Below are 110,930 nucleotides of genomic sequence, written 5' to 3' on the forward strand. Positions count from 1 at the left end.
CATGCGATCAGCACTGGTAACTGAGACTGATGGTAACGTTGCTGCTGAGTGAGGCTCAGTCTCAGGCGAGGCAGCACTGGGATTGATAGCTGGAATAATACCTCTTCCTGTTATAGGGTCGAGAAGTGGTCGAGCACCCATGCATGAGTTGAAGCTGAGCAGGAGGTTCAACAATATGATGGAGTAGGATTTTGGATCCATCAGTGAACATGAAGGTTCTGATGGCTTCAGGAAGAACAATGTGGGGCTCTTATAGGGGTGGTTAATGGAATTAGGTAAAGAGTTGGTGCTTGGAAGCTAAGAAGTCTCTCCATGCATGGTTTAATACGGTGCGTTATTCTTCGTATTCATGAACAATCTGAATTAACCTTCCATCTAGCAAATGATCAACTACAATACAGAACTTTTAGCGTGAATGAAGGCCAAGTTGGGTGGTAGGAAGCTCATGCTTCTGGCTATGCTCACACTTCAGAGGTCTTTAGCAAGTCAGGCAACTGCATCAATATTTCAGCTGTAATTCTTCTTGAGAAAAAAGAAAGTTGAGGAAGATCCATTCGAGGAAACTTACCCCCAAGCCTAAATTGTTCGGAATGCACCACTCAGGACTCAAATCAATAGCCTGCTTGGTGTCTCGTATTTAGAGGATAGACTGCTGAAATGACCTCTCCTCTAGCCGTCAGCCTCGGGCTAGGCTCCCAGCACCGGCATCCAAATTTTTGAGGTGCCTGTGCTTGAGTAGGATTAATTCCCGTCTTAGATAGGGCTGTAATTAAGTGGGCCGAGCCATGCCCCTACTTAAATATGGTCCGAATGTTTTTCAGACTTCATGCTGGATTTAGGTTCAAAAATTTTTACTCAAACTCAATTGAATTATTTTGAATTACCCGTTTGGGCCAAAAATATATCTGGTCCGAACTCGGTTGAAGTTTAATATTTTATTTTGTTACTTCATAAGTAAATTGGCTAGTCAAAACTTGGGTTCTCCCCTACAACCAAAGTAAATGATGTATGATATATCATTCTCAACTAAATCCATTCTAATTTTTGTCTTTTAATTTTTTATCATTCTCTCCAAATAACAACATGCAAAAGCAAATAGATCTGGGCCCTAAATTTGGGCTCTGTTTCAAGCTTTATCTGAGCTCAACTCAGGCTCGGACCAGGCCCAAGCTGACTCAATGATATACCCTAGCCCAACCCAAAAAATAAATAAGCTCTATATTTAAATCCTAACCCGGTCTGAACTCTTTTAGGCCTAGCCCATAGCCCCACCCGATGGGCCTCAAGCTGGCGCAAGCCCATTTCCAGCACTAATCCTAGATTTTTTGAGATTATACATTTTGTATTAACGTCTTTAGTTGGCATCCATTGTGCATAAGTTGGAGTACTAAGTAGCAATCTATTGACGTGAGACAAGATATACTATGACCAATTAAACCATGCTAAGCTTCGAAAGAGTGAGCGGATTCTTGGATAAAGATCTTATTAGATTTAGATACTTTTGCCGGATTTTCTTATAAATTTTTCATTGGATGTAGCATCAAATTTTAGCTTGATTTTCATATTTATAAATGAATAATTCTAGCTTGTTTATTTATTATTAGATATTATTTCTAGCATGATTTTGTACTGGGTTTAGTGCTGGTATTAAGGGCCATGTTATATATATATATATATATATATATATATATATATATATATATATATATATATATATATATATATTGATATTGGATAAATCGTGACTTTTTATATATCAATGAAAAAGTCCTAGAAGAGAACTTTCATTGAAGGAAAGGTTCTTCAAACTAGTTCGCCTTCAATTTATATATCAATCTTCGAAGTTTAATTCTAGTCAAATTGCTCTTCACTCCTCATGCTGGATCATCTATTCCGTATACTCGGGCCAAACACCAATTTAAATAAAGTGCTGCATTCCATGAGAGAATATGAAAGCTCTAAGAAATCAAGCAAGATATCATAGTGTTTTGGAATTTCTTCAAAAATTTAAAATGAGCTTGAAATATTTTTGATACCACATTAAGTTCTTGAATTATTCAGATTCACATATTAGTTTCCAAATTACATCCATTCGACATTCCTTCTGGTTGTCTACTTTGTCTTTGACAATGGATTACCAACCCCTTTTTGCTCAGATAAATTAAGCAAACAAGAATAACTGGTCAAGTCTACTCATTCTTCTGTGACTCAAAGTTTTCCTTTAGCCATTTTGCTAAAAACACTTGCATCCACCTTGCGGTACCGGTTCTGCAGCTGCCCAATAAGGTTGTACACAAAGTCATCGACTTGGTCTTCATATTTCTCATAAAGCACTGGCAGGGTGTGAGCACAAACAAATCCTGTATCAAATGCAAGATAAATTAGAGATTCTGATGATTTCTTCTCCACATATTAGTGATGCTCTTTAGAGCATTCTGCAGCTATTTATTTGCACAAACTCGACCATATTACTTCTTTATCTAAAAAATTGCTCACTATAACTTAATATGTGGTGAGATGCCTGATCATTATAGATAAACATGAGTCTTGCCAAAAAAAAACAATTATAATCATAGCAATAGTTAATATTCCTTGTTGTTTTTGCAGAAGCATGAATACAATGTTGAAGAAAATGAGACCACCTTCCGCAAGTGATACCTAGCAGGAAACTAAATATATACACCTCTTTCTGTAAAGATACTTCCCTATTATATGTATGCATACAAATGCCCAAGAGCTTGACTAGGCAAAACTGATAAAGTGGAAGACAGGTAACGAAAAAAGAGGGAGAGTATATCCTCACCAATGTAAAGAACAGTCAGAAAATTGCACCAGCTCCCTATCACAGCAGCAGCCCACAAGCTTACAACAACCTGAAAAAAATGCTCAATGGCATTTTAAACTTTTGAAAAGTTTAGTTTAAATATGGTACAGAGCTAAAAGAAAAAAATATCAAGCCAGAAATTTAGAGAGAGGAGAATCATTGGCAAACTTGGTAGAGAACATAAAAAATTGCTGGTATCATGTAAAGCAACCATGCTTCTCTCTCTCTCTCTCTCTGGGGTTATTCAGGTAAAGATGATTTTTGGTCTCAAATTTAAAGTGATAAAGATGAAAATGTTTCAAATGATAGATGAAAGAATCTGTCATTTTTCAGGTGATTAATGGTGGTGAGAAAGAGAAGAAGTAATGCCAACATTATTTGCACTCACAATTCATGTTATTATTAGAGAGACATTGGATGGAAAGCATGACTTCCATATTAGACTAGGAATGAGAGCTCCTAGCTTGCCTTAAAAAATGTAATTATAAATCACGTTCCTTCATTGAACCTGTCATCCACTCCTGCTTTTGCTACTAGGACACCTACACCAACGTCCTTTGCTCTCGGCTTTATTTTAGTATACCTTAAAATATTATTTAATTGGAGAGGCTATTCTACAAACTGTTATATTACGTATGTAGATAGATTATCTATTAATTGAATTTATTTGCATAATATTTTATTGTACATTATAAGAAAGGATTGTTCCATGACTGCATAAGCCTACACTTTGACATAAATTAGGATTCTCCAACTGCCACCTGGCCCTCCAGGCTCCAAGAAAGGTTTTCTTACCTTGAATTGCCTTTGTGAGAAATTCAGCACAAACTAGGTTGATGTCAGGATGCCAGCCAACTTACTTTCCGATGAGCCTTCTTGGTTTAAAGTTGTGCTCAATAGCCAACCACATTTTAACTAAAAAGGCCTTGGATGATGATGATAATGATGATGAACATGAGGGGTCATAAGATAGTAGTATGTAGTGGACTATTGTCCTCAAGTCACTTACAACTCAGGTTGTACAGAGTAGAAGCAAACAGGAAACAGTCTCCATCACCCTTCTAAACCAACATTGGGCAATCTAGTAATCCATTTACTCATCACAGTTGTTGAATCAGACACCACCTCGATCTCTACCTTCTCTAATATTTTTTTTTTTTTCTGAACCATCGGTTGTTCCCAGTCAAAATACAAAGACCAGTTAACTGTATATGCCGAAAACTTGGCAATTCCATCAAACATCACCATATTCTAGAATCATATTAGGGATCCGATTACTTCTATACATGATAGATCAAGTTTTCTCATCCTTTTTTCCCTCTGAATCTTAAAGTGTAGATGTTTTATCTATTTTGAAACTTGTAATTCCAAATTCCAACAACCTTATTTGATGACATCCCACTTCTAACATCCTCCCAAGGCATTTTTTTCATCTGCACTGCTTTTTTTCTTTTTGGCCAACTTACCTTCTTATGGTGATCATTATGAGTATTTACATCAGGATTATGGCATTCCCAAGCTTATACCTCCTTTCCAACCAATTACTTGGGTAATTTTCACCTTACTGACCTAACTCATACGTTCAATACTCACTTTATAAATTCCTCTATAGTGTTAGTGAGCCCCTAGTTTCTTGTCAAGTGCAGTGATCTTTGCAAGTCATCTCATCTCCTTGATGTCTGGTTCACCTTCCTTGCTCTTGATTATTTGGTTACATCTTCCAATCAAGAACATCATATCCAGTTTGTCAATCTCTCGGCAATTGCAAGAGTCATAAAAATAACTTTAATTCGGATAATTTACCTCTAGCAGCTTTAAATGTGACATTTAAATGCCTAGTTCCAACATCATCAGGCATTGCATGGCATAAGTTGGATCAATGACTTATCTTCCGCTTTTGAATAAACATGCAAATGGCCCCTCTCTACCAAGTGAGCAAATAAGTGCCACCTCATCAACCAGCTAAGGGTTGAGCAATTGATTAATTGATATTGGTGCATGGCTTTTGATGTTCAGATATCACTAACGCCTACCACTTAAGTTTACGTCATCACGACAAGTTCAAGACAGTTTAGAAACAATTGCTCCACAAGAATTCATTCTGCCTTGAGCTTGATATTGTTGAAATAATTTTGAGGATGCCATGCTCAATTTCTGGCATTCAATCAGGCTTCTTCCACTTCAAGGATTTGCTCAATGTGAACCATGGAGAAGATTAAATCTGAATCACTGTGCTTTTATTACAGAATGACTAAAATATTATAACCCCATCCACCCTTGTCCGAACTATTTGGTGTTAACTATGATCAAATTAATATACTAAGACAAAACAATTAGTTGTACGGAAATATAAAAGAATCTGTTCTTATCAATGTTCTTGATGTAAATGTTTCCTGCCAAATGGCATCTTCCAAATTTAAAGATCAAAAACAACAAGAATAGCACACGAGCATGCAAGGGACAGGATTAAGATTGTAACATACCACAAGGGACTGTCTCAGGTTTCTTCCACATGCAACATCCTGAATGAATCCCAAAAATTGATTGATTTGTGCACCAATACAAACAGCAATGTTTATAAACAGTTCCTCAGGCAAAACAAGGCGAGGCACTTGAGATGGAGACCTGTCAAAAAGGACACATCAGTGTCTTACCTTCCACACTTTTTATAGTCAAATATTTCAGCAAATCCAATACCTGCTTAACATATCAGAAGCATTGGACCAGAGAAACTGAATAAGCATTCCAATAACAAGTGCAAAGCATAAGATTGTTAAAATGTTATACTGAAGCCACTCGAAGAGAACCCAGGTAGCTGTTGCACCAGTCAGGACACTCGACGATATCTTCTTGTTCCTCCACAACAAGACATCAGCAGCTACAAGCACAATATAGAATTTATCATTATTCATGCAAAAGAAAACATCTAGGAGCAAGGAAATCTTGATGAAGAAATGGCTCACATTTTCCACCACCCAAAATCTTATGAATAGACTTCTGGCGTCCAACTAGTTTATTCATCTGGGTGGGGACTGTGTTTTGCTCTTCTGAAAATCTCACAGATGTTTGCTTTGGGACATTGTTGGCAATGTTTTCCACTATGGTGTTCAAGATATTTTCAGCTGCATTCTGCAAGTGCTCAGGCATTTTCCCTTCTGTTCTAATATAAGCATCAAAACCAAATAAGGCAGTGCATTGCATCCATTTGCATGCAATTTTTAACATCAAACTACTTTTTCAGTGTCAGTCGGTAAAATTACATAGTACATTACAAAGCACAACTAAAAGATAGTAAAATCAGTAAACACATGATATTCAGAAATTTTAACAAGAACATATTAGGTTCCTCAGGGGAACAAAAACAACACGATTGAGCAATAAATGTGAGACAATCATCAAGAGAACTTTGCTGAAAACAATTTTAGAAAGGATGATTCCCTATTAAAAAGACCGGTTTATGCACTTCAACGAAAAAAAAAGGTGGAAATACAGAACATAACAAGAATAGTTACATATAAGATTTCAAATACCAGTACTGGACCTCACACCCATCTTTTGCCAGAAAGGTATGGTACCAGGTGGTCACATGTTGTACAAGAATGCATCCCATACCGATAAACTATGTACTAATGCCAGAAACCTACCAGAATTGTATGATACTATTCTACTGCCCCAATTCCGGCAGTATTTGACCTTGGATGCTTAAATGGTAGTGTCTTGCAGGAGCAGAAAAATCTGGTGTATCCCACAAAAAAGTTGAGGCAACCTTTACACATCTTACTTCTTTAAAAGGCAAAGTGATGTGGCATGTGCTCTAATGATTTGAGGAACAAGCAATGCGAGCTCAGCGTGAGGGAGCAGAAGCAGGATTTTTGCTAATTTAATTGTGGGAGCCTCAAGTTTTGATTTCATATAACTAGAAAATGTTCCATGACACCCTTTGCTTTGTATCAAGACACAAAGAAGACCCTAGAAGTCCTCTCGTACATTACATGTAATATAATGTTATATATTTTAAATAAAAAAGGATGTTATTTATTTGAAATATCTTGTATTTAGTTATTGACGTTAGTCTTTATAATGTGTTATAATAAGGGCTTTTCATAAGCCTTGACCAATGCTAGACTGGTGTTGGTGTTGGGCACGGATCGCATCCTTCTCGAGAGGGACTCCGCCATGGTGATTGAGTGGGTTCGGGGTCGGGGATATGATGCAGAAGGGCGCCGCTACTCCACGATGCCCGCAGATTGCTGGGAAAGTGTATTTTCTATCAGGCCACGCATGTATACAGGGAGGCAAATAATGTTGCATACTGGGTTGCCTCCTATGCAGCCCACCACTTTGGAGGTTTCATTTGGGCGAGCCACAGGTCAGTGTCTGTGCCCTTATGTAGTCTTCTATTTTCTGATCTTATTGGCCGTATTCACACCCATCGAGTGTGAGTCGTGGTTCTACCCAAAAAAAAAAAAGCCTTGACCAATCAAGTTTTATATGCATTATTTACCTCATCTTTTAACTCAATAAAAAGAAAAGGAATCATTGAAGATCAATATTTAAAGTCTTTGTACTCAAATAAATAAATGACTAACTCCAATATGATTGAAAACACAAAATAATACTTAAAAAGGGTATTTCTAGATACTTCTCTTTAGTTCAAATGGAAAATGGATGGGATCACTGAAAAGCTGCTAGATTTGGCTGAAACTAGCAAAATTGACCAAAACCGAAGCTAGAGATAAATTCTGGTTCTATCTTGAATAAAAACCTATCCATGCTGAACCTTGAGATCATTGTGTTTTAGGGCTTCTTAAATTGGCTAAGACTCATGGGTACCTCTAGAATTTGACTTAGACTTACTACTGAAGAAAACTAAACATTCCTAATTAATCCCATGGGTTAAAGATGGTTACATGGCTTCCAAGGTGTCTAATGGCACCACTGACATGAGCAGATATGGAAAGCTGTAGAGATGCATTCAGATGACTCCTAAAAATAAAAGGACTCACATGCCATGTCGTTGTCATTAGAATCAATATGATACTAGGGTATTACTGTTGAAATCATCTAATGTGGATACGATAGTTACAGCCACCAAATTTGGCAGCATGACCATGCTTTATTATTTTGGCCATAATTTCCTAATCGGACTCTAATTAAAGTGATTCAAGTTGAGCTAGAAAAATTAGCATTGGGCATAATGAAATTTGTCTCACTCAAAAATTCTAACCGTATAGTTGCTGGTGAAGCTTTAAAGTTGCTTCTAGCTGTGATACACCATTGCAAAAGTTTGAGCTCATCGACAACCCTGATCAAGTGCTATTACATAACCTTACTCTTTCTTTTATTTGAAGCACTCAAGAGATGCCCTAGGTGTTTCTAAAAGGGCAGCCCAGTGAATGAGGTTCCTGCCCTTGTGGGGTCATTTGGAGAGGTTGTTTCCGTGTTTCATGGCCAAGGAGATTTTGAATCCTTCAATTGCTCTTAGCATCACTGTCAATGCAGTGCACTCTTGTCCCACATCAAAAAAAGATGGTTTCTTTTTATGGTAAGAGAGGCAATGATGCTCAAGAAGATAAAACAAGAAAATAGAGACATAGTGAAATTATCCACCCTCATACCCAGCCAGTGTGTGGTAGAACTTAAAGAGAAGTAGCGGCAAATGAAAGCACTGAAAGGACAAGCCAAATCATAGAAACACCACCTAAGAATCAAGCCCTCAATCCGGCAAAACGTAACTGGTCAAAACCACATCAATGCCCTCTTTGCTGCACAGAGGAAGAATCAGTTGGTCATTTATTCTTGAGATGCAATTTCTCCAAAGTCGTATGGCAAAAGCTCATTTGGATCTTCCATAACTTGCCAATATCTAAAGACAATCTAAAAATTGTGGAGCACCTGGAGGCCAAAGCTTCAATCAAAGTCATCATTAGCCGCTTAGGACAGCCTAGTTGCAATGCTTTGTTGGTGCTTGTGGTTGGAAAGAAACAATAGATGAATAGACTCTTCCACTCCAGAGCAGAATCCAACAGTTTACTGTTGCAGCATTTCTTGTTTCTATTCAGAGGCTAAACTTCTACAGCAACACACATGCAGCTCAATACCTGCTCAAACCTCCTGCGCCTCGTCAAAGATGTACTGATCGAGCTTCTCCCGGTCCTCTTCATCACCCATCATTTTATGCAATTGCTCAACCACCCTCTTTCTGTTCCATCTTAGCATTTTGCCCACTTCAGGACACTTGTAGTCTCATCCAACACTGTAACTTTCTATATTATTTTATAAAACATCTAATGGGTTAGGACTTCCTAAATCTTATCTTAAAAAAAATGTGGACCCATTTCTAAGAAAAAATAAAAGTAGACCTTTTTCTTGCAGAATTCCCTTTGAACATATCTTGTGCATTCTCAGAATTCAGAGAAATTATACACTTCATTGATCTTTATCCAAGACAATAAATGTCTAGAAAGGGGGAAATAATAAAAACCATGCCACTCATGAACCTGTTCAGATCCTCCTGTCCACTAACGAAAAAATCAGACAGCGGCAATGTATGAATTTCAAGCACCTGAACATTCAAATAATTAGGGCCAATTCATTTCAACGTTCTCACTTCTAAGATTTTGTAAGATGGCCTAACTTAAAAGTTCCAAACTTAGATTTTGACACAGAGAGAATATAGTTTTACAAATATTAACAAATAGAATCCCACAACATCGACCAAATCAAGAAACACAAAAATCAAATAGATCTCCAATTTCTTCTGATCCTCAGACCATTCTACAAAGGAATACCGACATAGCATTAAAAATTAAAGTTTAAAAGCAAATACAAACCAAAACTACAAAGCATAAAAGGCAAAAATAATAACAACAACAATAATAATAAATAAATAAATAAAACAGGCAGAATCAGATGCTTTGGCACTCTAGGATTGTTAAATGCACAAACGATTGCACAGATTTCAAGCACAGCAACCCAAAATCAACCACGAAACATTCAAAATCAGAAGACGAGTCGTTCAAACGAACTCTGGCATCCGACATTAACCGATACTTTCCATGCAACACCAACTACGTCGAATCACCAGAAACACAAATCAACAAGTAAGAATCAAACGTTTCAGAAGCTCGGCCTCCTAAAGATCAATCTCATGGACAAATAGATTATAGGGGAGAGAGAGAGAGAGAGAGAGAGAGAGAGGACTCACCGGAGGAGAGACCGACAGAGAAGGGTGTGGGACGAAGCAGGATTGGATTGGTTCTTCGTCGGAGTGGGGGAGATTTAAGGAGGGGGTGGCGATGGAGACGAGCGGAGGGAGGGAGGGAATCCAACGGTCGGCCCAAACAAGGTACAAAGGAACAGAGCTCGATATGTGCAAGGGGGTTATGCCCGTTACAGGGCGGAGGAATCAAAGTCCTTAGGGGCTACCAATTCTACACGTTCAACATTAATATTCGTGTTCACAGCTAATCGGATCAACACGAATCTCTATGTCATTCCTGTACTACAGTCGAGCCCGATGTTGCGTTTTAGTTTCCGGTACGTAACGGACGGAATCAACGAGCGGGAGACTGCAGACGCATTGACGGGTTGGTCGGAGTAATGCTAGGAGGCCCCCTGTTCTAGTACACAAACAAGTATTCGGTGACGTGGTGAAAGGTGATTGGCGAGATCTACTTTTTGTGTGAATAACCGGCGCCGCTTAGCTTTTTGCCTACTTGACTAAGTCCAGTGTCCAAACTAAATTAGCGACTAATTAATTAAGATTATTTGCGGTAAGAATGGGAACATGGGGCTTTAACACTTGGTTGCAAGATTTGCTGTTGATATCGGGATTTGTTTCTTGTTGGGTATATTCATTGCATCAGTTTTGCTAAAAGGGGAATTTGTTGCTGTGGGATACGGTCCGATTCACTGTCTCGGTCAGCGTTAGCCTACTGCATGCAGGAGTTCGAAAATTAGAAAAAAAATCATTCTAACTTATAATTTTGTCTTATGGTGTAATGAGCTCCTTTTCCATTATAGATTGCCATTTCGGGGATAAGGTTTTTAGATTTTTCAAAGATGATGTCAGGATCGGCCCGAGCCCTAGACGACTGAGGCGGTCGCCTAAGGCCCCGGACCAATGGAAGGCCCCCGGAAGGCTGACCAAAAGAAAGCAAAGATTCCGATCTGGAGCTGGCTACGAGTCTTCCCCCTCGATGGAAGGGAGGTAGAGAGTTTCCTGGCCTGCAGAGGGGTAATTTGGAAAGTTGCGATTGAGGCGGTCGCCTAAGGCCCCGGGCCAATGGAAGGCCTCCGAAAGGCTGACCAAAAGAAAGCAAAGATTCCGATCTGGAGCTGGCTACGAGTCTTTCCCCTCGATGGAAGGGAGGTAGAGAGTTTCCTGGCCTGCAGAGGGGCAATTTGGAAAGTTGGGGACAGTAGTTTTGTTTTGGGTGGGGAGAGAGAGAGAGAGAGGAGGGATTTGGTTGGCTTGATAGACGCCTGAAGCCACTCTTATCTTTCATCCCTTCTCTTTTTTGGTTTTGGTCTTGGTTTTCCTTCCCTCACATTACTCCTGATCCAGCTGGGCCATCCGGAAGAAAGATAGGGGGATTGGAGATGGTCTTCTTGGAGGGTGGAGATTCTTTTAGTTTTCTCCTCTCGGTTTCTTCTCCCCTCTTGGGTGGTAGAGAGAGAAAAGGAGGGAGGGGGTTGAATGGCTGCTGTGCTGTGATGTTGCAGTTGCCGCTTGGGTACTCACTTGAAGGGGAGATGGTGGGATGGGGTGAATTTCCCATAATAACCCTACTTTCTAGTTCCTTTATCTTTTCTTTACCTTGACTATGAAGTGCCCTGGGATGACCTTTTCTGACATGGTAAACAGTATTGTCAAGCATTATCTCAGTTATTTAATCAGTTTCATGCCCTTCATTTAGAGTAATTATTTTTATGTACTTCCATTCAAGAATTATATTAAATTAAAAAGGCTTCTTGTCTATTTTTGTTAGATTCATGTATCTTTGTTGAAATAGTGTACTTGATAGCTATCTATTTTTATATATTTTTTAAATATTTTATATTTATTAAAAAAATTATTATTAAAAAAAAGGCCTTGTTCATTGGATTCGCCTTAGGCCCCAGAATGTATTGAGCCGCCCCTGTGTCAGTGTAACATTGTTTTCATTTGTAAAATGTTGTATGCTTGTTAGGTCCCATGTTCTAAATCTCGGTAGGATAAAGAGGTGTCCTGGATGTACCCTATGAGAAAATGAGGTAGGACTTTAAAACTCATCCACATAGGAAGAAAAAAAATAGAAAGAGAGATTCTGCAATGGTTATCGGATATATATAGGTTATCGAGAGGTTGTGGCATTTTTAAGGTCATTTATGCCTATTGGGAGACGAATATGGTTGTTGATTGGGTCGTGTTCTTTGTTGCTCAGTATTTGGTAGGGTTTTCTAGGAGAACCACGAGACTACTTCTCATTCTCTTCGTCAAATTCTTTTTTTGATTTTCTTAAATGTACTCATACAAGATCAGTATGAGTTACCGTTGTATAAAAGAGAGAGAGGAGGAGAAAGAGAAAAGATAGAATAAAAAAGAAATAAAAAGAAGAATATAAAAAAGGAAAAAATAAAAATAGAGAAGGGAAAAAAGAAAGTAAGGGAGAAGAAAAAGAAAAGAATAGAGAAGGAAAAAAAAAGAAAGAAAGAATAAGAAAAAGGAAAGAAAGAATAGAGAAGAAAATAGAAAAAAAAAAAAAAAGAGAAAGAAAGAAAGAAGAAGAAGAAGAAAAAAAAAGCAAAGAAAAAAAAATTAGAGAAAAGAAAAGGAAAAAGAAATAGAGGGTACCAATCGAGATGTTCAATTAGATTAGGATTTGACAATATCGTGTCAAATCTTAGAAGGGAGAAACTAAGGTATCTGTCATCTATAAGATTAAAAATCTTGATCAGGTCTACATGTTGGTATTATTTATAGTCAATGCAGGCATGTGCAAGGTAATAAGGTGGGAAAAATTTTGAGAATCATATAAAAATTGAAAAGAATGAAAATTTAAAACAATGATATAAAAGTTTCACAAGAAAATTGAACATGTAAAACTAGTATGGCTTTTTTCAAACCATGCTCTTCCAAGAGTTTTGAGTTGGTTTTAACTTTTTCTTCTTTTTTTTTGGTCCCAAACTTTTTAACCCCTAATGATCAATTATTTTTGAGTTAGAGAACTTGATGCCGATCCTTGAAATGTCCTATTATATTATTATATTATTATTGATAATAATATTTTTATTAAGTATTACAAGAGACATCTGAATTATTTGTATGTGTATTGAGTAGGGTGAATGGCCACCTTCTCAAGATTTATGTTAATTTTTAATTTATGTTAGATAATTATGATAATACTACTTGAATTTTGGTTGCTGCAATTCTGTTTATTTCTTTAGCAAGAAGCCAGGGTAGATTCATTTAACAAAGAAGTAGGTATTTAAATAAGAAAAAAAAAAAGAACATGAGCATTGGTTTTGAATATAATAAACAAATAATAGAACAATGTCATGATATAACAACCTGAGAAATTCCATAACACTAATCTTCAAATACTTTACTGAAAAATTTTGCCCACAAGGAACCTCCCACTCGGCAATATTATTTGTTCAAATCTAATGTGTCAAATCATTGTTCTTCTATTCTTGTGAGCATGAAATCATTTTTGAAGTTAATACTTAAGACATTTTGCAAGGGGAAGCCACATTGGGCAGGTTATTTGTAGACATGGATGGTCAAATTAATTTTTTTTAAGGAATACTAACAATTTTCAAATGAAAATTCTGAGGCAAACTTAAACTACAAATCAACACATGCCCTCTAACTATTATTGCTTGACTTGGTTCACCGCCAAAAAAAAAAAAAAGGAATAGAATGATGAGATTGTGCTTTTACCTTTTAACAGGTACCCTGGATAACAACACAAACATTTCTTTTTTTCTTTTTTTTTGCTTTTTTTATAATTTTGGATGTATTATAAGCTAGTTCATTCATATGGTTTAGAATAATGGCCATTATATCAGTTTTAGCAACCTCCTTTAGTAATTGCTATAAACTTATAAGAGCCATCATATAACAAAGAAGAGTGACATACTCACTGATAAATTAATATTTTTTTAATTTAAAATTTTATATCATTTAAAAATGATGTATGTTTCTGTATACATGGTTATATATTCAAATAATGCCATTGTTTATCATTTCGACGGCTAGACTAAGCAATTTTACAATAGCAACTTCTGATCCACAAAAAGTTCAGCTAGACACTAGATTAGATGATTAATTGTTGTAATCTCAGTTTCAAGAGGTTCCACTCATCGGAATTTAATCTCCCATTCTAGTTGTCCAAAAAAAAAAAAAAAAATCGTCCTTCAAGTGTCAATTGGATTGATCGATTCTTCTATTCCTTCTAATCAAGAATGCCAAGAACAGGGATCCGGGATTCCACTTGCAGCTCAATGGGTCAAGTTGAGTTCAGGCTATGTTAGGCCCATATTATAGCTTGATACAATCATTTTTTGGGTGCCCACTCTGGGTCTTTTTCTAGCTAGATTAGGCCAAGTCCAGGAGTGGGATAATCCCAACGTAGCTTGCAACTTTAATCATATTTTGCTCTCAAACCAGCAACTCTTCTCCAAATCATAAGAGGTTGTGAGATAAATCTTATTCCAAAAATTCTTGTGGTTTCAAGAACCTTTCCTCTTCTCTCTCATTTCAGGTCAAGAAGATGTGAAAGTGTATTTCTCTCTGGAAGAAGCGAGAGAGAAGAGATAATTAGGATTAGGGTTTTGAATAAGACGGCCTTTGCATTTTTCATTTTTATCTTTTTCCTCTTTTTCCAATTATTCTGGTGTATTTGCCGTTATTTTCTCTATGAATATAGTAGCTAAATAACCCCAACATGTTGTAAGAGAGATATTATAATAATTGCTCGATTTTCTGCTATTTTTTCTATCTCCATGTGTAAATATCTCAATATGAGTTTACAATCAATAACATCTCCAGCATTGAGAGTGAGGATTAGTCGAAGAACATCATGCACTGATGGTTGGTGACTCCTATTAATTGATGAGTCTTGAGAGCAGCCTATACTGCTTCAGTCAAGTTAGAGGCTGACTCATAGTTCAGTAGTAACTATGTAGTGCTATCCCCATTGATTTGACTCTAAAAACTTCAGCCACAAGGGACATTTGTAGCACCTATTCTTTCTCTGTGCTAGCTCCCACTGCCGCTTGTTCCATATCTATTGCTCTGTCATTGCTCTGTTTTGTTCTTCTAAGGTAAGTAATCTCAATCCTGCAGCTAGTAAAAACATCAGAGCCCTCTTTGTTACATATAAGCAAGCTTAGACTGTATTATACCTTTATTATTTTTTTTTTTTTGAGATCAAAGATTGCATCATATGAATTCTTATCCACTATATATGAAACAATTTTATCAAGAGAAAAAAAAATAAACTAACAATTGCTAGACATATATGCTGATGCAATCTCTTTCTTCTAATATGTGTTTAACTGGAAAAAGAGGAGCCACAGCTGATGTAATTGTTTCTTTAATTTGAGGGAGATCAATAGAATCATCTGTGGGGCAAGAGGCTCAAATTCAGATTTGTCTATCATCACAAAATGCATTATATTTTTCTAGCATAAATTTAAGGGCACCAAAGGTGCTCCAAGATCCTAGGTGACTAATAGCCGCTCTACTTTCCTAGTGCATAGCATATGCCCATTGCTATCAGTCCTCATTATTCATGCCTTCTCTCATGAGCATAACAAGTGATGATGTCTAGTTGGTCATAAATCATAGCCATGTATCAGCAATTGGACTGATATCTTGTCATTGGTTCAGAGTTACATTAGGAGAACTCTCTACACTTACAAGCTAAGGGGCGGAGTATATATACTTGGAGGGTGAGGTGCCGATGTATCCAAAAACTAAGGAGTCATGAAGGAATTCAATTTTTTCTTGGGTGCCGATGTGACCCTGGCCTTAAAGAACCAAAAAAAAACTTTTTTGCATTCTAGAAATGCTGAAGATTTCACCATGTGAGCGGTCCATGCTGCTGCACTAAATTGCAGCTGTCAAATTCTTCACCGGAACTTGGAAGTATAAACTTCAATAATTATATGCAGTTCTTTTGGACTTGGTCCCTTTTTTCCTTCTTAATTTTTTATTTTGCAGTGGATTGAGTAAACGTCAAAAGCCACCAGAACTGCAATTATGAGGACTTGCTTCAGCCTCTCCAAGTTCCAACCTGTACCCATAAAATATTGTAGGTGAGCAGATATTTTCTAAGGTATAATACCAACTCCAATACGTCTATAACTTAAAAAAGACAAATATGTAATAGAAATCTTCTGCAAGGATCAAATGATACATTCTTATATAAATTTAAGGAAGAAGATGTACGAATCCCATACTTTAGCTAGAAAGGAGAAAACTATGAAAAAAAAAAGCCTTAATTAAGAGGAGTGGATTGGTTAAAGTTGTAATGATTGACTCCTAATGTAAGCTATCTAAAGATATCTTTTGCCCTGAAGATATAGACAAATGCCTCTATGCACTTTTTTTTTTTTTTTATCGAAGGAAGGTGCAAACCACCAAATTTATTCGAAAGAAAAAGTTACAAGATGTACAAAAGAAGTGGGGAACAGCAGAAGGACTAAGAAGAGAAGTTCTAACAGCCGTTTGGAAGCAGACAAAGGAAAACTTAAAAAAAGCGGAAAACCCATAAACAAGCAGGAAGGGAAAGCAGAAGTCCTCTAACACAGCCTATTCATTATAAACAAAAGGACTCCCAAGTTTTGATTATTTGGGTTTCTTTGTGGTCTCTCCTCTCTTTTTTTATTTACTTAATTGCATGCTTGAGTATGGTGAACCTGATACAATATTCTTGGACTAGTTGGGTGGTTGGCACTGGCATTATGAGAACCTGTTCGGGCGTGTGTTTGGTTCCACATCGACTATGAATTGAGTAGATTTTGAATATTTATATAGGACCAGAAATCCAAATAATATCTTGTCACTAGTTTTTCGGAGGATATTCTAGGTTATTATAAGCAATATCATAGCAAATCCGGTCGATAGTCCATGTAGATTAGGAGACACTGCAGCAGGGGCCAATTACGCTAATCACAGGCTGATGATGATGTTTGTGATTAAATTTATGATACTTGAGAATGAATTTGTAGCGGATTTAAACGAGAGTATGTGAGAACTTGGCTATGCACTGTATAGATATTAGGTTTTTATATAAGGCAAAAAAATTTAAATAATATCTTTCAGTAATATTTAGACTAAACCAATGCTATGCTGAAATGAAACCAGTTAAACACTATCAATGCGCTTTAAAATCACTAATCTCGGCTCATTTTTGAAGTAGACGTTCAGTTTAACCCACATACTGGTGTCAAATCATGCTAACTGTGTTAATTCTACCACTCAACAACTTAGCTTTTGGGGGTCCTTTCTCTCCAACAGTAACTTCCCTTCGGTCTCAAGTAGTATTAGACTGAAAGAAAAAGACCCTCACCTGCTACTTTGATTTGTGGACTAATTTCAAGAAGATAGCATCATTCCAACCTTGTCTTAGCTCGTCGACAACTTATGAAGATAGCCCTCCAAAAAATCATGAAGAAATGGAGAAAGCCCACAACCACCAACTTCCATACAAGTTTCCCCCCAGTTTCAAGTAGACTAACGTCATCCTAAAACCGGTCCACAGGAGTGCCTTGGTCTTGCGCTTTCTGAAGTGGCGGAAGGCACGAGGCTGGACAAAGTCATGGGGATATGTGTGTATGTATGTATATATGTATATATGTGTGTATGTATGTATATATATGTATGTATGTATATATATGTATGTATGTATGTATGTATGTATGTATGTATGAGGACAGTTAGTGGTCAATGTGGAATTTGGAATGTATGTATGTATGTTTGTATGTATTCATGTATGTATGTGGTCAATGTGAAATTTGGAACTTGGAACTTGGACACAATGAGATACATTCTAGGAGAACATTGAAATTTTTTGTAGTCTCAATACTTCCATCTTGGAGAAGATTTAGCTGACATCTTGTTTGTACAATAGTAGATGTTGGCCAACAATATATCAAACAATTATGTAAGCTAACAAATACTAAAATATTTTGCAGAGACAATATTAAACATATAGATAGAGAATTTTCAATCACATATTTATTTTCTTTAATAACTTTTATTAATAAATTTTAAATTTAATATTCTAGTATAGTTGCTAATCTTGAATTTGTCAAATCTGCCAATATTTTGATATCTTGATTCTAAAATACCAGTTGAGATATCAAAATTTATAGTTTTTCCAAAACTTCGCTATCTATTTGTATCAGCAGCCATAATAAACTAAGATTAATTTCGATTCATCTCCCTCTCACCTACCATCAAAAAGACCATATCCTAGCTTCAATGGGGGGAAAAATGTACAGATTTTCCTCCTTTGGTCTTGAAATCATCTTTTAGATAACTAAAAATGAGACTCAACAATGACGCTAGAACCTAGCAAATTAATGATGGGAATATTAGTACCACTCAATATCTGCCAAAGTTAGAATGGAACCTCCACCAAATGCAATGAATGGGCAACTATTCAGTTTGTTAGCTTAACCTTCAAAAGCAGTGTTTTGGGGGGAAAAAAAGAAAAAAAAAGGGGAGAAAAATCTCCATTGTTCTAGCAATATCTTATCCCTGAAAACTTTGTGTAAAAAGGATTCATCACCTAGTTTTGTGGTCCCCTTGTCGCTAACTTCAGTCTAATTTGGAACTAACATAGTTCGGCGATCGTGATACTTGAGCTTGTGCTTTGTCATTTGGATCATTGTTCATCTTTAAAATATAATATTTAGGTATTAAATGTGCCAAATCAAACTTCTATATCTTATAGGAGAGAATTTAGGAATTCAAGCATGAAATTGAGTAAATCTACAACTACAAATGGATTAGGTCACACTCGAGCATGGTTGATCCCAATTCGACCTGGTTTCAATTTGGGCCTTGATTTTGACTTGGACCTAACCCATTTGTTGATTGTACTAGGTCTGGTCAAGTAAATGAAAATGATTTTAGATTCCACGGATCATTCGAGTTGGATCTGATTGAAGTCTGATACTCAGATTCCGGTCAAAATCAGATCAAGTCGAATCTACAGTTCATGTCAAATATTTAACCATCATTTATAGTTGAAAAATAATACTTAAAATTAAATATAAAACTATTAAAAATTTCAACTAAAACTAGAAAACTAACTTAAACATGAATTTTTATTTTTTAAATTTGATCCAAGAATATGATCATTCTTAAGTAGAAGTTTACATACTATAAATTTTTAAAAAATAAATATTGATATACTTGTTATGTGACTAAGTAAAACTAGGTGTGAGGAGATGGGGTTATTGATATGAATGATGAGGAATTAGTTTAAATAAGATATATTCAATGAGTTGAAAAGATATTTAGAAGAAGGAAAAGGGGCTCTATATTATTTGGGTTTTAGGATTGGAGTCAGATCTCTTTTTTATTTACATAAATTAGATCTGGATATTATATAGGTCAAGTCAGGTCAGAAAATATAAAATCTAGACATGAGCTGATTTCCAAATTTTGTCCAATTTTAAATCCTGACATGATCTACAGATCTACAAAAATGGATTAGATCAAATCTAACTCGGTCGGACTAGGTATTTGAAGTCCTAAATAAATCCTAGTAACACACACACACACACACGCACACACACACACACAAAATAAGTTCCAAGGAAGCCTTAATTTAGTCAGAATAACTAGTGCAATATATTCCTAGTACAAACAAAAGACGGTAACTATGTATATAAGGGAGCTCTTTAATTTCAATTTCTGTTTATGCCACTAAATACCAAAATAGTCGAAATAAATATTTATTATAAGAGTGAATGGGCTGTCTAACTATTTTTATCTTCCATCCCATCCTTTCCCAATTTCCTTCCTTAACTAACTTGAATATTTAATTTTTTAGCATCAGCTCCAAGGTTCAAGCAATAACACTACTAATCATTTAAATTATTTTTTATATTTTTATTAAAACTAAAATATATCTATATTGCATATGCCTCATTCTAGATGCTTTCCGGCATGAAAAATAATGATAATAATAATAAATTTTTATTAGAATTTGCGTCCTTTCAGAATTGATATTTGCATGTATACCCTCGTCAAATACTTGTTTTGTATATATACCCATGCAATCTAACACCATTAAAAAGTTATCGGTTTAAAATTAAAATGACAAAAATACTATTAATGGATAAACATGCAAAAAGAAACATTTATAAGGATATACATGAAAATATCAATTTTGTAGGGTATTTATGCAAGTTCATATATTTAGAAAGATATACATGCAAAAAAAAATTCTTAGATTTTTGCATAAATACCCTTCTAAATATTAAAATTTGCACGAATGCCCTCCAAATTGATATTTACTTACCTGCCCTCACAAAATACTATTTTTATATGAATACTTTTGATATAACGATTTAGCTAACGTAATTAGCCAACATTATATTTATTTAAATTATAATTTAATTAAAATTATGAAAGCATTTTTTTATTTCTAAATCTAAAATGGGTAACAGGTTAACGATCTCATTGGAAACTAAAACGAGCTGCAATAAAAAAAATAAAATTAGATTTTTTTTCATGTAAACTATTACAAATATGTGAAATTGCATTAATACACTCACAAAGTATTATTTGCATATATACTCTTATCAAATATTTTTTTTTTGCATATCTACCTATTAAGAGTATGTCAGTCATTTTTAATTTTAAACTGCAAATATTTTAACAGCGTTAGATGGGCATATATACAAGAAAAAAGAAAAATGGAGGATATACACGCAAAACAAGTATTTTATAATGATATACATGCAAATAACATTTCTGAAATAATATTAATATAAATTTTAATATTTACAAGGATATATATATAAAAAAATTCTAATAATAATAAAGCAACAAATACGGGATTACCGGATGAGGGGGTTGGTTTGGTATAACCTCCAGCTGAGTGGCCGAGGCGGATGTGGCGTCCCAACGTGTCGTACACTCTGACGTGGACTTTTCATCATAAAGATATGTACAAACAATAATGGGGTTCAGGTTGTATCCTTCGCGCTAAACAATGATTCACCTTTTTGTTCCATCTCAACCGTTGGATTGCGTAACATTGGCTTCGAGATCTGTGCCACTTGCTATCCGACGGTCGACGTCATAAAAGAACATCAATCGTTCTTTCACCCGAAAGATACAATCCCAACCTACAAGGATCTTGGGCCACTAGACAATTATGTTCCTTTTATCTTCTCCTACCTTTATTACCACCCTCAATTCTTCCGGAATACGCACCACGCGACCGCACGAGCTCCCGCCGGCGTCACGCTTCGCAATGCCGTCAAATTCGCACCTACCGCCCCCATAGCCCACCTCCGATGTGCAACCACTCCAAGATTCGAGCAGCACCAATCTCAGAAATCCACCTGTACCTCTAAAGCCAGCCGCTTTTCTTTGGTGGTGGAGCTAAACCCCACCCATCCTCCCCGGTTCGCATAAGAAGCCCGTCATGCTCATGACCAAAGTCCACAAGGAGGGGTTCCGAGAGGTAGCCAGCCATGGAGGAGAGGAGGAGATGGGAGGAGATGGACATGGATTGCCTTGTTAACATCTTCCAAAGGCTCGGCCTCGAGGACCTCACCCTCGGCGTGCCCTTCTTGTGCAAGTCCTGGTATCGAGCCTCCCTCGATCCCCTCTGCTGGAGAGTGCTCGACTTGGAGCCGTTGGATTTCATGCCATGGAGCAAATTCACGAAGAGATTCATGACGCAGTACTCTCTGCACCATTTTTCCTTCAGCGGCTTCATGAAACTGGTGGCCATGCGAAGTCGTGGATCGGCCATCGAGCTCCGCTTCCCTCCGGTCTTCGGTGCATCCATGCATGACTTGTTCCATGCTTCATCCGAGTAAGTACAGTCTTCTTTCCTGCTGCCCGTTACCAGGATTAGAGTACTGAAGGTGTTATATATGAACTGATTGTTAGCAGATGGCCAGGGCTGAAGAAGGTTGTCTTGCCGAACTTGTTGATGGAAGATGAGGTGCACATTCCTGAGCTCGTAGCGAAATGGAAGGAGCTCGAATTGCTCGAGATGCAATCGAAGCCAGCTTCTTTCTCGGAGATGGTCACCGAAATCAGCCGTAACTGCAAGAACTTTGCTGGCTTGAGGATGTTTGGGTCCATCAAGAAGGATGATGTATTAGCTATTGTCAGGCTCCTTCCAAAGTTGAAGCACTTGTGTTTTGACAAGTCTTACTTGCCCAAGGAGCAGCTGTTGATGATTATGGATGGATGTAAAGAACTGGAGAAATTGAGTGTCAAGGATTGTATTGGTTTTGAGGCTGATGAGGAGGTCATGAGAAAGACTTCGGGAATCAAAATTTTTGAGAGTGAGGGCTCTAAGCTATTTGATGATTCTGGTTATGATACTGATGAGTGTGATCCACTCTATGTACATGTCATATGATGGTGGTTGTAGCTTCAAAGGTTGGTATTTTTTTGTGGTCCAATTACTTGCTGATGAATTAGAGTACTAGTTCAGGAGAGTTTCTTCCAGGCTCTTCTTCTTTAGTGCAAAGCGTTGTTATCATCCAACAAAATGAGCAGGAATGGGAAGTCATGCGTTGAGATGGATCGAGTGTGATTCTTCCCCTTTTTGTTTTCAAGTGTGGTGTTTCTCTTTGAAGCAGCTCACTTGTCCCTTTCCTTTAGAGCTTTTACTACCGTAATGGTTGACAACACTGGCCCGCTCCTACAATGCAAGGCCACAGCTCACTCCACTATGGAGAAATAGATTACTATAAACTAAGAGGACGAGAACTCCATGCGCTTGTTTGCGGCTAATTCTTGCTTGGCCTAATTAATGACCTATGAGAAATTCCACAGTGGGTGCCTTGGGATGTCCTTGACGGTTTCATTGTGGATGGATCTTTGCGTCGAGTCAAAGAAAAGAATCTGATGTGATCTATAGGCCTTATTTTATTGCTCGAGAAAAATGAGGCTGCTAATTAAATTGATGGTTAGGCAGGAAACATAAAAGCAAGTGTGCCTTGCAGTTTAGTTGATGGGGGCATGTATCCATACTTGATGTATTATTAAAATAGGTACTAAGAGGTGCAAAGAGGGGAGGAGACAAGAAGAAATGGGGATTCCGAGCAATTCAAGAATATGTGGATAAATATAACTTCTGTTTTGAGAAAGAAAAAAAGAACCATCAACATGCATGCAATTGCTTTAGCAGTTGCTTCTGGCTCTATTTTTGTATTTATTACTAAAGTTTATTAACCCATTTCTTCGCAAAGGTTCTCTATAAGGGCAAAGGTTCTCTATAAGAGTATGAATCTATTGCATTGCGCGAATCGCATCGCATCGCAGAATACTGTGCAGCACTTGATGATTACCATCGGGTACAAACAAGATGATCTTATATGTCATACATGACCATCTATCTCTTAATGGTGGCCATCAAGTACCGCACAATATTATATAATATAAACAACTTATTGTAGAGGTTCCTAAATTTCTCTAGAAATATTAAGCTTATTACACTTTCCAGGTATAACAAAATAATAGCTTGTTCCATTTGGATGCATGACTCTCCGTATACATATAACCATTTAAAAATTGAGATTTTGCGCTTTCATTTTGGGCAACTTCTCTTTCAACCACACGTCATATTTCTTCGCTTTCTTGCCTTTTCCAATATTGACCATATACTAAGCTCTTTACAAGTTTGCTTATGCCATTGATTTTAAGTTGTTGATTAGATTATTTTGTTTACTTTACCCCATCTAGGTGCTTTGTTTTCTATAGATCTATATAAACATAAGATTACATTGGGTGGCTCAATTCTTGCTTATGTTTTATGCATTTGGTTACAACCAACACTATTTCCTTTGCTCCAAAAGAAGCTTCTTTGAGCTGCCATAGGTCTTGGCTTTGGCCATTTGTCTTTACTAACATATCTAGAGACTCTGCGGACTTCACAGAAATCCCACTAGTATGCATAAAATGGTCAATTTTGTTGATTTTTCCCTTGATGTAGCCTCTGTAGAAGTTCAAAGCCTATCCGACTCTGTTTCCTTCTAAGAACAAAAGGTCTCTGTAACAATCTAATGTTCATGATCTCTTTTCAGAATTTTTCTTTTTAAAACCTGCCGCAATCAATACATTTTGTTATTCTTTTACTTGGCGTAATTAATTTGGTTTTGTTCTCTTACCAATCAAGTTAATCCAAAGTCAAACATATCGAAGAAGATCGTAATCCAAGGAAAAGGATGTATAATTTTCAAGTTTACAGATAAAATTTGGAAACATTAATTGGCCTCTCGTAGCAGAGCTAGAATGGACTGTTAACATGGTCGCTCTCCAACCTTTCAACATTCTTGTGTCATTGTTTGGCGAGCCGGCTCAGGCGAGCCCCCCAAGTCATGATTGCACCACACACACGTCATGGTTGGACAAAACTAAGGCCCCATCAAGTCATGCTGATCATTAAATAAAAGCAATAGGTTACCCACCTTACATTTGGAACAGGTTGCACTTGTAAACTTTGGGCTAACCGTCATTAGTTCACCATTCTTTTCTTCACGTTTCTTCTTCTTCTTCTTTTTTTTCCTATATAACGGCGGCCCAGAAACGACTAAGGTAAATACGGCCAACAAAATTAGAAAATAAAATATAACGTAAAGGCAGTGGCACAACCACGTGCTCTGTCCAGATGAAGCCTACGGAGTGATGAGCCGTATAGGACGTAACCCAGTCTGCAGCGTCGTTCGCCTCCCGATAAGCATGCATGATCTGGTAGGAGCCACACTTCTTCAGTGCTCTATGAATATTGTAGAGCAGTGGCCGGTCCTCGACTAAGCAACCCCGGCCCTGTATCCAGTCAATCACCGTGATCAAGTCCCCCTCGAGAAGAAGCCAGTCCACGCCCAGTATCCGTCTCGTATAGGAGACACCCTCCTAGGCGGCTCGAAGCTCAACGCATACTACTGACGAGTCGAAAATTCGCCGCCCCCGGCCGCCACCAGTCTGGCATCATGGTCTTTGATAATAAATCTCGCGCCTCCGCGGCTCCCGTCCTCAGCTACGCTGCCGTCGAAGTTCATATTTAGAAAACCGGGGGTGGGGCACCCAGGAGACTAATATAGGTCTAGATGCTACAAGAGCAAAATGGGGGCCCTAGATGTCCCTGATCAACCCAATAGGTGAAACCTCAGTAATGTCGGTGATCTCTGTCGCATGCAGTAGTGCTAGGCCTGCCACCACCCTCGGGTGAGGGCTGACACCCTCGAAGACTCATGCATTCTTATCTAGCCAACAATGGTAAGCCAGATAGGCATCACGAGTTTTTCTCTCCTCCGGTCCAGACCCCCGAGCCGAGGCCTCCAGATGTCGCAGAAACTCCTTAGTAGATGCCCACATCTGCCATTAGTTCACCATTCCAAGAACCCCCTCCACCTGCGTATGAGCCATGAATTGGCTTCTTTTCCACAGACCTACTTTTGTGGTGGCTTGGCCCTAAGAATGCAATTCAAAATAAAGGAAAGGACTCAAACTTCTTGTTTTAGCTTGAACAGACCTGAATCAACTTGACAGAGTCTGGCAGGCAGAACGGCAATGCAAAACAATAATGAGATGCTGAGATTGGGCACCCATTTGATACATGTGGCAGGGGTTCACAGTCTAGATCAGGCTGATTTACTTGGCCAAGATCCCTCCGGTCCACTATCCTCATGCTTATGCTTATTGTAATATTAATTTTAGGGAGAATTTTATGTGGGATATGCTCTGGTCATCTAAGTCACATAGGTTATATATATATAAATAATTTTAAAGAAAATACAAACGTCGGAAAGATTCACAATCACCATATATAAATGCCTAGGTAGTTAAGGGGTAAATTTAGGATAGCCAAATTCACTACAGAAGTAGGCTAGAAAGGATGTTGATAGATGGTAAGACATATAACTAAATGTAATTTGAATATCTTTGATATAAGAGAATAATGAAATAGACTTACCTAGTAAAAAGTCAGCAGAAGTTAAGAAGGATCATGTGATGGTTGGGTCTACTTGATCAGCCAAGTGCTGAGATGGCCCAAGCCACAATATAGCGAGAAAAAAATCAGCTGGGCACATGCCTCGCACATACCTCATGCATACCTAGCAGGTGGAAGACTGCCGATGGGGGTCTTCTTCCTCAACGACTCTCGACTTTTAGAGGCTGTTGGAGGCTAGAATAATCCTAGCTTCCACCTTTCGTTTAAGAGTACTCTACCCCTCCTTCGAGCCTCACCATCGACGGTCGTCGATTACCATCCCTTTTCTCTCTCTCTCTCTCTCTCTCCTTCCTTTTGAGAGCCATTGCCTAGGTTTACTGTGCCCACTAGAATCACAGTCAAAACTCTCATCGAAGATAAGGTATGAGGCCCCCAAACCCTCTATATTCCCTTCCCCTAACCTTCCCCTTTTTTGTTGAGTGATTATGGCCGAATTCCAGTGAGAAATCACTAGAAATCAAGGCAGGAACTGCTCTCTTGTTTCTACCCTATTTTTGGCTATTTTCTCTATTTTTCTCACGGACCGCCATTGTCACTGGCTATTGGTAGCTACCAAACGATATTGTGGGCTGCGGCCTTCTATCACCGCCACCATACAATCCCTAACCCTCTTCTTCTTCCTTTGACTTTTAGCCGAATCTAAGGATCTCCTATTCAGCCATGTTTCTTAGGTCGATTATGTGCCTCTTTTGCACTGATCACAGTCACCACCACCGCTGGCACAACATTTGCTGGACTATGGACCCTAATTGACTTAGTAAAGAATTCCTGACCCGTCCTAGGTACTAGGCAACATGTCGACCCCTCACCACCTGTCCATGCTAGGCATAGCTAGACTGTACTATCATTAATCCCTATTTTGTTACATGTACCCAAGTACGCTTTTTGTTTTATAGTTTGAACAATTGGATTACCCACATCATACTGACCCAAGCTGTTAGATGCAGCTATCTAGTTGGCCCTATCCTTACTTCACCCCAATTGTTAACAAGTATCCTTGAAACCCATTATTGACGATCCCTATCATACAATCTTTTCCCCAATCAAGTTCTTATTTGTTGATCCACCAGCTGAATTACTCAAATCTGACCTATCTAGGGTGATTAGACACCGTAGCTCGACCAACCGTGCTCTTGTTCTCTCTCTTGATATTTTACCACCATTAAAGTTGTTGAACAACAATTACTTAGGTATTAAATGGTTTTGAATAGGTTTGGTCAATTCGTTTAATTGAGTTTTGATGTTACACGGTGAAAGATGTAAATAATCCTACTACTTCTTACTAGTTTGTGTACTACTGATTGTTTTCAATTCTTAAAACTTTATAAAAGATGAAACAAATGTTCGACATTGATGATCTCATGCTTTTTTCAAATTTAAGGATCAAGCATGGTATCATGAAAATCATGATTTGTTATACAAGAATGATTCCATGAATGTTTTAATGTTAATGACTTGTTTATGAATCATGAACTCTACATTACAAAAATTTGCAATTTGTTATGAAAAGAATGATTGCATGATTGTTTTTGTTTAACAACTTATTATGACTTATTTATGGACTATGAACTCTATAAAGTCATTTAATATCTTTCAACTTATTTATTCCTGTATGATTTAAGAAAAAATATTTTAAGAAAATATAATCGAAGGTTCTCAGATAGCTATATACAACCCCTAGAAGTGGGGTAGATTGATATTTGGAACTAGTTCCCTACAACTCTGCCAATGGATAATAGTAGTTGGTATACGATCCTACCACCTAGTAATATTAGTTAGTGTACAATCCTACTAGTGGTTAATAACAAATAGTGTACAACCCTCCTAGTGGGTAATAGTGATTGATATTTTGCGGACTACTATCTAGTCACGGGTATTAATAGTGACCTAAGCATTTATTTTGAGAGAAATAATTTGAACTAGGACATGGCTAAATGGTAAATGATTTATGACTTTATTTATGTTAGATACCTAGAACTAGCTTTATGAAATCTACAAAGTTTATGCATGCACTATGGCATGATTGGTTTTACGACCTAGCTTGATATATACTACTATGAAATATTTATTTTGCAATGAAAATTATTTTCTCTAAATGATATATTGATTCATATAAAAACTTATACTTGATCTGGTAAAGTGATGTAAGATTTATTAATTGAGTTGGATAACTCACTCTTATTTCTATCCTTTTCAAAATGGGGAGTGATCTAGGGATGAACTTCATGCTAAGAGACTTTTGTAGCATAATTTTAATTTGTTGGTTGATTATGGACTTAGCTGATGATTTATAGATTTTTGAAATTTTGGGATTTTGAACATTTGACTTTTAGGTTTAGAAAATATGTACAAGCAACTTATTTTTACTTAATTAATGGGAAATTGTGGACCACTTTTTATTATATTTCATATGAGATGAATTTTCATACTAGTTTACTATAGTTGGCTTTATGTTATTGTAGGCTATACCCTATGGTAACAAGGCTGTATCATGTTCCAGATTTTGGCATAACATATCAAAGAAAGACAAGGTCTAAAATTAGTTTGAAAAGCGTTTTTATTTTGTCATAGTGAATAGGTTGCAAAGCTCCGTGACAACGTGCAGAAAAGTCAACTTTAAAGTAAATATATGATAATTTTGGAACAAAACTAGCGTAAGATTTGAAGGCTTTAAAGAAAACATCTAGTGTGATTTAGGGAAATATCTAGTGCAATTTTTCATGTATTCTTAAAAAAAGGAAACAAGAAACACGAGCAAAGACTTCGTCAATTAGGGGGGAAAAATCAATAATTCGAAGCTTCCATATGAACCTTTCATAAAAGGCGGTGCATGTACTTGTACAGAAAAAGTTCAAACTTGGGAAGGAATAAGAAAAAAAGACAAAGAAAGATATAAGATCTAATGTTTTCATTTCAAATAAATTGAAACAGAACTGACGGGAATAAGATTATTCACACTTCTACCCAAATAGATGCAATAAGTCTCTCCTGTGAACTCATGAATCACAGCTCAAGGCTAAGTTTCATCAATTCTTTGTAGGGGTGAAATCGGATTGGATACAGATTGGATACTAATATATCTATATTTATATTTATTTTATTTGATGAATATAGATATAGATTCGGATGTTAGCCGGATGCAAAAATTTATATTATATTTATTTTAAACGGATACGATGTAAATTGGATACTAAAAGTATGGATACAAGAACGAACATAAATTGGATAATTTAACTTTATGACTACAAAATCAAAAATATTACTAAGTGGATGATAAATCAAGTTAATAGCATATTAATATGGTCATTTATTTTTCTTAAAAGTTTATAAGTACTATATAAAATTAAATAGGATTATAAATATAATTGGATATTCAAATACATATCGGACAATTATCTATGGATATGGATATAGATATAAATACTAGTCGAATACTCAAATTTTTATCTATATTCGGATAGATTACGAAAATAGATCTGAATGGATATTATTCGATCCACATTTATCCCTAATTTTTTGTGGACTAAGTATAACCTATGGAACAGTGAATTGTCCACAATGACCTTGATAGAAACATGTGAAACCATCATACATCGTGAAGAAACCTTGGCTTGGGCCAGTCAAAATCACGAGGTTTTGACCCGTGGACCCTCCCATTTGTTCCAAACATTTGAGGTCCACAAAAATTTCCCACGTCGGCCACGACCCTAATATCACAACAATCAACTTAAGCTCCGAGACAATTATGAGGTAGAAGTAGTCTTCGTTTTGCGCACAAAATTCTTAATTTCTGATGGGTAATGTACACCTATCTTTCTCAAGAATACAAGGACATGATCACCTAGGGACTCGTTTAGTTTGCGGAAAAAAAAGAAGAAAAAGTATGGCAAATAAAAAATAATAATAATAAACCTCTTATTTGATTGGAGTTTTACAAAAATGAGAGATGAAAAAGTAGCATTCTCATGAAAATAAGATTTTCTTGTTTCATGGAAAAGAAAAACTCATGAGAAACATTAAAAAGCTACTTTTCTACCGGTTGAAAATTGGAATCCTTTTGTCTTTTCTAAAACAACTATTTAGCCATCAAAATCCATAAATAAGATCTTTTTTTATTAAGGATATAATTATTTCATACAACTTTTTCAAAAAAAAAAGAGCATATGCTGAACCAAATATAAATCATTTTAGAATAACCACTTTCCTATAGTCAACTAAATATACCAAAATTATTTTTTTAGACACATATTCTCAGAAATCAACTTTTTCGAAAAAATATTCTGACCAGAAAATTTTTTTTCTGCAAACCAAAAAAAAAAGTCCTTAATGTGATAATATTTAGATTCTACGCCTCTAGAGATTTCTCCATTGAAGTGGTCCTAAAGAACCGTCTTCCTGTTTTTCCGCAGCCAGGTTTTGAGGACGGATGTAGAACAGACATGGCTGAGGGAAGGAGATGGGAAGCCATGGAGTTCGACTGCTTGGTTAACATCTTTCAGAGACTCGGCATCGAAGAACTGACTCTTGGTGTGCCCTTCGTGTGCAAATCATGGTATCGAGCTTCTCTCGATCCCATCTGCTGGAAAGTGCTCAACTTCCAGGAGTTAGACTTCATGCCATGGAGCAATTTCTCAAAGAGATTCATGAGACAGTACTCTCTGCACCATTTCTCCTTCTCAGGTTTCATGAAGTTAGCCATCAACCGCAGCCATGGAGATGTTGTTGAGCTTAGATTTCCTCTGTTGTTTGGTGCTTCATTGAAGGACTTAGTTCATGCTTCAGATCGGCAAGGACTAAGAACCTATGCCTATTGCTGTTGTTGCTGAGGTTTAAGGCTTTTACTTCACTTAATCTAAATCATTATGTGATGCTTGCAGGTGTCCTATATTGAAGATAGCTGTCCTGCCTAAACTAATGTTGGAGGATGAAGAACACATTCCTGAACTTGTAGGGAAATGGAAGGATCTCGAGCAGCTTGAGATGGAATCGAAGCCTTCATCTTTCTCAGAAATTGCCACCCAGATCAGTCTTAATTGCCAGAGTTTCAATGGACTAAGGATGTTTGGTTCTATAAAGAAGGAAGATGTGTTGGCTATCACAAAGTCCCTTCCAAAGATCAAGTATCTGTGCCTTAGCAGGTCATATTTGTGCAAGAAAGAGTTGCTAGCAATAGTGGATGGTTGCAAAGAGCTGGAGAAACTGATTGTGAACGACTGCGTCGGCTTTGAAGCAGATGAGGAGGTTCTGAAAAGGGCCTCTACTATCACAACCTTCGAGCACAACGGATCAAAATTATATGTTGATTTTGGATATGATACTGATGACTGTGATCTCCATTATGTGCATGTTATATGATGATCATAATTATAGGGAGGTTGTTGTTTTGTGCTCCTTTCTTACTGGTGCCATCATATGGAATCTTCTTCTAGTTTTATTAATGAGACTGGACTATAGGGAAATTCAAGAGACTAATTGAGATTCTCAAGGTCCAAAATTTTGTATACCACCTACAACTTGGAAATCCAAAGAAAGCTTTAGGGCTCGTTTGGTTCGCAGGAAAAGGAGGGGGGAAAGTGTGGTCAACGGGAAAGTAATGAAATGCCTCTTGTTTGGTTGGAGTTTTCAAAGGAGAGAGATGGGAAAGTTGTATTCCCATGGGAATATGATTCCCACATTTCATGGGAAAGTCTTTCCCATGAGAAACATGGGAAAGTTACTTTCCCATGAGGTGGGAATCACTCCTTTTTTATTTTTTCCCAAAAAGACCCTTCAGCATTAAAGAAGCATTAAAGAGGCATTAAAGACCTAATTTTTATTAAGGGCATAATAGGAATTATACATAACTTTCCTAGGAAAGTGGATGGTCAACCAAACATAAGCACTTTGGAAATTTGTCACTTTCCCATGGTTAACCAAACATGCCAAAAGTACTTTCCTAGGGATCCTCTTCCTAGGAATCTGATTCCCAGGAATCATATTCCTAGGAGGGAAAATACTTCCCGCGAACCAAACGAGCCCTTAATGTCATTGTTGCCAATTAATGAAACCCCACAGTAAATGAAATCAGATGGGATTAGTGATGACATATTCTCCCTCCTTATGACTAACAACATCCAACAAATATGACCTCCTATATCCAGCTATTGGTTTGTATCCTTTTACAGTGCACAGGGGCATAGAGAGTATGCTGTAAGAGTTATCAAGTTTATGGCACATAAATGTAGTCTACTGCTTTCTCATGGACGACTACATGTTCCCTGTTCATTTTTTGGTAGACTCCCTGTTGCTCTTCCATTTACAGAATGACCTTTCCATTCTTTGTCCAATGTAAACTCTTCCAAGAGTTCTTTCCTCAACTCATGAGAATTGGAAAGTGATGCTGTAGTCTTGGGTTAATCTTTTATGAGCCTGTCAAAATTAGTGGTCGGCTAAAAATACGGTTTCAAGAACATGGATTTGGATCATATAAACCGAAGAAAGATAATAATTCAGAAGGATAAAAGCGGAGAAGTTGGATAACACCCCACAATTTACTAAGGTTTGGACAGAAACATTGCCCCAACCTCAATCAACATTTGAGAAGCACTCTTCAGAAGCTATATCATCTAGGTGAGCCTACGCCTTCTAATTAATTCCGAGTCAATTCGTCCACAACATGAGATTCAACAAAGAAAAAATTCAGCCAGCTTGTTGATGAGCAGCATCGACTCGGTTCTGTCTAAATGCAAACATAGATTCAGCTCAGTTTCTAAGAGTTCATCAGCTCTCCAAATCGTAGAAATGGAAAATGCAAGTGTATTGTTAAAAGAATGTGGTCAATATATTGCATCAAATATGTATTCTTCTCTCTATCCACCAAGCTTCACTAAGGTTATTTTAAGCTTCTGCAACCACCGTTGTCTAGTCAATGGGATCTGCACACATTGAGTTTGTGGTTGTCAGTGCTCTAGGTTTCTCTTCACTTTGATCCAATGAAAAAGACATCCATGGTCCTCATGTTTTTCCACTAGGCTGTCCCACTTCTTTCTCTTCTCCTTGGCCTTAGGCTCTATTTCTCATACAAGTCCTGGGCTATGCTGTGAAATAATAATAGATGTCAGATATTAAGGACAGTTGTTTTGCTAATTTTGATGTAGGAACATGGGACACATGTTGTAGCCTGTGGGAAAAAAATGGAAAAAAAAATTGAAAGGATCTTAAGAAGATTGAAATGGAACCCAAGCCGCCTTCTGTTGTAGAATTCTAAGATATTTTCTGGGCCGAGGATGTTTGGTTATAACAAAATTAAACATATATTAACTACTGTTAAATCTTCCAAATCTTAGGAATTTGCTGTTAAGAAAATCATATTGGCCTAAGAAGAAGGCTATAATCATGAGAAGAATGAGGGAGATCAACATATTATACTCATTGTATGATGGTTGCTTCCCTAAGTTTCCTAGGATTATTTGCTTCAACTAATACCTGTAACAAAAGCTCATGGCCAACTTCACCAAAGGAAACACATTTCTTACAAGAATGTCAGTGTCTGAAAATTAATTAATCCACGTTTGAGCAAGGTTTGAAGCTACTGTTCAATAACAGAAAATGGAGAGGACTAACTTGGGTTCAATAGAAACAAAATGATGCAGTGGAAACTCCCAAATCATCGTTCTCAATGAATGAAATCATGCACTATAACCATACAAAAGTTTTCCTAATCGTGCTAACTCTTTTTCATTTGTTTTGTGCTACAATTTCACTGTATGTAATCTAATGTATTGTGCCGTTGATAGATATGAAATTTACTGGTGGATTTCATAAATATCTTTAGATTTTTACATCATGTTTCGAGGATGAAATAGCAGTAAACCTTCCTGTTTGATTCATTCCTTTCTTGGATTCATGCTCTTGATAATCCATAGGTTTGAGTAACTGCAACTTGGACACCAAGAAAGAATAGGGATACAGAAGTACAGGCTGATGGAAAAAGAACATAGTTCAATGGTGTCTTCATTAAGGATCAGTACTACTCTTACATGTTGTCCAACACATCTGAAAATATAGACCAGTTTGTTGAGCGGCTCAGTCTGACAATCCTCATAGCAATTCCCCTGTCGTGATATGAACTAATTATCTAAACTATTCCCTTTTATATTATATTTTTACTATAGCATTTCAAGCTCAAAAAATTGAGGCATCACCTTCAAGTTCATTTGAAAAAAAAAAAAGAATTTGCCTTCTTTAAAAAGCATCATAAATATTGCCTAAATTTTAACATCATATCCTGTTTAATTTTCAGAAAAATATTTTTTTTAAAAAAAAGATCAATCATCATTATTTTAACCGTCAGTATAAAGGCCAGTCCATCAAGACAGCCTTTAAATCACACATCTTATTGTCAGCACCAAATTGACAACCATATTATGGACTTAAAAGCTAGCTCCATGAAACAATTTCAGTAATTTGAGAAGTCAAGAAATGAAATGCCGAAGGCAGAGATATAAAGATGTCAAATAAGACGGTAGAAATTAGAAATTAGAGCAGCATCTAAGAGATGCTCGCTCTCAAGGATTCCAATATGATTTATTTTTTTGTTTTCTTGTTTCCCTGCTTACATATTGGAACAAATGGCTAAGAGGATTCATTACATCAACTCCAGGAAATCGGGAGAGGCATACATGATTAGTTTTGGCTATTTTTCCACTTAAGATACTGCATATTGCATTGAACTATGAAAATGATTTTTTTGAAAATATCTAAGAGTTATATAACAGCATTTTGTCCTATAACAAAAAATTTGTAGAACTAGTTACATCAGGGAGAGTTATAAAGAATAAGAGTTCTTAAGAAGGTTCAGCCAGTTGTGAAAGATACTCGCTGACATTGTTTTGCTCAATATTGATTCTACAGTTTTTTTTTTTATGTATCTTCTTCTTCTTCTCTCAACCACTTGATTATTTGCCTTTTAGGTGAATGCTTTACAAGTGGGGTCTAACAAGAAACACTTAAAAAGGAAAAAAAAGAAAAAGTTTAAGGAACTCAAAAATCATACCTGTGATTTTTGAGGATCAAATCATGTCCATAAACGCTAAATAGCTTTATAAATTTAATGTCTTCTAAGCCCAAGCACCAAGTTTTTAATATTATAACTTTCAATCTGGTGTTAGTGCTCCCAAACATGTCACACAAATAATTTCATATTATATGGACAGGTATCCATGGAATAGAATAATCCACTACATAAGGACAATTATTCTACAAATTATAATTCTGATATTACAAATAAGCATCATATGCATGAAAATCTCATATAAGAAACAACAATAACATTCTTGGTGCTTATTAAAACTATATGAATAGCAAGAAAATTTCATGTAAGCTGCTCAGTAGAAGACCATTAAGCATGAGAGAACAATATCAGAGCTAGACATTATTCAGGCCATAAATTACATAAAACCATAGAGTTTACAAAAAGCATTTTGCAAAAGAGGATTAAATCAACACTTTTACAAATCTTTCAGAAGCATGCTTCCTTACAGATATATTACAACTCTAAATTCCTACAGTTTAGCGAGATTACTTCATTCAACTTCATCACAAATCCACGGATAAGACCTGGATTTTGCTCTGGCTGCCACGAAGCGTAAATATTCACCATAGGGCATCTGTATGCAACATATTGTCATCAAATATAATTTAAAATCTACCATAATATAAATATAGATATTGCAACCCCATCCTCAAAAGGAAATCAGCTAAGCACATGAATGGTCTATGACCAAGTAAGTTATTTTAAGTTTAACATGAGATAGATGAGCCATGGCTGTGAGAAGATACACCCAAGTAACACAAACTAAGATGAGCATGAAGAAATCGTAGTTAGTGGTTAGCACTTACTGTTTGCAGAAGTAGACCAAGTTACTTAGAGGAAGAAGGCGATCAGGGACGATCAGCTTGGTGGCTAATTTATGACTACGATTGATGACAAATTTCAGAAACCCCATGACTGTGAATTTCGTTAAACGGTATTCGTGCATGAACCTCTCAATAAAAGGGTTCTCGATAAAAGGGCTCCCTGACCATGGATCAATCCCACGAACGTCTAGAATCTTCCAACAGCTAGGGTCGAGATGAGCTTCATACCAGGATTTGCATACAAAAGGAACACCAGTTGTCATGTCCTCCATACTCAATTTCTTGAAAATTTCCACCAAGCAGTTAACAGGTAAGTCCTCCCATCTTCTTATCCCAGTTTCCTTCTCACCCCTCATCGTGTCTTCACTTAGATCCATCTCTTCTCCTCCATTCTTCAATCTAAAGAATGTGAATAACAAAGAGACATATGAATAAAATCACAGTTTTAGCTACTGGTCATCACTATCATCCACTATGTTTTATAAAACAACGTCATATAAGACCATTAAAATTTCCCACATCAAAATTTTGCTTTTTAACATCCTAACATGTAAATTAAACATAGATTAACAAAATCTCAACCCCCTCCCCCCCCCCCCCAAAAAAAAAAAAAAAAAAAAAAAATCCCATTTTTAGCTTCTCCTCCATTCTTCAATCTAAAGAATGTGAACAACAAAGAGATATATGAATCAAATCACAGTTTTAGCTACTGGTCATCACTATCATCCATTATGTTTTATAAGCCAATGTCATATAAAACCATTAAAAATTTCCCACATCAAAATTTTCTTTTTAACATTCTAACATGTAAGTTGAACATTAGATCAACAAAATCTCAACCCCCACCGCCCCAAATTAGTTTTAGCTTCTCCTCCATTCTTCAATCTAAAGAATGTGAATAACAAAGAGATATATGAATAAAATCACAGTTTTAGCTACTGGTCATCACTATAATCCATTATGTTTTATAAGCCAATGATCATTAAAAATTTCCCACATCAAAATTTTTCTTTTAAACATTCTAACATGTAAATTGAACATTAGATCAACAAAATCTCAACCCCCTCCGCCCCAAATTTTTAGCTTCTCGCCCATTCTTCAATCTAAAGAATGTGAATAACAAAGAGATATATGAAGAAAATCACAGTTTTAACCACTGGTCATCACTATCATCCATTATGTTTTATAAGCAAACGTCATATAAGACCATTAAAAATTCCCACATAAAAATTTTGCTTTTTAACATCCTAACATGCAGATTGAGCATTAGATTAACAAAATGGATGTTTCCCCTTGAGAAGTAACCAATCCCAAACATCCTTGAAAAAGAGAAGCGGATAATACCTTTTCGGAGCTCTTGGTTCGGCCAAATCGGTATATGGTGCGGACGCATCCATTAGAATAACATCAATGATCGTACTGCAAATATAGAGAGAAAGAAGAAATCACCACGAGTTGATACCAATTATTTTGATATCTATTTTCACCACAATCTAGGGTTTCTGCCGTGACCAAACTTAAAGGGGAAGAAGGTCAAAAGAAAGATCAAATTAGATCAAAAACCAGTTGGGGAAATATTGGAGCATAAGACATGAAGAGGATTTCTAACTTACGGAGATGTTTTCTCCAGCGCAAGCGTAAACTCGCAGAGGATCGTCCCAACGCGAGAGAGAGAAAGAGAGAGCAGGGCGTGGTTCAGTGCGTGTCTGGTTAGCTCCTGCTCCAAGAATTGTTTGTAGGGGTGGCAAAATATGACCCGACCCGCCAACCCGACCCGTGTTCGACCCGCCATAAACAGGTTTGGGTTTGGCCTAAATAGGTTCGGGTCGTAAACAGGTCGACCCGTTTAACCTGTTTATTAATTGGGTCGGATACGGGTTTTAGATGTCTGACCCGTTTAAACCGTTTAACCCGTTTAACTGTTGGGCAGGTTAAACAGGTCTAAACAGGTTAAATGGGTTAAACAGGTTAAACGGGTCTAAACAGGTTAAACGGGTCTAAACAGGTCTAAACAGGTCGGGTTGGGCAGGTTAAACAGGTTGGGTTGGACAGATTAAACAGGTCTAAACAGGTTAAACGGGTCAGGTTGGGCAAACAGGTTAAACAGGTCGGGTCGGGTTGGGTAAACAGGTTACCTGTTTATTAAACAGGTTAAACGGGTCGGGTCGGGTTACCTGTTTAATAAACAGGTCAGGTTCAGATTTGTAATTTCTGACCCGTTTAATAAACAGGTCGGGTTCAGATTTATAGTTTTCTGACCCGACCTGTATTTGACCCGACATGTTTATGCCTGACCCGACCCGATTGCCACCCCTAATTGTTTGGGGCCCAGTGGAGTAACTTGGTATGAAAAAATAAAATTTATTTCAGATCATATGAAAAATAGAGTAATAAAACAAAATAAATAGTAGATCTCAAATCATGGTATTTATTTTTCCACCTAGAAGTAACCTAAAAATATCATTTCTTATCAAAAATATCCTCATTTCTATTATATTAATAATATCATGTTATTAATAATAATTATATTCATATTATTTGAATAGTAATATACTGATTTAAAATATTTATAAATTACAATATATTTAATATATTAATATATTTATTAATAAATATTAACTCTTAATAATTAATTAAGAAATATTTATCAATTATCAATAAATATAATATATGATTTATTAATAATTAGTATATTTATTTATATACCAAAAATACTAAAATTTATTTCTAATAAGAAATATATTTTTTAATATATGTATAATTAATTTAAAAATATTTGTTAACTTATGTAAATATATTTCAATATTTGAAATTACTAATATTGGTAATGTTTATGTAAGTGGGCCATAAATAAACAATAAATGGACTAAAAAAAAGTATTATTACTGAAATTATTTATTCAAAGATAATATTATTGGAATTGTTTATTCATATAAGATTATCTCCAACCAAGTATATTAATCTTTTTTTTTTTGCCATTTTGTAGAGTTATTTTTCCACTAATCAAATATGGTAAAATTTATTTTCTTTTGTAATTATTTTTTAAGATAAATGATTTCTAGAAATCATTAGATTACCTCATAATCTGACATACCCAACCAAATAAGCCTTTAAAGAAAATTTTACACAAGACATATATTTTGTTGGAAATGGACCCAAATTGGCCCAAGGTTCGTCGAGTCGAGTGATTGTCCAAGCCTGAGACTACTTTTGTTGGAGTCTGGTTTTGTAAGGCTTTTTTTTTTTTTTTTTTTTTTTTTGTTACCATTGATGATGAGATCTTGAACAGGGCTTAATACAGCTTCCATGCTTCATAACAATAATGACAAGGATGATAATATGGCCACGAGATGGTTGTTGAAGAGTTCGGATCCTCTATGGTGTGCAATTTTCATCACACAAGGCAGTACAAACCTTCCAACCATGGAGAAGGATGGCAATCAAATAGGCTGAGTACAACCCTTCCAACCATGGAGAAGGATGGCTATCAAATAGGCTGAGCATTACGTCCTGGTAAGGGCATATGGTATTATCTCAAGACTTAACATACGCAATAATTGGAGATCTTGAGTGCTTATTTATGATAAATAAATTGGAAAATATAGTATCAGTTATTTATTGATTTTTCCTGTTTATTAAACTTGGTAAGACTATCAAGCTTCTGCAACTTGTGATGCCTGTTGAAGGTGTCAAGAACAAGCAATGAGTAATTTCCTAACTGGTAATGCAGTTGCTTTGTCCTACCACAACTTTGCTCTCTATCATAGAGCTGGACTCGGAAGGGAATGGGAGCTTAGCACTACGTTCCAATATTGACACTGTTGGTCCCTGCCTTTGTTTCACAATATCTGAGAGAGAGAAGCATATATTACTCAATGCAGAGAGTGCACTAGATGCCTTCTTTGCTAAAAAACAAATATATAGCCAAAAGGCTTAACTTTCATTAGCTATGATGACATACTTATATATACTTCATATGGAATTAATATTCCTACATCAAAGGGATCAATATCTCAAAATCAATAAAATGATATAATCCATATAAAAAAAATCTCTACAAATATGTACATAGTTATCGAAATCAAGAAATAATTTCTATCACATGGGATTATATAGCTGGTTATATCTGTCAAATACGAGATATGAAGAGCAGCTTTATTATCACAATACAATGTCGTAGGTGCAAAATAAGCGACACCTAGATTATGGAGCAAATATTTTAACCACTGCATCACACAGGTTGTTGTATATAGCTATGGCACGATACTCGGCTTCAGTAGAGGAGCGTGAGATAGTGACTTGTTTTTTTGTCTTCTAAAAAATAGAAGAACCAAGAAAAATGCAAGAACAAGTAGTAGAGTGTCGAGTCATGGTGCAGCTGGCCTAATCTAAGTCACAATAAACTATGAGATGAAGAGAACTAGAAGAAGAAAGAAGAATGCCTAGGCTAGGGGTGTCTTTAAGATAGCATAGCAAGCGGAGGACGGCATCAAGGTGAGGCTTGTCCCAACTCTAAACTCCGGTGGTGGAATGGGGAGGCCACCCCTCGGTCGTTGCCCTTCGTCCACTTAGATCTGAAGATGTCAAACAGAATCTGTATTACCCTCCTCCACTCTTTGCCCAGTCTCACCCTTTAAAGACCGAACAGTGTTCCTCTGCCTCCTAATGATGGTTGATCAGTGAAAGAAATGGGTGTTCCCGTCTCCTTCCCCAATCCACTAGATTCTAGACTTCTGCCACAAAAAAACCTCCTACTGCCGCAAAAGAGAATAATGCATAGTCAGCATCTAAAGGAGATTGGCTAGCTCAGCCTTAGATAACTGGCCACTACAGTCCTCCTTTCCTTGAAGGTCGACAATAGAAGCTTCCACCTCGTCGAGCATCTAAAGATGTTGCCCACCAGCTCTCGGTTCCATCTCTACAGCCTCCGCTTGGTGAGCTCAAATTTGCGCGTGACCTTGCGCATAGCATCCCAGCACACTAGCGCCCTCCAAGCCCCCTAGTCAATATCTTAGGACTAGGGATAAGAAAACCATATCTTCTCGAGCCAGAATGGGCTGTGATGGTAGGTGTTGGAAGCAGTTTTGATCAAGAGAGGATAATGGTCCGAAATGATCTGAGGAAGATGACGAACCTGATAGGTGAGAGTTGAGCTCGGTAGCGTGGGCTTGTTACCCAAGCGGGGCAATAAGGTGGTTGAACTGTGTGCGTGGATTCGGGGGGTGGGTGAGGTGCATGTCATGTGCATGCTAGTTGAGAGGAAACCTATCAGTCGAAGTGAAATTTCCAGCCCATCTATCTAATCAGAACCTTGCCTCTACTCCCATTTAAGGTGTAAATCATTTGAACACGAGCAAGGCCTATCTCAAGTTTGGCTCACTTTGTAATCAAGCAGAGCTTGAGCCAGCTCATTTAATTTCCATTTGTGCTTCCGTCGAAAATAGTTCTTAAGAGAGCCAATAAGCTTAAAATTTCCCGAGGCTTTCATTTACATACTTTGAACTATTTATCTCAATTATATCTTAATCTTATATTTGATATATATTCTACTTTATATTAATTATGTTAATTTAAAATGAATAAATACCAAGTATTTTTAATTAAATAAAAAGATTAAGATAATGCATTACACACACATGCACACATATATACACACACACACTGGTAAACAACACGCGCGCAAGCGCACGCACGCATACATACATATATACATATATATTTCAATTTTAAGTAGGATAAGCTAGAATGAGCCAAGCCTAGCTCTAGCTCAGCTCATTTGCTAATTGAGTACGCTAAACTTGTGCTGAATTTCAAGCTGAATGCAAGCTGATAATGAAGATTGATTGTCCGATAGACCAACCACCATACTCAGACCTTTAGCAAAAGCCAAGATCATCCTTAATATCCATCTTTAGATGGAATAGAAATGCAGTAAGCTACAGAGGTGAAAAGCCCATGGATAGAGCTAAAAACAGATTGGACATGGATTGAATATTAGTATATACAAATCCCTAGCCATTCTTTGTTGACAAATATGAATATAGACATGGATATTAATGGAATGCTATAGCATGTATACATATTTGTTCTAAAGGATATAGATGCGAACCAGACATTAACAATACAAATACAAATATAAGATCAGATACATAAATTTGGTGTAAATGTTATTCCATTTCATATTTTATTAATCCAAATAAAGCATATAATCCTTTTTTAATGGAAATATGGAAGTATACAATCCTTGCAGCTTTCTCTTATTATTTTCTAGAACAAACAAATTTCTTTAAAAAAAAAGGACACCCAAATAACTGCATCAGCTTCGATATATGACTCTTTTTGTGGATCTTATAACAATTCTAACCTACAAGTTTTAGGTTAAAGGGCATATAACTAGTGGCTCAAGAATGCAAACCACTAAGTTAAAGATAGCAGTGTATGGAAATAAAGTCGAAATCATAATGATTTTGTCACTTATTACCTTTTGAATTGTATGAGAGTTATGTAATGCTAAACAAGACTAAAACTGGATTTGGATACTATTCAGATATTAGTTTTGATCATTTATTATTCAGATATTCAGGTGCTGTTATTTTCTTGTTAGTCATATTCGAGGAACAATTATTGCAAATTGTAGATGCACAAAGATAATCCAGTTTATAATGCTGATATGACAAGGAAATGCCATATAACTGCAGAATTTATAGTGGACAACATCCATAATATGGTTGGCACTTACTAAAACTCCATAAAAACCAATAAACTATTCTTGTTAGCTACTTCATAAAAGACATCTTTCTTAGAAGAAAGTCACTAAGAACAAGAGAATAACAACAGAAGCTATATATCAACCAGGATAAATTTTTGAAGCTCCCAGAAACATATTTACATTCAGAAATTTACATCACTATGTACTTAAGTGTTGCTTGACGGCCCCATTAAATGTCATCACAAAACTGCGGATGAAACCTGGATCTTGTTCCGAGTGCCATGAAGCATAGACATTTGCCATTGGACACCTGTATTGAGAGAATCACGGCCAAATATATATTAGAGATTATAACACAAAAGCACGTATTATTCGCCTACCATTAAAGAAAATCAGCTATACCTGCTAAATAAAAGTTTCATGTCCACAAAGCTTGATAGTCCAATGTTCAGTTTAAAAGGAAGAAGAAAATATATTCAGATGATCTACTTTTGAGATTAATGAAAATTCAGATGATCCAGGGCTAAAATAAGATAAACCAACTAATACAAACTATGCTAAATACATAGAAACAAGAACAATTTCTATATAGCACTTACTCTTTGCAGATGTAGACCATTTCGCTCAGAGGAAGAAGGTAATCAGGGAGGATCAGCTCGGTAAGTGATTTATGGCTACGATTGATTATAATTTTCAGAAACCCCCTGGTTGTGAATTTCTTTAATCGGTATTCATGCATGAACCTCCCAATAAAAGGGCTCTGTGGCCACTTATACATTGCACGAAGGTCTAGTATCTTCCAGCAGCTAGGATTGAGATGAGCTTCATACCAGGATTTGCATACAAAAGGAACACCAGTTGTCATGTCCTCAACACCCAATCTCTTGAAAATATTTACCAAACAGTCAAGAGGTAGGTCCTCCCATCTCCTTATGTCAATAACCTGCTCGCTTTTCATTGTTTCTTCACTCGCATTCATCTTTCCTTCTTCGTTCTGAACTCTAGAGAATGACAGATGCAGTTGAGCAAACAAATAAAGAGCTTTATGAATATGATTAAGGTGCAAGATACTGGTCATTGCAATCAATTATTGGGTGTCTCCAAGCCAAGGTCATATAAGACCATAATGGATTGCTCATTCTTATCAATAAAGGCAAAGAGTAGTTATTATCCACTAAAATTTAGACACACCAACTTCTCTATGTGCATGTGGGTACAAGCATGCTCGCAGGTGTATATAGAAGTTTATTTGTATAAATTCTACTATCAAACTCAAAACATTCAAGTGTATTTATTAGGCTACACCTTGGGGTGTCATCCATCTCCAAGCAGTAATGACTGCTCCTATTTTAGATAAATATACACCTTAGTTTAGTTCTGAGGCAGAGAAACAAGAAAAGTGCGTCTCTCTATCAAATTGCATAAATAATTGGAAAAACTAATCAGATTGGAGGATCACATCCATCTATACCATGTATCGCATGCATGATGCATGCCTTACTCTAGTATGCATTACCCAATTCCATGATGGTTGAGGAGTTGCATTGCCCTTTTGTTTCCAATTGCATCCTCAAAGGGCCTCCAACTACGTGGAAGTCCGAATCTCCACAATTTATCCCATTTTGATGGGCCAAGATTATTGTACCTGCAGTAGCTCACCAGTAAATCTTGTTCTTTGATAGACTTTTATGCAGGTGCAACGAAAAATAGTTACTTCACAAACACACACGCACAAAAAAAAAGAAGAAATCCCCGAATAAATTTCGACATGGGTTTTGAAATGAATATTGGTTTCAATATCGGATATTTCGTTGAGAAATTTTGTCAAACACTTCAGACGCAGACAAGAACTGGTCAAAATCCCAAACCTCTGATAGCTTGGCTCGGCAAAATCGGCAACTGGTGCGGCCCGACCCATGAGAGAGCCACCTAGAGAGATGAGCAAAGGAAATATCATCATGAGTTGGTACCAAATCTTTGGAAAACTTATAGTCATCACTCATCATAGTTCAAGTAGATTGGATCAAAAGCACGGCAGTAAAAGTCTACGAGAATTTGAAACATGAGCAGGGTTCCTAATTCGCGTTTTTCTTGCTTGAAACATGAGAAGGATTACCTAGTTTGGTCCTTGGGAGAAGGAGATAAGAAGAGGGAAGGAAGACCAGCGTTTATGATCGCAGTGTAAGCTCTGAAAGAAGAGAGAGGATGATTGCAGATTCCTTAAGGGAGGAAGGTCTGGGTACATTACTAAAATATTGAAAGGGAGGACGGTCTGGGTACATTACTAAAATATAGATAAGTTATTTTAATAGAAGAGTTAATTGGGTTAGGTACATTATTAGGATGAATTTTGAATCGGCACCTAAAGCATTTTACCCAGCTGTCTCTCTCTTCATCAAATCCACGACCACGAGAGTCAAAAGCCTGCCACCTCAACAATTTGGCATAGCATTTATTTGTAATTCCTTCACATTTAATATTTTGATAATTAATTACTTGAAGGAAAATTTAAATGCTGGAACTAAGGATCCATGACTCAAGGGCCTATCACCTTAAAGAATGGCAACACCTTAATATAGTAATTTTTTTCCTTTTTATATTTATGGCATCTATTTGCAATATGTTCATTTCATGAAGAATATAGCCATTTCTAATATCTTATGTTATTTAACATTTTTATAGAAATTTGTTTGGATTGATGATCCAATTTCCTGGTCAGCTTCGTCTCCCTGCAAGTATAATATCTATATATTAAACCATTGTCTAGTTATAACATATCATTTATGATATTAGTAGTATATTTTTCGTTCCCATCGTTTTATAATTAGGTTATTTTTATAGTTCTCAACATTGAATTTTAATGCACGGCTAAGTTAATTAGTTTGGGATAATATCCAATTGTGATTATTGAAAGGCCTCAGATACGCAAAGATCATTCTGAGAGCTGATCATATTCTCCTGGAAGGAGACTCCTCCACTATGATTGGTTGGATTTGAGGTAAACTCAATGTATAAATAGTCATCCTTTACTGATTATGGAGGTACCGTATGAGTTGGTCACATTCTAGCGTTGAAACAATACCTATGCATGACTTACTAATAGGAAATGATATACATGGTCAAGTGGGCTCTATTTAGTATGAGCATGATACCTTGTGTAACTTGATCCCAATGCTATATTTGGTATTCTTGCCCCTTGAATTTCATTAATGTTGAATGATGAACTCGGTAGCTCTGGATGCTTTTACACAATAATAATTGTTTTACTTACGCAATGTTGTAACATGTTTGATAAAACATTTATATGTGCTACTACTTTACTTGCACTGATTATAATTTTAAACTGATAACTATAAAGAACAAAGTGCTATCATATTATACTATAATCAAATATATTTTTTAATAATTAGCATGGTAATTTTATCATTATAAAATAATTCTATATTATGATATAAGTAGATATAATTTACTGCATTGTTAGGAGACCTTTTCTTCGTCAACTAGCCCAGAAGAGAAATTACCAATTTCATAAAAATTATCTTATGTAAGAAAGAAAATTATGCAGAAGCCCAACTTGTTACATCATTTAGTGTGAGAGTTGAACCTTGAACATTACAAATCCGGAGATTTTCTTCGTGACTCCACAAAATACTCTTTACCTAATCAACTATGTCTTGGCATCTTATTAAGCATCAGCATGAAAGGATCAATTTGTCTATTGTTGTGAGGCCTTGGTATTGCAAAGATGATAGCTCAAGCCCCTAAATTGAGTGCCTCCAAAATACTGGCCATCATGTCTGAGAGCCACACATAAAAAATCCTCAGCCAAGAAAATCCAGGATGAGCAACAATGATTATCCTCAAGATTCTATCTCTAAAATACTCAGCAATGTGGTGTGAAGATCTATTTGATCACTGGAATTAAACTTTGAAAATCAATACAGTAATTGAAAGCAAACCAAATTAGAGAACCCTTCGTTTGATAAATACAAACTCTCTCTGAGTTATATTTTGAAAAGTAAATGTTATCGAGTTAATTTAAATATTTAAGTAAAATATGCAAGCAAAAATGTGCAATATCATATTCAAGTCTTTCTAGCAGTGAATAGAACTATTTATAAAATAATAATTGTCATACAAAATAAAAAAGCAATTTACTAGGCTATAGGAAATGTGCACTGAAAAGAAGTTATATATGTACGTATATACATGCATAAATACTATAAAGATAGAGGGAGCGAGGAAGTAGGACTACATACTTTAACTTTAAATCTTTGGAAAAAAAATTAAAAATTCAAAACCAATGATCCATTATTCAAATTGAAAATTCAAAACGTTAAAGATAATCTGCACTAAAAAATGCCTAAAAATCAAAGTTCATCTATTTTGGTGGTCTCTAACTAAACATCAAATGAGTAGGAAATAAACTATTATAGTAGTATGATACCATAATTTACTACGATATGATAATTCAAAACCTAGTAAATTTAATTTTACCTATGTTTAATATGTGTATCTCATAACCAATAAAGTAGATTTTCAATGTTTATATCTTATCATATATTTTAATACACTAGTGTATTTGATCTTGTTCATTCTTGCACCCATTTTCACCTAAGTGGTTGGTGTCCCGCCTAAGTAGAGATAGGGTAGGTGGAGGATAGAAAGGTGGGAATAACCTCTTCTAGCCTTAAAAATAAATAAATTGCAATAACCTCATGAGATTAGAAATAAATTGCACTTAGATTTAATAACTTTAAAAACCTATACTTACACTCTTGAGGTTTATTTTTATCTAATATTTTAACCCATAATTTAACAAAATATTAGTCAAACAGTTAACCTTAAATAAAATTCAAATTTTATATTAGAAATTTTTTTAAAAATAACCAAACTAACCTTAAGTGACATAATAGCTATCCAATAATATAAAAAAAATATGTGCATCTTTTTTTTTTAACCCAAGGGCAATTTGATCTTTTACATGAGGTAAATAGTGTCACTAATGCCATTAATTTAATTAGGTATAAGTGTAGGTTTTACAAACTATTGAATATAAGTGTAATAAATATAAATATTGAAAGGATTTTTATAATTCTCAAAAAGTAATGATAGAAGGGGATTTCTTTTCTACTTGAGAGGGAGGGGAGAGAGAGAAGCCCATGAAACTTGATAATAAATATATTATACTCGGAGAAGAAGGCAAAGATCAATCAGTTAAAATAACTTTAAAATTGGTATATAAATTGAGAAAAATAAGAAAAATTAATGTACAAGCTAAGAGAGATTCAGTTTTCTTCTTCAATTCCTAAATTATCCTTCTATTTTATTCAAACATCATTCTTCTAAAAGAAACCAAATATGCACAGTTACCATTTTTTTATTTATTTTTCTAGCTTAATCAAATGAATTAAAATTATATACATTTTTAAATAAATAAAACTCAATTTCTTAGACCAGACATTCGAAGTCAAAATGCATTTCCCATTCCCCAATTTTAGATAAACAGCGGTGTCATGCCGACCTTTTCTCTGAAACAGAGGGGTCAACCAACCACCAAACTTGGACTACTCCATTGGCGTCTCCCATTCGCACAGAGAATAGCATTGCAGTCGATGGTACTCCCTTTACCTTTGGATGTGGCCAGGTTAACGTTTCCATGAATGTGACATAAAATCTTTTTATATTTGAAATACGTGTAGTTAGTCTTGGTCCGCAAAAGGTGTAAAGAAAAGAAACAGAACTTAATCCTTTTTCTTTAACCAGGGAGTCATCCATAACAGCTCATTCTGCATGCCAGAAAAAAATTCTCACTTCAAATCCAGACCGCCACGCAACTGAAAATTAAAGTATACGGTGTTTCTTATCCTTCCAATTTGGCATGCTATAAGAGTCCAAGAGAGGAAGGCTTGCTCTTCTTACAAGGAAGCAGACCTGAAGAGATTTGGTGTCCAGAGAGCAACATGGAAGAAGGAAGGAGATGGGAGGACTTGGCCGTGGACTGCTTGGTTCATGTCTTCTCAAGGCTAAATTTGGAGGACCTGACACTTTGTGTCCCCTTTGTATGCAAGTCATGGCACAAAGCTTCCTTAGATCCCCAGTGCTGGAAAGTCCTCAACTTCCGAGCACTAGACCTCATGCCATGGGGCACTTTCAGCAAGACATTTGCACAAGAGTACCACATAAAGAGCTTCTCCTTCTCAAGCTTCATGAAACTTGCAACTGCTCGCAGTTGCAGATCGGCGATCGAGCTCGCCTTACCTAGTACTGCTTTCATTGCACCACTACCGGACTTGATCTACGCATCTAATGAGTAATGAGTCCTACTTAATTTTCTTATATTGATCAGTTATGACCTTTCCTGTTGTTATTTTAGCTAAGAGGATTAAGCTTAACTTTGTTGAGAATGGTCTATAGGTGTCCCAGAGTGAAGTTGCTAGCTTTGCCCGATATATTGCAGCCATATGAGAAGCATATTCCTGAGATCATAGGGAGATGGAAGGAACTTGAGTTTTTGGATATGGGACTGAAGACATCTTCTTTTGTGCCCATACTTGAGCAAATTAGCCTCAACTGCAGGAGCTTTGTGGGGCTTCAGATCTATGGATGCTTATATAGAGAGGATGCTCTGGCCATTGTTACACACCTACCAAAGCTCAAATACTTGGCAATGAAAGGATCGTTTTTAGGCAAGCAAGAGCTGCTGGTGATCTTGGATGGGTGTAGAGAACTGGAGGAGCTGGATGTGACAAGATGCAGGGGTTTCGATGTCGATGATGAAGTCTTGAGGAAGGCTTCTGGAATCAAAGCATTTGAGTACAAAGGTTCCAAGCTTCATGATGACTACGATGAGTATGAGGATGTCCTTTGGGGAATGGTTTTGGAAGTCCATAGAAACCATCGATCATGAGAATTTTATATGTTTGTCAAGAAACTTGTTCCTCTCCAAATATTGAGGTCGTTGTTGGTTTCCATGCATCTTACTATGCTTTACAAAGATTTGGGTAGTGAGCTCCTTGAGATGCTTTAATCAAGGAAAATTCAATGACGCCATTGTGTCCTTCTGGTCTTGCTTTTTTGCTTCTTTTTTTTTTCCTTCTTTTTCCTTTTCTTTTACCGAGTGGCTATCTTGCTTTTGGCACCACCAATGACAAGGTGCAGGTACTTGACGTAGATGTAGGCCCATTAGTAGGATATTATTGCTTCACCAACTGTAGCTGAAAACGATGCGGGCACGGAAGTTGACAAATAGTTATCAATGCTATAATGTTTGGTGGGTGTAGAAAACCTAGCAACAATAATTTTCTTATTTTTCATATATAGTTTCATAAGCTAAATGCAAAGACCAGCATGGTTGGTGACACAGGACTTCTTGCCTACCTATAAGTCCATGTCCATTTATTTTAGAGCATTGTTAGGATGATAACGCAATCTCACCAAACAAGCCTCACAACCATCCCACATTTGAGTAGAAATGCGAACTGGCAGTCTTCCTGTCAAGGAGTGCTCCTTGTTGCAGTATTTTCCTCACAGGAAACTATGAGGGTTGAATGCGATCGAAGATTGTCTTTGCCTCCAAATTATCTAATTATGTTTAGGCCTTCATCTTCACCTATGACTTACCTTTCTTTTTTTTTTACCACCTAGATAAGGCGCCAGGAATTTAACTAATTCGATAAGACTTATTAGTAAAAATCTAGTTTAATAATAAAAAGTGTTTATGAGCGCACCCCCATCATCTCTCATCTCTCTCTTATAAGAAGGTCCTTTAAATTTTTATGAATACATAACAAAAATAAAGAGAAAGTGAATAAATAGAATGAGGGAGTGAGAAGGAGGGAGAGGAGAGAGGGAACACTCCACGCTTCCTTGATACTCCATCTTTTTTCCTTGATAAGTTGCTAGTGGAGGGTTACAGTTTGTGGCATATGACAGGGAGAGGAGGAGGGTCATGAGGAAGAAGGCTAGGGTTTTGGAGGGGCTCCTCTTCGTATAAACTCCCTAACTCTTTCCTTTTATCCACTTCCTTGAGTCTTAGAATTTATATTTATTTTGCAAATATAATGGAATGCATCATAGAAGGTTAGTTGGACTCCAGTTGAGATATGGTTATGGAAATCTCAATTCACAAGCAAATCTGCTTATGTTATAGAAAGAAATTCAAGATAATAGTAGGTTGAAAGAGTATATTTTGAATTTTGAGGAACAAAAAATTCAGGAAACCAACTAAAATAACCCATTTCTCTCATAAGTATTCTTTTTAGGAGACCAAACTAAACCGGATTTCTCTAATTTAATGAATTCCCAAATTTTATGAGGTCAAATGCCCCCACCTCTCAACCTTCAACTAGCGTCTAGAGGTTAGAGCTGATGAAGACTAAGATGGGAGGCTTAAGGTAGTAGTAAAGCAGAGACATGGTGATGACACTCGATTTTGAAATCCAGTATGTAGAGTGGCCATGCAATAGGTCATCAGTTGATGCATGAAATCGGAAATGAAGATGGTACTTGATGGGATGGATGGTGATGGTGGCCCAGCTCAATATCAAATATGGTGGAGAGGAGTGAGAGCCTTAAAGAACTAAGCTTAGTAGTGAGATTAGGGTAATAGGGGTCTGAGTTTAGAGAAGAGATCAAGGTGGATTTAATATAAGGGGAGAGCTTTGCTTTTCTCCCTCTTCTATTTTTATGTTTATGATTGATTTCTGATTAATTCGTGAACTAGTGAAAAACCCAACCATTGTGACAGTTTAGTCTAAGTTCGATGAATTCAGAAAATTGCTCCGAAGTCCGAACTAACTTCCATTTTCTCTCTTCTAACTAATTCCTTTCATACCTTACCCTCTCTCTCATTCCTCGCCCCTTCTCTTTGCAATATCATTGCCTAATCTTCCCTCTCCCACCTCCTTATCTTACATGCCCCACCCTCTATCTCTCTTCACCCCTCCACTTCATTCCTAATCCATTATACCCTTCCTTCTCTCCCTATCAACCTGTTTATACCATCTCTCAACAACCTAAAAAGCAGTAATGAGCAAGCACCAATGAACCAAGTTAGTTAAAGTCAAACGAGCGAAAGCCGCATAATCCTTGCTAGGCTTGATGAAATTTGGCCTTAATAAATTCCACCAAGTATGGAGGAATAGGTCAAAGAAGGAGGATTTGGCTATGATGTTAATAAGCAGACTGAAACACTAGGATGGCCAGGGTCAACCATAATGCAAGATGGATAAATCAGTCTCAAGGGTGTTCCAAGATGCAATGATCATACTACAAGATGACTAGATATGGCAACACAAGCCATGTTGGGATAGATCGAAAAAATATTAATGATAGACCAAGACCGATAAGGTATTAGAATCGGTCTGACAATTAGTGCAGAGTAGCCATCATGATGATCGTGCAGTAGTGAGAGGAAACCGGCGTCTGTTACCAAAACCGCTAGAAGTGGAGAACGCAAGGAATAATTGTTGAAGTCGACAGTTATTATATATCAGTATAAATATTGAACTTGTATTCTATATTAAGATCCTTCGATAATTAATCCAATGCATTACTTTATCTTTATCTTAATCTATTCTTCTAGAAGTAGGTGTAAATTAAAATTTCTACCATAGTCCACCCCTACATCTTTGCCTTAGCTCAGCGCTACATCCCTACTGTAGCCCTGTGCTACACACTTCTACAATAGCACATCGCCACACCCTTATCTAGTTCCATCTTCTTCAAACAATGGTATGATAGTGATGAAAGTCATTAAAGGTCCAGGCATATGAACCAGTGCTACTCTCTATCCTCACTTCAATCAACATATTTTCGGCTAGTCTAACACCAGTGGCACACCCACGCACATATCTATCCCTTACCTAAACAAGCTTGCTGGTGCATCCTCTACCAAACGATTGAGTTTTGTAGGATCTTGAGTTTCCTAGCTCGCTCGAAATAGAACAGAAAAGATGCCAATAAACATTCTGTTACACTTGGTGGGACTCTATGTATTCGTCGTCACACTATTTGCAGTGGGACAACTATATAGCTACCATCAAATCTTGCAGAAGGAGATCAAGGAAGCAACTGCAGCAAAAGTGGTTGCCATAATTGGGCCACTCTTGAAGTGGTATGCAGCTTCTTCAGCTCTAATGTTAGAACAAGTCTATAAACTTGTTTCTATTATTGAAAGCAGGTATTGCATGCCATAACACATTTTAGTATAGATTATGGCAGCATTAACCAATCTTGCCTTCATAGTAGTTGAATCGGTTTATCTATCGCTATGGAACGAGAATGCCGAGGTCTTGAAGTTATCCATCCCTCAGATTTTGGCCTATCAAGAGAAAAAGGCTGAAGACTATTATATAGAGTCTTTGTGTCACACCTAACACAACCATGCTATAGTGGAGTACTGTCTGTACTGCCCATAATGATATGAAGCCAACAATCATAATCTCCAATAAAATACAAAAGAATAAATCCATGATCCATTAAATAATTAAATAATTACTGGTTCAGAATATCTAAATTCAAATATAAATACCAAAACTTATATTTCTCAAAATTTGGAAAGTCACTAACTAGAAGTTCATAGTCAATTAAATAACTAAAAATCTTCTATAAAATCGCCAAGCTTGCTAACACAAATTCTAAGCCTGGATCATCCTTCATTTCTAGTAATTCTATTTATCTAAAAAAGAAAAAAAAAAGAGATATGAGTTAGAGCTCAGTAAATAAAATTTATACTACTTCTAATATATCTCTTTAGCAGCATATTTCATAGCACCATGGTTCCAAGTATATTGTACAAATAAAATCATAAATTATTTTTTGCCATTTAGTCATATCATAGTTCAAAATATTGCTCACAGATTTTTTTGCTAAAGTTATTTTATACCCATGACAAGGCCTGTGTTCATAATCGATAAAGTATCATGTGTAAGCCAACTTTATATCCACTGGCAGGGCCTATATTTGTACGGATGCTAGCTCTGGATATCGATCTTCCCCAATTAAGGGTCATACATAGCTATTTGACAGCCTTTGAAATATTCATATCTTTTTCTTAAAATATGCACATAAGTAGATGAAAAAAATACTAAATGCATGATAAAATTCATGCTTCATATACATGCTATTTTCATGAAAAACAATCATGGAAGCACTTTTCATAACAAAGCATAATTTTCATAATACATATGCTGATCCTTTATTTCAAAAAAATATGATATCATCATTGGCAAACCATATGCATGACAAATATGATAGTTTGAAAATTAACAAGGAGTGTATAAACTACTTACAAGTTCAAAAATTAGTAAGGAGTATAGGATTTACTTACTTCTTCCATCTTAAATCTTCAAACTTCACTAGAGAATTTGCTAAACCTTGGTTCCAATAGCGTTCTCCAACCTCGACTTTCGATGGGCACAATGCTTGGGAATGGTGAGTTCGAATGAATACAGTGGAAGAAAGAGATAGAAAGAAGAGAGGAGAAGGAACGGTGATCCCCGGTGGAGGGCCATGGAGGGGAGGGAGTCCTATTTATAGAAGTGAGCTAGGGTTCTAGGGACCCTAGGAGAGTTGTAGCACCCCAAGGTCTTCTATTTTACTAGGAGTTACCTGCTTCAGATAGAAAAGTAGACTCCTATCGGGAGTTTACTGCTGCTTATCGCGTGCGATGCATGCATGGGTCCAAGTCAGATTGGTCAAGTGGATTGGCCCTAACCAGGCCATTACACTTGGGGTTACACAAGCTGAGGCAAGGTAGAAATCTTGCTATGAATGCAGGATTGCATCAGGCCTAATAAGGAATTGGTATGTCAGTACTGAACTAGCACTTAGAGCCATCAATCGTAGTGCTTTATACATCATTGTTGGCGACGTCGGTGAACCTACATCAACATAGGTCTTTACTGTTAAAGCTCGTGATTTGCTAGTGGTAATGGATGGAAACCAATAGCACTATCATCCGTTACTATCAAAAGGGCTAGGGCAACCATGTCAATAGAAGCCATTATACTTTTCTTGAATGGTGCACATATCGGAGCCATATGCCGAGGGTAGCATGACAAAGCAAGAGCCGATATGGCTTAGTGTCTAGCATTATGTGTAGCAGGAGAAACATACAGGGATTATGGGTGAGATAGTTATTTACTAGGTATCTATATCTGTAGATGGTCCGTTTGATCTAGAAGCAGAAATATATATATTAATAGTAGTATAATAAAGTTCACATGATGGTGACAATTTTACAAAAGAGATACATAAAAAAAAAATGCAAAGTTAAAAGAGCCTTGCTATTTATTACTTTCAACTAAATACAATTATAAACATAAATACAAGGCCGAATGAGTTAGTACTCTCAAGATACTCACTTCACTCTTGACCTAAACTAATACAGTTCTTCACCATCAATGATTCACCAAGGCCTTAGCTCACTACACATTGTCATCAATTGCGGCGAAGGTAGACTAAGTGCAACGAACCTAAAGCTTAGGTGTGAGCCCAATTGACAGAAGTAGTAATGTGGAGGGATCCACCATAACTAGTCTGAAGAACGTAAGGGGATGGAATTAGTCGAAGGTCAGTAGACGAAATGTTGAGTTGCCAATTTGGAAGCTTTGAACCAAATGGCAAGTTGTTGTTGACAGTATTCCAATTTAGCAATGCAAGTCATTTATAAGGATATCTTGATTCATGATGGTATTCTAATTTGGCAAACCAATCAGAAATCAGTGAATCAAAATGAATGGGTTGCTCGGCTAATACCCAGTGATACTTACCATGATAAGTGAAAGGAGATCAGAATGAGGAATGAGTAGTCAGAAAAAAGATGGATGAGCACTAACGAGAAGGGCTCGAGGCCTACAAAAAAGAAGCAATCCACATTGATGTTGAAGATAACATCAGATCCTCACAGATATGAAAGATCCTCTGTACAACGTGCAAGCCATTTTAGTACACAGAATTATTCCATGAAGGAGGGCTAGTGGTAGAAGCAGAAAATTCAAGGAAATAGAAAAAGATGCAAGTATATTTATGAGGACGAAAGCAATGCTTCGGTCAGAGGGTAGCAATCAACCAACCAATCAAGACCATAATTATGGAACTTCTATTCTATAGGTACCGAGAATGTGATGATAGACCTCTTGTCAGCCTCTTAATCATCAACTAATGTGATGTAAGGAGCATTATTTATACATCTCAACAACACAAAAAGCAGCAATGAACAAATGCCATGTGGACCAAATTAGATGAGGTCAAATTGGTGAAAGTTATGTGACCCTTGCCAGGCTTGATGGAATTCGGCTGTGATAAATTCCCCCAAGTATGGATGAATAGACCGAAGAAGAATGATTTGGTATGATGTTGGTAAGCAAGAAAATGATCAAGATAGCCACGATCGACCACAATGCAAGGAGGATGAATTAGTCTCAAAGGTATTCCAAGATGCAATGATCATGCTGCAGGATGATTAGAGATGACCAACACAAGCCATGCTAGGATGGACTGAATGAAGATTCATGATACACCAAGCCCAACAAATTATTAGGATCGGTCTGGTAGATAGTGCAGAGTGGCCATTATGATGATAATGCAATAGTGGGAGGCAACGTGCGTCAGTTATCAAAATTGCTAGAAGTAAGAAATATGGATAACAACCATTAGAGTAAGTTATTATGTATCATATAAATGTTGAACTTGTACTTTATATTGAGACCCTTTTGACAATCAAACCAATCATATTACTTTATTGTTATATTAATCTTTTATCTTAGGAGAATGCGTAACTTAGATATTCTACTGTAGCCCAGTGTTGTATCGTTATTATAGTTCAACGCTACACCACTATTATAACCTAGTGCTACACCCTTCCACCGTAGTTAGTGCTATACTCATATCTAGTTCCATCTTCTTCGAACATAGTGTGATTAAATCGAAAGTCTTTGAAGGTTAAGGCACCTAGAACTATACTACTCTCTATCCTCGCTTCAATCAACGTCTTTTTATCTAATTCAACGTTAGTGGTATACGCCCAAACAAGATTGTCAATGTGTCATCCACCAACCAACCAAGTTTTTCAAGATTCTGAGTTCCCTAGATCACTTAGAACAAGGTGGAAAGGATGGCATCACAACCACAACTCTTTTTCTTTGGTCCTCTTGTCATCGCCTCTTTATTTTATCCCATGCCCACACATCCCTTCTTCTATCCTTATGAATCTGAATATCCATCTATCCTCTATATGGCTCATGCATATTATTAAAAATAAATGATTTAGATTTATCTCAATTTATTTATTTTTATTAATTGATTACTTGATTTGTTGTTATTTCATATTTAGATTTTTTTATTTGTTATTACTAGCAAACAAACATGTGCAATACATATTTTAAAAGAAAGAGTAAAACCAAATATAATTATAAGTAACTTAAATTAACTATAATATAAATATAAAATTAAAAATAAATTGAATATATGAAATAAAAGTTAGGGAAAAAGTTGGAGAGCATAATTTTGATAGATTAAAGAGAGGCTAAAGTATATTACTGTAGACTTTACTAATAATGCTATTTGGTACTATTTTCAAATAACGTTTCTCTATTAGGTTGATAGATTTGAAAGAGAGAATCTATTTGGCATATTTCTCTCTCATTTTATAATATAGTTTCTTTTACCCTTTTATTTTTAAATTTATTTTTTAATTCTTAATATATTTCATCATTTGTATTTCCATTTTTCTCTTACTACTTTCTCAAACGTACATTACAAAACTCTATATTTCTATTTACTTTCTTTATTTTCTATTTTTATTTTTACTTCTAATAATTCAAGGACTTAAACATACATTCTTTGTTTTTCAATACACCCTTTTAATCTATCAATCTTGCGTTTATATTTTATTTTATTTTTATTTTTTATGCTTTTTTGATTTTTTTGGTTGCTTTAATGCATTCAATTTTTTAATTTTTTGCTTCTATATCTATTTGTTTTAATATACATGTTTTGAAAGCTAATATTACAATTTACTGACCTATGTTTATGCTTTTAGCTGCATTTATCTCTCTCTCTCTCTCTCTCTCTCTCTCTCTCTCTCTCTCTCTTGACATACATTACACATGCTAGATTCTTAGTAACTAATGGTATGAGCTTAAATTGCTATCTAGCAATTAATTTGTCTTCATTTGTTACAAGGAGCTCCTAGCGTGATGTTTTTATTTCTATCTGCGCATAAAAAGGCCATTTTAAAATTTTCAATGATAGCTCATTTTAACAAGTTAAAAATAATTGTGTCAAAAATCTTTCTTATCCATAAATTCTTTCCTATCAATAGTTTGTACAATGGGTACTCCATGGATAGCTGATCTCAAGGTACATTGCTTATAGTCTAAACAAAGTGTTCTTTTCTTGAACCTTGAGGTGCATAAAAAGGGGTTCAGTATGTTGTTCTGTTACATATGTTGAAGCACTTTGGCAAGAAGGTGATTTGCAAATCTCTATTTATTATGTTGGTAGATTCTCAACTACTGTTAACCTGTATATTTTAGCCTCTAGGATTTATAGATTCCACCTGCTAAAACATTTATGGAGTGTTGACCTTCCAGCAATTCTGCCTGCCTTGTTTGATGCTCAAGGATATAGATTTGTACATCTTGAACTCTAGGGTTTTCCATTTTGCATCAAAAAATGTCAAAACTTCTGCTCTAATCAGTTACCTTGCATGTGGACAAAAGCTCTCTAAGTTGGGCACTTTCCACATCATGCAGTATAGTTGGCCCCTAAGAGAAAGAGCCTTTACAACAAAGTCACCTGCATCATTTCGAAATGATCTACATGTTGAAGCCATATTAGAAATATAGAAATCAGTACCAATAATGCTTTACGTAAAACCCTAGCATCTAAACACTATTTGTAATAATAAACTTTGGATCCTCTCAATTCTTGATCCTTTCAATTAAATTATCCATGTATCATAAGCTTGAATAGATCTTACTGATTGAAATAGAAAGTGAAGTGGTCTCACTATTTTGTTCAATCATAAATTAGTGACTAGTAGATGGGCAACAGTAAGTGATCCCACCTCATTTGAAGATGTGGAGTATGAGACCCAAAAATGAAAGAGGTCTCCATCCTTCTAAATTGCTTGCATTGATAAAGGAGAGATTTTACTCATTTTCCTATTGAAACTCCTACTGTTGTTAGTATATTGGTTAATGATGGGTGATAAAACAACAGTGTTGCCGCCAATCTTTGGATCACTGATGTGAATCGTTTTCGTTGATCTACGAAACAGCAGCATATCAAAAAACTCACCGAAGCTAGCTCTAGTTAGGCCCTCTGATGCTTCTTAAGTCATAGAGGAAGTTTTGATGTGGAAAAGAGAAGGAATATAGCTGCAGAAATTAGAGGAGGCAGTCTTCTTGTTCTCATACCTTTCGTGTAGGGATTTCGGATCTATATAGCTATGGGATTCAGAATCTCTCGAGGGTCATACTGTAACAGACTCAGATCATGCAATAATTATTGAGAGATGTACTATAACTATTCAAGATTGCATCATAACCATCTTAAGATGTGATGCAACCATGTGAGGCCGTATTGTAGTCGCATGGCACGTGTTGTAGCCATCCAAGGTTAATATTATAATCTTTAACTCTAGGCATCATGGAAGGAGCGCGTTTCGGCATAAAACAGTCATACTACTATTTGAGGTAAAAAGGATCAGGTTAGCCTAGGATGGTTGCCAAGTTGAATAGATGTTTGGCCGAGCTGCAAGATTTAATTCGGCATATCAGACAATGCATATAGGCTCGGAGGTCATCTACTTATGCTCTACTTGATTTAGCTTTTAGGTCGGTTGGAGTTGACTTAGCTTGATTATATCAAAAAAATTGAAGAGTGTATCTCAATTGCCACATCAACTATGATGTAGACGTATCTGCTTATGCCACATCATCAGGCTCATAATCCGCCCCATCATATAGAAGTATCAAACACAGGCAATTGAATTATATCTTATCCTCTTCAATCACCAATCTATGATTGATGCCTGGAAGGTGAGCAATTGAATTGGACTCTCGAATTCATGAGTGGAGAGGGTCTAAACTCAATCCTTTTTCCTCATGTCATATAATGGAACATTTTTACATTTTAATACTCATGATTAACCTTGGTTTGGATCGTGATCGGCCTTGTTTTGGATTTGAGGACTGTTACATGTTTTTCCTTGCGCCTCAAGTAAAAGAACTTATAAGTATTGCTGAGTAATTGGAATAAAGAAAATAAACAAAAAGGAGATGGGGGAAAAGAGTAAATGAATTTGATTAATATGATTGTGATTCGACATATCTGTAGGCCAACCAAGACTTGATTAAATACAGTTGGTCCACATTATATTGAATCATGATCATGTTAACCAAATCTATTAACATTTTAATATTTTTTTAATTTATTATACATTGATGACTCGGTAATACTATTAGCATAATTTTAGAGATCACATGACAACTTGTATCAACCCATATTATTTTTTTTTATTAGCATGATACTGTATCGATTAGTATTATTTTTCTTAGTTAGCATAATCTTGTTACAGTAATTTTAGGTTTCACGTAACAACTTATATTAGCAAGTATTATTTTTTTTATTATCATAATCTTATATCAGTTTATATTATTTTTTTTGTATAGAAGTATTTATAATCCTAAGATATACCGAATACGATGGAAAAAAAAAATTCTACAAATATTTTAACAAATACTAAGTTCTCTTATTTGATATGTAAAAAAGAATCGGAGCATTCCTTTCATCGATCCAAACTGAGATCGACCATGAGAGAAATATTTAAATGCGAAATCGCCTCGCTGCTCCCAAAAATGTGTGAGAGAGGTATTTGCATGGTTAGGATCTAGAGGGAATTATTGTTTGCATAACACGGGATCCGCGAATCTCCAAACAGAGAAGCTCCGAGGAAGGTGGCGGATGTCGCGAGCGTTCGTTACTTTTTCCATTGCTTTCTCCCTTCTTCTTTACGATACTGTCTCCTCCTCTCGTCTCTCCCTCCCTCCTCCCTCTTTGGTTTCCATAGATATTTGCCGCTTTCGGCATTGTTGGAGACTCCAAAGCTTTCCCAATCTCAACCGGTGTCCGGCCGGCCATTTTCTCAAACTTCTCGATTCCGGAGTCCCTCGATCGATTCAAAGTTCTCACCTTTCCCCCAAAATTTGATCCAAAATCGCACCTTTCCAACTCGTAAGAGCCAATATTTCTCAAAAAGTTGGAGCCTTTTTCCATGGAGCTCGTCACGGAGGACCCGGCGGCGGAGGACGAGGAGCTGGAGATGGGGAGCCCCACTCGAGGGCCCCGCCACTACCGGAGCCATTTCCCCGGCGCCGTCCGGAAAAAAGCCTACCTCTTCGACGGCCACGGCAACTTCTTCACCAAGGAATGGGACCTCCGAGAGGGCAGCGGCCGAGAATTCTGCTGGTACCACGTCGAGTTCCCCAAGAGCAACCAGAAGCTCGCCATCTCCGCCGAATACCTCATCGACGTCCTCTGCCCGCCATTAAAACTCCAGGACATTCTCACCCTCGTCAGCAACGGCCCCTTCTGCGGCCACGTCGATGGCGCCCTCGTGTTCCGGGTGAACTCCCCTGGCCCGGCGTCCAGCAACTTCACCCTCCGGCTCGCGGCGAGGGTCACCGAGAACTCGGTGATCACCGTGAGCCTGGGACGGGTGCCGAGGCTGGGATTTTCGCAGACCGAGCAGTCGTTGCTGTCGGAGATACCAAGCGTCGAAAGCCCAATCCAGCGTGTGCTGAGGGATGAGGAGATTGGTGGTTCAAGTAGCATTGTGATTGGCGAGCATGTGCTTGAGTTCTTGCTCACAATGAATCATTCGGAGGAGGCCGATAATCCCGTGCCGGAGACTGTTTCGAATCTCATTGTGCACATTGTTGACACACATATTGATCAGGTGCAGGATATAGTGACAAAGCTTGAGATGGAATTGGATTCGATGGAGCTGGAATTGGACAAAGGTAACTGTTACCATGAATCAGACCCATGTCTTAATTGCTCACAATTCATTAGCAATCAATATTTCTGTCACTTATAGATTTAAGTTTGAGTCATAGCTTTGAATCTGTATGGAATGTTATAGAAGGAAAACAAAAATGCAAAATTGGATTCGGAGATGGAAAGGTTACTTGTTAGACAATGCACATGTTTCTGGAGACAACCAATGGACTTGCATGATGTTCGAGGTGCATCAGAAGTGAGGTAGTGGAACATGGTGAGTTCATATGAATACAGAAGGTAATCTTTTGATATTGTTAAAGGACTCTCATAAATACGAGGTCCGCATATTTCTAGATGATCATTTTAGTTAGCAGAAGAAAAGTAGCCACTCAAAGTAAGTAGACCAGCTCCATGAATGAAATGCCTCTGAAAGTATGGAAAAACTATAGATTAACTGGGTTGATTTGGTAAAATAGCTTTTTCCGTAAATATTCAAGCACATGAATATGCTAGATGATTGACAATTAAATGTCGATTAATAGTGATGTATCAAATAGGAAAAACTACCTTTTAGCAAAGTTTATGAGCTGGATATTTAATTGTGTTGGGAGCAAATCGTTGAATGGAGGTAATGAAACATGACAATCATCTTTAGCTTTGGCTTACCTTGTGTTGAAGATTGGCGGAAAAGGTTGGAAGACTTAAGCACCAGTAACTAGAATGAGTCAATAAATCGATTGCAATTAGATAGGCGGTTAGACGTTCTGCTTTGAGGACCATTAGTCCACTTAAATCCTGGTCTTTTGAAGAAAACATAGTTGCCATTTCTGTTTCTTGGCCTCACATGTCACCTTATCATGATCATAAATACTTAGCTGTTATCTAGTCTGGCAGTCCAGCAAAGAACCTAGTTCAAGACTTTTTTTTTTAAGAAAAGAATAAAAAGGGGTTGGGCATCTAACTATTTTAGGTAGTTCTGGCAGCTACACTATTTTAGATAGATGTAGCATCTACATCAACTACCTGCTTAGATTTATTCATCAATTCATTGTTGCTAGTTCATTGAAATGAAATTAGTATGCTGGTGCTTCATTACTAATACAATGTGCTGTTTATCATAATTATCACCATTCCAGTGCTGCAACTGCTTATTTTTATAGTCAGGCAACTTACCTTCTGAATGATACCAATCAAGAGGCACATGGTCGGCTTACTCCAGGGGAATGAGAACCATGTGGAAGACCTTGTCAGTTGGCTTCTTTTGTGGCCAAGAGGACCCTTGTATCTCCAGTCAACTTGAACCATACAACTTCAACAAATCTGGTTCTTTTTGGCCTAAGATCTTGTAAAACTAAGATAATCCTTCTGGTTTATTGTAGTTTTAGTATAGGAAGTAAAAAAATACTAACTTATTTACAAGAGTCCACTCCTAATCTATTTTTAGTGACAGGGCATCATGGCTGGTTGAAATATGTTCACAATTTTTAGCAATTCCACTCTTAGCATGGTTATGGAGTTTCTTGTTTTTTTTCCTTCCCCTTTAGTCTTAGTCCAGTATGCATGCATGGTTAGTCAATATACTCACTGAAGCTATTCCTTTGTGTCCAGGTGGAACCACACATAGGAAACAATTGTTGGACGACAGAAGATTTCCAAAAATGCATTTGAATTTGCAGCGCCTCTTACAGGTATTCATTTATTTTATTTTATTTCTTTATCATTATTATTATTATGTTGTAGTGGCAGGTTAATGCAAAGAAGGTTGTGGTTTGTGTATATGGATCATTGGAACAAGGAACCCCCAGCTCTAAATGGATGATTGATCTTCTCATTTTCCTGATTGTATCGTAATCCAGGTTGTTGCTCATGGCGAGCAAGTGTTTCCACGTGTAAAAGAAAAGTGTGCAGCTAAAAGTTGGTTTGCAAATGAAGACATTGTTGCGCTTGAAGAACTAATAGGTCGTCTTAGGAGGTTGAAAGAGAACTTGGGATTCATAGTTAATCGGGTAACAGCAATTCAGGCTGGTCTTGATAGCTGGCAGTCAGAGCAAATAAACAGGAAGCTTTACTATCTTTCTTTTCTCTCGATGATCTTTCTTCCACTATCTATTGTTACCGGAGGTAGTTTCTCTTTTCACTATATTAAATAGAAATAGGAAGTTCAATATCATATGATTCGTTCCAGAGAGTAAGTTGTATAAGTGCTTAACTGATCTATTCTTTTTATGTCACAGTATTTGGGATGAATGTTGGGGGTGTACCATGGACAGGGCAAAGAGACCCTGATTTGAAAGATGGATTTCGTAATGTTATGATTCTCTGCGCTGTATTGCTGTTTCTACTTCTAGTTTGCTTCACTTTTCCTTTTATCTATGCACACATTTCATCTTGGAGTAGGCATGATGCACTGAAAAGGAGTTGCTCTATTGGTCGAAAGTCATTCCCGAGAAAAACCCTTCATCGAGAGGGATTTCAGGGAGGAGGCTACATCCCCATCTGAGAAGCGAACTTGAGGTCCATATTCTTTTTCTTCAGTTGGAATCTGTTTCTGTAGCATATCATTTATAGATGAAAGCTAATTCTGTATAGACATATTTCATATATGCAGAATGTTTACCCTATATTAGTTGTGTTATATCTACTTAGATGTTATTATAAGCATACCTGCATTGTTCTTCCTCTGGATTTCCTTGATCTCTTCAAATATTTGCAGGGAATCTTGCATCTCTTGCCCACTGCAGAAGTGGTTTCTTGTAAAGGCCATTGCGTCAAACAGACATTCAATGCCCTTGTGATATATAGAGTTATCCAATTTGTCTGAATTGAAGACAATGGCACATACATAGAGATAATTCTTGCATTGGAAGATTGCAGCCCGCTGACAGGGGTCCGGAGTAGTTGGATAGAGGTGTACAGTTCCTAGCATAGCCAGAAGCACCATTGGTTGAAGCCACCATTTTTTTCATCTATTCATTGTTTCTTGGTTGCAGAACTCTGCACAGCTTCAGATATTATTCAATTGAAAGCTCAGATATCTTTCGTCAAAAGCTAAAAAAAAATTAAAAAGAAGGTAAGATATCTGATGACAAGTGAAATCGGCATTTACATGTCTTGCCTTGAGTTTGAGATTAGATATATGGTGTTGTATTGTCCGACATCCACACAGTTTGACTATAGCTACTAATACAAAGCAGCGTTTCGTAGATCTGGTGTTTAAGCTATTCATTTATATATCATTGAGATTTTTGCTACACCATTGCTTGGAGGGGCCTGTATATTTATCCTAATGTCGGCTGCACCCTCATGTTTCACCTCATTTGTTCTCGAAACATCTTACCAAGACTATCACCAGAGAAAAAGAAAAGGGAAGAAAGGACTTCAGCAACTTCTAGATAGGTATATCTTTGGACATGAAATCTTAATATTCAAGTGTTTCTTTAAAATTAGCCATTAAGGTAGCAGATCTGTATACTTTGATTCACTGTTTCATTGTGTCTGTTATTTTCTTTGCATTTCAAATTATGTGATGATGTAAACATCAGGTGTCAAAGAAGACATTTTCAGGGCAATCCAAATCATAATATGTCCGGGCTGGAAGTGATAACTTCTCATGTAAATTCCTGTTTTCTATGACAAATTCTTGTAATTTAACCACAAAAGAAAAAAATCATTTCTCCTCCATCTTTCACCTATTTCATCAAGCTGTCTATTGCAATGACTGAAAGAATAGAGGTTATCCCACCATAGAAAAAGGAAATCATATATGTTAGAACTCATAACTTCGAGACATACTCCTCATTTTTGCGCCGAAGGATGCCAATTAACAGCAATATGGACCTCCTACAATATTATGGATTGTTTGGCTGCTCCTATATGAATATCCACAATTACTGCAATGAAACTTTCTTAAGGAGTGGTTCTGTCAAATCTTCTACTTTCATTCTTCCTCTACTTTCATGCTTTGTTGGAGCAAAGTGCTACCAATTCTGGCAGTCCATAGTCTTCTTGACAAAAAAAATGGAAGAAAGGATGGGGGGTGGAAAGGGAAGAAAAGTATACTTAACAAAAATTTCCTCACCAAAAGAAAGGTCCAGCTTACTGCAACCCAACCGAAAGTAAAACGTAGATATTTTATAAGAGGCTAGACCAGTCCCCTAGGCAGGAAAGAGCAGAATGCAGAAACACTGATGTAGAGGACTTCTTGTGGAGAAAGATTTCGGCATCTCTCTCCTTCCTAAGGCTCCAATAAATAGGTAGTGACGGTTGATCCAACAGTATCTGATATTAAATATGATACAGTTCCATGTCCAAATGAACCCAGAGGGACAACAATGTTCATGGTCATTCTTTGATATATAAAAAACCTCAAGTTCGATTCAAATGTTCTTGGTCGAGGTACAATTGATAAAGACTGGATTGGCTGATTCAATAGAGTGATTGCAGAAGGGACATTTATTATTGACATGCCATTCTTTCGTTGTTAGGACCTCACCAATTTAGAGTCTGTTTCTGATAAAAAGCCATGTACAGATAATGGATATTTGTAAGAGCAGCAGCTTTCAGACCCATAGATCTAACGCTGGCCTGATCAGCTTTAAATCACAATGGAGATATCCTCCCTTGGTTTAGAAATTTTTCCCCTAGAAGAGGTGAGACCGAGGTAGGATCACCGGCAGTGAAGGAACCACAGGGACCTCATGGCCGCGAAGAAGATGCACTTCGAGTTAAAGAACTGCTCTCTGCTCCAATGGATTCCTAACAAACTCAACAATTGAAACTATTAATCCATGCACAGTCCACTCTCATTCCACAAATCAACTATAGCATATGCCACAACTCCTAAACTTAGGTAGTTAAAAAACCAGAGACTTTTGCCTCCTAAGCCATGGAGCAAACATCTCTAACTTCTACCACCCTTCTGGGAGTTCTCTATTTTTCTATGAAAAATGATGATTCCAAGGAAATACCCCCCCCTTATTAATTGCAGTCCAGGTGATCCTAGCAACCAATGCTAATACTTGTGGCGCTGCTCAGCTGGTACGAGAAAATTCTATCGTTGGTGTTGACAAATTATCAACAAAATCATGAACCATAACTTTTTGAGCTATGCAACCATTACCCAAGAATGAAGCTGGATTTTTTAGCTTTGAAGCTATCGCCTCTAGCTGAGACCTCTTGCCAAGAGGAGAGGGTGTCAACCAGGAGTAAAAGATTATCATTGTCATAAAATTCATATTATGCATAATTTTAGAACTTCTAACAGCGCACCTAAAACATGCACGCCAAAAATAATGTTGTTTCATACATTCAGTTTTAATGCAAGATGGCCAAAAAAGATAGTCCAGCTGCTGATACGATAGCTGATTGGGTAACAAGCCATTTTTTTCTTTTTCTTTTTTTTGGTGAAATTACAATCAACTACGAACGATAAATTTAGTCAACTGGCCTCAGGCAATCAAGCAAGTTTAATTGCCAAATAGCTACTCAGTGAAAGAAGTAAAACCAGCATCAACAGAAAAATATTCATGGCTCGCAAGCTAAATTATCCATTCGATGGTTGTAATTTTTTGTTTTTCCTGGATGGGATACAAATACTGCGTATAAACCAGAACATGTACACGTACAGGCGCAGCGCGTGGGCAGACAATTATAGGGGATAACACAATGACAGCCAACACTGGACAGGGATGGGAAAGCAATCTGGTGCTACGTGGACCAATCAAAGCTTCTAGAACTCTATCTAATCTAAAACTCTCATGCTCCTTTATCCAGTTCCACGTCCATCCCATATCCGGAGCAAAACCATTTCCCTCCACTCATCACAAAGCCACCACAATAACCCACTGCCGCTTACCAAAACCCAACAAGAGAGGAAGAGCTCCGAGAGTAGATAGAGAGAGAGAGAGAGAGAGAGAGAGAGAGAGAGAGATGGCATCAACTGCATGCTTCCTCCACCACCATGCACCCTCCACCTCGAGAACTCCACCACGTCCAATGCCAAGCATCAGGCCCACCCGGCTGGTCTGCAGGGCGCAGAAGCAGGCAGGCCAAGAAGACGAGAGCAACACAGTGGTCTCACGTCGGTTAGCTCTGACAGTACTCGTCGGCACTGCTGCTACCAGTGTGAAGGTCTCACCTGCCGATGCTGCCTATGGAGAAACAGGTGATCTTTCCTTCGATTCTCTGAAACAAAATCACAAGCAATAAACACAGCAGGAAGAAAAAATTGTCAGTTCATTTAAGTTGAGCTTGTGATGGTCGTAGCTGTCAGTATGTGTACAATTACATAGGAAGTTGAACAGAAAAGGAGGATATTCATAATATAGCATGACTGAAATATTAAGAAATAGTATGTAGTTAGCTAATTGGTATACAAAAGTTTTAAATAATCAATGTCACTAGCCAATTGCCTAAAAGATTATTTATTCAATGCAGCTAATATCTTTGGGAAGCCAAAGACAAATACAGATTTCTTTTCATACAATGGCAATGGATTCAAGTTGATGATACCATCAAAGTGGAACCCAAGCAAAGAGGTGGAGTATCCTGGTCAAGTGATGAGGTGGGAAGACAACTTTGACCCCAACAGCTACGTTGCCGTCATGGTCACACCCACGCCAAAGAAATCCATCACTGACTACGGCAGCCCTGAGGAATTTATCTCACAAGTAATTACGTTGCACTGTATATTAGTCCTTAATGAATTTATGCAAGATAATCCTAACCAGGCCATACTCAACATAATAAAAAAAATCATGAGGAACAGTGATCACAAGTTATCCTGCTGTTATGTGTATGCCTCGTGCCAAATTTAATGCTTCTTAGCTTGTAAAATTGATGAACCATAAGTACTAACCAGCAGACCTTTTCTGAAGCTATTTGGTGCCGGTTATATCTTAATCCTTCGCCATCTGTTCCAATTAAAGTTTGCATCCACTAGCACAGCAAGTTTTCTGCATCTTTTCGTACACATTCCATCCATAATCCTTAAGTGATTACGTTCAATTTCCTAAACCTTCAACCCTTATTTAGCCTCAAATTTTTATCGTGTTTTCTCATATTGTTTAACTTGGCACTCTAGTGCTTTGCCCTCGATAAGTGCCACACATGCTTTTCCTTCGGTGAATTCATGTTTCACCCTATTATTCCGAAGTCTATGACATACGTATCTGAAGATTTTCGTTTCTGCCACATTCAAAGTGATTAATCAAATAAAGTTCTAGTTAATCTCATAAAGGTTCTGGGTTTCAGGGGAAAAAAGGGGGAGGGGGGGGGGAGTATTGGTCAGTTTCTCCATATACACAGTTCATAAGGAACAATTATCAGCAAAATTCCTCCACATGTGGCCCCTGGGGTCTCTACACTAGTTGTTCAAGTTCAAAAAAAAGGAAAAAGAAGTACTAGCTCAAGAAAGAAAATGCAAAAGTTGGTAACTGGGCAAGCGTGCAGACTAAGTTCACAAGCAAAAGTTCAGATAACAGAATCCAGGACTCAAGTTCCAATACATTCTGTGCAGGTTGATTACTTGCTAGGGAAACAGGCCTACTCTGGCAAAACAGATGCTGAGGTATGTTAAAACTTAAAACCATACCAAATTGATCAGTCTTTATCAATATTAGGTTTTGCATCTTTTGATACTCACATGACTAACAAAATATTCATGATAATTAAAGAAAACATTATTAAATTAAAAGATTTGTCTTGATAGGGTGGGTTCGACCAGGATGCTGTAGCAACAGCCAACATATTGGAAAGCTCCACACCGGTGGTAGGTGGGAAACAATACTACTACATCTCAGTTTTGACAAGGACAGCAGATGGAGATGAGGGTGGGAAGCACCAGCTTATAATGGCAACAGTTTCAGATGGTAAGCTATACATCTGCAAGGCACAAGCTGGTGACAAGAGATGGTTCAAGGGTAGCCGAAAGTTTGTGGAGAGTGCAGCCAATTCCTTCAACGTTGCATAAGAAAGAGGTTGTGTGACACTTGTTGTGTAAATGAGTTGAATGCAATTAGAACTGGCATCTTTAGGATCAGAATGTGTTTAATGTGAGTTGTCTGATAAGAGGATGGTACATGAGATTTCAAAGTGTCAGACAAGCAATTTAATCTTAAAGATCTTAGAGAACTCTCTATGTTGTGTCCCTAAATGCTTAGCAATGGAAAATGTTATGAGTCCAATACAAAGGCTTGACTCTGGGAGCTCTGCTAAGATTTGACAGACAGCAACTGAAAGGAGAAAAGACAGAGTGGTGGGTATTAAGAATCAATTCATCACAAGCTTATCTGTTCCAACTCTGAATGAACTCATCCCTCAAAACCCAGCAACAGCTGTATTAGGTTTTTAAAAGAAATCGAACATATTTGTAGCGACATATCATTGATGGAATAAGTATTATATAGGGGGAAAGAAAAGAAGTCCATTGGGTATTTAAATTAAAATATGAACAAAAGGAAAAGAAAAATTGAAACAGACGGTTCAGGAGAAGGTATTTTGTCAATTATGCTAGAAAGAAATTGGCTATAGTGAAGGTTATTGGGTAATTCTACATCAAAAATGAGACATAGGAAAAGATGGCAGCAATGGAATAATTTGACAGCTGAAAAGATGGAAGAGGCCCTATTGGTGTTTATTTTGAAACCTTCATCTTCAAAAATAGTTTTCCTTTTACCCATCATTTACTTTCTTGCACAAAAAAACTGTTTAATTCAAGGTATGCCGTACCAGCCCGAATCAGACAGTATAGAGTGTACCGTACCGTACGATACCAGCTCGGTACCAGTACTATGTACCGGTGGCATACCGACACTCGATACGCCAAAAAAATTCCATATGTACCGTACCAACGCTGTGCTAGTGTGGCACCAGTACGAGGTTTAGTACCAAAACGGTGAACCTTAGTTTAATATTGATGCAATAACAACAATCAGAAGAGGCACCCTTTATATTGGAATAACCAAATCAAAGCGCACCTCAATTTTGATCAGACTAGCACTCCAAAGAGGTTATTATATACCATGTTAGCATGATTCAAACTGCCTAATGCCTGAAGTCAAGAGTTGTCAAAAAAGAACTTGAAAGTTTATCTAGAACAGAATTATAACATTCTCAACTTAGAGATTTTGCAAATTGCCATTATGGACTAACAAGATTTCAAGGGTAATCAGTAACTATCAAAACCTGAACCATGAGCAGCATAGAGTCTGAAGGTGCTATAAATAGAAATATAATTATCCATATACGATGCAAAATTTTTAAGACCAGAGGACTTATTTGAATGATCAATGATCAAAGACTTCTCCATACAAGAACCTCTATTTGCCTTCTATGTTTTATAACAATATACACCAAAAATGTTGATGTAACTGTCAGTTCTGTTCAGCACAAATGACCACTTCTAACAGTAGCAAGACAGGAAGCATAAGGTCAAACTAATGTGCCATTAATCAATGAAATGACAAATCCTTTTGTAGATCAGGTCAAATTATTTTTCTTCTTTGTATTTGCTTATGATGCACTTTGATCATGCAAGACCCACATCCCTATCCTGCAAGGATGAAGTTAGGTGGGAACTTATCTTAGGTTGATGAACATGCAATCAAGGATGACTGAGACTAGGTATTAGAGGAAAGAAAGGAATGACTGCCATGAAGCAGGGAAAAGGGTTGGACTGCTTTGCTTCCTTAATTAACATTCCCAGAGGCTATTGCAATCTTTCTTCATTTTCCTTTGTTCTAATATTTGACAAGCATGACCAAGTAGAGCAGTTTCTAAGCATCAATAGTGCAAACTGATTTATGAGAACCAGAATGTAATCCGCCAAAATGTTTCCAGCATCAAGATTCACACTCACAAATTTGTGAGTAGCACTGTTAATTAACATTTAATATCAAAATATGGAGGTTAATAAGATTAACAGAATACCATGGTATATGCCTTTAGAAAGCCTCCAATTAACATTATCACTGCATTGTAGTGTTAACTTCAAAAGCAGATTCAGCAATAAAACTCTCCTGTGAATAGACAATAACTTTGCCACATGTTGCATAATGAAGAGCAAGGATGTAACTTCTAATACTTTAACTAGTTCTGCAATAATAAAATACAAGAACAATAACAGGAAATGATTCCAGAAATAACTTGAGTTCTGCAACTTAACCTTTTTTTGCAGGGTGATAGATTCTATAACATAAAAATTGAAAGGATGTAGAAGTGTAGCCAGTAAATAAAGAAACATAGGCAATGAAAAGGCAAGATCTAAAAAGTACAATATTAAGGAATTATGGAAAATACTTGACATTTTCCAACATTGGGCTAATATGTAGTTAAGTCAAAAACCCAGCTGGAAACATTCTACTTTGGGCCTATTTGGGTAATCTAGCATGATTGGGCTGGATTTCCTGCTGGATTCATGGATGGGGAAGCCCATTTGGGCATGGCCCATGTCAACCCAACACACCCCTAGCCCGAATCCTATGGGATTAAAAAAAAGACCCCTTAGTTATAATAATATTTATTTAATATTCAGTTATAATTTTAATTTAATTTAAATATATTAAGATATTTATTTCATCATTATAACATCACGGTTCAATTTTGGTTGACCCAATAGTTGAACTAGTGACCCGTGACCGGTATCTTTTTCAATTCAATCAATGCTCTATGTTTTAAAACATTCTTATCTATTGCCCATTATTAGAGCTTATTGTTCCAAATTTTCTCTAATAATTCTGCAAATATCCTATACCCCATTGATATGCACACCTTATATAACATATCATGCTAAATACTAGAGTTTGAAATACCAACAGTACTGCCCTATACCATAGTATATACCTCCCTAAATTGCGTACTGTACAACCTCATAGCAACACAATCTTTTATATATGCCAACAAACCATAAGTAGATATGGGGTGTAATGTAGTACATACTATGCCGGTCCACCATGGTTACGCCCCATACCATGGTATCTCAAACCTTGCTAATGACAAACAATGTTCTCTGTCCTTCTCCCTAGTATTCTTCAATGCAAGCCCAACATGTCTACCAGACCTTGAAGGAAAACAAATGAAAGTTTGAAAATCATCCATGACGTTGGCTCTATTCTATCTTTCCAAAATTTATAAGTCAATCTGACTTGCTCATTTTTATGGTGAATTCTAAATTTTTTTATGCTAATGGGTAATGTTATCTGCAAGCCAAACAAGCCTAGGCCTCTTAAATGGGTTCAGCGAGGGCTACCAACTCAAAAGCAAGGCTTGAACTAGAAAACATGTTCCTTTTATCAAGTGGGCCGAGATTGGGCTTAACTATTGTAACAACTCAGGAGCTCACCCAAAACAGCTAGCCAAAAGGTGTTATTTATTCCTTGACCATGTATAAATATCCATAATCTATCCAGCATATAGCTAATGTGGGACTAAATGCACACATGTACGGTCCTTACATACTCCCTCCCGTATAAGCCCTGGCATCCTCATGAAGCTAAAAGTCCAAATCCATTCAAATCCAATCATAAATACCATAAATTCAATCACAAGCACCACGATCAATCCATAGACAACCCAAATAAGCTCATGTTATAGTGTCCCCTAGTCCACATGAGCCATAGGTCGATACCATTTATAACAAACAAGGACCTCACCCAAAAAGGCTAAGATGTTATTAGATTTCTTGGCCAGCAACCAAGATCTACTTAATATATAGCCAATGTGAGACTAAATACACGCCCACATGGGTCCTCACATTCATTTTCATACACGTAAGTTCAATTCGAAAATGTCATGTTCAACGTAACAGCCTTTTTAACTAAAACCACATTATCCCTGTAGCAAGACCTGTAGTACCGTATTTAAATCCAGCAAAGTAGGTCCATAGTACTACATTTAACCCCTGCAGAGTAGGTCCATAGTACCACACTTAACTCCTGCCAAGTAGGTCCAAAATAATCAAGTCCCAGAACAGTCATAGTACCAACATTTAACCCCCGTCAGTGGAGTCCACAATATAGCCAAGCTGAGAATCCAAATCCAAAACATATCAAAGAATCTTTATAGAAAAATATATATCATATTCCAATCAAAGTATACATATTCCATATAAGATATATAAACAACATACATAATATTCTATATTAAAAATATTAGTTCCAAACCAGAAATTTATTTTCCATTCAAACACAGTTTCATCAAGTTCATAAATTGCATGTAAATCATTTATAATGTATTTGATATAAAATTTTATATTAATTAATTAAAAAATCTAGGAAAGGTGGATTGCTACTTACACATCTACTAGCAGTAGGTAGATGTTGGGTACTTATATATGACCGAGGAATCCAAATTACACCTTCTAGATAACCTTTTTGGGTAAGGTCTTGGGTTGTTACAATATCAAGTTTGATAGGCCATAAGAGTCCTAATTAAATAATTACATGTGTACAATATACACAGTTACACACAAAATAATCAATTAGTTACTATTAAGTATTAACAATCACATAGTAACTATCAGCTACTTTACAATTTATGTTTTGTTACTATAACAAAAATTTTCTTCAAAAAGAAGTTGTGGAATATAGACAACCATTATTTTTTAAATATAGGGGAAACACCATTCCAACGAAGAAAAAAGTGAATATGGAATTACTAGAAAAAAAAATAGGGCTTTTGAGCTAGGTTGGGCCTTTCTATGATGGCTAAACTAAGTTTGGTATTAGTTCACTAAGATCCATCATGGGCTTGGGCTTCAAAATTGGCGTCTAGGACACGCTTGAGTTGCATGGCTTGGTCCAATCTCAAATCATTGATAGCCTCAATATTTGACCTTGGTAGTGTGGAAAAAAGAAGGCAAGTATATAAGGTAACAACCAAGATTCATATATGAACTCCAATCTAATTTAAATTCAGCGATTAATTAGGTGTGGATCATGCAACCCTTCATGAATAGAGATTTCTAAGGTAGATTCAAGTGGGAACTTAGCTAAAATTTTCACTTGATGCAATCCAGTTTTGAAAATCCAAATTAAAATATCTTAATAGCATGATTGGCTCAATTCCAAGGTCAACTAATTGATGCATTTAGGTCATAAAGTAGTGCACAGGTTCAAGCAAGCATGTCCTTGGAAACTGGTAATGACAATTAGGCTCCAAAACCGTGTCAATAAAACATATTAAAAAAAATAATAGTGCAAAGTTTCACAGAACAGGGGGAAACTTCATTTAGGAAGAGAAGGTTAAGAATAATTGAATAAGAGCTTCTTGTTTAAGGTTTTTCGTCTATAAAATTTATATAAGAAATTAATACCATCATCAAATACTTAAGAAAGAACGACAAGAAAGAAAAACTTGGAGATTTTAACATCCACAATAATTCTTTTTATTGGTAATTGTTTATTCATTAACTATGAGAAAGTGAGAGGAGAAATTGCAAAGTTGGTAGAGCTTAGGGAAGAATAGGGGATTATTAAAGTTATATAGAGAGGGATCAACGAGATTAAAGGTAAGGCATAAGGAGTGAAATGAGGATCAGGTCATAGAAAAAGGAAAGGTGGGAGTATCTAGTGAAGAAAATCCTACCCAATCAATATGGTATCAGATTAAGAAGCATTTGTTGAGAGGGAATAAGAGCAAGAATTAGTGTTCCCTTTGCTAAGAGTGGGTACTACAGAAAGAGGAGGCAGGGTGGCTGGTCAATGGACATTAAAGATTGTGTCATGGAGAGAACGTCCTAAGTTTAGATCATCTCAATTCCATCTATAATCAAAGAGTTCAACAATGGGGATTTACTGCACAAATAAATCAGCAAAAGGGAATCACTGATAAGGTCAATCAGCAATTTCAGGCCTTCAAATCACAACATCATAATACAAGATCAGATGCTCTATTATCCTACATCCACGCATTGGCAGGCTAAATTTAACTCAAGTCCTGGCAGTGCTTTGAATGAATGGATCCAGCTTACAAGGTTTTCTTAGAGCAACTATTCAAGGATTCTTAAATAGAAAGGAAAGAAGAGCAGAGATGGATGCACATTTCTATGGACCCCACATATGGAAAAGGCCAAGAAATAGATTTCCTACTCTGCTCAAACGAGGATCAATGTGGGAGCCTTTGTGATTATGTTCCCATGAATGGAAACAGAGCTAAAAACAAAGAGCTAAGGAGGAGACCATATGGAAGTCCTATTTTAGGAATAATGACAAGAAATAATTTACATAATGTCTTCTTGTTCTCTTGAGGTATGACACCACAGCAACGGAATTTCTTAGGTCCCACGGTGAGTCAGCTAATATCCTTCCTCTTCCTTTCATACTTTTTATATTTTTATTTTGTATTTCTGTTTTATGTAAGATCTGGTATTATTCTCCTGTTTTTCTTCCACTATCAATTTTTTTAACCTAAATTCTACTGACTCCTAACCGGCTACCCATTGAACTTTTAGCCCTCTTGCACAAAACAGTTGTTTAGGTTCACCTCCAAATCATTTGTTTCTTTCATCTTACATCTCCACCACTAAGTTGCAGACAACTTCAACCTAAGGTAATGTTACCTGCTTTAGAAACTCCACAAAGCTCAAAATCCAATCTGCTTCCTAAAACTTCTTTTATTCGAAGTGTTTTTCAAAAATATTTGCATCCCTATACTTGCCCCTGCATCCACTCCCAATTTTAGCAACAAAGGTCCATGTCTACTAGTTGGATCTTTAATCCAAAACCTTCAACTGCACACTAGTCAATCAATTTTCTTCACTTTAGAGAACTCAGATTGTTAGTTCAATTCATATGAACATTGCGAATTGAACATGTTAGACAGCAAAGCATTAAATTGAGTCCTAGGTACCCCCAAACAAGTATTGTATGGAAACACATACAAGAACTGGATTTAGACATCTTTCCAAGCATCGAACTTAGTAAAAGAAGCCATTTTGTAAAAGAAAACATTGAAAGTTACATTCATTAATATCTTACAATATACATGTCTCTCATTCAAACTTTTCAATTAGTAATAAGCATTTAAAAGCAAGTTTTGCAGTACCAGTACTATACCATGCCGGACGTATCATACTGTACCGCACTGGTATGCAGTCTCGTACTGTACCAACTCTCCATACGCCTCGCCATCTCATACCGTACCATATACCGACACTGCAATAGAATGATACTGATACCGGATCCGATACCGAGACGGCAAACCTTGTTTCAAAAAAAAGACATTTTGCAATGCTATTTTATGCGTACGTGCCTGACAACTAAAAGAAACACGTATCGTCCAAAATAGCTAGATATCAAGGTCAAAGTAACATAGGCCCAAACCTTTTAGTTTCATATCCACTAGATTCTCCTCCACATCCATTACCAATTTTGCATTGAATTTCAATTTTCATAATAAATTCTAATTAAAATTTATGTCTAAATTGAACTTTCCCACTACCTATTGGTTAAGTTTCAACATAAACACTAAGGCCCTGTTTCGATGCTCGTTATATGAAGGTTAGGGATGGGTTAGCCAAACAAGAGCGAAAAAGGCGTGTTAAGTTCAATCAATCAACACCCCAAAAAGCAACCTAACCCAATTAACTTCATAGGGGAGGATGAAATAAAGTTAACCATCGGAGCTCTCTCTCTCTCTCTCTCTCTCTCTCTATACTTCTTCACTTTTTTCTACAACTTATCCCACTAACCCTCAAAATGTCAACCAAACAATGAATAATTCTAACCCATGGTTACCTGGTTAGCAAGTTCTGACCAATGGCTTCATCCTTTTATCCCCCAATTAACTATTTGGTTCACTTCTGACCAGTGGTATTTCTATGTGTGAGTAGCGACAGGGGAAGATCCAGTTAGGTTTTCAATTTCTATGTGCGAGTAGTGATGGTGAAGCTTGTGCATAAACTTTAATCATTTTCTCACCAAGTTGGGTTTTGAAAAAACTCAGGCCCTCTTACTCATGCTTTTAATATAGTTTTACTAGATACTATGCTAAAAATTTTGTTAGGAAACAAATGTCATGCTAAAGAACTTGCTACAAAACAAACTTACAGAGAAGATGCATAGGATCATCCTAAGTTCATAAAATACAACATTGAACAGTTTACAAATCACAGAATTGATTGACTAGACATTCTGCAAAGAAGAGTCGACTAAATTGCAGACTCTATATGTTAGTGATTTTCAGCAGGGAAGTTCATAAAATAGGACCATCCTAAGTCCATAAACTTACAGGGAAGTTTAAAGAGACAACATAGACAGCTAATAAAATATCATATATGATGTAAACTTTTTAAAACAAGAATATTCATAAAATTGTGTTAACAAAAACAATTTTAAGATAATGAGTTTGAGAATAATAAATAATTATCAGTGATGTCTAAATTCATGCAAGTATATGCACTCTAATACTGACCCTTATCATCTTAGCATCATCATTTGCTTCATCGAAGCAAAGTAACATATTCTCTAAATTCCCCAGCCACGGCTACCTTCCAAGCGATAAACCATCTCATTCGAACCAAACCAAGTCTTTCTCTAGCTTGGTCTAGCCTCATACAGGACCTCCTTTTGATTATTAGTACTGCAAGAAACATTTCATGATCAAATGTGTACACAATATGGAAACTCCAACTGAATTTATAACAACCAAACTATAGCAGAAGCTACTGAAATATAGATTAAAAAAAAAATTATATACAGCATATCTACCACACCACAATTATCAATGATGTACTAGCAGGAGACAGACATCTGTTATATATAATGAATAACTGCATTACCTAACTACATTGTTGGCAAGGAAACTTGCTGACATCGAATGATGCCTGCAGCTCCGCCATAACACAACCATCTTTCACTCCCTCTGTTCATGTTCCACCTTATTCTATGCATAGCCACAACTTTGGGAGGGTATGCTTCAAACTGTTGTGCAGATCCTTCATCTCTGTTTTCGTTTCTTTGCAATATCCCTTGCTCTATTTCAGCATGAAATTTTGTTTGGCCAGATATTGCACTTGCATGCTGCTTCTTCCTCTCATTCTTTCTGGATTTTGATGTTGTATTTCCCATTGTTTCTTCACTACCTAAACATGAAGCTGGTAAGAAAGGGAGACAAGTAATGATTGGTAAGAAACTTTGGCAGCAAGAATGGTTGGAAATTTCTATGATCACCTGAAACAGCATGACCTCTTTGTTCTGTCTGATCTATATCTGACAAGCAACCATGCAACTGCATGGTCTGAGCAGTGTCTACACAGTCATCAACCAACTTCTTTTGCGTGAAAGGAATGTTGGGCAATGGAACATCAGGTAGTGGGCTATTGATCTCAAGAACTTGGCCTTTTTCCATAAGTGACCCGCAAAGGAAATGCGGCTTAGGGTTTCGCTTTGGATCTTTGTCCACAGCTTCAGTAAGCTACTCAGGAGAAGAGTTTCACAATAGTCTCAGAAATGATACATATTGTCATTTTATATCATTTAAAAATGATATAGAGAGAAATCATTGTATTGGATTGGGATAAACATCTCCTTAAAGCTTACATCAGATAGTCCATTTACCTGAAACCGAACTGCAGAACCATCTGCACCACAATAAGCAACGAGACCTGAGAATTAACAAAAATATAGATTGATTGATAAGTACTATATATTGGTTTACAAGCAGGAAATCAAGCAGCATGCAATATTTGACTGTTAAAATGACAGCGCATTGGGCAACACTAGAATCACAGTTCATACATATGCTTATAACATACGCATCTCTGAATGGATATGTATGCATAGAGATACCCTTTTCTAGCTCACTAATGTTGGAGACAGAATCAATGGAGAATAATATGTGTAACAAGTTGAATAAAATCCATTCTTTCCATAACCTGGAGTGTAATATATAGTTTCTCAACAATGAAAAGCGCATTATCTTCCCAATAATTCCATGTAAGTTATATGTACAAAATATTATGATCATTTATACTCAAGGATTTAAGTATAGTTATACACCAATGCAAATTGACCATATAGATTCATATTTGGTAGAAGATACCAGTACTGGCATGCTCCTGGTACCGGTACCATACCGACACGTATAAACTCATCTTTCATGTATGAGTACATGGAGTACCATGCACCCACAAGGTACCCATCATACCAGTAAGGTACCCATTCCATCACACTAAACCTTTTTTCTATGCTTGTATCACCATTTGGCAGGCTTACACATTGGTTTCAGAAAATTAACCTGTGTTTATTAGACTTAAAAAATAACTTCATCCAAGATATGTTAGCTGGAAAAATATGAGGTGCACTTGAGATACCAACATTTTGCTTGAAAGACATCTTTTCTTCATCATGATCTGATAAAAGCTACATATATCTTTGTACTATATTATACTTTGCAAGCAAGCAAGTCCCCTTTGATTTTATCTATCAAAACAGTGCTTTGGCTAGAAGGTTTCCACTACCCTCACCCCTCCTTCCTTGTGCCCCAGATGCGGCAAGTGTAGGTGGACCCCATGAAAGCACAACCAAAGAAAAGTAGAACTATATACCATTAGTAAAGACCTTAACATCAAGAGTAGAGAAAGCTAAGGATTAGAGAGACAAGCACAGATTTAAGTTGGAGATGGTGAAATGAAACAGGGATAGAAAAGTTGCAAAGAGAGGTGGAAACATTGGATATAGTGTGGTAGGGCTACTCAAACAAAGAATTAAGCATACTGGTACCGAGAGCAAGAAAGGCTAGTTGAAGGAGAGGGGACTTTTAAGAGCGAAATGCAGTTGGAGCAGGGGGGAAGGGGTTTTATTCTTTAGGGTATTAATTGGAATTGGAGGATAAGGAGAGATAAAGGGCAATGAATCTTTTTTCATTATTTATTGTATTTGGCTTTCTTTCTAGTTTCTAGTCTTCTATAGTCAGTCACTATGCAAGCCAAAGCAATGGAGTATTTAGCTCTAGAAACTGTCACAGTTTAAAATTAACTAAAAAGTTAGGGCGTGACCTTCCACTTCGACATTTCCATCTGCAAAGGGTTATTTTCTAGTCTCGAAAGTTAGGGATGCCCGGTACAGTATGGTGCACCCAGTATGATAAGATACGGTACGCTCGGTACGGCAAACCATGACTGGCATGTTCTCGATAATTGTGGGTTCTCTCTTCTTTGATATGCAAGTCAAAGATTTGGCTTCAAATATGGAAATCATTTCAAAATAGGACACCTCGGAGAGGAGAATAGAAGTTTAGTCTGTGCTAAAGCGGGTGCAACATGTAAAATTGATTTTATGTGAAAAAGCTATCAACAAATTTGATCCAAAATTGGTAGCATTGTACTGATCAATTACTATGTTGCATGGGTTTGGTTTATGGGCATCGAGTGGGGGTGCGCATCTTGAAGTCAGACTTGCACTATCCCCAAATCCTAGGGCATGGGAACTTGGCTTAAAAGGATCCAAAAGTTGGGTGCGGGTATGTGGACACGTCCTACTAGCTGCTATTTTGCAATTAGCCCTTATCTGATTAGCATTGAATGTTGAATCCATGCACAAATTAGGCATTATTTTTACAAATGGTCCTTTTATACATACTAATGCATGGTTAAAATTAAAATTAAAATACTCAATCAATAAGGCCTAAACATTAATTGGTAGTCTGTTCAAGGATTAAACTTTAATTTTACCCAAGCACAACATGTGTTGAGCCCTAATAAAACCCTAGCCCCCTTTTATGGTATCCCTCGAACCCCACCACCTATTCCACAGAAAAACACTGATCCACCACAACATAGCTAACCTCCGTCTCCCTCCTCTTCTTTCCTTCATTCCTTTCTTTCTTTTCTTCTTCTTTCTTTCCTTTTCTTCTTCATGCCTTTCTTCCTTCCTTTCGTCCTTCTTTCCTTCCATTCTTCCTTTCTTTTCATCTTCTTTCTTTCTTCCTTCCTTCCTTCGTTCATTCCTTTCTTTTTTCTCCTGTACAACCAATGCACAAGTGTGCCAGATCTAAATCACATACCCATGTGATCTAAATCAAGCAATGCAAGTACGCTGAGGCAAAATAAAGCGTCCGGCTATCATAGATCAAGAAAAGGTGCTACATTGTTATTTAAAAGAAACAACTAAATAGATAAAGATCCGCAAAACCAGTACTAAGAACTGTATCGGTGTGTTACCGGTTCGATACGGTATGGTCAGCACGATACAGTACACACCCTGTCCCAAGACAAGCTTTCAACATTTTTCTCACTCCCAATGGTATTATTTGAAACTGGACGATACCGGGCGATTCCGCTCAATTCGAACTAGTACGGACTGATTCAACTCATATAGTACGGGGCAGTATGGGTCCATATAGCAAACCTTGGAATAGATTCATATTCCTCCGATTTTGACTAAAGCTACTATTGAACATGTCTATATAGGAAATGTTGCCAATATTTTGGTAAACTTGCCTCAAGTAAAATAGCTAGATATTCAAGTCACTTATTAGAACTTAGAAACCAATTGTTGCCCCACCATAGGTCAACTTGGAAAAAATGTAAGATCACCCTATAGTTGCAACGAAAAAAAAATGCACCTAAGTGGACAAAGTCAAAGAATTTATTTTAAAAAAAAAAATACTTCAAACGTTGATTGGTATCTTATCCATGGAATCAAAAATGGACTGAACATACCTAGAGTTCGTGACACCTGGGCATTCCAAATGGCGAAAGACGAGCAGCCAAAGTTATGCAGTCCTTGATACTTTGTCCCAGCAAATGGTCTTCCAGTAACAGGAACATCATATGCTGCTTTCCACAAGCTGAGGATCCTCAAGGTTCCATCATCAAGCGATAAGATAATACATCTATAAGGAAAAAGCATGAATTTTAGAATTCTACCCGCATGAATGATACTTATCTGCTGCTAATTGTACAAGTAATATGTCATGCATGTAACCTCATATGCTTACATGTGGTAGCAATAAATTTTTACAGAGTAAACTATGTGCTTGAAATAGATGTAAATCTACTTCTGCATGCATGTTCCAGATAAATAAAAGTTTAATCAGAATAACAACTTCTACATTTGAAAACCACCAGAAATCCAATACAACTGCCTTTCTCCCCAAAACATAGAGATACACAAGAGTTTTATAGTTGCATCAAATGGACAGAAAGCTAATTGAATTAATTATCGCACTGTATCCAATAAGCACTCAGATCTTTAGCTTTTATGAATTATGAGGGTATGGCTTTACAGAAATCTGGAAATAAGTGAAATAGCACTTAGTGTATTTTCCTTTTATCCTCAAACTAATTGAAGTGAACCTTTATGCATCAAAAAGCCAATACTAAAAGAATCAAATTTATAGAAAACTAGCATGCATTCATTTTGCTTTCACTTTTACAAATGAGTGTTTTAAAAATATTTTCAGACAAGTGCATACCTTTGGTTGCTTTAGAATAGACACAAACAACTCTAACTGTCCACACCCTGAAAGCATGTGGTGTGTACCGCAGCACATTCACATGCACCGAGATATATTCAAGGCATGTGCATGAATGCATTAATATATTTTCAAATGACATGCCCAAGATACGTCGTACCGTCCCAAATCGGACGGTACAGGGCATACCATCCCGGATAGTCCCCAAAACGGGCCAATTCGGCCTTCTGAAATGGTAAACCAAGCGACTACTCCAAATCGGCGGTATGGAGCAGTACCTGTGAGAACCAGCCTGTTCGCAATTGTCTGGGTTCGGATCAAGTTGTTGCCCGAGTTCGCACCATGATGCGTGCATGATGGGTGATGCGCATGTCCCATGCGCATCCACACCTATCGCATGCATCTGCGCCTGCCATATGATGCTTCTGGATTTTTTTTCACATGAGGCTCAATTAGTGAGTCTCGTGTGACCTATGGGAAGAAGGCTGAGTGTCCCAAAATTTTAGCGTAGCGCCTTTTAAAAAGAATAAAAATCGGCCCAATCTTGCCAACTTCATCTATTTCAGCACGGATTTTTGTTGAAATCAGGTAATGCCAATCTCCTCTCTTCATTTCTATTATTTTTTTTATTTTGAGGCCAAAAATTGGCCATAATTTAAAAAATAGAGAAAAACCATGTCAAATTTTCATATTTTGGTGTCATTTCGTCATATATTGTAGATCTAGGAAAGATATACATGATGACACCAAGACCTTGAATTTTCATTGAATCTAGTTAACACCGTGGGGCCTTTCACTCGCTCTGGCACTATATTTTTTAAATTTAAAAATACATTTTTGATTAAAAAATTAAAAAAATAAAATTCAAAAATACTGAAAAATCAAAAATATGTTTAGGGACATGAACGCCACTCTTCATGAAAATTTCATAATGCTTTATTCAACTTTGGCAGGAACACGTGAATGGTGACATAGGTCCAAAATTGAATAAAATTAAAAAATAAGTGGCTTTCCAAGCATGCCCATGGGATAAAAAATATATATATAGCATCCGGAATGGGAGTTACACAGATGTAAGCTCAAAATAATTTTCTGATTATTTGAATTTAATAATTATTTTTAAAATAAAAAATTGATAAAAAATATAACAAAAAATTATGAAAAATAGTATTATGTATAGATAAATCAGAAGTATTTTTTAAAGTAGAAAATATATTTTTTGCAGCATGTTGAAATTTCACTATTTTTCAAAAAATAATAAAATCGAGATAAGCTGAGAAAATAATAAATGCAGCATAACAATTATGGTTCCGCATTTTTCTGAATTAAAATAAAATAAAATAGATATTTTATTTAAATATTCAATTAATTAAAAATTAATTTAAAAATTATTAAAATTAGTTAATTAAGCTTAGTACTATACAGTTAATTACCTAAATATCAGTTAAACTAAAAATGTTTAATACAGGGTCTGCTGTGCCGGTACCGGACGCCGTACCGGTTGTCCAACAGCACGAGTTGGTACAGGCCTGCGCCGTGTCGAATCTGTACCTATGCAGGAGACTACGGGAGAGAAAAAGAGAGCGTGCGGGGCTAGAGGAGGCCAGCGGAGGGCCGGCCGAGGTAATTTTTAATTTTGAAATTTGTAAGTGAAGTTGGCAAGCGATTTGCCGACTTTACATAAAAATCGCAAAATTTTTTAGCGGTCGAACCCCTGTTTCAAACGAAACAGGGGTCCGACCATAGCCTCCGCCATCTGTACCAGCGTCGGCCTCTATCGACCCGCCAGCAGCCTCCCTCCCTCTCCCTCCGTCCCCGCTCTCTTTTTTTCTCTTTCCTTCTTCGATGACAGCATCTCGATTTCTTTGTCGAAACCGTTCCGGTCCACCGCGGTACGGCTCGAGACGCCCCGAACCGAACGGTTTAATATGGTTCCGCCGACCTTGGTTTGACATGTGTTCAATTGCAGAAACGAATCCATCCAGAAGGAGCCGGAGCGTAACATCGGCTGGAATCACGATATCATGCTCTCGGGTCAGCAACACTAGAGGTGCAAGTGGTGCGACACCGAGTTCAGTGGTGCATCTTGCTGGCAGTTACCCCAATGTGTCGATGTGCCGAAATTGCCTCTAAAATATCTAGCAACTGAAAAAGAAGCACTTCAATGATTTTAAAACAATGAATGGAATCAGTGAAGAAGATGGCTGCCCAGAATAAAACAGAGATATATAATCGAGCAGCAGAGACACCATCCTACTATTCCAGAGTGTTAGCGGGTTCTATTCCAGATGATGAGGCATAGATCGAGGCTACCATCCAGACGAGCTTGGATGACTAATGGTCGCAAGAGGTGACCAGACAAGGCTCAATTTGGGCCCTTACAGTATGAGTCGGGCTCTAGTTCGCAAGCCGGTGGGTCAAACCTAAAGTTTAGAAAGGCCTCCTCAGTAAGAAAGGATGTCAGCGGAGGTGGGAGAAGAATAGCATCTACATTGAGAGTGTTCAGTAGCAAGCGCAAGAAGTCCTCCAGAGAGATACCACCACAAGCCAATATTCACGATCTTGATCCATATGCCTTTCCTCGCAAAATTTTTTAGCGGCTGAACCTCTGTTTCGAAAGAAACAGGGGACCCACCGCGGCCTCCGCCTTCTACCTGAGCGCCGACCTCCGACGGCCCTCCGTCAGCCTCCCTCTCTCTCCTTTCTCTCCTTTTCTCTCCCCCTTTCGCCCCTCCCCCGCCTCCACTACTGTGTCGGTACATGCCCAGCACGGCACGGCACGGCACGGACCCGTACCAACCCGTGCCACGGATAACCGGTCTGGTGCCCGGTACCGGCACAGCAAACCATAATCGATACCATGTTGGTACAAGATAAGAAACAAGATATATAGAGAGCTTCTGCGTCCTAGTACCACTTCAATCATATTCCAACGAATACAGTAGCCAACAGATACTACCGGTCAGCCATCGCCTCAATATAGAGAGCGGGACAAGGTGGATCGTCCCAGGCCAAAGGATATTTATGGTAAGCTACTTGACAACAAGAACAAGCTCAAGAAATGGATAGCTTCATATAAGAGCAAATGGGGTTAACAGTGATATCTGATAGGTGGACACATCCCAGCAGACGAAGCATCTAAACTTTCTGATTTATTGTGACATGAAGACCTTCTGCAAGTCAGTTAATGCTTCTTTTAAAGTACATGACATAGTACATTCTGAAACTGATGATGTGATAGATCATGTGGAAGAGCAGAACATTGTGCAAATGGTCACCGATAATGGACCACATTATAAGACTGCTAGTGAGTTATTGGTGAAGAGGTGGCCCCATATGTTCTGAACACTGCACTGCACGCTGCATCAACCTTATGCTGATGAACATCGAGAAGATTCACAAGGACAGGCAGGTCGTGGAGACAGCACAGTCTATCACCAGATTCATTTACGATACATAGGTCGTAACTTTGATGAGAAAGTTCACTACGGGAGGAATGTTAAGGCCAAGTGATACATGGTTTGCAACAAATTATATTGCACACATGCAAATGGGCTTCCTTTATCATATCATGATGGGCGCTAAAGAGCATATCAGGCAAGCAGATCAAATGAATACCTATGAGAGTACATAGATATTATTGAGCAGAGGTGAGACTACCAAATGGGTAGGGAGCTGCAGCTAGCATGTAAGAATATGCATTAAAATAGTTGTTTATTGTCTAGTTTTCTATTTGGTCATGTCATACTAAAATAATTGAAAATTTTATGGGCAGCTTGCTACTTGAACCTGAAGTTCCAGTACGGCATCCTGGGTATTCCAATGGACGACGAACATCTGTCCGCCCTGCACAGTGTGATATACAAGATGAAGACTCATCCAAATTCCACAATGCAATATCTTGAGGAGGTTAGTTAATTTAGGTGCGCTATGTCTTCCATAATTTTAAATTTATTCAATATATTATAACATCGCGAGCCATATCTCCTTTATACAGACAGCTATTTAAGGAGGGCTTCCACAGCTTCGATGAACGAGATGCTGTGCTCAACAAGGGAAGTATCATGATGAATCTAGGTATATTACATATAAACAATAGCTATTAGGTGGTTAGTTTATAAACTTGATATTTTATCATTGAGGCGTCTCTGTGTGAGACGGTTCCTCTGTTTGCTGTGGATCAGAGCAAATGCGGACCAATTGCGTTCACAGCCACTCGAGGACACCGTCTGTGAGAGGATTCGGATAGCCAGCCACCTTAGATGTCCGGCCGACCTTTGAAATGAAACCACCATTCAGCTGCAAAAAAATTGAACAAAATTACATAAATATGCACTACAATCCAAATTGAGGCTTAAGTGCATCAAGGAAGATTTGGAATTGAAGTATAATGATCCGCTCCATAATGATTTTGTATAAGATGATGAGGATCCGATGATTGGTTACTTAAGGGCCGGCAACGGGAGCCAAAACTCAACGAGCTAGGATTGCCTCACGACTAGCTAGTATTGTAGCCAGCGAGGCCAGGGTGGATGCAGAGCAACGGGAAGAGCATCAAATCTAGCATATAGTAGGCAGAGAGGTCGGTGGGGATCAGATCATCAGATGATTCCATGCCCGAGATATCCTCCCAACAATTTGATCAAGAGATGCTCGGATAAGACCGCCACACTACTCGGTCCAGCCAGTCAGGAGGGCATGATCGATCATCACAGCGGAGTCAGTCAAAGCGGGGTGAGATACGAAAGAAAGCAGCTGAGAAGAAAGGCAAAGGCAAAGGCAAGACCCCATTGGACAGAGTGGACTTAGATTCAAATACTAGGGAGCCCTCACACTCATGGTTATATAGGAATAGCAGCGATGATGCGTCTGGTGGCCAGGGAGGAGGTCAAACCACTATGTATGGACAGCCCCAAGATGGGATTCGATTCATCGGAGAATCCCAATTCACTCACGCCATGCAAGATAGAAACCACGGTGCATGACAGAGAGACCGCAAGGATACGTTGCATATAAGAGATGAGGTTCTCGAGGTCATGGTGGATACGAAGTTACTACAGAAGGTATCAGGTTCAGAATCCTATATGGGATCCTATGGATATGGTGTTGCCTCCTTTACTTATGGATATGGTGCTTCACACATGTCATCCCCCAGTAGCTACCATCCTACACACCCTGAAGGACCTTATGAGTTGGAATTTGCTATCGACATATTTGGATGCCCACAGTCGTAAATAGATGAGTCCTTCCAAAGCGACACCATCACCCACAATACGTACAGAGACTATCCGAATTATGTACCTTATGGCGGCCCCACAAGTTTACAGGAGCAGGGGACCATGGGGTTGGAGCCAATTTGAGCCCCCTACATACGAAGACGAACCCCAATGTCTACAAGAGACATTATCATTTGACGAGATTTTAGATATCGATATATATATTATACTTTAAATACATCTAATTATTGTATCATTATATGTTTTGTATTTTACTAATTGATTTTAAGATATTTTATGTTGCTTCTTCTGGCGTGTGAAGCTAGAATCGCTTAAAACATCACATTAGTGTTTTGACCCCAATAAAAACATAAAATTAGGATTTTAACCCTAATAAAAACATCAAAAGAAACCAAGAAACATCAAATTATACTTAAAATTATTCAAAAAACAATAAAATTGTTAAAAACATCAAATTAGACTTAGAATTAGATTTAATTTTCATTATTTTTCATTAAATGCTAAATATTGAAAAAATAAAAAAAATGGCATGCCCGTTCGGAACGGGCATGCCATATTGTACCAAGTGTCGGTATCATGGAATGCCGTACCGGCCCGTACCGGCCGGTATGGGCCGGTACGTACCGGTTCGGTCCTAGACCGGTACCGGAACACAAGAAAACCGGTATCTCCGGTTTTCTTGTGCGAACCGGCCGGTACGGAGCCCGTACCGGTCGATACCGGCCGGTAACGCTTCGTACCGGCCTCGTACCGGTGCGAACCGGCCGGTTCGCACCGGTACGATTTTTTTTTTTTAATGAACCACAGCGCGAGGCGCTGTGGTTTTTGGCTCGCGGTACCGGCCGGTACGTACCGGTCCGGCCCGCCACCGATACGCCGACCGGTACCGGTACGGTGGACTTTGGTCGGTACCATATCGAACCGGTACCATACCAAACCGGGTAGCTGACCGATATAAGGCACGGTACCGGTTCAGCATAACTTGGACGTGTCAATGTGGATATACATATTTTGCAAATGAACCTCCTTATTTTCATATATAGTTTGAGCAACATGTAACACAACCAAGAAAGTAATTTGACACATCATGTCTACCCAACAGAAATAAAATTCTAGCCTAAGCCAATTTTGTTTAGATCAATTTGGCATATGTTGTAGGAACAAACTCCGATAGTCTGATTAATAGTCTGATTGTTAGTAGCCTTATGCCGTGCTCACTTCATATTGGCTAGTCTTCTTGAAGTTAACTTCTCACAACATATATAATAGAAGGCTACTTTCCAGATTAAATCTGGCCTTATTTTAATCAGCATTTTCGTGTTACTTAGGCAACATAAAGTACACAATAAGAAAAGATCCTCTCTTAAGAAGCCTTAGTGGTTCTTATTCAACTAAGTTACTTAATGATCCATCACCACTGACAATGAGAGTGTGCAAAAAAGGTGGTATGAAGAACACTTAGGTGAACACTTTCTGCCATAAATAAAGATCAAATGTTACCTAGGATGTTTTATCCAATCCACACTCAAAATTGCTCTTTGTGTGGGATTCAAGTCCCATAGCGGACGGAATGGATCACTGCAAGAGAAGAGGTGTTACATTTTTTAGATCTCACAAACTATATGAAAGAAAGAACATAATTACACCATAAAGCAACTTGTATTTATGCTGGCAAGCTTATTCTAAGATGCAATAAAATGCAAAGATGAGAATTGCTGATAATAATAATTAAGGTTTGTAACATTTCATTTTCCGAGCTTCGCATTGCAGGTCGATATGAATATTTTTATGTCAGAACACTCCATTTGTCAAGTAAAATTGTAATCAGATGTAAGACAGAAGAGCTGCAAGTAGAAAATGTGTAAAGGATGAGTTGACAGATTAAGCATGCAAAAATGCATTAAATTGAGCATACAAAAGCACCCATTTCATTATTACCCCGTGTTCAGATTGACTATGAACATAGAGGCCCAATTTGGCATCATAAAACCCAAAATAAAATATATGGCTTGTAAATGTTAGCTGTCCACGACTAAAGAACAGGGAGCAAAAACTTACATGTGAATTTCTCTCTTGCACTCTCCATTCCATGTAATACACCCACAAAAGGAATGTGACAGTACAGACCAACACACAAACATAATTTTCAAACGGGGCATCAATTATTTTACAAATCCACCAAACTAGCAGTCCAAAATACCTATATACAAATCTTAGGCATTTTGAACTCCAAAGTTTTCCTCCATAATATGAGTTGAGAAATCAACTTTGTGATCACATCATAAGAAATATAAATTTAATCATCTGTAAATAGAATACGCAAACCTAAATATCAACCATAATTTTGAAAATATGGCGTGAAAAAAGATAAAAAAGCTTCAGACTGATCTATTCCACAATACTTCATATAATAATACTATATTATGAATTGTAGATATATTAAAATAAAATAGATCCTCAGTAAACATCCTACATTCTCATTCTCCAAACAATCCAAAGACATTTTATACGCCAATTTAACAAGAGGAATATTTATAATGTTTTTCTTTTTTACTTTTAATAATCCTTCTTAACTTCCAGCACTTTTGGTCAGACTAAACTCAACTCAACTAAGCCTTAATCCAAACCTAGTTGCGGTCAACTACATGAATCCTTTTCTTTCCATTTCACTCAGTTCAGGGCGTACTTTCTGAGAGATGTTAAGCCAAATCTTTTTCAGACCAGAACTAGGCAAATCTATTTTAATGAGAAAACCTTTTGGTTAGACTCAGATTAGCCCAAATATTTTCAGCTCCTAGGCAAATTTTGCCTTTATGCCAAAACTTAACTCTCAATCTTGATGATGCTAAAAACAGGCAATGAGACAACTTTCTCATGTTCTCCACAAGTTTCTTTTTTTTTTCTAGTCATCGTTTAGCAAGAACATAAGCATCAATGACAGTTCAAATCACAACCAAAAAGCATCATTTACATACAAAGCAAAAATAAGGAGATCTTTGGCCATAATTAGCAGGAAAATATATTGATAGAGGAATTTAAGAAACATGTATTGGTCAATTGAGACACAAAAATGGACCCAGATCTTCTTTTTTCTTTTTTTCTTCATTATAAAGTAGAGCAGCAAACATACCGTAGGTCCCAAAATTTTAAAACCTTCATGTCCAGCAGTCACAAAAAGATTCGCACTCTCCTTATCACTTCATAACATACAACAGCATTAGTAACATACCATGAGGAAAACAAAGGAAACTATGAAAAAAAAAAAATCATAATCATAGAAATTTACATGGAGGAATCTAGAGTGATTCCTCCACCTTGCAAATAACAACTAAATAAAGTCTTACTGCAATGGACAAACATCGAACTTGTAGTAATATTTGTCAATTCTAATCATCCTCCTACTTATTATTTTACAATTTGGCAATTCTAAAAATTTGCCTTCTTATATTTATCTGATTAAGATATCGCTAATACACTCAAGGGACAGTTCAACTCGTTCATTTTTTTATTATCTTTTGAAAGATAGGGTTCCATATTCACATATCATATCCACATTTTTTTAACGTAATAGCCAAGTATTGAACTACTGCATGTCAGTGGCACGACAACCTGGCAGTGGCACCATATGTACTGTGAATAGCCGTGCTATGCTTTTCCATGTCAATGTTCAGCACACACTGATATGGAAACATACCGAGTAATGGCAAAATATTGATACTTGGTAGTTTACAAATTTTGCTTGCCAGTAGGTTATTGGCATGGTAATGTATCATTGGTTCTGCCAGCAGCACTAAAATCTATGATATAGCATTAGATCTACAGCTCAATCTAGCATACATGGATGATCCTTGAAAGCATCAAAGTTTATGTACTTTTGACACATGTAAAAATAACTATGATTAAACATATTTTCATATGAGAAGAAGTGCACGAGTATTGCATGAAAATATCATAAATCAGGTTCCTATCAAACTTAACAGATATGATGTATTTAGAACAATGTTGCAAGCAGTGCTCATGTTGCGCATACAACAGAACCAGTACATGACTGCATGACACTTATTAATTCATTTTTAAAATATTTCAGTTGAAAAATGGATTTTAAGATTTTTTTAATTCAGCATGATGTGGCACGTCTGCTGGTGGCACTGCACAAGAGAGGCTCTCTTGACTGGTTCTGCCAGAACTGCTGCTTAAATCCTTGGTTCAGATGTCATAAACTGCAAACAAAATCTAAAATATTAAGGAAGCAGGTACCTTTCCTCTGGAGCCCAAGCAAGTGCTCTTATAGGAGCAGAATCGGCCGTGAAGCAAAGTAAGGGTTTTGTATCTGTATATAAACAAGTATAAAACGAAATAAACTTCTCAATCCATGCAATTCTGACAGCTTAGAAAGCATTTTGCAATTCAATTACTGATATTTATAATATGATATGTAAATGGACTTTGCTTTGAAAGAATTTACAACCTTTGAGAAAAAGAAATTCAGTCGCTGTTAAGGATTCTAGAATAGCATATCCATCATTAATTAGTTCAATATAAATTTAAATTGTTATTTCTCAAAAAATAAATTGAATAAGTATAGATTAATACCTTGAGATGGATATTGTGCAGCAAACTTCCACAAGGCAACCTAAATATATGAAGTTTAATCAAATCTGAGTCCAACTAATTTTCATAAAAGACAATTATAAATTTCAGGAATTTATTCAGAATATCTGAGTTTGTAATGCTTCAATATAATTGGCTAGATCCAAAATAAAATGAAAACAAAAGAAAGCTTGCAAATCCACAGGATATGCCTTTTCGCAATACTCTAATCAAGAGAAACCAAGCTGCAAAGAATCATCCATTCGGATGAGCTCATAAGCATAGCCAGGAAAATGAGATCAACCAACTACTAAAAATGATATGCAATAACATCTGTAGTATGATTTTTACCGTTCCATCGTGGCATCCAGCTAATATTAGATCATGCTGGGCAGAAGGTGACCACTCCATTGTCAGAGGAATGCTGTGTAACATGAATATGAATAAGAAAATAGAAAACACTAGTGTCAAATGATTCATAAATAATTAAGCAACACCTAATCCTTTCTAGAGGCGGATATTTCCATGGAGCAAAACCAACAACCAAGTGAACCTTTGGCAAAGGCACATCCAACTGGTTTTACCTGTGTCGATCTCCACATTTCACCTTTGCACATCTGAATACAGGTTCCAATTTCAAAAATCGAGGATCAGTACCTCACCACAGCTAGAAGCAAATAAAACTTTGACCAGACTAGGGGCTGGAACTTCCACCTGTATGTGTAAAGAAAGGGGGGAAAAAGTATATCAGTATGATACCATTCAACAAAAAGTTTGGCAGAGAAAAAAATAAATAAATATATATATATATATATATATATATATATATATTCCGACCAAAAGGCATATGCATACACTTCCAGAGAACCATTTCCCCAACAATAACAGCCAGATAAACCATATGATGCATGCCTCTGAATCGTTGATTGTGGAAGGTCTCCATTTCACATCCCATGCAACTTTCCCATTGTGAGCTAGACAGAGTACAACCCGGGGCAAAGCGATGTCTCTTGGAATTAAACTAGTTAAATCAGCTTTTGATGAGCTCTCACAGGCCACTTCATTACTTATGAGCATCGCATCCTGAGAATTGCCGAAATAGAGGTGATTCAACTACATCCAAAGTCTCAGGTCCTCTAGAAGTGGGCAATGCTAATGTATCATCCACTGATTCAACTCCAGATTCCAGAACACATTTGTTCAAGCTTCTATGCGTTTGTTGAATTGTATCCACCTACAATTTACATGAGCAGAATCAGATGATGCCAATGCAAAATTCCCTGAATCAAAAGTTAAAGGCAGAAAACCCTCACTTACATTTACAGGTTGACTATTACTAAATAGAGGTGATTCATCTACACTGCAAGTACCAAGTCTGCTAAAAGTTGGCAATACAGATATATCATTCCCTGATTCAACACCAGATGCTGTAACACACTTGTTTAGAGTTGGAAGTGGTCTCTTTCGAGGTCTCCCTCTACGCCTTGGACGAAATGCTTCCTCATTACAGTTTGCATCAGCAGAAACAGGTAAGGCTAATGCAGCATTCCCCAACTCGACAGTTAAAGGCAGAATACACTCACTTGTGCTTCGAGTTTGACTGTTACAGCATGGACATGATTCATTAATGTTCAAAGTCTCGGATCTGCTTGGAGTGGCTAAGGAAGCATGTACTGTGCCTGATACAACACCAGATACTGGAACACATTCATTTACATTTGAAATGGAGTTTTTCTGGGCCTTCCTTCGTTCCTTCTTTTAATTGATCCCTCCTCACAATTTACATCAGCAGAAACAGGCAATGCAAATGCAATATTCCCCAAATCAACAGCACCTGAAATTTGATTGTTACTGCATAACATGACTCATTAATGTTCAAAGTCTCAGGTCTGGTTGAAGTGGCCAAGGAAGATGTACCATTCCCTGATTCAACACCAGATGGTGGGAATGTGTTGATTTACATTTGAAATGGAGTTCTTTCTAGGTCTTCCTCTACGCATTTTTTGAAGTGTTCCCCCTCACAATTACATCAGCAGAAGCAGGCGATGCCACTGCAATATTCCCTGAATCCAACAGCACTTAAAATCTGATTGTTTACCGCATAAACATGATTCATTCGTGTTCAAAGTCTCAGGTCTGGTTGAAGTGGCCAAGGAAGATGTACCATTTCCTGCTTCAACACCAGATGCTGGAATCTGTTCATTTACATTTGAAATGGAGTTCTTTCTAGGTCTTCCTCTGCGCCTTTTTGAATTGTTCCCTCTTCACAATTTACATCAGCAGAAACAGGCAATGCCACTGCAATATTCCCCAAATCAACAGCAACTTGGAATCTGATTGTTACTGCACAAACATCGATTCATTTCATGTTCAAAGTCTCAGGTCTGGTTGAAGTGGCCAAGGAAGATGTACCATTCACTGATTCAACACCAGATCTAGAATGAGTTCATTTACATTTGAAATGGAGCTCTTTCTAGGTCTACCTCTGCACCTTTTTTGAATTGGTCCTCCTCAAAATTTACATCAGCATAAACAGGTGATGCCACTGCATTATTCCCCAATCAACAGCACTTGGAATCTGATTGTTACTGGCATAAAAATGATTCATTCATGTTCAAAAGTCTCAGATCTGCTTGAAGTGGTCAGGAAGATGTACCATTCCCTGATTCAACACCAGATTCTGGAACATGATCATTTACAGTTGAAATGGAATTCTTTCTAGGTCTTCCTCTCCATCTCTTTTGAACTGTTACCTCCTCACAATCTACATCAGCAGAAAAAGACGATGCCAATACATTATTCCCTGAATTAACAGTTAGAGGCAGATTAGACTCGCTTACAATCTGAATTTGATTGGTACTGGCAAGGAGGTGAGACACCTTTGTCATTTGAACTATCAATGCTTGGAGGCGGATACTTTCTAGGTCTCCCTCTGGGCTTGGCAAGAAAAGATTTGGTAACACTGTTGTCATCAGAAGCTGGTTTTTTTCTAGGTCTCCCTCTAGGCTTTGCTGGAGATAATTTCTTTGAGCGATTTGGATCAACTACACCCAGCATCAGTTTCTTTTTAGGTCTCCATCTTGACCTTGGTAGCTCTGATCCATCTTCGGCACTTAAAGCATATTTTGGATCATTTTCAACTGGCCTTTCCTTGGTCTGCCTCTAGGCTGTTTTGGTGGTTATTGGCATCTCTGTACCATCAAAATCATTTAGTGGCTCTTCTTTAACTGGTTCCTTTTTAGGTCTCCCTCTTCTGGACCTTGGTAGAGATAATTCCACTTTCTCATCCAAAGTTAAGAGGCACCAGATTTGAATGATACCTCTTCCAATCAATGGGACACCTATCCTGTGATATGTAGAACCAGGAGGGTGAGCAGCAACTGCAAGATACTGTAAAGCAAAAGGAAAAGGTAAATCAGAAATAAATCATTACACATGATGACACTAACACTCTTTGCAATTCATACAAATATTAGAAGGCATATGAACACAAACACTGTCTGCCCAATGTGGAAGGGGAACTTAACCATCCACAGTATCAAATCGTTTTAACCACTACACTAACCAACCATTGTAACTGTGCATGCCAGCAAATGAATGTGTATGCATGCAACGTTCTTGTATATAACCTATGTATGTGTTAAACGAAGAACTGCCTAAAGAAAGAAGGTTGTGAAAATGTTGTTTCTTCTCCTTTTTTCTTCAGATACAGGGTGGTATGATTAGGTTTGTTTAGGACAGAGCAGTGCTACATATCAAGTGATAACTTATTCAGAAAAATGAGGGATACGGTAATGAGTATGGATTTGGTTTGTGCGACAATGTTATTAGAAGAACTAGACAGTTTAAAGGATGTCATGCGGCCCGTACCGACCTGTACCGGTGCGTACCGGCCCGTACCGACCGATACCGGCCCGTACCAACCGCATACCGGCCCGTACCGAACCAGTACCGGCCCGAACCGACCAGTCCATACTGGCTCCAAATTTTTTTGGCTTTAGCCCTATCGGTACATTACCGGTTCGGCTCGGTTTGGTTCGGTACCGTACCGGTACCGATGCCCACCGGTACGTCGGTACAGTCGGTACCGCGTATCTTGCGTGGCAACTTGTTTAAAATGACACTATTAAATTAAGTAAACAATGATAATTTATTTAGAGCAATGACACTTTTGATAATGAATAACAGCATGGATTTCCTTGAAAAAATAATAACTCAGCAGTTGGCGCTACTACACAATTAGGCGGATGAGCCAATCTATAGGATTGCTAATAACAACTTGTTTAAAATGAGACTCTTACTAAAAGACCACATCAAAATATATTTTCCATGAGGTAAAGAAATGGTGGTATAGCTTGTAAAGAAAATCTTTATGATCAAAGCATTTGTTTATTAGCAAGTAACAAGATTAGCATGTTTATTTCATTCAGACTAGTCAATGAGAATCCATCTGCTTATTGATTGTTAATTATAACAGTCATGACATACTTTGACCTAACTCAGTTTGTTGTTATTAATGTATAGACTTATTTTAACAATTATTTGAAAATATAATCAGATAGAGGTATATAAAACACTACATTAGATGCTTCAGTAACAGGCCATAGAAATATTGCATTGCCAAAACAACAAAAAATAGGAAAGTTGAGGATGGAAACAGACGCTACCTCGCATTTGATATTAGAATGAGGCTTTTCATGGATCCGGGGACACCAGTCCAACCCCCAGACATGCCCCCCAGCATGCAAGATGAAATCATTGCTGCAAATATACCCCAAGAGTTTTATCAGGCATGCATCTAAGAGATCTATAAAGCACAAAACAAAATATAATGGCGAATACTAAAATTGTTCATTCCAATAAGTTGCTCAATTCAATAGATGAGCTAATATTAGTAATTGGATACGACTATGCATATAAGGTAAATGAAAGTGTGAAAAGATTTTTATTGTTCATTATGAAGATGCCACAAAGGAACTAAAAAGCTAGACTATTGCATGCTATCGATGTTTGACATTGAAAGGTTCATTGATTTAAAAATCACAATGATTTCTCATTGCCATCCCCTACTCTTCTCCCAAATATTTATTATGGAAATATAAAACTAGAATATAGTGGCAAGCTGCTTAATAAGTAGCCTAGCTACTGATATGAGAAAAAATATAACAAATTTTATAGTAGCTTTATTTATGCTGCTTGGTTGCTAAACCTATGGCTCTTCAAAAATCTCTTATCCATGGCATGGAATTTCTTTTACAGTTAGGCCAAATGGCAACATTCTACTAGCAAGCTTTAGTCCACTTCAATAGTGGAATTCCTATGCACAGGGGCAAAAAAGCAATCAACAATTATGAAGCATGGACATCGATACATGATACAGATATGATACAGATAAGGACACATTAATATGGAAAATCTTAAAGAAAAGGACACTATACAGTTAAGAAATGGCAATAACTACAAGTATGTGTAACTTTAGTTTGAGTTCACACGCACACATTTAGGGGTAAATGAGAACATCGTCTATCGAACTAAACATGAAATTTAAACATTCTAAAGTGTTGTACAATCAATGCATGCCCATAGGACTCAAGAAATGCAGAATAGCAAGACAATGAACAATGCTGAATGGTCATGAGGGTTAATCAATAAATGCCCACTGTAGCACAGATCCATATATTGGGGGGGATTTTTGGAAAAGAAGCACAATAAGGGAAACTTAGGAGTTGCAAGTATTGAAAACAAGGTGTCGCAAATGGAAACTATCACAGCACAGTTACTTGCAATACAAAAACCAAAAGAAACCGCAATGGACAGAGTTTTGGATTCAAGCAGGAAGTTTAGTTTAGTATTCATAAAAAATATGAATAAAATTTAAAATAAAGAAACTAAAACACCTCATTTGAAATTTAAAAAAAAAAACTAATCCGTCCTTTTGAATAGGGAGGAGGATGCAATGAAGTTCAAGGGATAATGATATTAAAGTAGATTACCCATTTGAACCATAACTAAAATAAAAAGTCATGATCCATGTGCCATGAGCAAACGAATGACTCTATTCCACTATCCTTTCAGGATTGACACCACTGGACTATTTCAAAGGGTTTAAAGGCTACATCTAATATTGTCACAAGAATCCTCAAATTTGTATTGGATTCCACTGTATTAGAGTATCATCAGCAGGATTTACCAAATTGGGGCAAAGACTGAATGAGGCCCTAATAAGATGATGTGCTAGGATATGAATTGTGAGGTCAAATAAATTACAAACCCCAGAAAAACTTGAATGCATATCTTGAAAAAATATTCAGGAAAAATATTTTCTGTTTAAAATATCATAGCTTGTGCTTTGTGATATAGATGAATGGCAAAGAAGGATGCATAAAATTGATGCAATTAGATGGGTTACAGCTTCACAGATAATTGTTTGTTATGATGTACCAAACAAGAGGATTATCACAGTGACAAAGATGACCAAGAATGAACATTAAGAGACAGAAAATAACTGAATGACATAATTCAGCACCATTCTATATGTGGAAAAGGATAAAATTCTTGAAAATTAATATGTAGGAAAAAATCAGAAAATAAGATTTTCCACTGACCAACCATTAACCGCAATATGTCATTAAAGATAGAGAGAGATAAAATTCTTGAAAATTAACATGTAGAAAGAATCAGAAAATAAGAATCTTCACTGATGAACGCCACTAACTGCAAAATGTCATTAAAAGTGATGTTTAATTATAAACCCCATGTAGTTAAGGTTTCTCACCATCAAAAGTAGCTTTACAAATTTTATCTGGTCACAACTGTTCTCAATGGTGGTTCTCAATCACAGCAAACTTTTTTATCTACTTACAATAATCAAAATAATTTTCTTATCTATACTATATATAAAAATGGCAGTTTCAAAATCAGGGAATATTCCAGTTTGATTCTGACCATCAATTTTTATGCCAAGAACACCCTCCTATTTATCTTAAAAAAATGTTACCCCACTAACTTTCACACCATTAACTACATATTCCCTTCCTTCTAAATCAAATTGGACCTCTCTAATAAAACTCCCAAACAAATTGGAGCCCATCACTCTCTAATTCAACTCGGAAATAGACTGGACACTCAGATTCAACTCCTAAACAGATTGGACTCTATCACTCACTCTTCCTTCTCTCTTCCCTCAGCTGCCCATTGCACATGCCTGGCTGCTCATTTAGAACATTCAAGAAGGGTCAGGCTTAATGAAACATTGAATCATCGATATACATGTTTTATTTTTCATTTTAGTTTATGTGAGAAGGACCAAATGGCTCGGTGCATGGGAACAATTACAAGGCTTTTGACTAACTTTGCCAGTCAGCACAAGATGCTTGATAGACATGCTCCGCACCAGATTCACTAAGCTATGACATTTAAGCTATGTAAGTTCATTAAGTAATTAAATAGCCATCCTCATAACATTTGTCAACTATTTAACATCCTGTTAGTAGTTTCATACTTTTATAAAAGCATTTGAAGCAAAATATGCATGTTTAGCAAATGAATCAAGATCTACACCATAAACCCTAGTGAAAGAACTAATGCTATGTTATATACACTCAAGTTCGTGCCGGTACAAGTGCATGTCCAAGTGTTTGATCCTTTTAATATATAAGAATTTCTTAAATAGTTGCATCAGAGTGTCAGATCGATGTCCATGTTAAAAGCATCAGGTGAAGATATTTCAGGCTAAATCAAAGGATCCAAGTAACATAGTCTATCAATCATAACTACCTAGTTAGATAACAACCATACATTACAATATACCAGCATTGAAAGATTTACATAACATCGCAAAATGTCTCGCAGCAGTTTCTACATTATACGTAGCTAGCTAGATAGGAGCAGTGAAATGTCTGGATTAGTATCTCCATTGTGCTATAACGGCGAGAACACACCACTCCTCACCTATACATGCTAAGTGTGATTCAAAGCATGTGTGCTACCTCCTCTTTATTACATATTAACTGATCTAAACTGTCAAAACATAGATATATGTTTTCAAATTCCAAAACTTGGAGTTTTAGTGTAAGTATACTACATATTGTAGAAAGAATAATGAGGTATCATCCATCTAGAAGGAATACCTGTCTGAATTTCTTGTTCTACCAGGCAATTGTCCCATCTGCATCAGCATGTGAAACCAAAAAGATTACAAGGAGTTATATAGGATCAAATTAACGATTTGAAGCTCCATGTCCCACAAATCCACAGTGTTCTTTTCTTTGGTCTGAGAAGCCAAAGAAAAGAAAATTAAAAATATCTGAACTACCATCAGACTCATTTTGACCAACCTTCGGAACAGCTGCAGATGAAAACTGAGATAAGTGTATCCCATCAGGAACTTCTTTCACTCGTGCAGATTCAGTTTCAAAAGAAAAGTTGATATTTTTTGGTTCATAACAGAAATGCCTCCACTCTCTGTGAATCAGGCAGGAATTTTAGCCAAATGAGGTACGAACTAGAAAGATGATATTTAGATGATTCAGAGTTCAAACCAACAAGATGCAACCAAGAGTGAATAACCAAAGGAAGAACACATTGTAAGTTTTCGGACATCTATAAAACAATTCTGAAGGTTTTTCAAGTCCAAAAACAGAATGATGGCATTAAAATATCACAAGCTACAAATGTTTCAGACTTTCTATTCTTGAAAGCATTAACTTCATAAGCCTAATTGCTTCAAATTATAAAAGTAACATAACTTAGAGTTTAGATAAGAACCTAACTGCTAAGGGTGAATCCAATAAACTGAAGTGCTGTGGTTAATGTACATGAGTATCCTAATTTGAAATTTACTAGCTTTTTATATTTTTATGAACATATAAAGAAATCAATCATCTTTACAAGGAAGCAACCGTAAGTAGCTAACATTGAAATAGTCCAGAAATTAGTATTTTTCCATGCAAAGAGGAAGAAGCAAAGCAAGCTCACTTCAAGAAGGTGATCATGGAAGAGAACCGCTGAATCTCGCCAGACTCAAAGTGCTCACCACGCTTCCCACAGAGAGCCGAAATAGCATCCATTGTAGAGAAGTAGTTCTCCACACAGTGATCAAATGTCGAGATCTGGACTCCACCTTCAATCTTGCTAGCTGAATTCTTCTTATCCATGGAATCTGCTGCATCTTTTCCCTTTGATTCCTCACAATTCCACTCACTATTTTCCTTCTGATCAGAATCATTGTCCATCTAGCACTATAATAAAAAATATATTGCACTATTACATGAATTCGAAAAAAACAAACTTTAAGTTTTCAAAATATAATATCAACAATAGTATCAATTTAACAATACTAAAACATTTTCCTTGGAAAAACAATACCAGAATATTAGCAAACCTGAAATAAAAGTTGCCATCATGAGAAATTATTGTTAAAAGGCCAACCATCCAAAAGCCATCAAACATTGCAGGAAGAGGGAGAAAAAGGACTGACCGAAGCATTCCGGTTTCAACTTGTATCCAAACCAAAGAATAGGCTAGTTTGTAACAACATATAAAATATGGGTGATATCAGGTTGGCTCTGGGTTTCAGTGATTGCAGACTAGGACCAGTTAGGGCTATATGTCTTCCAGGATATCCAGTAATGGGTCTGGGTTTGGGTAATAAAAGTATCATTTATGTTTAAAATCAATACCCTACTACCCTACTCAACATGCACTGATAGGGCTGAAAACAGATCAGATACAAATTGGACACTGGTATATCCATATCTGTAACCATATTTTTCAGCAAATACAGATATAAATATGGATAGTAAACAGATACCAAAATTAGTATCTATATTTGTTCTAAATGGATAAGGATTTGAATCAAATACTAAGCATATCCATATTTATTCTAAACGGATACAAATATAAGTCAGATATTATTTATATCCACATTTTCTCTATCCTAATACAGATGTCCTCGAATGTTATTTATATCCATAGTTTTTCTACCCTAATACAGATAGAAGCTAGGCATTATTCGGGTACCAATCGAACTTTTAGTGCACTACAATGATGAAAACTAACATTAATTATATAATTTTAGAGGACAAGAATAGAATTCACTATGTAGATCGCACACAACACATAGGTAAGTAAATATTTAAGTTATGTTTATTAAACTAATACGGAGTCTGACCTACTCAAGGGCCAGGTTACTAGTTCGATCGGATTTATATTAAAATATTAAAAATCAAAAATTATTTAAGATAAAATATAATATAAAAACATTAATATTTTTTGTATCAATTGTCAATATTACTTTTTAATTATAGCATAAATAAAAATAATCATAATTATATATTCTTCAAGAGCTTGTAAAAAAAAAATATACATGAATATATGAATACATAGAAGTTAATTTTGAAACATTTTAACAATAAAGCTTTCAAAATATTATCAAGAATAAAATAAAGTGTGTTCACTTTTTTGTCACAAAGAAAAAGATTTTCCTATAAAAAATAATGATTAAATATGAAATACCATAATATATATCACATGATTATTTAATGACATGAATACATATGAATAACTAAAATAAACTCCTTATATAAGATCGGAATACATGTTGTAGTTTGGTGGTTGAGGGTTTGCTATTCAAACCAAAGATCACCGGTTCAAATCCTAGGTTATAAATAGGGTTGGACATGGACAGGCCGAGCCGGACCATGCCCTATCCGAGCTAGCCCGAATTTTCTGCTCAAGCTTCCAGCCAGGCTTAGGCCCTAACATTTTCAAATAATCAACGCCCGAGCCCAACCCAAGCCCGACCCGAATTAGGCCATTTGGGGCAAAAGTAGGCTGGCCCAATTTGTTCGGACACAAAGAATCTGTCAAAATCAGTGATATCATTGTTTGCTTTTTATTATATTTTCATTTAAAAGAATTTAATCAGCACTCAAAATTTCATTTAAAAAAAAAAGGAAATCCCATAATGGGTTTCAACATGTCAATACACCATTCTTCTGATTTAGCACATTGGAGTTACAACATTAAGCACAAAAATTGCTGATCACGCAACTGGAAAGAGTAGTGATTAAGTCTTTATCAGCAGTGAAATTTAATTATCCACTTCAAGCATATGTATCACATGATCCATCTTTAGCCTCTTTTATGCATCAGGATCCACACGACGCAGTGCTACAAGAGTGTCCATTTCAGTGCCCTCGAAGAAGGTTTCTCGAGCATCTTTGGATCCAGAACTCCCTCGGAATTGCGGTTACTTACCAATGTCTTCAGCCAATCTACCAGATTAACCTGAAAGACTCCACTACCATTTTAAGTAGTCTGCTATTAGTAATAAATCCAGACCAATTTATTGAAACATGGATTTAAACTTGTTTTAACTACTATTTGCCCGTGGATGTTCTGCCTATTGTTCTTTTGGCTTGCATGTGAACTCCTAGTCACAAGTTCTGGAACAATACAAGCTCACCAGCTTAGTCGAACATAAGTGCCCCTTATATCTCTGATCTAGAGAACTTACGCCGGCGCATGAAAGGCTCTGCCATTTGCATAAGCAAGCATCATTTATTACCCAGAAATTCCAGTACTTTTAAGGTATGCATATCTTAAGCACTTAATACCCAGAAATTGTACGATCAACTCATTTATCAGCATCAACAACCCAGCAAACAACTCAATTAGATACATCCCAAGATAGATTCCTACTCCCAACTCATCACTATACAATAAACAAAGGGCAAAAAAAAAGAATAAGGGAATTCAAGACCTGATAGTGAAACCAAGCAAAATCTAGAAGCAGGGCACCATTAGCATCAAATATTAACAAAAAAAATCAAAATGAATACAAGTTTAGAACCACATAATCATAAGAAATTAGAAGAGAAAAAGAGGAAAAGTCTAAAGAAAACATCAAGAACTCCATAGAACTCCAGCTATTTCTCTAAAATCTAATACAAGGTAGATATACTACGATCAAATTCACCGCAAGCAAAAAAGAAACACATTGAAGGATGAGATAGGATAAAATCTGAGAGATCACAGCATGACTTACTCAGATGCAATGAAACCCTAGAAACGGCAATGGATGAGAAGACTTAGAAGAACTCAGCTGAAGAGAAGTTGAGGATGGTCGCAAGCGGGGGGAGAGGAAGCAACCCAAAAACCCTCCACAGGAAAATGGATCGACGAGAGGAGGGTCGCCTGACTCGCATCCGCCCTGCTTTGACTAGAGAATGGCGGCGACGACAATGATTCGAAGGGCAACTAGGCCAGGCTCGCTCACGAGACCAAAGAGGATGGAGAGGCAATGGAAGCAGAGATGAAATCCTAGCGAAGGGAAAACTTCATTCGAGTCTTCGAAGGACACAGGAGATTAGCGATCATAGCTTGGTCAAACCACCTAGCGTAAAAGGGTCGGGACTCAAGCCTATTTTGGAAATGATGGGCACGGATCCTCCGTGGTACATAATTTGTACTGCAGGGTGTTATGCTACCACCGATTGGATCCAACGATTCTAATAAAACTAATCATTTAAAGCTTCTAACAGCATCACGCCAGCCCATCTCAACCCTTCCATCATAACGCCTCTACTCTCCCTCGTCGCAAGGCCTCTTCTCTCCCCCTTTTCAAGTCCGAATGCTTCCTTATCATAAAACAAAAAAGTCCGAGTAGAACTCTTCTAGGCATGGAAGATCAGGTGGATCCTGATCCCATCTTTCTCAGCAAAAGTCCGGGCAGATCTTCTCACCTCTCTCCTCCCCATTGCAACCATTGTCATCGCTTTCTTCGGGTTGTGAATCTGCTTCCCATATATCTCAACGATTGAATCATGGGCATGGTATGCTGAACCGGCCCGTACCGACCGGTTCCGCCCATACCGAACCGGTTTGGTCCCTGACCAGTCTGGTTCAAGCTTGGAAAATGATTCCGGCACAAGTCCAGTACCGGTGCAAACTGGACCGGTTGGCACCGATAGGGGCTCACGGTCCAAAGCTCCTCACCAGGCTCCTTTGCCTCGCACTCCTTGCGTGCGCCCTTGGAAATCGCTGGATTTTTGGACCGATTTGAGATAACGTTGGTGGAATCATTCAAGCACAAAGATCAACAATGAAACTAAACTGAAGTTTATTCCACTCCAATTGAAGAACAAACGACGACAATCAAAAGCAAAGAAATCTAGCAAAGGATCGAAAGGATCCCTTCCTAGCCCAATCTAGTGGAGATTGATTTATCAACCACTAGCCCAAGTCCTAGAACATAAGATCGAAGGACCGAATCTATTGACGGCCTAACCCCTCAATAGCCCAAGTTTAAGGCCTAACCTCTAGACCGAAATCGGCACAATGTCGCCCAAGCCTTTCGGCCGAAGAACTCTTAATAATGAGAAACAAGACTCAACTCATGGGATGCCTCACAATGGCCCCTTACAACTCCTTTTATAGACTCAAAACCCTAGGAGTCCTAAGAACGATGAAAGACCAACATAAAGTAAATCTCCTAAACAAAGTAACTAAGATAAACATGGAAAACAATCATCCCAAAGGCCCTTGCTGATGTGGTTGGCGTGCAAAGCCTTATGTCCCTTATTTTGGCATGAAATCACAGCTTTGCAGCAGTCCCAATTGATCTCCACTTGATCTCCCGCACTTTGCACGGGACTCGCATCCCGGATGCATGGGACGCGTGTCCCGGTTGGGCTGGGACTCCTTGCTTGGCAAAGAGTCTTGGCTTGGCTGGGCTCCTCCCATGATTCGCTGGGACTCGAGTCCCGGTTGATCTGGTTACGGATCTCGGTTGGCCGGGGTGCGAATCCTGGTTGGACAAAGACTGCCAGTGCATTGGATGCATGAAGATTCCTAGCTGAAGTATTCCTCTTTTGGCTGTTGGATTTGAGGAATCTCTGCTGAAGTGGCCAACGCGTGATCAAGCCAATATGCGTGAAAAGCTCCCAACACGTGAGAGGAAAGCTTGCTGCATGAAGGAGTCCTTTTTGCCTTAAAACTCCTTGGCTGACCCTTGGAAGAATCCTTGCTAAATGGAACTCCTCTACTGCCACATTGGAGAAGTCCTTGGCTGGTTGAAACTCCATTATGTTGGCCGCTGAAGGAATCCCAACCCGATTAGGAAATCTGTCTCCTAGGATGCGCATCCTGGTTGGCCGGGATGCGTGCTCCGGTTGGCTAGGACGCTTGTCCAACTGGTGCAGACTCCTGATCGCTGAAGAACTCCTCTTGGCCGCTGATGAAGACAAGTGTGGATGGGCTTGGCGCTGTGCGCATAGTTGGCATGTGTGTCGCTGCTGTTGCGCGCGACCTCCATTGTCGACTAAGGGTCGGCCGGCGTCAACGCTCCTCAACTGGTCGCTTTGGCCCCCGGATGTCGTATGGTCTTCGTTGGGCTTGGCACCATGGCGGCGCCGCTTACATGGGTCCTTAACACACCGGTACTCGTGCTCTGGACAGCGCACCAGCGTGGGTGCCCGTGGAGCAGCGCGCGAGCGGAGAACCTTGCACGCTCTCGGAACAGCGCGATGGGCAATTCCCCGCGTGGGAGGCAGCGCGCCCGAGCGCGTGGAAGGCTCGAGAAGGGCGATCTCGAGCGTCGGACGGGCGGAGTGGGAGGAGATGGAAGACTCGAGACCACGGGCGGACGGGCGGAGTGAGAGGAGAAGGGAGACTCCAGAGCCGGGGAAATCAGAGTAAAGTGAACCGGTTTATATATATTACTCTGGTTGAAGCCGGTTCTCCTGAAACTTAAATCGAAACCGAACCGGTTTTTTCGGTTTCTAAAACTTTTAAATCGAAAGTGGATCAGAAAAGTCCAACCCACACCAAACCGAAAGAATCGATCGGATCGGTTTTATGGGTTCTGGAGAGAGCGAAGAGACGTGAGGGCGGGGAAGAAAGGAGCGGAGCGAATCGAACGAGGCGTCATGACGGAAGGGCTGAGATGGGCCGAGGCCGCGGTAGTCGACACATAGCCGCCATGAACCATCACTCTTACGTACCAGCAGTACTACAGGTGAGGTGTAGGGACTTTGGCTAGGCCGGATGCCTCCCTGGTGCAAGAGTTCATTCACTAATTTTTCAATCTCTGATTTCTGGAATTGTGGATACCTGTAGGGCCTCTGGCTTACAGGTTTGGCATTGAGCAAAAGAGGAATCTGATGGTCTTGTGCTCTAGGTGGGGGAAGCCTATGTGGCTCTTTAAAGACATCGACATATGTGTCAAGAAGCTCCTGGATCTGAATAGGTACATCCTTCTTTCGTATTTGTGCTTTTCCTTCTTCTGTAATTGTGGTGAGGCAAAAGACTTGTAGCAATAAACCATAATTTTGGTTGGGATCTTGCTTTCTTACCTTTTTGTTATTGAGAAAACCCAACTTCTTTGGTGCTGCTCCCTTGAAGATGCAAGCCTCCCCCCCCCCCCCCCCCCACTATAAACTTCATTGTAAGATTGGTGAAGTCCCATATGATCGGACCCAACACTTGCAGCCATTGAGCGCCCAAGACAGCCTCATAGCCCCCAAGGCCTAAGAGGTCGAAGTCAATCTCTAAAGTCACTCCTTGGATTTTGATCTTGACACCCGAACATTTGCCCATGCATGGTACCTGGTCTCCATTAGCTACTGCCACTTTAAACGGCACATCCTTGTCAATGGACAGCCCAGCCTTCCGTGCAATGGTGGGGTTGAGGAAATTGTGGGTGCTACTAAAGTCTAAAATCAATGAGCACCATGAGTGGTACTCAATTCAACTACCCTTGCACCTGCATCGTTTGCGGTGTTTGGCTACCGGTAATAGCATGTAGAGAGATTTCGGGAGAGGGGGATTGGATTTCCTCCTCCTCGGTTTCAACAGGTTCTTCATTCTTCTCCTCTCCTTCCTCCAGCAAGCTTCCATCTATTAAGAAAAGATTTTGTCTGCCACGACATGTATGTTCTTTCAACCATTTATCATCACAAAAGTAACATAATCCCTTATCTCTCCTTGCCTTCATTTCAGTTGAAGTTAGCCTCTTAATGATAGGAGATGAAATTTTAGAACTAGAAGGTTTGAGGTTTGGGGTAGACCTTTTGAAGTCGGATTATGGGTCCCTTCTTCGAGTATTCACCTTTTCTCCTTGCAACCGGGCGAGGCCGACAGCATCGGAAAGAGAGGTCGGCCTTAGCATTTGCACGCTAAGCCGTATGTCTTCCCGGAGGCCCCCCACGAAGCAGCTCACCATGAAGGACTCATTAAGTCCACAAGTTCCATTGGCTAACTCCTTGAACTAAGTCTGGTAGTGTTCAACAGTGGAGCTTTACCGAAGTTTGGACAGCAATGTTGTTGGATCCTCATTGAGAAGGACCAAAGCGAACAAGTAACGCCTTGGCGAACTCGTCCCAACTAGAGATGACCCCCAACCTCTCCATCCAACAGAACACGCGCTTCCAAATGGAAAGATGCCAGTAGTAACTTTTGTGATGCTGGTGTTTGTTGGCGAGCGAAGAACTGCTCGGCTCGATATAGCCATCCCGAAGGGTCATCCCCATCGAGACGAGGGAAGTCCAATCGAGCAGTGCAGGTAAAGGAAACTCGGTCAGCATCTCCTTCCGCCCTGGACACCATTGATTCAGCCCCTTTAGAGCGAGATGTTTCTCCTTGTTCAAGTTGGCTTTGGGCAATGCTCTCGATACGGCTGTTCATAAGAGTCATATTCTTCATCATTTCTTGCAATAGCTTTGCTTGAGCTTCGAGCTTGTTCGCGATCTCATCAATCTTTGCTGCACCTCGTGTTGAGTCCGGCATGCCAAGATCGGTGCTCTGATACCAATGAAACGAACCTTAGAATGGAAGGCTCGTATCTGTAACAGCAGCGTCCAAGAAGTTATAGCTGCACTTCTTTGGGGATTTATGGCTGACCGGTTGTGGGCGAGAAAGGGGGTTAGCAGCTGTTCTGGAATGATTGAGTAAGGAAGTTTTGGTGAAAGAGATAGGGAATGCGTGGGTTGGTTTGAGCTTCTTCGAGGGAGCTTGTCCTCCTTCCTTGATAACAAAATTTTGGATTTTCAATGGCCTCCTCCTTTCATTAGATTTCTAATATAAATAGAAGAAAACTAACGGATAGATTAGATTTTAAGAATTCAATCCTATCCATACATTAATTGCCAGCCCATGGCTCAAAACAGAAACGTAACAACAGCAGCAAGAATCAAAACAGAAACGTAACAACAGCAACAAGAATTAAAGGTGGCGCCTCGAAGGCCAAGATCTGATAAGCTCCAGATCATCCTACTGGCAACAACTTCCCACGGATGTCACGTGCGGGTGTTTGCATGGGTTCGCTGATTGGGGTCCGTAACACATAAAGAAGAAAATAGGACTAAAGAGGGAGGAAAAGAGAAAAAAGAAACCAAGAAACCTACTCCGAATCCTAACCCTTTTTCTTGACCTAACCCTAGATTTAGATCGATCAAACTGTCGAAGAAATCCAAGATAGTACCCAAACAACCATTAAAGGAATTCAGAGAAGAAACTAGAATTTCAAGCATTTTTCAAGAAGCAGAAGAGGAGAGAAGATCTTACCTGAGGAGGGGTTGGAGGAGGAGAGAGGCGAGGAAGAGCGCCGGACGGGCGGAGTGGAGGAGAGGGAAGACTCTGCTCCGACGACGAGAGTCGACGAAGGGCGATCTCGAGCGTCGGACGGGCGGAGTGGGAGGAGATGGAAGACTCGAGACCACGGGCAGACGGGCAGAGTGAGAGGAAGGGAGACTCCAGAGCTGGGGAAACCAGAGTAAAGTGAACCGGTTTATATATATTACTCCGTTTGAAGGCGGTTCTCCTAAAACTTAAATCGAAACCGAACCGGTTTTTTCGGTTTCTAAAACTTTTAAACCGAAAGTGAATCAGAAAAGTCCAACCCAAACCGAGCCGAAAGAATCAATCGGAACGGTTTTATGGCTCCTGGAGAGAGCGAAGAGACGTGAGGGCGGGGAAGAAAGGAGCGGAGCGAACCGAACGGGGCGTCATGACGGAAGGGCTGAGATGGGCCG

At 37.6% G+C, this 110,930-nt stretch overlaps 9 protein-coding genes across 13 annotated transcripts; 5 read left to right on the forward strand and 4 right to left on the reverse strand.

Annotated features, from left to right (window-relative positions):
- Positions 1 to 1,966: 1,966 nt before the first annotated feature.
- LOC103722883 (reticulon-like protein B8) lies at positions 1,967 to 10,149 on the reverse strand. Of its 3 annotated transcripts, none has more exons than XM_026799887.2 (6): positions 10,032 to 10,149; positions 5,788 to 5,979; positions 5,522 to 5,702; positions 5,308 to 5,449; positions 2,804 to 2,873; positions 1,967 to 2,360 (listed from the first exon to the last, which is right to left on the reverse strand). In XM_026799887.2, the coding sequence occupies exons 2-6, from the start codon at positions 5,969 to 5,971 to the stop codon at positions 2,209 to 2,211; spliced, it is 729 nt and encodes a 242-aa protein (XP_026655688.2). In that variant the 5' UTR covers positions 5,972 to 5,979; positions 10,032 to 10,149; the 3' UTR covers positions 1,967 to 2,208. The 3 variants fall into 3 exon arrangements, with proteins under 3 accessions (XP_026655688.2, XP_026655689.2, XP_008811812.4); XM_026799888.2 differs by having other exon boundaries at positions 5,612 to 5,702; positions 5,788 to 5,984; XM_008813590.4 differs by having other exon boundaries at positions 5,788 to 5,984.
- An 11,097-nt stretch (positions 10,150 to 21,246) lies between these two features.
- On the forward strand, positions 21,247 to 22,610 carry LOC103709805 (F-box/LRR-repeat protein At3g48880-like). 2 transcript variants are annotated; one of them, XM_039114461.1, is made up of 2 exons: positions 21,247 to 21,885; positions 21,963 to 22,610. In XM_039114461.1, exons 1-2 carry the CDS (start codon positions 21,539 to 21,541, stop codon positions 22,441 to 22,443), a joined length of 828 nt encoding a protein of 275 aa, XP_038970389.1. In that variant the 5' UTR covers positions 21,247 to 21,538; the 3' UTR covers positions 22,444 to 22,610. The 2 variants fall into 2 exon arrangements, with proteins under 2 accessions (XP_038970389.1, XP_038970390.1); XM_039114462.1 differs by having other exon boundaries at positions 21,259 to 21,885; positions 21,966 to 22,610.
- Positions 22,611 to 30,399: 7,789 nt separating this feature from the next.
- LOC103709806 (F-box/LRR-repeat protein At3g48880-like) lies at positions 30,400 to 31,432 on the forward strand. The gene is made up of 2 exons (XM_008795307.3): positions 30,400 to 30,826; positions 30,918 to 31,432. Exons 1-2 carry the CDS (start codon positions 30,480 to 30,482, stop codon positions 31,393 to 31,395), a joined length of 825 nt encoding a protein of 274 aa, XP_008793529.1. The 5' UTR covers positions 30,400 to 30,479; the 3' UTR covers positions 31,396 to 31,432.
- Positions 31,433 to 35,424: 3,992 nt separating this feature from the next.
- Positions 35,425 to 37,651, reverse strand: LOC103709807 (F-box/LRR-repeat protein At3g48880-like). The gene is made up of 4 exons (XM_039114464.1): positions 37,551 to 37,651; positions 37,282 to 37,356; positions 35,920 to 36,336; positions 35,425 to 35,687 (listed from the first exon to the last, which is right to left on the reverse strand). The coding sequence occupies exons 2-4, from the start codon at positions 37,332 to 37,334 to the stop codon at positions 35,567 to 35,569; spliced, it is 591 nt and encodes a 196-aa protein (XP_038970392.1). The 5' UTR covers positions 37,335 to 37,356; positions 37,551 to 37,651; the 3' UTR covers positions 35,425 to 35,566.
- Positions 37,652 to 42,676: 5,025 nt separating this feature from the next.
- LOC103709808 (F-box/LRR-repeat protein At3g48880-like) lies at positions 42,677 to 44,928 on the reverse strand. Of its 2 annotated transcripts, XM_008795310.4 has the most exons (5): positions 44,763 to 44,923; positions 44,515 to 44,575; positions 44,163 to 44,291; positions 43,246 to 43,647; positions 42,677 to 42,956 (listed from the first exon to the last, which is right to left on the reverse strand). In XM_008795310.4, exons 2-5 carry the CDS (start codon positions 44,562 to 44,564, stop codon positions 42,845 to 42,847), a joined length of 693 nt encoding a protein of 230 aa, XP_008793532.1. In that variant the 5' UTR covers positions 44,565 to 44,575; positions 44,763 to 44,923; the 3' UTR covers positions 42,677 to 42,844. The 2 variants fall into 2 exon arrangements, with proteins under 2 accessions (XP_008793532.1, XP_008793533.1); XM_008795311.4 differs by lacking the exon at positions 44,163 to 44,291 and having other exon boundaries at positions 44,763 to 44,928.
- A 3,504-nt stretch (positions 44,929 to 48,432) lies between these two features.
- LOC103709809 (F-box/LRR-repeat protein At3g48880-like) lies at positions 48,433 to 49,716 on the forward strand. Its single transcript, XM_008795312.4, has 2 exons — positions 48,433 to 48,959; positions 49,064 to 49,716. Exons 1-2 carry the CDS (start codon positions 48,610 to 48,612, stop codon positions 49,554 to 49,556), a joined length of 843 nt encoding a protein of 280 aa, XP_008793534.2. The 5' UTR covers positions 48,433 to 48,609; the 3' UTR covers positions 49,557 to 49,716.
- Positions 49,717 to 60,439: 10,723 nt separating this feature from the next.
- On the forward strand, positions 60,440 to 64,863 carry LOC103709850. Its single transcript, XM_008795373.3, has 5 exons — positions 60,440 to 61,680; positions 63,269 to 63,348; positions 63,517 to 63,781; positions 63,895 to 64,174; positions 64,374 to 64,863. The coding sequence occupies exons 1-4, from the start codon at positions 60,933 to 60,935 to the stop codon at positions 64,158 to 64,160; spliced, it is 1,359 nt and encodes a 452-aa protein (XP_008793595.2). The 5' UTR covers positions 60,440 to 60,932; the 3' UTR covers positions 64,161 to 64,174; positions 64,374 to 64,863.
- Positions 64,864 to 67,217: 2,354 nt separating this feature from the next.
- LOC103709811 (oxygen-evolving enhancer protein 2, chloroplastic-like) lies at positions 67,218 to 69,843 on the forward strand. The gene is made up of 4 exons (XM_008795314.4): positions 67,218 to 67,823; positions 68,096 to 68,328; positions 69,177 to 69,227; positions 69,369 to 69,843. Exons 1-4 carry the CDS (start codon positions 67,325 to 67,327, stop codon positions 69,627 to 69,629), a joined length of 1,044 nt encoding a protein of 347 aa, XP_008793536.2. The 5' UTR covers positions 67,218 to 67,324; the 3' UTR covers positions 69,630 to 69,843.
- Positions 69,844 to 78,071: 8,228 nt separating this feature from the next.
- LOC103709810 lies at positions 78,072 to 105,699 on the reverse strand. The gene is given in 26 exon segments (XM_039114678.1): positions 78,072 to 78,235; positions 78,435 to 78,737; positions 78,826 to 79,069; positions 79,213 to 79,259; positions 82,317 to 82,489; positions 89,809 to 89,886; positions 91,439 to 91,458; positions 91,460 to 91,505; positions 92,566 to 92,638; positions 92,902 to 92,941; positions 93,250 to 93,322; positions 93,483 to 93,555; positions 93,754 to 93,813; positions 93,816 to 94,011; positions 94,144 to 94,577; positions 94,676 to 94,732; positions 94,997 to 95,093; positions 95,174 to 95,241; positions 95,390 to 95,443; positions 95,555 to 95,701; positions 96,063 to 96,288; positions 97,566 to 97,659; positions 101,028 to 101,065; positions 101,235 to 101,361; positions 101,875 to 102,137; positions 104,948 to 105,699. Coding segments are annotated over 24 exon segments (3,021 nt in total). The 5' UTR covers positions 102,132 to 102,137; positions 104,948 to 105,699; the 3' UTR covers positions 78,072 to 78,235; positions 78,435 to 78,438.
- Between the last annotated feature and the right edge of the window lie 5,231 nt (positions 105,700 to 110,930).

This window comes from Phoenix dactylifera, chromosome 16 (genome assembly GCF_009389715.1).
Source record: "Phoenix dactylifera cultivar Barhee BC4 chromosome 16, palm_55x_up_171113_PBpolish2nd_filt_p, whole genome shotgun sequence".
In the NCBI taxonomy this organism is placed as follows: Eukaryota; Viridiplantae; Streptophyta; class Magnoliopsida; order Arecales; family Arecaceae; genus Phoenix; species Phoenix dactylifera.

Bases quoted from the DNA above. Each gene is read 5' to 3' on its own strand.
- LOC103709807 (XM_039114464.1), bottom strand. From the start codon at position 37,334: ATGGATGCGTCCGCACCATATACCGATTTGGCCGAACCAAGAGCTCCG. The intron at 36,337-37,281 runs GTATTATCCGCT...CACATTCTTTAG, and splicing joins GAACCAAGAGCTCCGAAAAG to ATTGAAGAATGGAGGAGAAG. The intron at 35,688-35,919 runs GTAAGTGCTAAC...TGTTGCATACAG, and splicing joins TTGGTCTACTTCTGCAAACA to ATGCCCTATGGTGAATATTT.
- LOC103709811 (XM_008795314.4), top strand. From the start codon at position 67,325: ATGACAGCCAACACTGGACAGGGATGGGAAAGCAATCTGGTGCTACGT. The intron at 67,824-68,095 runs GTGATCTTTCCT...TATTCAATGCAG, and splicing joins TGCTGCCTATGGAGAAACAG to CTAATATCTTTGGGAAGCCA. The intron at 68,329-69,176 runs GTAATTACGTTG...CATTCTGTGCAG, and splicing joins CTGAGGAATTTATCTCACAA to GTTGATTACTTGCTAGGGAA.
- LOC103722883 (XM_026799887.2), bottom strand. From the start codon at position 5,971: ATGCCTGAGCACTTGCAGAATGCAGCTGAAAATATCTTGAACACCATA. The intron at 5,703-5,787 runs GTGAGCCATTTC...TTGTGCTTGTAG, and splicing joins GATTTTGGGTGGTGGAAAAT to CTGCTGATGTCTTGTTGTGG. The intron at 2,361-2,803 runs GTGAGGATATAC...CATTTGATACAG, and splicing joins TCTGACTGTTCTTTACATTG to GATTTGTTTGTGCTCACACC.
- LOC103709808 (XM_008795310.4), bottom strand. From the start codon at position 44,564: ATGGGTCGGGCCGCACCAGTTGCCGATTTTGCCGAGCCAAGCTATCAG. The intron at 43,648-44,162 runs GTAATGCATACT...GTCATTCTCTAG, and splicing joins CTCAACCATCATGGAATTGG to AGTTCAGAACGAAGAAGGAA. The intron at 42,957-43,245 runs GTAAGTGCTATA...CTCTCAATACAG, and splicing joins ATGGTCTACATCTGCAAAGA to GTGTCCAATGGCAAATGTCT.
- LOC103709806 (XM_008795307.3), top strand. From the start codon at position 30,480: ATGGCTGAGGGAAGGAGATGGGAAGCCATGGAGTTCGACTGCTTGGTT. The intron at 30,827-30,917 runs GCAAGGACTAAG...TGATGCTTGCAG, and splicing joins TTAGTTCATGCTTCAGATCG to GTGTCCTATATTGAAGATAG.
- LOC103709805 (XM_039114461.1), top strand. From the start codon at position 21,539: ATGGAGGAGAGGAGGAGATGGGAGGAGATGGACATGGATTGCCTTGTT. The intron at 21,886-21,962 runs GTAAGTACAGTC...ACTGATTGTTAG, and splicing joins TTGTTCCATGCTTCATCCGA to CAGATGGCCAGGGCTGAAGA.
- LOC103709850 (XM_008795373.3), top strand. From the start codon at position 60,933: ATGGAGCTCGTCACGGAGGACCCGGCGGCGGAGGACGAGGAGCTGGAG. The intron at 61,681-63,268 runs GTAACTGTTACC...CTTTGTGTCCAG, and splicing joins GGAGCTGGAATTGGACAAAG to GTGGAACCACACATAGGAAA. The intron at 63,782-63,894 runs GTAGTTTCTCTT...TTTATGTCACAG, and splicing joins ACTATCTATTGTTACCGGAG to TATTTGGGATGAATGTTGGG.
- LOC103709809 (XM_008795312.4), top strand. From the start codon at position 48,610: ATGGAAGAAGGAAGGAGATGGGAGGACTTGGCCGTGGACTGCTTGGTT. The intron at 48,960-49,063 runs GTAATGAGTCCT...AATGGTCTATAG, and splicing joins TTGATCTACGCATCTAATGA to GTGTCCCAGAGTGAAGTTGC.